General features: G+C 35.1%; 7 protein-coding genes and 2 long non-coding RNA genes across 13 annotated transcripts; 4 read left to right on the top strand and 5 right to left on the bottom strand.

The window, feature by feature from the left end:
• Nucleotides 1–32,534: 32,534 nt before the first annotated feature.
• On the bottom strand, nt 32,535–35,482 carry LOC125494204 (uncharacterized). Its single transcript, XR_007270574.1, has 2 exons — nt 35,360–35,482; nt 32,535–32,709 (listed from the first exon to the last, which is right to left on the bottom strand). It is a non-coding gene; the product is annotated as an uncharacterized LOC125494204 (long non-coding RNA).
• Nucleotides 34,640–37,108, top strand: LOC104895103 (protein SHI RELATED SEQUENCE 1). The gene is made up of 2 exons (XM_010681522.4): nt 34,640–35,888; nt 36,418–37,108. Exons 1-2 carry the CDS (start codon nt 35,252–35,254, stop codon nt 36,807–36,809), a joined length of 1,029 nt encoding a protein of 342 aa, XP_010679824.2. The 5' UTR covers nt 34,640–35,251; the 3' UTR covers nt 36,810–37,108.
• Nucleotides 37,109–40,353: 3,245 nt separating this feature from the next.
• LOC125494193 (uncharacterized) lies at nt 40,354–44,114 on the bottom strand. The gene is made up of 2 exons (XR_007270573.1): nt 43,838–44,114; nt 40,354–40,670 (listed from the first exon to the last, which is right to left on the bottom strand). It is a non-coding gene; the product is annotated as an uncharacterized LOC125494193 (long non-coding RNA).
• A 10,594-nt stretch (nt 44,115–54,708) lies between these two features.
• LOC104895102 (hypothetical protein) lies at nt 54,709–67,909 on the bottom strand. The gene is made up of 13 exons (XM_010681521.4): nt 67,676–67,909; nt 67,396–67,554; nt 62,868–63,119; nt 62,667–62,786; nt 62,062–62,142; nt 61,284–61,379; nt 59,139–59,234; nt 58,508–58,561; nt 58,161–58,364; nt 57,227–57,352; nt 56,809–56,874; nt 55,770–56,072; nt 54,709–55,495 (listed from the first exon to the last, which is right to left on the bottom strand). Exons 1-13 carry the CDS (start codon nt 67,736–67,738, stop codon nt 55,028–55,030), a joined length of 2,088 nt encoding a protein of 695 aa, XP_010679823.2. The 5' UTR covers nt 67,739–67,909; the 3' UTR covers nt 54,709–55,027.
• Nucleotides 67,910–69,146: 1,237 nt separating this feature from the next.
• LOC104895101 (uncharacterized) lies at nt 69,147–73,458 on the top strand. 3 transcript variants are annotated; one of them, XM_010681520.4, is made up of 8 exons: nt 69,147–69,324; nt 69,537–69,797; nt 70,555–70,647; nt 70,782–70,926; nt 71,041–71,151; nt 71,256–71,338; nt 71,426–71,483; nt 73,090–73,458. In XM_010681520.4, exons 2-8 carry the CDS (start codon nt 69,540–69,542, stop codon nt 73,167–73,169), a joined length of 828 nt encoding a protein of 275 aa, XP_010679822.2. In that variant the 5' UTR covers nt 69,147–69,324; nt 69,537–69,539; the 3' UTR covers nt 73,170–73,458. The 3 variants fall into 3 exon arrangements, with proteins under 3 accessions (XP_010679822.2, XP_010679820.2, XP_010679821.2); XM_010681518.4 differs by having other exon boundaries at nt 69,148–69,319; nt 69,540–69,797; XM_010681519.4 differs by having other exon boundaries at nt 69,148–69,319.
• A 1,032-nt stretch (nt 73,459–74,490) lies between these two features.
• Nucleotides 74,491–94,442, bottom strand: LOC104895100 (protein MICRORCHIDIA 2). 3 transcript variants are annotated; one of them, XM_010681516.4, is made up of 19 exons: nt 93,978–94,436; nt 93,819–93,893; nt 92,035–92,069; nt 90,353–90,431; nt 90,140–90,229; nt 88,993–89,068; nt 86,838–86,916; nt 86,596–86,724; nt 86,333–86,431; nt 85,031–85,138; nt 84,766–84,915; nt 80,682–80,774; nt 79,852–79,903; nt 79,630–79,741; nt 79,179–79,410; nt 76,884–76,960; nt 76,009–76,051; nt 75,730–75,914; nt 74,491–74,691 (listed from the first exon to the last, which is right to left on the bottom strand). In XM_010681516.4, exons 1-18 carry the CDS (start codon nt 94,198–94,200, stop codon nt 75,801–75,803), a joined length of 1,866 nt encoding a protein of 621 aa, XP_010679818.2. In that variant the 5' UTR covers nt 94,201–94,436; the 3' UTR covers nt 74,491–74,691; nt 75,730–75,800. The 3 variants fall into 3 exon arrangements, with proteins under 3 accessions (XP_010679818.2, XP_057251935.1, XP_057251934.1); XM_057395952.1 differs by lacking the exons at nt 74,491–74,691; nt 75,730–75,914 and adding an exon at nt 78,944–79,104 and having other exon boundaries at nt 93,978–94,442; XM_057395951.1 differs by lacking the exons at nt 74,491–74,691; nt 75,730–75,914; nt 76,009–76,051; nt 76,884–76,960 and adding an exon at nt 77,611–79,104 and having other exon boundaries at nt 93,978–94,442.
• A 3,982-nt stretch (nt 94,443–98,424) lies between these two features.
• On the top strand, nt 98,425–101,177 carry LOC104895099 (protein RTE1-HOMOLOG). Its single transcript, XM_010681515.4, has 3 exons — nt 98,425–98,747; nt 99,844–100,120; nt 100,675–101,177. The coding sequence occupies exons 2-3, from the start codon at nt 99,854–99,856 to the stop codon at nt 101,098–101,100; spliced, it is 693 nt and encodes a 230-aa protein (XP_010679817.2). The 5' UTR covers nt 98,425–98,747; nt 99,844–99,853; the 3' UTR covers nt 101,101–101,177.
• A 4,448-nt stretch (nt 101,178–105,625) lies between these two features.
• LOC104895098 (thioredoxin H1) lies at nt 105,626–108,590 on the top strand. Its single transcript, XM_010681513.3, has 3 exons — nt 105,626–105,790; nt 107,990–108,112; nt 108,200–108,590. Exons 1-3 carry the CDS (start codon nt 105,704–105,706, stop codon nt 108,335–108,337), a joined length of 348 nt encoding a protein of 115 aa, XP_010679815.1. The 5' UTR covers nt 105,626–105,703; the 3' UTR covers nt 108,338–108,590.
• Nucleotides 108,591–109,902: 1,312 nt separating this feature from the next.
• Nucleotides 109,903–115,970, bottom strand: LOC104895097 (beta-galactosidase 3). Its single transcript, XM_010681512.4, has 19 exons — nt 115,511–115,970; nt 115,313–115,408; nt 115,039–115,151; nt 114,862–114,928; nt 114,639–114,731; nt 114,408–114,551; nt 114,058–114,146; nt 113,859–113,964; nt 113,678–113,765; nt 113,244–113,362; nt 112,982–113,146; nt 112,685–112,863; nt 112,449–112,558; nt 112,251–112,360; nt 112,036–112,146; nt 111,847–111,960; nt 111,344–111,546; nt 110,859–111,195; nt 109,903–110,393 (listed from the first exon to the last, which is right to left on the bottom strand). Exons 1-19 carry the CDS (start codon nt 115,664–115,666, stop codon nt 110,229–110,231), a joined length of 2,565 nt encoding a protein of 854 aa, XP_010679814.2. The 5' UTR covers nt 115,667–115,970; the 3' UTR covers nt 109,903–110,228.
• Nucleotides 115,971–137,778: the final 21,808 nt, after the last annotated feature.

Genomic DNA, 137,778 nt, shown 5'->3' with positions numbered 1-137,778 from the left:
ATGAAGAAAGAAATTGATAAACGAAGACTTTGAAGAAAAGAAGAATCAAGAATGAAGTTCGAGTTTATAATTTCTTAGAATAGTAACTTTAGATTCAAATATAATATGCTTAGTAATATGCAATGTGCTCAATATAGAAATATAAAGTTAATATAATTATTACTTCTTTGAGTTAAGAAAGTAAATAATTATATTAAAATTATATTTCTATATAAAAAGGAAATAAGTTTTCAAAATCAGAAATCAAAAGGGATTAGGAAAACGAGTTTTTAAAGAAAAAGATTTTCTTAAAATTGCGTGTAAAAAGGTTTTAATAAAAACAAAAGATTTTGATAAAAATGTATTGAAAAGATTTTGATAAAAACAAGTTTTGATAAAAGATTTTATAAAACGTGTTTTATAAAACGATTTTTGAAAAAGATTTTATAAAAAATCGTTTTGAATAAAACGTGTTTTAAAAAAAGATTTTTATAAAACGATTTTATTAAAACATGTTTCTGATTTTCTAAAAAGGATTTGGAAAAATACTTTTTAGATATAAACAGACTTTGAGTTGAAAAAGAAAATCTAGATGGAAAACTTATCTTTGTTTGTTTAAAAGATAAAGATAGAAAAAGATAAAGTTTTATCCCTTAAATCAAGGATTAAAAGATAAAGATATTTTTAAGTGATTTTCGTCCTAACCAAGCTATAAAAGGGAATCAGAATTCACTTTTAAATCTCACGTTTTCAGAGAGATAAATCGAGTCTAATTAAAAAGCTGAAAACTATTTCCTTGGCACTGAGCATAGCACTGAGCGTTAGGTTTAAGTTACTATTTCATAATTGTAATTGTCCTCTATTTGCTTGACTAAGAAGCACATCTTTGAGGATCGTTCTTTCTTGTAACTTTTACATTATAGAGAGTGTCAACACTTAGAGTTAAGTGTTGGGAGTCATTACTAGGGTTAGTAGTGAGGGGAATCGTATTGTATCAAGAGTTTGATATTATAGGATTCAAAGAAATAAAAGAGTTTTTGTTTCTTGTGGACGTAGATCTCAGAGGTGAGATTGAACCACGTTATATTTGTGTCAAATCTAATATCTTTTAAGTTTATTATTCGCAAAAACAAATTAGCAATTTTCGAGTGTTCAGCTCAGAGCCTGGCACTGAGCTGTGAAAGGATTTTTGCGAAAATCGATTAGATTTCACCACTCAATTCAACCCCCCCTTCTTGAGTGTTCCCTTGGGTTCCAACAAGTGGTATCAGAGCAGGCTATTCTCGTAAGACTCACATCTAGAGAATAGAAACCATGAACACACAAGATGACTTTCGTGACAAGTATTCCAAGTGTCCAATTTTCAACGGGAAAGATATGGATGGTGGAAGACTAGGATGAGGATTACATTCAAGGTTCTGATTTAATGCTGGAGAATCATAAAGACTGGCCTCTCCTATTCAAACAAAGATGCTGAAGGAAACCTGATCGACAAGGAGGAAGATATACAATTCTGTTGACTATGGAAAGGCCGAAAAGAATTTCAAAGCTATGAGTATTCTCCAATCTGGAATTGGACCTGATGAATATTCAAGAATCTCGGCATGTACTACAGCTAAGGAAATTGGGACACACTGGAATTGGCACATGAAGGTACAAACGAGGTAAAACAGTCTAGGATAGATTTACTAGTCCATGAATATGAATTGTTCACAATGAATAAGGACGAATCTATTAAAGATATGTTTACCAGATTCATCAATAACTAATGAACTAAGATCCTTAGGAAAAATATATTCTTTTGAAGATTTAGTTAGAAAAGTGTTAAGAAGTTTGACTAATAAATGGCTTCCCAAAATCACTGCTATTCAAGAGGCTAAAGATCTAACAAAACTCTCACTAGAACAACTAATTGGTTCTTTAATGACCCATGAACTTGTTTTAGATCCTAAATCAAATGAACCAAAGAATAAAGGGTTGGCCTTAAAAACTGAAGTAGAAACGGATGATAGTGAAAGTGATGAAGAAGTAGCGTCTCTAACTAGAAAGTTTCAAAATTTCTTAAAAGAGAACAGGAGCAACAACTTCAGGAGAAGTGGAAACTTCAAAGGTAAAGGCACTACTTCTAACCCTAAGAAAAGTGCTACTAACTCTGGTTGTTTCAAGTGTGGTGAGTATGATCACAGGATTAAAGAATGCCCTCTGTGGATGAAGAAAAGCCTAAGAAAAACGAGAGCAGTCTAAGAAGGAGTACAAGAAAGCCATGATCGCAGCAGTCTGGGGAGACTCGGATTCTGACGAGGATCAGTGCCAGGCTCAGAGCCACGAAGCAAAATTATGTCTGAATGCTGTACAGACAACTCTGAAGACGGCACTGAGCCATGACGACTCACATCTATGCTTGATGGCTAAAAGTTCGAACCCTCTTGAAGAGGAAGAAGACAGTGAGGTAAGTCTAACTTCTTTAAAACCTTCAATTCATCTTCTTTCCAAAAGTAAGCTTGTCATATTGCTTGAAAACGTAATTGATGATTGTCAAACATGAATGATAATTTTGATAACATGAAAAGGAAATAAAAAATTTGACTAGGCTAAAAATTGGATTAGAAACAGAATATAAGGAATTACTTAAGAAAATAAAACTCTGATGAAAAGGATTGACGAGAAAGACATAGAGATAAACACACTAAAACAAGAAAAGACTCTAGTTGATAATCTCGTAAATAGCTCAGTGCCAGTCACTGAGTTCGAAGCTGAAAAATCTAGTCTTGAGGAACAAATTGAAAAATTAAATCACGAGTTGAATGATCTTAAGAACTCAAGACAACAATCTAGAATTGTTCCACTAATGCTGCCTAGTGATGCAAAGATAAGAGAAGAGTTGGATAAAGTTAAAAGAGACTTAGAGACTTCCCGAAAAAGAAGTAGTGATTTAAATACCTCAGTTGAATTTTTGGAATCACAACTTTCTATTGCTCGAAGATGCACGAAAAATGGACTAATGGGATGAATGCTCTAAATTACTTAACTTGCACCACAAACAACATGAACAAACTGGATTAGGATATACTGACCAGCAACCCAGTGCCAGGCTCAGTGCCAGAACCTTCGAAAGAGACTTTCGAAAGAGAAAATACGTGGGCCTTCCTGAATATCTAATTTGCAATTTTTGTGGTAATAATGGTCATCTAATTGACGACTGCAACAAAAAGAAAAATCGAATTGCAAAGAATGTCAAACATGTTACTCAAATCTGGGTTAGGAAAGACATACTAGATGCTCAACGTAAGAAAAAGGGACCCAAGCAAATATGGGTTCCTAAACAAACAAGTAATCATGTAGAAAAAGGAAGCCCTTGAATTTATTTGTACTGAAGACCAAATAGCTGATATTTTCACTAAACCACTTGCTCGTGAAAGATTTGAAAAACTTAGATTAGCTTTGGATTGATTTCTGGTACTTAGTTGATTTATGTGCTTATTTGACCCCTTTACATGCTTAAGAGTTCGAAAGATTCTATCTACACTAAGTCAGATTTTTGATTTAATCCAAGACTCCTGAAAAGGCTATTGATGCTGTCCTGATAACTGACACTTAAGTTGCTCTAGAAAAATTCTATGAAAAACTCCAAAATATCATGTTTTCTAAAATATTCATTGATGTTGCTTTGATAAAACTAAAATATTTTCAAAATTTGTTTTTCAAAATTTTTTTTCGAAAATTATGCAAGGCATTAGAACTAGAAGGGCTTAGTGGACTCCAACCTAAAAACACCTTCCCCATCATTTCAAAATAACTGGTCCCCCTCCCTCTCATCAAACCCTAAAAAATCTCCACATTCTCTCTCCTTCCTCACCTCCAAACCCTAACCATGGGAAGGAAGACCACCAGGCGGTTCCCCAAGAAACCCACCGCCGCTGCCACTTCTTCTCCAGATCCACCGTTATCACCGCACCGCCTCTCCCAAAATCACCGACCAAAACCCCACCTCTAAAAAAAAAAAATATGCCTCCGGCTCAGAAAACTATCAAACCACAAAAACCTCCGGTCAAGAAAAATCCGGCCCAGAAAAAACCGAGAAAACTCCACCTGAAAAGAATCCGACCCCGAAATTAAAAAAAAAAAAAAAAAAAAACCCGTTCCAAAACCCGCCACAAGATCGGCTCAAGAAAAACCGTCCGCGACTTCTCCTTGCCGACCTACGCGATCTCCGACCACTTCCGCTGCTACACCTCCTGACGCCTCTCACTCTCGCAAACGGAAAGGGGTGAGTTCCGGTCAGCTTATCTCCTCTAAACAACCAGGAGTTTCGGAATATGAAAGTTCTCCAAGGGTTCTATATGGTCGGATCTTTCCCACACAGTGGTTAGGTAATTCTGTCGTTAAGTTTCTTTTAGAATCTCAGCCAAACACAAAATCCTTCGAAACTTGATTACTAAATCTATTCTTCCCAGGATTGAAAATAGAGGAGAGTGCCTAATAATGGATCAGGTACTTATATGGTTGTTAACTAACGAGATACCGATTAGCCTTCCACATCTTATATTTCACCATATGAAAAACTTGTCCATCACCCCTCTTTATTATCTGTATGGACTGTGGCTCACCAAGATATTTCATGTTGTTGATGATTATGTAATGAGTGATAATATACTGAGTCGTATGGATTTATGTGTTATGGGTGATGAGTTACTAAAAAAAGGACTGTTAGGGGTTCACGCCAAGGGAGGTGTGTGGGATGCTTAAAGATGGTGGAAGAAGTGTGTGACATGAAGAAACAGATGCACAACGACATCGCCAACCTATGTCTAAACCATAAACACTTTTCCTTTTATCCTAGTCCTACTATGTACTTTTGTCTATGCCTTGTAGTTTTTGGAAAAACATGTCGCTTTTGTTAAACTGTTTTGATGCTTTTTGGATGATTTTTTTTGGATTATTTTGGAGATTGTGAATTGGTGTTGGTTGTAGCACCAGCATCACTAGCTTAATTAGTTGAGCTATTGGATTATTTTAAACTCTTCTGATTGTGTGAATGATTTTTTTGTCTTTATGTACTTTTTGAAGAATGACAAAAGGGGGAAAAGAAGATATAATATTGACTTTGTGTCTTGATGATATCCTAGGTTGAGCTAATGTGAATTGAATATAAATGAGCATGTAGGGACAAGTGAATAATTGAAAGCTATTAATCTGATGTACGGATATTCTAAAAGGGTAAATATAATCCATGCATTGTTTGAGGGGGAACAAAATCAATATGCATACTTTAAGGGGGAACAAATGTTTATTTAACAATATTATATTCATGGTTTGTCATCATCAAAAAGGGGGAATTTGTTGTGCATGTACATGTTATGTTTTATGCACATGTTATGTTTTGATGATGAAAATTAATATAATATGTTATAGCATGAAAGTATGTAACAGTTGCAACAGATGCATGAAGAAAGAAATTGATAAACGAAGACTTTGAAGAAAAGAAGAATCAAGAATGAAGTTCGAGTTTATAATTTCTTAGAATAGTAACTTTAGATTCAAATGTAATATGCTTAGTAATATGCAATGTGCTCAATATAGAAATATAAAGTTAATATAATTATTATCTTCTTTGAGTTAAGAAAGTAAATAATTATATTAAAATTATATTTCTATATAAAAAGGAAATAAGTTTTCAAAATCAGAAATCAAAAGGGATTAGGAAAACGAGTTTTTAAAGAAAAAGATTTTCTTAAAATTGCGTGTAAAAAGGTTTTAATAAAAACAAAAGATTTTGATAAAAACATGTATTGAAAAGATTTTGATAAAAACAAGTTTTGATAAAAGATTTTATAAACCGTGTTTTTATAAAAGATTTTTTGAAAAAGATTTTGATAAAAATCGTTTTGAATAAAAACGTGTTTTTAAAAAAAGATTTTTATAAAACGAGTTTTATTAAAACATGTTTTCTGATTTTCTAAAAAGGATTTGGAAAAATAATTTTTAGATATAACAGACTTTGAGTTGAAAAAGAAAATCTAGATGGAAAACTTATCTTTGTTTGTTTAAAAGATAAAGATAGAAAAAGATAAAGTTTTATCCCTTAAATCAAGGATTAAAAGATAAAGATATTTTTAAGTGATTTTCGTCCTAACCAAGCCTATAAAAGGGAATCAGAATTCACTTTTAAATCTCACGTTTTCAGAGAGAAAAATCGAGTCTAATTAAAAAGCTGAAAACTATTTCCTTGGCACTGAGCATAGCACTGAGCGGTCAGGTTTAAGTTACTATTTCATAATTGTAATTGTCCTCTATTTGCTTGACTAAGAAGCACATCTTTGAGGATCGTTCTTTCTTGTAACTTTTACATTATAGAGAGTGTCAACACTTAGAGTTAAGTGTTGGAGTCATTACTAGGGTTAGTAGTGAGGGGAATCGTATTGTATCAAGAGTTTGATATTATAGGATTCAAAGAAATAAAAGAGTTTTTGTTTCTTGTGGACGTAGATCTCAGAGGTGAGATTGAACCACGTTATATTTGTGTCAAATCTAATATCTTTTAAGTTTTTTATTCGCAAAAACACAAATTAGAATTTTCGAGTGTTCAGCTCAGAGCCTGGCACTGAGCATGAAAGGATTTTTGCGAAAATCGATTAGATTTCACCACTCAATTCAACCCCCCCCCCCCTTCTTGAGTGTTCCCTTGGGTTCCAACAGGTTGAATCTTGAGTAGGTCGTAATTTTTTTCCTTGTTGGAACTAAGAAGTCTTCAACACGATAATTTTCTTTTACAATTTTACAAGTTTCATTGCGCTTATATTTATTCCAACAAAAACTTAGAACACAAGTTCCTATTAATATGATATTTAATCCCCTCTTGTAAGTGTTCAATCAAACTAATAAGTGGGACTTTCAGAATTTCTTTATACTTCCTCCGTTTCAAAATAGATGACACATTGTTATTAAAATGGACTTCTAGGCAAAATTTTCTAAGCATGTTTAAGTAGTATAAAGTGAGGTAGATTAATTGTAGTGGTCCCATGTGAAAGGAGGGGAAATAAAAAAACTGTTGGGGACCACATATAAAGTGAAGTAGATTAGTGTACTTAAAACAAGTTAGTAAGGGTAAAATGTTAAAAGTATAAGGCAAAAGTTACTAAATAAGGAAAAAAAACATTGTTGCATCTATTTTGAAACACCCAAAAGTAGACAATGTGGCATCTATTTTAAAACAGAGGAAGTAATTATTTTTTGTGTTGGAGTTTTCTTTTCAAATGATATAGTAGTAATAGTAGAGGTGGATAGTTAGCCAATATAGTGTAGGTTAAAGCGAGGCTAGCATAGTTAAGTGTGTGTTATGATGAATTTATACTAATGGCTTTCTAAGTCAGGTCTATATGAATTAATTTGGTCAATGATGGACCTAGATGAGCACAATCAATACCACTCATCGTCCAACTTGATTAATTAAGTTTCTTTGTCCATTATTTATTACAAATAGGTGACAAAATAATTAACTTACACAAATTGATATGGTTAAAATTGAAATGACAACTCTTAAAACTTCCAATCTAATTCTAAATTAACCCATGTTTGAGTGGACCAAGTCACTGATAACCACCTCTAATACTAATACAAACTTCTGGAATAGTAGTATTCAAATTTTGGATTTATACCAAGTAAGTGTTGGCCCAGTGGTGATGGGGACTGCTTTTGGTAGGACGGACCCGTGTTCGAATCCCCGCAACATCCTTGAGAGAAGAACAGAACCTAACCACCCCAAACTTGACCTCGATCCTGCTGTAGCTCGAAAGGTGAACCGGATGCAAACAACAACCAAAAAAAATTGGATTTATCTAACCGTAGAGTGGAGACTTATTATGAATTTGTGCAACTTTTTAGAAACAAGTAAAATGCCGGGGTAAAAACAACAATGATTATCCTTATGGGTTATCCATTCAAAACACAATCAGCAAAGGATTGGACAAACCCATTGACCCAAAAGGCAAAAGGTGTGGTGACAATTACATAATACATAGTACTGATAGTAGTATATTATATGTTAGAGGCCAAGTCATAATCAGTAGCCAATGGGTGGAATTTGCACAGGACATAAAAAAAAAAAGGTAGTGAGGACGAAGTATACAAAAAAGAATGTTGATTTTTTTTAGGTACTCGGTACTCTTCTTGTAATCTTGTAGTGGGGATAATATCAGTGATGGTGCCATAGTATGATAGTAGTGTAGTGCATTTCCCTTTCATTTTGATGTTCATATTTGACTAGACTACTAGAGCACAACTTATACTACTCGATTTACTGACAATGTGACATTCTCTTCCTGTTACTCCGACTTGTCACTTGAAAATCCGTATTTTCCTTTCCAGATTTATGGACGATGTTGAAAGTAAGCCATTTTAGTGCATGCACTCCACATGGTATACTACTTGTTTGAACGAGTCAAACTCATCTTTTCCCATTTGGTCCAATTCAATTGAATTATTTGAAAATTTAAGAAGAATGATCTGGGCCATAATACAAAATCAAACCAGGTTGTGAAGTTGTCCTTGCCCATGTCGTTCGATAGTAGGAAATAAAAAAAAGTTAGTTGATTAATCATGAGAGATTGTTGGCATAAAACTCTACTCAATTACCTAGAGACTAGAGACTTTAACCCTAATTAGGAGATTTTAACTCTAATTAATCACTAATTCTAACTCCAACCCTAACCCTAACCCTAACAATAACCAAAAACCCTAACCCTAACCACCCACCCCCACCCTCTCACCACCCATGCAGCCCTTCTCCCCCACCTTCCGCAGCCCCCCTCCCCCACCCTGGCGACTCCCCCCTCCCTACCCCCGCGCCGCCCAGCAGGCCCCTAACCCTCCCCCACCCATTCGATTTTAGAGGAAAATGCATAGCAGGAAAGGGGGAGAACAGAGCTCCAACAGCGGCGACGGAGCACTGACAAGTTTGGACAGCAGGCTCGGCTACCGCAGTAACGAAGCAGAGCATGAAACAGGAGAGGGGAATCGAGCCGAGAGGAGAGCGAAGGAAAGAGGAGTGATTGGCTCTGTGGTGGAGTTGTTGGTGTGGGTTCTTGGTGTTCAAAGGGCGGAAGTGCATCGAAGTTGGTGCGCACAATGGTGGTGTGGGGGAGCGGGGGTGGGGGGAGAAATCAAATTGGTGGGGGAGGGGGCTGGCGAGGCTGTAGGGGTGGGGGTTTGGGCTGCAGGGGGTAAGGTAGGGTGGGTGAAGAGGAAAAGTGGTGGTTGGGTGGTAGTGGGGTTATGGTTAGGGTTTGAAATTAGGGGTTAAGATTACGGTAGGATTAGAAGTTAGATGTTAGGATTTAGTTAGGTTAATTAGGACTAATTAAATTTAATGAGATTTAAGACTAACAAAGTTAACTGTCGTTAGTCATTAAGGGCATTTGAGTGTATTATTATTAAACTTAGGAGTACCTGGTGAATTTTGAAAACATAGAGGGTAACATGTGAATTTTTTGAAAACTCGGGAGTACTTGGTGAAAAAAACGTTTGTTTTAAGGCCAAGCTTGAGATTTTATTTTTTGGGTCAATTTTTCCTTTTATAATTGATGACCCTTTATTCCCCACTAGATTGCCTATGCAGAGTCATTAAGTACAAATCAATACATTTTTAAATAATAGAGTACGTGTCTTGATAAAAGTCGTAGGCCTTTGATATATATTAGTGAGATACTATTTAAGCATAATCTTATGTGTATACTCCAAAAAGAGTTGCACTGTAATATGTATTATCTCCGTTATCCAATAGTTGCACATACTTCCTCCATTTTTTATGAGGTGAGTCATGGATGATTTTTTAAGAAGGTATGAGCTACGAGCTTTTTTCATAATGCTATGGTCTATTTGGAAAGAGTGAAATGCTCGAATCTTCCAAATACCTCATCATCTTTGTCTCATCTACAAGATATGGTATGGTTCGCCGCCCCCTGGAATTATCAAAATCAATGCGGATGCATCACTTGAGGTTGATGGCTGGGTGGGGATTGGTGTTATTGCACGTAACTCTGATGGTGGGGTTTTATTTTCGGCATCACGACGCATTAAGGCCTACTGGCCTCCTGAAGTAGCCGAAGCAAAAGCTATTGGCGTGGCTGTGAGATTGGGGAAGAGGTTTGGTTGTAAAGACGTCATAATTGAGTCGGATTGTCAAGTCGTTATCAACCGTCTTTCGAAGAGGGCCATCTTCTTATCGGACCTAGATTCTGTTCTCCATGAGATCTTATCTTCTAGCATTTGTTTCTCTTATGTTACTTGGTCTCATGTTAAACGGGACGGTAATTTTGTTGCCCATCATTTAGCTAAGCTAGTTCCCTTTGGTGTTGAACAAATTTGGGAGAACCACGCTCCTATGGAAGTGGCGCCCTATGTACTTATGGACTCTTTGTCCCGAAATTAATACTAGCTTGGTTTTTTTCCCCTCAAAAAAAAAAAAATCTACAAGATATGGTGCTTTATAAGCTGGTGGATCAAGGAATATGGTGAACATTTCCCCTACAACTCAGACTATATTATTTGTAACCCTCTTGTCTCTCTTGGCATAGACATTCCCTAACAATAACTTGTTCCAAGAATTCACTGTCTTTGCCACTTGGTTGTCCTCCTTCCAAGTCTTAGCTAAAATGGAAGGTAGATGCAGCTTATAACCTCCTCTGTTATCGCTCATCCATTGGAGGTGCTCTACGTGATCATCAGGAAAATTTTCATACGCCTTTTCTTCTCTCCTATACCGCTTATGGAAATCAATTCGGCTGAGACTTTTGCCACTCATAGAACCATTGAAATGTCCATGAGTAGTGCTCAAATAAACCAGCATGATGCAACTAAAAAGCCGGAGGTCCTTGAAATCTTAATTTTATTCTGAATTTCATTCTGAACTCTCACTGTCATCTTAATCTAGTAATTACTACTCACAAAAGGCAGGGGATCAAATGGGATTGCATATTCTCTTGCTAAGCAAGCTCTTATAGGAGTAGATGTTTTTTTTTTGCTTGGGTTTAGCTTTCTAACCCTTTTCCTTTTTTGGCTTGTTGCCCTACATTAGAGATGCCAATGGATCCAGGATCCTGACCAAACCTACTTAGATCTTACTCTAATTGAAGGGTATAAGTCTTAATTTTTTGGACCCTATGAGTAACAGTAGGGTATGGGTCTTGATATTATAGGGTAAAGATCCGCTTCTCAATACCCAAACCTTACCATAGATCTGCCCAAACTAATATATATTTTTTTATTTTTTTGATTTAAAATAAATATGTATGTTTAATATATAACAGATATAACCAATTCTTCAGTCAAAATAAAACCGCCAATCCCTTACCCTAGTCGCACTCTTACAGTCTCATCAAAACAATATCTCACTCTTTTGCTATAAACTTTTTTCTTTATTCATATTTGGATGTATGAGACTTTTGGGATGTGGAAAAACTATGTGCTTGTTTGGTTGCAATGGGAATTAAATTCCTATAGAAATATTACAATTTGTGGGAAATTAATTCACTTAATTATGAAAATCCTAGAACTTAGTATAAATTGTTTGGTAGTCACAAGAGAATTTTGTAATTCATAGGAATTTATGTAGGAATTGTAAGTGACAACAGGGAGGGTATGAATAAATAAATTCCTACATTTGTGGGAATTTCAAATCCTCATTTCATTGCCCCTATTTTTCCCATTTCTTGTCAACCAAACAACTATCCAGATTTGAAAATTATGGGAATTTCTATTGACTACATAATTTCCTATATACCAAACAACCACTATGTATTCTACATATTATGATATTTTATGTGCTATTTGAGAGCTATATAAGTTGAATTACTGCTTAACAATGGAGTATGTATACACGAGAAAATATATGTAGAATTGTTTTTATATTGGACTCGTTATAAACCCTAGACCCTATACATACTCTATCATACCCTACTAGTATGGATAAGGGTCCTAAAATTTTTACCTTATGGTTACGGGTCTACATTCAAAATCAGGGTATGGCTAAGGGTATAACCAGACCCTACCTATTGACATCCCTACCTTTCGTCATCGTGTGTAAAAAGGCTACAATGCCTCCATGAAATCTTTGGTAGCTTTTAATTAATAAAACCATCCCATTTATAAAAAAAAAGTTTGAAATGATAAATATCTCCCCAAAATAATATTAAATCATCCCGATCCCACCAAATATTTTCAACTTTACCCTTCTCTTTTTTTCTTTTCTTTTCTCAAACCACCACCTCCATCCCCACAGCCACCCTATCCACCACCCACCACCCACCACTAGGCCCTCACCCCACCCTCCTTCACCCCCACCAGCACCCCCGCCCCAACCCTTGCAACCACCACGAGCAAGATGCAAAATCCAAAAAAAAATGGGGAGATCCATCGCAAAAATGTCTGCCTGGATGTTTTCGCGGCGGATGCCCCCCATTTTTTTGGTTGCGTTGGTGGTTGTGCGAGGTTTAGTTGGTGGTGTGCGTGGCTTTGGTTGTGGTTTGCGTGGTTTCGATGGTGGTTGTGGGATGGACGTGGTGGTTGTGGAAAATAAAAGAAAGAAAGGGAAGGTTAAAGTTGGAAATGTTTGGTGGGACTAGAGCGATTTTAACAAATTTATGGACGATGTTTAACAATCCTCAATAGTTATGGTCTCATGGACGATTTGTATTACTTACCAACATTTCTATTTTGAGTGGTAATTTTTTATACAAAGAAAGTCTTATTTTACTATTTTTCACCTTATTAGTCCTTGTCTAAACTTCTTTTAACTTCTGAAATTATTTTTACTTATAAAGATTCAAAATAAGTTGAACAGTTAATGACCAATCTTGCAAAAAAATTTATATTCCTTATTTTAAGTTGATTCTAGTTCAGTTCAATTTCTCGCAATTTAGTTTAATTTAGTTTAGTTTATCTCAATCCAAAAGAATTGAGTCTTATTTCTATGTTTCTATTGTAAGACCTTGTTCTTTTGTACTTATTTTCATTTCAATTCAGTTAGTTCAATTCAGCTCAATTCAATTCAGTTGAGTCCAATCAGTCTAAAATAACATGAAATACTACCTCTGTTTTTATTTAGTTGTAACAATTTCTACTTTTAGGTGTTTTTTATTAGTTGCAACATTTCCCTTTTTAGGAAAGCTTTTGGGATAATTTGACTATATTACCCTTACTTCACCTACTCTCCCCATTTAATTACAGTACTAATAGCAGGAGCAAGTGGGTCAATTATACTCTCTTTTCTCATTTTTTAAAGTTTGTGTAAAGAGGATATGGCGTTAAGGGTGTGGGTGGAGGATTTGCCATTGGTAGTTTGTAGTGCTGTAATGGAAGACAAGTTTCGTATTTAATAATAGGGAAAAGCTATATGCAACCCTAAGGGCTATATATAAGAAGCTAAAAATGGAAATAAGTTGCATTAATTGATCATTTATTACATCGGTTGATGTAAAACTTTTCCATAAATTCACAACTTATTTCCATTTTAAGTAGTGTATTTATGTCTTATATACAACCCTAAGGGCTGCATATAGCATAATCTTTAATAATATCATTCCTTTCTTCGGTCAAAAAAAAAAAAATTGTGCAAAAAGATGAATGTTACAACTAAATAAAAACAGAGGTAGTATTAGAAAACGAATATGTTATTTTCTTTTTCTATGTGTTTATTTAGGTTGGGACTTGGGACCCCAACTTGGGGGGAGACAAGAGGGCGAGATATAGAGACTGGAGAGTAAAGATGTAAGAGGATGAAGGAGCTAGAGAGAGTCAACCCCGGGAACATACGGTGGGCTCGAGAATGACAGACACAATGTGTTAAGAGGCAGTGACATTATTAACATATTTCTTGGGACTACTCATTCCTCCTCTATGTCTATTGTCTATGATATGAAAAATATTTTGAATAAAAAACTGATGCTTTTCCCAATGTAATACTATTGATATGGTACCACCACCACTCCAGACACCTTCCATATTTTGTCTCAACTCTTACTTGGCGTGCGATCTACAATTTTGCAATTTGCATATGCCCTAACCTTCATACACCACTAGCATTTGGGTACCATTTATCAGAATTACTCTGATAATTTTCCACATTGCTTTTCTACTATTCCCACCTCTTTTCTAATTTGGGTCCATCCTAATATCCCTAATTGAATTTATAGCCTGTGGTACAATGAAGTCATCACATAAAATCTACTCGTGCTATTGTCTTATATAGCATTGATTTTCTAGGCATTGTTTTCTCTCCATTACAAAAAATATCTCATCTTTATTCGTTCTATTTACAAGGAATAAATGATTTCTAATTTTAATGGGCCTTTTCTTATATATATTCAGCTAACAGAACACGATTATTCTGTTAATTGGTACAACTCTGAAAATGAAGGCCCATGAAATCTCAATTTCATATCAAATTACATCGGTCGGAGTATAATCAGTGGCAATGTGGGTTCAATCCTACATAAAGGGAGAGGTTCGAATGGTGTGGCTGATGCAATGGCAAAGAGAGGCCTTCAAAGATCTGACGAATTCCTTGCTTGGCTGTAAACTCTTGCTGCCGACGTATTATTTTTGCAACGATCTTTAGCAGACACCAATTATGTTTTCAATGTTATTTTAGTAGGTTCTGTGAACTAGATCTTGGGCTCAATGAGGTCAGTGCCCAAAATTCTCACGAGATTCTCCCCCCTTTCTTATTTTCTTTTTTTTAACCCTAATTTTTTTACTTAAACAAAAAAAAGCATGTGCTTTCATTTTCTCTTTCCTAACTTGAACAAAAAGACTTTCTTCCTCAAATTCCCTCTTACTTACCCAAATTTCATCTTTCTTCCCAAATGAATCCTAAATTCTAAAAGAGTAAAATTCGCATAACAACAATGAACTCAGTTTCATCTTCAAGTTTCAAAAAGAATCAAATGGAAAGAATATGTGGATGCCTTTACGTTCATTTCGAGACAATTTTGGGTTTCACGAGAAATGAACAAATATGGTGTTCACATGCTTTTTGAGACAATGCAAATTGTGCCAAGCACCCGCGCAACGCTATAAGTCACGTCGATACTCCCATAAATGTTTTGGGAGAAAATATGACCAGGCCTGGAGAAGTCCCAAAATGTCGCAAAAATAGCCAAAATTGAAGGTTATTATACACACTTTCGGACTTTTTCGGGGCCCGAGTTCCGAATGCCGCAAGATGCCTCCTAGAGATATAGGTGGTCATTGGAAAAGAGTCATGTGACTTGAAACGAATATGTAGATGTCTTTACAATCATTTCGAGATAATTTTGGGTTTAACGAGAAATAAACAAATGGGGTGTTCAGAGACCAATCGAGGCAATGCAAATTGTGCCAAGCATCCAAGTAACGATACAAGTCACGTCGGCACACCTAGGAATGTTTCGGAGAAAATATGACCAGGCCCGGAAAAGTAAAAAAAAAGTCCCAAAAACAGCCAAAATTGAAGGTTATTATACACACTTTTGGATTTTCCCAGGCCCGAACTTCGAACGCCACGGGATGCCTCCTAAGGACATGAAAGGTTATTGAAATGGAGCCATGTGACTTGGAACGAATAGATGAATGTATTTACGTTCATTTCGAGGCAGTTTTAGATTTCACGAGAAATGAACAAATGGGGTGTTTAGAGGCTTCTCGAGGCACCACAAATGGTGTCAAGCACCCGTGTAATAGTATAAGTCACGTCGGTACTCCCAAGAATGTTTCGAGAAAAAATATGACCAGACCCGCAGAAGTCCAAAAATGTCCCAAAAAATAGCCAAAATTGAAGGTTAATACACGCTTTCGGACTCTCTCGAGGTCCAAGCTCCGAACTCCACGGTATGCCTCCTAAGGGACATGGTAGGTCATTGGAAATGAGTCATGTGGCTTGGAACAAATATATGGATGTTTTTACGTTCATTTCAAGACAATTTTAGGTTTCACGAGAAATGAACAAACGGGATGTTTAGAGGCTTTTCAAGGCAATGCAAATAGTGCCAAGAACAAACGCACCGTTACAAGTCACGTCGGTTTTCCTAGGAACGTTTCGGAAAAAATATGACGAGGTCCGGAAAAGTCTAAAAATATCCCAAAAAAACCAAAATGAAAGGTTATAATATACGCATTCGAAGTTTCGCAGGGCCCGAGCGACGGACACCACGGGATGCCTTCCAGGATCATGGGAGGTCATCGGAAAACGGTCATGTGGCTTGGAACGAATATATGGATGCCTTTACATTCGTTTCAACACAATTTTGGGTTTCACGAGAAATGAACAAATGGGGTGTTTAGAGGGTTTTTGAGGCAATGCAAATGGTGCAAAGCACACGCGCAACGTTACAAGTCACGTCGGCACTCCTAGGAATGTATCGGGAGAAAATATGACCAGGCCCGGAGAAGTCCAAAAATGTCCCAAAAACAGCCAAAATTGAAGGTTATAATACACGCTTTCAGACCTTCTCGAGGCCCGAGCTCCGAATGCCACGGGATGCCTCCTAGGGCTATGGGAGGTGATTGGAAAGGAGTGATATGGATTGAAACGAATATATGGATGCTTTTACGTTCATTTAGAGGAAATTTTAGGTTTCTCGATAAATGAACAAATGAGATGTTTAGAGGCTTTTCGAGGCAACACAAATGGTGTCAAGCACCCGCGCAAATTATAAGTCACGTCGGCCTTCCTAGGAATGTTTTCAGGAGAAAACATAATCAGGCCCAGGAAAAGTTCAAAAATATCCCAAAAAACATCCAAAATTAAAGGCTAATACACGTTTTCAAACTTTCTTGGGACCCGAACTCCAAACGCCACAAGATGCCTCCTAGAACATGGTAGGTCATTGGAAAGGAGTCATGTGGCTTGGAACGAATATATGTATGTTTTTACGTTCATTTCGATGCAATTTTAGGTTTCACGAGAAATGAACAAATAGGGTGTTTAGAGGTTTTTCGAGGCAATGCAACTTGTGCCAAGGACCTGCGCAAAGTTATAAGTCATGTCGGCACTCTTATAAATGTTTCGCGAGAAAAATAACCAGGCCTAGGAAAAGTTCAAAAATGGCCCAAAAAACAGCCAAAATTGAAGGTTATAATACACGCTTTTGGACTTTCCCGAGTTTTGAGCACCTAACACCACGGGATGCCTCCTAGCGACATAGTAGGTCATTGAAAAGGAGTCATGTGGCTTGGAACGAATATATGGATGTCTTTACGTTCATTTCGAAACAATTTTGGGTTTCACGAGAAATGAACAAATGGGTGTTCAGAGGCTTTTCGAGGCAATGCCAATGGTGCCAAACACGCGTGCAACGTTAAAAGTCACGTCGGCACTCCTAGGAGTGTTTTGGGAGAAGATATGACCAGGCCCGGAGAATATATGTATGCGTTTACGTTGCGAGGTAATTTTGGGTTTCACGAGAAATGAACAAATGGGGGTGCTTAGAGGTTTTTTGAGGCAACACAAATGGTGCCAAGTACCCGTGCAACGTCACAAGTCACGTCGACAATCCTAGAAATGTTTCGGGAGAAAATATGACCAGGCTCGGAGAAGTCCAAAAATGTCCCAAAAAACAACCAAATTGAAGGTTATAAGTACTAAAAACTAAAGGTAACCCAATCTGATGAAAATTTAGCCGAACTAATACTACCGTGATTCCTTTTCTATTAGAACAATGTGTTTGGACACATTTTTTAAGGATTGGGAACAAATTAGTAGTTAGCGTAAAAGTAACTCTTTAATTAACTAGAGTAGGAGATAAATCATCCTTAGAAAATAAAAGCAGTTTTATAAGGCAAAGTGCGTATTTAATGAATGATGGTTTCAATAAGCTAAAATAAGGGCAATATTGTCAATTAAGGTTGCTTTTTATACCAAAATTGGAATTGTTGCAATAGATGTGAAACCTACCCAAAATAGTAATTATTGTAATATATAAAGAACGGAGGAAGTATATTGTAACCTCGTCTCATGTACAAATCTATAATATGTAAAATTATGTGTGTTATAGGAGCTTTAGTGCTTTACCATTTAATACTACCATACATCATCTATTCTAAAATAAGCAAAATGTTGATGGAGATAGGAACAAAATATATCGTGGCTTATGTACAAAAAGAGTTGGTCTTAGAAAAGACCGTCTAAATTTAATTTAAAATTAGACTTTTTTTGTAAGATGAAGGGGACTCACTTAAGGTGGGGATATGGAAAATTACTCAAATGAGTCCTATGAGGTTTGATCCCTATACCCCAGGGACAACAGATGGGAAACGATACCACAACTCCACCACCTTAACCTCAATTAGGCAACTATTCAAGTTCAATATTAAGAAGAGAACATACCACTTTTTGAATACAGTGAATAGTTTAAGCTATGTCGATTAACAAAAGTAAAATTAACTTCCAACAAGATTTGAACTCGTGACCTCTTTCTATTATAACATAACACAATTACCATCTCAACCAACTTATAATCATACTTTAAATGTCCACATTATTATATAGGTATCTTTTAAATGTTGAGTTTTCCTTAATATATTTTAGTGGGAAGGGGAAAAAAACATATCAACTTCGGAAACACAATAACAACCGGGACAATGCCTCGGCCCCAATACTAGCTAGTTTATTTTTAAATTGGGGAATATAGTATCATATACTCCCTTCGTTCTCTATTAATTTACCCCTATTCCTTTTAAGGATGTCCCTTATTAGTTTACCCCTTTCATTTTTTGCTATTTTTGGAATGGGACCACAAACTTTTCATCACACATATATTCAACTTTAAGTATAAATAATATTTTCTCTCTCTTTGTATACCCCACAATACTATTCCTCCTAAAACTCTGTGTAAAAGAAAGGAGTAAACTAATAGAGGACGGATGGAGTATTAGATGTAGACTCATATGTCACGTGTGATGGGCCATCAACTGGGAAGATGTATACTTCTTCCATCATCAACCGGGAGGATGTATACTTCATATAAGAGGTGGACCATTTTGTTGTTCTCTAGATTTTTATAGATAATAATTGTGAACATGTACGTATTTCTGATATTTGAACCATCGCATTCTATACATGGAACTTTTTTCTGCCCATAATTTTAGTTGAGTCGACTTCAATTTAATTTAAGTACTTTCCTCTCATTGTTTTAGGTCAGTTGAACTTTTCGCGGCTCGATTCAATTCACTTCAACCAAAAGAACATGGTTATAGTTCTCTGTTTGTTTCTTTTTTTTTTTTTTTTGATAATTTCCTTTGTTTGTTTCTTAATTATGCTTTTTTTTTATGTCTTACTATTATAAGGTGTATATGTGAACTTTTTATTTATTCTATGTTGTATCTGATTACTATTAATTAAGTCAATATTAAGTTTTTGGTTCATTCTCTTATTTTCAGTTGTTTAGACTTACATAAATTAGGTGGAAAAATTTCCTACAAAAAACTTACAATTTACTAAACTGCTCCACTTTGTAAAGCCGAAAAAATTGCTCCCTCCTAAGATAAGTCTAAAAAGTAGAAAATGAAAATAAGAAATTAAAGGTTGACTTAACAGAGATAATTGAATGATCTGAACCTCCAGTGGAGGTTCCGATTTTTTTATTTTCTTATTGCACATTTTTCTTTGTAACTTTGGACTTTAAGTTTATGAAATGAATTGATATGATTGATACTCTATATATTTAGAAACAAACAACCTACTAAATCTAACCGTTTAACTTTACATTCACCTCATTCACTTTCTTAAACCCTTTTCCATTCCGATTAGTGAACCAAACGCCTTGCTTTTCTCCAAAGTATTATGGTATTGCTTTCATACTAGCTAGCAGAGCATGCTGACATGAGACCTCAAGAGCTTAGCCACCCTGCTACAACCACTCAATGATTGTGTCGCTATATAGCTATCATACCACTAACGCTAGATGATGTTTCGTGAGCTTTTTTCATGTATTCTTCGCTTGTTCCATGAACTTGTCTTGGCAACCAACCGTTTGAGTCTCTTAGGGGACTCAAACGGGGGTAATTTGGTTATTTTATGTGTTGGAAGATTTCACGTGCGTGTGGCTGACATTTGCTTGGTACCAATGCTAGATTATAATGGTACCATTTTCCGAAAATATTGATACCTTGGTACCAGTTCTGATAACAATTTGATACCAATGTCAGGTTATAATGGTACAATTGTGTTTTATTTTGGGTGTTTGAGTCTTTTTTGGACTCAAACCGTTGGTTACCAAGCCTTTCTCCTTGTTCCATATGTTAAACCACCCTATTATGCATTCTATATGCCGACAATGCCTTTTTCCTAAACAGTATTGATTTACCATATGAAAAAGGTTATCCTATCATTCCTATATACGGAATTAGAAGAATGTCACAACAATTAAAACATAGTAAGTATATTCTATTAGTTGAGTTGGAATTCACTGAACATCGATCTCTATTTCTACTACCTACTCTATTTTACACTCTAAATAGATACAGTAATTTTTTTCCATTGATTAATAGTTTGACACCGTCGTCGAATGTAATACTATATGACTTTCTTTACCTGCATATCCCAGAAAAGTTGTATGACTTAACGACTCAAAATTATCATTTCATGAATTTTCTTTGTTCTTTCTTCGTATATATTCCCATTGTTCTTTCTAATTTTGTACTCCACGCAAGCATAATATTGCACCATAATTGGGAGTCTTATACAATAACATCCTAAAACTTTGTTCCAGCGGTCAAGTTGTATCAATTACTCCCTGTTGTTTTTTTTACATCGAAAAAGCGTGCATTAATTAAACAAAGAAGTACATCTTATTGCTAATACAACCAAATAGAAAACAAAGAAAATCTAAAGGAGCTTTATGAGCTCTTACATTCCCTAAAAAACAAAAACAAGCAAACCGACAGAGAGTCGATCGCCTATTAAGGAGGGCGTCGCTGGTTGATGATTATGCTGGTGGAATCGAAATTCAGATGACTGATGGAAGTGGTAGGAGAAGCGAGTGTCGTTCATGATATGAATAACAAACAACCAAAGGCAATAATTGCATCTCGCCGCATGAGCAATCCCAACGAACTTCTGACGCTTGGGATTCTTAGCTCATGATTTGATGAAGAGTTACGTTCCTAGGTGACTCATGACTCTCTCTCTCTCTCTCGAGAGAGAGAGAGAGAGAGAGAGACTCGAGAGAGAGAGAGAGAGTAAGAGTATTTCATGTTTCTCCGTAGGGTAGGAGAAATGGGGCATGCTGAAATCCACCAGATAAAACTGGAGTGCCACCTGCAAATTTGAAATTTTCAAGGCAAAGACTATAAAGTCATTGCCAAGCGAAAAGGAGAGCTAAACATGGTGAGCTCTCGAACACACCTCCGATTTCGAAAACCGAAAACACAAAGTCCAACCATGAACATCGATTATCGCCTTGACCACACTTATATTTCACTTCCTAATGATTCACTCGTGCCTGCATCAAAGATTTCAAAAAAAAACTACAGTACGACGACGACAATATTACAGCACCATCCCTTATCCAACTGGCAACCACTTTTCAATTGTCATAACCAACAACATACTATAGCCTTAGCAACTCTGCAGAACGAACTTACGCTAACTATAAGACTAATCACACATATATCTTGCGAAACAAACCACCAACCTTAGAACTAACATGGCAAAGGAGGACCCAACAAACAGGGGGAAAGGAAAAAGGAAGCCTAAGGACGGAGGGTGGGGGGAATGGATGTACGAGAAACAAAAAAAAAATCCACAAAAAGAAACACAACTGGAGAACTTGAACAGGGGATGATGTGGGACGCGATTGAAAACCTAGAACAGGGGGGGAAAGGGAAGTGGAAGCCCAACTAACTAGCATACCCAGGGGAAGGGAAAGCCCGACGAACTAACATAGGGGAGGGGGAAGGGATGCCCAACGAAGTGAGGGGGGGAGGGATGCCCAATAGACACGACGGAGGAGGCTGGAGTTGGAAGCCAACTCGCAGGCGACAGGAGCCGAACCACACAGCAACGATCAAAAAACTTCAAACGGGTAAGACACCTAAAACTTAATACGATAAAGCTAAAAAACGATAAAACTGAAGGGTTAGGGGGCTCGATGACCATCGTGCCCAAGCGGCTCAGGCGGTCGGCGAGCCCCTGGAGTTGGAGTTGTTGTGCTGAATTTGGCGCTTGGAAAGGATTTCTTGGTAGAGAGAAGAAAAATGGCTAGGGTTGCACATGTGTTTTACGAAGTGGTGATTACTCTCTGTTTCACTATATCCCATTTCAACTTTTTTTTACAATATACATCATCTGTTTCTAAATAAGTGACACATTTACATAGTGTTTAATATTCACAGTTTAAACTTTAATTAGCTTTGGTGATTTACATTTTAGGAAAAACATAGTCATGTGGGATCTTGTTAGATTCGTCTGAATGTGAATTTTTTTAATATCAACTTTTTATAATTTTTACTTATTGATAATTGAAGATATTAATGGTTAAAATAATGCATTGCCAAACGTGAAAACAAGAAGTGTTGCACTTATTTAGGAGCGGATGAAGTATATAATTTTTACAATACAAATGGAATATTAAATGTCATCTAATATTATTACAATAAGATTGTAAGTTGGTTTGCATTACTGATATAATAATATTTAGTGATAATTTTTCATTAAATGTAAACGTAAATAAACTAATTGAATTACTAATAGGGAAAAGCTATATGCAGCCCTAAGGGCTGTGTATAAGAAACTTAAAATGAAAATAAGTTGCATTAATTGATTATTTATTACATCGGTTGATGCAAAATTTTTCCATAAATTCACAACTTATTTCCATTTTAAATAGTGTATTTATATCTTATATGCAACCCTAAGGGCTGCATATAGCATAACCCTTATTAATATATGTAGAAGTGATTTAACATGTCTTATACTTATTTAGGAAAGGATGAGATAATATGGGTAGTAACAAACTGTGTTTGGATCCTCTAAAATAACTCTACAAGTTAGAGTTTGAGCAAATATCAACTATTGTATAAAAAAACAATGGCTCGTATATTTTCTTTCCAAAATCCCTCCTATTTTATCTCATCAAAATCCACCCCTAAATCTTTTCCTTCCACCAATATAAGTTATTGATTTTAAAATCTGAACTCGTAGTAACTAATAAGGAATAAACAAACAAAATAAGAAGTCAATTATACCTTTTTTTACGGGGAGGTCAATTATACTTGAAAACGTACGTACGATTATTGATTTTGTTTGTGTTTGGAGGGGAAAACCGTACAGTGAAATACTAGTACGTGTTACAGGGAAATGCAAAGCTGCAATGTCACAGTGACTAGTAGCTTTTAACTTTCAATTAGTAATAAAAGTCAACACAAATTGTTGAAGTTGATGTCTTTTAGGGTGCGTTCTGCTCAACTTAAAAAATTAAGTTTCAGTTCAGATAAAGTTTAATAAGGACAATAAATTCCAATCAGGTGCAATAAGTTCCAATCAGGTCTAATAAGGTCCAATAACTTCCAATCAGGTCTAATAAGGTCCAATAAGGTCCAAATAGTCAATGTTTAATTAACATTTGTATTATTGTCCATTATTTTATTATTCATAACTTCATATCACTATTAGCTTATTATGTTATTATTAGAATTTTAATTAAAGTACCACAATGATTATATAGTATTATACTTGTATTAGTGTCTATTATTTTATTATTTATTTGTATTATGTCTATTATTTTATTATTCATATTACTATTAGCTTATTATGTTATTATTAGAATTTTTTATTAAAGTACCACAATGTATAGTATTATACTTGTATTATTGTCTATTATTTGATTATTAATATTGCTATTAAATAATATTATAATCATGGTCAAATAATCAAGGTTAATAAATAAGAATAATAATTATTATAATTATAATATTTTGCAATTCATCTTTAAATAACTAGAGATAACGTGTTTTCATTACTAATAACAATAAAAGATATAAATGTTATCAATTGATTGCTTCATTATCACCATTGGAGTATCTTTCTTCATCTTCTACATCATCTCCTTTCAATCAATACGTTTTCTTCACCAACATCCAACCATGTTTCATCTGCAATTTTCGCCCGAGTTATCTCCATATTCTTTGTTCTCATCTTGTCAGTCAAATTTAAATCAGCAAAATTGATGGGTGATTATGATTGATGACTTCGTGTTTGTGTCTCTAATGGAGTATTGGAGAAAAACAAAAAAAAAAAAAAAAACAGAAGGAAGAAAGGAGAAGAAAGGAGAATAAATGAATGAAGCAATGTCATGCAAAGCTACGGTGATTTTGACCTTTTTTTTTTCTCTTTCTTTTTGTTTTCTTTTTTTTCTATTGCATTCACATAAATGAAAGGAAAAGAAAGGAGAAGAAATGAAGGAAGGAGTTAATGCTATCTACTTACCTTCACATCAATGAAAGTGAAGTGAGAATTTTTTATATGTGCCAATTTTGACTTGTTATTAGCAATAAATGTTAATTAATTTTTGATTTTCTACTAGTGTTTTATAAAATCAAAACAAGACTATTAGATATATTAGTGGTGAAAGTTATGTATAGGCAAATATATAAATAGTAAATTTTTTTGTTAAATTAATTATCATAAGAGATAATTAATAATCATTATTTTTTAAAGGACGAATTATAATACTTATTACTCCATAAAAAAATTTGAGGGGTAGTATTTACATTAGTGGTAATATTTATGTTATTCATGGTCAATGTTTTTGTCTAATAAGGTCAAATAAGTTTCAATCAGGTCCAATAAGGTCTAATAAGTTTCAATCAGGTCCAATAAGGTCTAATAAGTTTCAATCAGGGCCAATAAGGTCTAATAAGTTTCAATAAGGTCAATAAATTCCAATAAGTTCTAATCAGGTTCAATCAGGTCCAATAAGTTGAATCAGGTCTAACCAGGTTTAATAAGTTCCAATAAGTTCAGTTCAGATATTCCAAGAACTTATTAAATGCACGATATTCAATAAGTTCAGGTTCAATAAGTTCAGGTTCAATAAGTTCAGTTCAAATATTCCAAGAACTTTTAATAAACCTCCATTTAGGGTGCGTTCTGTTCAACTTAAAAAATTAAGTTTCAGGTCCAATAAGTTCAGATAAGTTGCAATAAGGTCTAATAAGTGCAATAAGTTCCAATAAGGTCTAATAAGGTCCAATAAGTTCCAATCAGGTGCAATAAGTTCCAATCAGGTGCAATAAGTTCCAATCAGGTCTAATAAGGTCCAATAAGTTCCAATCAGGTCTAATAAGGTCCAATAAGGTCCAAATAGTCAATGTTTAATAAACATTTGTATTATTGTCCACTATTTTGTTATTCATAATTTCATATCACTATTAGCGGATTATGTTATTATTAGAATTTTAATTAAAGTACCACAATGATTATATAGTATTATACTTGTATTAGTATCTATTATTTTATTATTTATTTGTATTATGTCTATTATTTTATTATTTATTTGTATTATGTCTATTATTTTATTATTCATATTACTATTAGCTAATTATGTTATTATTAGAATTTTTTATTAAAGTACCACAATGTATAGTATTATACTTGTATTATTGTCTATTATTTGATTATTCATATTGCTATTGAATAATATTATAATCATGGTCAAATAATTAAGGTTAACAATAATAATAATTATAATAATTATAATTACAAATATAGGTGTTGAAGCTATTGTGTTGAGAAGAAAAGAGAAGAAATCTGAGAGGTGTTGAAGCTACTGTGACTTTGAACATTTTTTTCTCTTTCTTCTAGTAACATTCAAATAAATGAAAGGTGAAGAAAGCTGAAGAAATGAATGAAGGAGTTGTTGTTATTAGCAATAAATGTTCAGCTTATTTTCATTGATTAGGAAAAGGAGAATCAGGCCCATAATCAAGCCATTTACAATGAAAGTTCACTGCCTTTTGCTCAGCTTAGATTAGTAACTACTACTCCCCGTTTCATTTTAATCTACCCACTTACATTTTTCACGCATGCCAATGTAAAACTTTAAGGACATATATCTTTAGTTTTGTATTTATAAAAATTATAAAAAGTACATATTAATAAAATACATACTAAGACGAATCTGACAAGATCCCACATGACTATGTTTTTATTCACGTATAAATCACAAATGAGGGTCAAAGTGCAATTTGTGAATAGTGTAAAATGTCAAAGTGTGTAGATTAATATGAAACTGAGGGAGTAGTATTTTATAAAATTAATTTTTTGATTTTCTACTAGTGTTTTATAAAATTAAAACAACACTATTAGATATATTAGTGATGAAAGTTATGTATAGGCAAATATATAAATAGTAATTTTTTTGTTAAATTAATTATCATAAGAGATAATTAATAATCATTATTTTTTGAAAGGACGAATTATAATAATTATTATTCCATAAAAAATTTTGAGGGGTAGTATTTACGTTAGTGGTAATATTTATGTTATTCATGGTCAATGTTTTTGTCTAATAAGGTCAAATAAGTTTCAATCAGGTTCAATAAGGTCTAATAAGTTTCAATCAGGTCCAATAAGGTCTAATAAGTTTCAATCAGGGTCAATAAGTTTCAATCAGGTCCAATAAGGTCAATCAGGTTCAATCAGGTCCAATAAGTTCCAATCAGGTTCAATCAGGTTCAATCAGGTCCAATAAGTTGAATCAGGTCCAATCAGGTTTAATAAGTTCCAATAAGTTCAGTTCAGGTTCAATAAGTTCAGTTCAGATAAGTTCCAATAAGTTCAGGTCCAATAAGTTGAATAGAACGCACCCTTACTTAGCACGATATTCCAAGAATATTTTTGTTGTTCCAAAAATCATAAATTTTCAAAAAATTTCTTGTTAAATGCATATTTATAATTCAAAACCCACTATCTTAATTCAAGTGGAAAACGAGAAATGAGAACATCTTTTTAGAACGGAGGGACTAGTAGGTCAAGTAAAATTTTGCTAACCAACTAACCCATCAAACGGTAAAACTGGCAAACAGCCAAACAGCCAAACAGGTTATCTCATAAAAGCAGGAATGAAAGTAATATAACTATAAGGACACGGTAGTTATGATATAACTATAAGGACACGGTAGTTATGTAACACATACTATACTACTGTAATCTATATTCATTTTATTTTTGATGGGGGTACTTTATATTCATATAAATTACCATTGTGCAAATAAAGATCACTCCTAAAATAAAACACTAATGTAAGTTTGAGTTTCACTGTACCCAAAATGGTCCCCCAAAGAAAAGTTACCTGATCGAGCCACACTAATAATAATGGAAGATTCAACTAGTAATTGGAATTGATGGATTATTCTTATCCATGTAATCCTTTCTGTCTCATATAGGTGTACTGTTTAACTTAGTTGGCCATCCTTAGTGCTGGGCGGTGAGTAAAATCTAAAGTTGATTATCAAGGTAGTTATAACTTAAAAACATACAAAGGTCATGAGAGGTGAAATAAAGCCTTAATTCAAGGAGAAACAAACCTACTCCTAGCAGAGAATGACAATGTATGTATCAATTGATGCAGTAGCCATCCTTTCAAGAGTCATTGCACGGCATTAGACATTAGTGTCTCCGTTGGAACAAGGAACCAAAGTGTGCCAAGATAAGCAAACAAGAGTTGGTTAGATGATAAACGCGCCTATACAAAAAGACCATCGTTTTCAATAGAGTCTAATTACATAAAATCTTGGTCGTTACGTAGGGTATTCCCTTAAAATCAAACTAATTTGAAATATATAGGTGGAGTGGTCCACCAATAATTTATATGTTACTTATTCTTTATATTTTCGACGCTAGACAAACGCACATGTTGAATTTTCTTTTTATTGTTAGTTTATAAAGTACTAAAACTATTTCAATCTTGTTCATGATCGGCTTAACATAAATTTCATCACTCTATACATAATGCAACAACAAAACAAATGTGGTATAGCGAGAAGGAGAATATAGCTTGTTTCATAAAATCCTAACACTATGAAAGCAGTTAGTTTGTCAGATAATCTACTATGTCTTTCTATTATGACTTCTGATTAATTGGTTAGGACAAGACAAGTTGTAATAGAAGTATTAATTTAAATGCCTTAGCTTGAGATATCTCTTTGATTTTTCAACAAGATGAGGCACACTCTATATAACTCTAAAATCTAGAGCAAGAGAAGTAAAAAATAGGAATTAAACTTCTCTATATCCTTATTAATATAGTGAGCTAATCTCCCACTAAGAACATGCTTACATGCTATCATGGTTTACTAAGGATCTTATCTCATTTTCTTTAGTATTCTTATGGAATTGGTGACCGTATTATTCATTCTCAATCCTTTTTTTCTTTACTTCTATGTCCAAACGACGAGACTAGATCTAGAATCTTCGAGGTGGAACCGAAAATAAAGAGGGGGGAGGGGGGGAAGCTCGACGGCGGCCGTGAGGGCACGGAGGCGACTCGGGCGGTCGCCGAGCCCTAGGGTTTGACGGTTGAGGAAAGGCCCTTGGTTTCGCCTAGGGTTTCGTTTCTCTCTGTTTTTCTTTCGCTAATTTTAATTATTTTTGATAGAGTATAAAATTATAACCGGGGCCTCAAACATTAGTTTAAACGTTTAGTTGAGCTGATCCTTTGAAATGATCTCAGAGCCAGTGTAACATAAAGGTCACGGGTTCAAATCTCATCCACCCCTCCTCTCAAAAGTGGAATATTTGGCGTCAACTATGATGACAGCCTGTGCTGCATCCACACTTCAAATTTAATGGGATCTTGTATGAAGGAATGTGATAGATTATAAAATTATAACCGGGGCCTCACCATCTGCATCCATATTTCAAATCTAATAGGCTCTTGCGTGAGGGTGTGTGATAGATAAAAGTATGAAATTTTATACTCTCTATCAGTTTTTTTTTTCTTTCTCGAATATAGAAAATATTCATAATCAATACATTCATCTGAACACTCTTCCTCTTACTCAAGATCTTGCAAGTGTGTTACATACATACATCATGCTCAAGTTCCAACTAGTTCATGTAAAATCCAATGGTGAAGCTTTTAGTGATCGGAAGAGATGCATTATTTGCAATTCCTCTCTCTGGCTAAGAATAAACTCGGATTTGTTGCTAGAGTTGTTCTTAAACTTGAAAGTACTAATTCTCCACTTGAACTCTCTCAGTTCCCATTTATTCTTCTTATTTACGGACTTTTTTTTGTCTAAAAACAACTTCATATAGGAAGAATTAAAAGTTATGGAGGCAGTAGTAAATAGTAATAGATACAAATGCAATTGTAGTACCACTGTCCACTGCTCCCAATAGCTTTTTTGAGCTTCAGCCATCGATGCAACATTGGTTTTTTTCTTCTTATTATTTCTTCAAAAGCCTCTAACAAATCTTTTTCTACATATCTCAGGCATCTCAGCTTGTCGAACCACGCACGTCATTGTTCAAAGACTGAATGAGCGCAACAAGGTTGAAGTTAAGCAGAATAAGGAGTTGCATGCTCTTATTCTTTGGAGGTTGTTTCTCTTCCTAAAGGTAAAAAGTCTACAGGTTGTAAAGTTGTCTGTAAAATCAAGATATGAGATTAGACGGCAAAGCCATTAAAACAAGATTAGCTAACAAGGAAATTGTACAAAAAGTATGAAATTGACTCTGAAGAGACATTTTTTTTCCCCTATTGTCAAGATGTCTGGAGTCAGATATTTAGTTGCCTAGCACCTAACAGCTTAGCAGGAAGCCTATCTTTTAAAAGTGCGTCTTAAGTTTATATATATCTATCATATAAGTCAAGGACGGAGTAATGGTGTCTCCCTTGAAGTTTTCTTAATTGTCCCTCCATAATACAAATATTATATTCCAAATTTTCGCACACGCTTCTAATAGTCAATGGAAACCAATTCAATGCATAAACTTGTCAAAAAAAAAAAATTAAATCTTTATTAAACTCATGCTATGTTTAGTTCACCTGAAATTTTCTGATCTGAACTTATTTTTTCTGATCTGATCTAATCTGAACTGATCTGATCTGATTACAAGATCTTATCTTTTAGATTTTTCTCAATATATAAGAAAAAATATAGTCACGTGCAATCTTGTTTGATTCGGCTCAATGAGTACTTTATTAATATTCAATTATTATAATTTTTACTAATATGTGATTAAAGATTTTTAATAATAATAATGATTTTTAAATATAAGCATGATCTGATCTGATCTGATCTGAACTTATTTTTTCTGATCTGATTAGATCTAAAATAAGCAAAAATAAGGTGAACTGAACATAGCCTCAATCAACTCATATAAAAACTCAATCACATAAACTTGTCAATAAAAAATATTCAATTTAAAAGATTCATAATCAAAAACTTACCAAACATTAATCCACAAACAATAACAAAAAAATTACACGACATTCTCATTACATAGACAACTCAATTCAAACTCAAAATAATTTTTCTAACACAAACACAATTACAAATACAAGCTCCAAGCAAAAAAAATCAGTTCTCTTCATAGATTAAATTTTCACGACATTCTCCAAAACGTCATTCTCAAATTTGCAGATACTATACTGTAAATCAAGATACGCAACTTGTTATTTATAAAAAATTAATATTAAAAATCACTCACAACCTTTGTTAGTTTATTTTTTGCATTAGTGAATTAATATATTTAGATTCATCTAACTATTTATCTTTCACATTTTAAGAGTAATCATAACTATAATAAAGATGGAGTATATAATAACAAAATTTAAAATTAGCGCACGCATCGCGTGCATATAAAACTAGTAAATATATATATATATATATATATATATATAGACCCCAACAAAAATAATATGGACAATACAAATTAAATAATGACATGAATTTCACGTAAATTTACCATTTATTTCATGTCAATTGAGTTTTTTACAAAACAAGTTGTGGTTCTTACTTCTTAGATTGTTGCACCCAAAAGTTTGTGATTTTCAAATATCCCTTGATGGGGGTTCACATGAGGAACTATATATAAAAATGTCAAAGAAATACTCTGATCTCTCGGTCCCATAATATAGTGTTTATTTCTTTTTTACACAGTCTTCAAGACGTAACTTTGACCTTTAATATCTTCAATTTCGTATTAATAAAAAATATAAAAAGTTAATATTATGAAACTACATATTGAGATGAATTTAACAAGATTCCACATGAATATATATTTTTATATATATAAATGAGAATATTCGGTCAAAGATTTAAAGTTCGACCCACCAAAAATGAAGTAGGCATTATATTTTGGGATGGAGGGAGTAACCAACTTAATTAACGCTATATAAAATTAAACTTATTTATTTAAAAAAACAAGTTTCAATAAAATAAGATAAGATAAGTTTAGATAAGATAAATTAAGCTGAATAAAATGAACAAAATATGTTAGACAACATTAGGGATGGAAGTGGGGCGGGTCAAGTAGGAGACCCGCCCCATCCCCGCCCAAGTGGGGGTGGGGATGAAAATTCTACCCTCAATGGGTGGTGGAATGGGTATGGATTTTTATGTTATCCCCATCCCGTTCCCGCCCTCCCTGCCCCATCCTCGCCCCGCCCCGCGCCGCTCCACCCCCGCACGCCCCACATATATATGATTAAAATTCTACTTATATACTTATATTATTAATAATTTTATCTTGCAAAATATAAATATGCAGGTATGACGCAGGTACGAAGCGGGTGCATATACCCATACGGTGGTGGGGTGGGGATGAATTGGGTACGATGCGAGTATGAAGCAGGTACGAGTACCCATGCGGGTGGTGAGTATAAATACGTACCTGGTGGGGTGGGGATGGGACTGGAATTTCCCCCCCGCAAAGAGTGGTAGGGCAGGGATGGGGATTGGAATGTTATGCGAGTGCGGGTGTGGAGGTATCATCCTCGACACCCGCCTCGCCCAATTGTCATTCCTAGACAGCATAATGAACTTAAATATAAATTCAAATAGGATAAGATAAGTTCAACTAAGATAAGATAAATTTATATAAAATATATAATTTTAAATAAGTCAAAATAAATTAAATTGGACAAAGCCTAAATTTACATACAAATTGAATAAATCTCTTGATAGCCTTAAGCAAGATATGAGGCTACTAGACAATGGTTATATTAAGCTAAATTAAGTGGTTGCAAAACTGCAAGTCCCAGGTTTCCATCATCAAAGAATGATTGTTCTTGGTCCTAATTAGAAATGCTCCCTTTTGTCTCACATTTCCAGTGAAATGATAGAGTAATAGCCTTCGTTTTCTCGCTGTCAAGAAAAGAAAGATAGAGTAATAGTATATCTCCCTTAGACCCTAACTGCTTTAGATCAAATATCACATGAATTTGCTAAATCGATTGCTTATGCATAAACTACATCTACCCACAAACTTAGGCTATGTTGTGTTCAACTTATTTTAATTTATTCAAGATCTTACAATATAAGATTAGATCAGATAAAATAAGATATATGAGATGTGTTGTTCAACTTATCTTCACTCATTTCAGAAAAAATAAGATAAGATAAGACAAAATAAGTTGAATCAAACAGAACCTTAGAGGCGAAAAAAATAAACGTCCTTTTGTATGACGTCAAACATTCACGCTTGTAAAAGTGTACACCTTTGAACATAAATGTCTTCAATCGTTACTCCTAAGCAAAAACTATGGAAATTTAATATTTCAAAAAGAAATACTTAGACGCAAATCTAATAAAATCCCACATGACTATTTCTTTAAAAATAGAACACAAACAATGGTCCAAAATAGATTATACAAATTGTATGAAAAAAAACAAAATGCATAAATTAAAGAAAAAATTGATTATAATAGTAATCCAACCTTTGGGTCGTTCGTTCAAAATAATCCAACCTTTTGATTATTATTTAATAATCCAACCTTTTATCCCAATCCGCTCATAATGCACTGTGAGACTGGTAACCTGTTGGAATGGTTATTTTTTTTCCCCCTTTAATTTCCCTTCCTCCTTTCCTCCCTCCTTCCCCTGCCTCACCAGTCATGAAGAACCACCCCACCCCCACCCCCTGCTCACGATCCCCACCCTACCCCCACTCCTTGCTCACGATACTTGTCCCACCCCCACTGCCTGCCCCCACCCCCACCCCTTTGCGAATAACCCCTGCTCGTTGAGAAGACGGGAAGATGGCGTTGTGTTGGGTATGTTGTGATGGCGGTGAAGCTGGCTGGTATATGCGTCGGCGAGTGGTTGCAGACGCGGCAAGATGACAGAGGAGGGGGTAACACCTGGGGTTGGTTGAGAGGCATGAGATGCCGCTGGAATGCAGGGTATGGGAGGGCTGGTTGGGGAGCGCAGATGGGCTGGTGGGGCGTCGATGCGGTGAGGATAGTGGAGGCCGGAGACGTAGTGGTGGTCGTGCGCTGATAGTGCTGCTGTTGTACAAGGCTGCGCAATGACCAGAGGTGGGGCTGAACAGTAAGCCCACAAGCAACTTGTGGTTTGTGGGGAGAGTGGGAAGGGGGTGAGGATGAGGGGGTTGGTGACAGTGGGTGCGGAAGGGGAGGGAGGGGTGGCAGTGGGTGGGCAAGGGTGAGGATGGGGGTTTGGTGGCAATGGGTGGGCAAGGGGAGGGAGGGGGTGGTAAGTGGGCTGGGAAGGGGAGGGAGGGAATTAAGGGGGTGGAGGGGGGTGGTGGCTGGGTGGAGAAGGGACGGAGGGGTAAAAAAAATATTTAATTAAATCACAACAAATTAGAGGAAGACACGTGTGCAATTAACCCATTCTCCTGGTCATCAACCTGTTTCAACAGGTCACGGTGCATAATGAGCGGATTGGGATAAAAGGTTGGATTATTTTGAGCGAACGACCCAAAGATTGGATTACTAGAATCAATTTTTCTTAAATTAAATGAAAATGTAGCAAAAACTAACTAACCAAACCCTCTCCAAACAACATTCTTCTTTTATTTCTAAAGAGAGAACTAGTTACTTAGAAGTAGAAATAGCCTCTTGTCTTTAAATGATTTTTTCCCTCACAAAAACCAACAATAATATTGTAGCGTAGTTGGTTAGTGCATTAACATATCAAATCAGAGATCATGAATTTGAGTTTTGAAACACACATTTTTATTGTCATCATATTATTTGATTGTGTGGTTAAAAGAAATAATACATATAACATCATGTCATTTGTTTGTCTTGACAATGGTGCAACTATTTTAAAACGAAAAGTAGTATATAGATTCCTAATAACATTAAACAACCACTTCTTGTTATTGAACCATGAGTTAACTCATGTACACCAAAAAATAATTAAGAATTTCCCCTAAAAAAGTAGTAATTAGGAAACTATAAGATCATAAATTTCAATTTATTAAAAGGTGATATAAAGTTGAGGTTGGCGGTTAACTGGTACAGGAGGCAAGGAAACGAAGCAAAAAGCAGGGTTAACAACACGTGGCAGAACCATCACCGTCAGATGGAAGCATGCAAATAGTAACCAGATATTGAGATGAGGGCATCAAACAATAGTGAAAGAGTGAGATACAGATACATAAAATAGATCGATAGAAAGAGGGAATTTTGTACTCCCACCATCACCTATCTTTCTCCCTAAATTTTTAAAATAAGCATATAAAATCAAAATAGTACTATTTTGGCATTAACAAAAAAAAGTAATTCAAAATCAATTACAAATGAAATAATGATATGATCAGCTTTTTTTTTAAGAAGAGAAAAAAAAGGGAATTTCAAGAGTAAGAGAATTACATTTGCAGGAGACCAAAGAAAGAGATATAAGAGAGAGAAAGTTGTTGTTGTTGTTGGGAAGGTTGCCATGGCGGCGTTTGCAGAGCTGTAAAAATTCAATTTCTCTCTCATCCTCTTAATGTTTTCTTCCTGATTAACGCTGCTTCTGTTCAGACTTTGTTTCCTCTCTCACAAAAGCAATTCTTACTTGTTGTATTTTCTTCTGTAATTTTGCTCTTACCACTTATCAGTTACCACCACCCACAAAAATACAAACTAACCATACTTTATTTTTTTAGGGTATACAAAAACAAAATATACCCTTATCCTCCATTTTTTTTTTTGTCAAAAACCCTTGTATTATTTCTCTCTTTTTATTCCTCAATAAAATCCCAAAAAAACAACTTTTAATTCTGTAAAGAGGTTATGGAGTGTTTGTTGCTGAAATTGAGGTTAGGGAAGAGAACAATATGGCAGGGTTTTTCTCGTTAGGTAATGATAGCACAAACAGAAGGAATATTAATAGCAGCAACAACAACAATATAAGTTACAGAAATGAACAACAAATCATTTCTTACCAAGAAATTGACAACAAAAACTCTGAGCTATGGCATCTTCATTCGTCAGGCGGTGGATTATTAGCACCGACGGAAGACGGAGATGAGATTACGAGATCTAACAAAAGTAATAGTAACAGTAATAGTAATAGTAATAGGTATAATTTGATAAGAATGAGTATGGGTAGTAGTGGAAGTGGTAATACTATAAATTGCCAAGATTGTGGGAACCAAGCTAAAAAAGATTGTGTGTATATGAGATGTAGAACTTGTTGTAAAAGTCGTGGATTTGATTGTGTTACTCATGTTAAGAGTACGTGGGTTCCGGCTTCTGTTCGCCGAGAACGCCACCAGAATCTTATCATTCAAGATCAGCATCAACCACAACAACATCAACAACAGCAAGAGCAAGAACATTATTATATGGGTGTTGTTAACCCAAAGAGAAGAAGAGACAATAATTCTTCTTCTTCATCTTTGGTTTGCACACAATTACCCATCACTACTAGTACTACTAGTGTTACTAATACTAACACTGCCTCCTTTTCAGGTAAATATAAAACCTAGTTGAAAGAATCTTATTAGCGTGTGAAAGTGAACATATATATGATTATGATTTTTGGCGTGTGGATATGGAAAAAAAAAACATAAGGAATTTTGAAACTGCAAGAAGAAGATATTGTTACTGGTAGATTTGCTTTAAAATCAATCCTTTTGGTTACTCTAGTGAGTGGTGTGGTGCTTGCTTTTGTGTGATACTGTTGTTTAGTAATCCTGACGAATAGATTGACAAGAAAGGAGAGGTTGTGGTGATCTTTTCTTTTCCTATTCTTTCCTCTTTGTCCGTGTTTTTTCTGTTTGACATCTGTGAATGATTGTGATTCTGATGTTGTTTCACACTTATTTTTTTGTTGTTTTTTTTTTTTTTTAATTTCTACATATATTATTACAATACCTTATGATTTAAATAAGCAAGGAAAAAGTAGCATTAGCATTTTAAAACAAACCTAACCTGAAATGGCTCAAATGATATTGATATTGATATATATATTTATATTTGGATTAATTTGAACAAACAGGTATGGAACTACGTAATTTTCCGGCAGAAGTGAGTTCTGAGGCGGTGTTTCGATGCGTTAGGGTGAGCTCCGTTGATGAGACGGATGAAGAGTATGCTTATCAGACCGCAGTGAACATTGGAGGGCATGTGTTCAAAGGGATTTTATATGATCATGGCCCTGATCATCCTCACCAAAGTAGTGCTCCTAGTCCTAGCTATGTTGCTGGAGAAACTGGTGGTAACCTTGCAGTCAGGCCCACCGCTTCTATTGGTGGGCCTACTGCAGCCGCATCGATTATGCCAACATCATCTTCATCTCCGGCAGTCGGGTATTTGGATCCGTCTTTCTATCCGCTCACTTATATGTCCCCGGGTACGCCATTCTTCTCAAACCCGAACCAAAGACCTTAGATTCAAGGCCAAAATGAAGGGAAAAAAATGAGTTATCATCAACTTATAAATCTATCATCATCTTAGCTAGCTTCTTTACTTTATTTTCTCTCAAAATGATTGAAATTTGTCAATGTTAATTTGATCTCATTATTGAATTGCTTTCATAAGCAATTTGAATATGTAGGGGGAGAAAGAATATATATTGTTGTTGTTGAATGTTGTTTGTTTGTATGTTCTTCACTTAGAGAATTTGAGGAGCTTAACATATTTATTTTCAAGTTGATAATGGATAATAAAAGTAGTGCTATATACTTGTATACTGTATGTTAGCATTTTTATGTGTGTGTTGATTAATTATCTTGCAACAAAAATGATAACTTTCAATTTGATCACATATTAGTACATATATAGCTAGACAAGTAGGAAGGATGCTAGTCTGACTTTGTTCACAATTTTAGCTATCTTGTTCTCTGAATTTCAAAAGTTGACTTGAGCTTACATATGTTCGTTATTGGAGTACTTTTCAATTTTTACTCTACTGATGATGGATATAAACTACATGTCAGTTCATTAGTAGCATGAACTTTACTAGTTTTAGGGGGTTGTTCAGTTCATCTAATCTTAGCTAATGGGATAATTTGTTTGTAATCATTTCTAACACAAATTATGGAATAATAAGGTTGCGAAATAAATTATTATGAGATCGATGATAATTTTTTGCCCTAGATGAATTTGAGTTATATGTAGAAGTGACGAATTTAAGGTAGAAAAAAAGCTACTCTTTTTTTGAAAGTGACTTCTTATGACTTAATTATGCATTTGGGCTAAAAAATTAACTGAAGTGGTCTCGTAATATATTTATTGTTCACTCGGTGCACAAATAGTTAAACGGAAAGGGTTGCTGAATTTCGACTTGGTGTTAGTTACTTCTTTCATGTTTTGATCTTGGTTGTTATCTGGAGTTAGTTCTCCAAGTTGTAATGGCAGTCGTCCCTTATTCTAACTTTGGATTAATCTTGCATTAATAAAACTCCTATAAAATTATCAAAAGAAAAAACGGGGACTACCTTAAAATTCTAGAGATATATTGTATGCTCTTTCTCTTGTGAAAATGGTAGCATAATTCTTCAAAGGTTGGTTGCTCAAAAAATTCTAACCTTCTTTCCAGAATTGTATTCTCTTAGTTTTACATATATATATCAGCCTTTCTTTTGGATAAGTAAAGACAACTAGGTCAATCCCTAAATTATAACCAACCTCATCCTTGCTAATGATACAATAAGTAAAACATTAAAGCATAGATAGGTTGACTGTGGCCAAGGTTAGGTATAAAGTCAGCCAAACAAGCGAAGATCCCACTCTGAGGCCTTTTTTTGGGAGTAGGAGGAATTGAACTGAACTGGGAGAAAGTTGAAGACGAGAGCGTGTCTGAGCTAAATTGAATTGGAAGAAAGTTGAACATGAGAGAGTGTCTGAACTAAACTTAACTGAACTGGACTATGAGAAACTAAACTGAAAATAATCCAAAAGAATCATGCATAACTATATGAACCTTTGTGTTAACTTGTTAGCTCTTAATCACGTTTGTTTGAATGAAATTTTCATGAAACTTGGAGTAACTTTTAAGGTGAACATAATTTATGCTCATCTGAATTCCTTGTGTTATGGAATGTACTAAGTCTTACATCACCAAAATATTTGTTTCATTTTAAGCATACTAATTTACAATTTTGTTTGTCAAGACTTTAGAATTCCGAAATATCTCTCAAATAGTACTCCCTCCGTTCCATAATATAGCGCTTGCATTCCTTTTAGGGTGTCCCAAAATATTGTGTTTGTTTTCTTTTTATCAATTCATTTGGACTAAATTATCCTTCATTTTTACATAAACTTTCCACAATACCTCTATATTTCTTTAAAATATGTGTCCTTATTTATTGTTTTACACCATTCCAATGAACATTTATTGCTTTTTTATTTTAATTTAAAGGAAAAAGAAAGTAAAAAATTAGTTCCAAGACAAAGCTACCCAGAAAACACTTACTCCTTCTATTTTCCTTAATTCTCGTGAAAAATGAGAAATAAGCACTATATTATGAAACGGAGGGAGTAGTATTTACTATTTAATAAACAAAGAGAGTATTATTTAATCGTCATAAACTCATGCAAATGACATTGTTCAATGAGATAAATGTTACTGTTTTCATGTTTATTCTATAAATTCAATTTACCTTTACCACATTTAGTTTTCTTGGTTTGAGGTGGTTGAAAAAGAATCTCAACTTTTTTATTTTTTTTGGTAATCTAAATAGGAAGGACGAAGAATCAGATAGTGTTTTGTTGTTGTTTCTCACTTTCTTTCTTTGTTTTTTGAACTTCGAAATTCTTTTCCCTGCTTACCCGTATGCTTGCCGGATTTAGAACGAGGGTTTTTTTTTCGCGAAAATATACTTCACTTTAGGCGCTTACAGCTTTTATTTTCCCTGTAACTTGCACTGCCATCTATGCAACCATACATATAGGAGTATTTCTTATGATAACATTTGTGCATGGCACATTTTTTACTTGTTTTTCTTATCCTATGTACTGATCTTATGTTATATCTCTAATATATGAAAAATATTAGGATTAATAACAACTTCTACCTTTGTGCTCCGACTGCAACCTGCATAGCAATTGACATGACATTATATGCTTGCTTCAAAGCGGACTATCTACCATCAAGCCTATTCACTCCTCTTTCTCATTAGTTTACACACTTTGATTATCACGTTTATATCGAAATTTGAATAACAATGTGTTTGTTATGGCGCTAATTAAAATAAATAACTAGTTATTAGGCTCGGGCTATGTCTCGGGGTAAGAAAAAAATTCATTCATCAATATTGTATTTTAAAATGATTAACACTAAATACAACTTGGTTTGATGGTTAAAATTTTAGTATATTAACTTGAGGTTACGGGTTTAAAACTTATACTATGTAATTTCTAAGTTTTATATTGTACATGGATTACATGAACTAAGACTTCCTATGCAGAGCGCCACCTTTTAATATATTTATATAGATGTGATATTGAGAATTAACTACAAACATCATACCATAATGTTTAGCATATGAGATAGCAGGGTCGTCTCATAAAATTAGGGAGGTTCGTGCTAAATTAAATTATAAAGATTAATTTTTTTGGTGAATATAAGAGAAGAAAAGTTATAAATGGTGCTTTTTGGAGAATAGGAGAAGAAGAAAAACACCAACAAATAGAAATTAATCTCTTTATATTTGTAATTAGATTTAGGTTTTTTTTTCTTTTTTCTTTGGACGGATAACTAATAGAATTGGACCCTAATATTTCGGGAGCCCTATGCAGTTGATCACTCTGCACATAGCCTTAACTGCCTATGTGAGATAGCTTTGAAAACTATTCCTTACCCATCTACAAAAGGTGGGTAGTTATTAAAAGCAAATTTAAATCATGCTGATCCTAGAAAAACTATTAGTTATCGTTTTTCGTTTTCAGTTATGAAAATCAAAAGATAAAACATGAAAAGCATCAAATATGATTTTCAGTTAACTAGTCTATAAGCATCATCAGTATGATGCCTATGAATAATATAAGTTCAGAATATAATCAATATCATATACCTTTAGAATCTTAGAACCAAAAATGATATATGACAAATGATATCATACAAACTCTTAAATAGAGAGACTTTCCTTTTCTTAACCTTTTCTTAAAAGATGTATCCAATTTAACTCCATGCATATGCTATTCTCCAGCTGTGTTAATATCTTTTTCCACTTCTCTGAACCGGCCACCACCTTTTTGGCTCATATTACCTTGTACCTTCGTATTAATCAAGCTTGATTAAGCTTTTAGCTATATTCAAAGTTGAACAAAGAGCACTTTAATCTCACAAGGAATCTAATGAAACTTTGTTATGCAATAATCTTGAATTGTTTAAAGATGTGTCATGCTAATAATTGAGGGGGTAGGTTTATAATACTAACATAGAAAGTCGTTGCATACTTAGGTTAGTTTGAAGTTTTACTGCTCATATGGTCAGTTTCTCCAATCCTTTTGCTAGGATGCACTTTTCATCTTTCAACATAAATCTTGTGCAAAGAGGATTGAATTGTCAGCTTTGAGCTAGAAATAACATATTTGCTGCTTGTTTACTTTAACTTCTTCATTGAAGGCAAGTTCAGGCTTATGTTACTCAGACACGGATTGAGTGTCTACTCGGATACGGGTGTCCAAGTGTCTGACTCAGCTATTTTGTAGAAAAAAGTCATATATGTTGTTTAAAATGAAGTATCCAAGTAAAGTTCGTGTCGGACACGACACCACACTTCGTTTTTGAGGTAAATGAAGGTGTCGGAATAATACCTGTTCATCTATTCCGATGCTTTTAATTTTTTTGTTTCTTTGATGTCTTGAGGTGTTATTGTTATGACTTACGCAAAACGAAGAAAAAAATCGACACACAATTTCTTGTTTAGTCAATAATAATGCGTTGGCAATGAGAGAAGACAAGATTCTTATCAGGTTTATTACTCCAGAAGAGATTACAAATTTCTGAAGAGAGAGGTGAAAAGGTTTAGAATAAAGTTTATACGGCACTCTTAAATGCATAAGTGGACTGACTCTAAATACGATCCTGAAACCTAACCAAATAAAAACAACTCTACATATTGCAAGTTAATGGGCCAACAAACCGTATATATGGGCAGTGTCAAGAACGTGTTTGGATTTTCTAAAGCTCTAAAATAACTATACAAGGTAGAGTTTGAGCAATATCAATCATTGAATCAAAAATCAATGGCTCACATATTATCTTTCTGAAATCCTCCTTATTTTTTTCATCAAAATCCACCTCCTAATTTTCTCCTTCCTACCAATCTCAGCCATTGATTTTAAAATGTATGGTTCAGATGCAACTCTATCTTACAAAGTTCTACTAAAACTCTAGAAGATCCGGACTCAGTGCGAACCCCGTGATACCGTGAAGGTCATGGGTGGTGCTAGATTGTAGGCTTGATCTACGGCATTCTAAGAGTAACTGGACATGGTCTAGAAGGTGATGATTGACCCAAAAACTGAATAATCTGAGTTATATTATGAGACTTGAACTTAACTTAAACATTACCAGGACTTCCTGACACTGTATAGAACATTGTGTAGACTTTATAAGCCTGAAATCAAATTCATCTGAGCTAATATGATACTATTGATCCCAAACCTATCTGAACTTATTGGATTTGACCTGAGTTTTTTTTTTTTTACGAGTAGCTAAGCTTAACATATAAAAAATCTGAACTTTGTTTTCCTAAATAAGTGAAAATGAGGTGCAGAGAACATATGAGTTCAGATGTTCTTTCTTTCTACGAAGACTGGTAGCTCTAGAGCTGTGTTTATCTTATGATTCCTGCTTTGCATCCAAAAAAGAGGTGCAGAGAACATGGCCTACATACCCTATACATCAATACATGCACATGACGATCAATATATGTTTACATGAGGCAAAATTCGGTGCCTCAAAAAAAAATGCAATGCTTCTCCTGTCCTAGAATTTTTCAGTATCAGTTCCTCACTCACACTTAAGTAGATGCTGACTTTAGCTAGCTGCTCGCCGTGAATAATGGATATCTATACCAATATATTAAAAGGCGTTCCTAATAAAGTAACCAATAAGGTTTACAACAGACATCTTACTATTTCAACCAACTATTAGATATACTCTTTACTTTAATTTGCATAAATATATATAACTTGGAACATAATTATATATAATAAACTAATTTGAAATAAATAAAAGCTCAAAATATAGAAGTATTATCTATACAAATATATTAAAAGGCGTGCAAAAACAAGAAACTGTGTCATGTGGCGCTCTCCTTATGAAATTTAAGTTCATGTAATCCATGTACAATAAAAAAAATTAAGAAATTATATAGTATAGGGTTTGACCCGAGACTTCAAGTACATATAGTAAAATTTTAACCGCTAGGCTAAGTTGTAATTAGTGTTATTATTATAAAGTATTATATTAATAAATGAAATGTTTTCTTACCCGGGGTATATCCCGGGTCTAATAACTAGTTTAAAGTAAAAACTTGAGACATTGTCCGAGCTACACACTAGTTGATAATTGAATCAGAGTACCATAAACACTTTTATTATCTAATTCCTCCTATTTTTATTAATTTACCCATTTTAACTTATGACTTTATTCACATACATGACTTTGACTATCTCTTGTGATTTGTACTTAAAGGAAAAATATAGTCATGCAAGATCGTATTAGATTCGTATTAATGTGTATTATCCAAATATCAACTTTTTGTAACTTTTGCTTATTGAAAATTAGAGTTTAGTTCAAATTAATATCTCGACAAATATGCCCAAAAAAATGAGTAAACAAAAACTGGATAGAGTAATCGTTAGTGATCTTACAGGAAAGAAAAATTTATAACAGTGACCTAACCAAAATTACTTCTTAAGCTAAGTGTCCCAATAAACTTGTATTGTCAAGTCAACAAATCAACAAATAGTTGGAATTTCTTCTATTTTTAGTTGATAATTTAGATTGACAAATATTATAGCTCCGTTTCTTTTATAAGTTGAAACACTTTCATGAATTAAATGTCTTATGTAAATAAATAACAATATGGAACGTACTTTTTTTCAAGATATTTTCTAATATGCGTGGACTCATCGGCACACAATAACAATAATTATATTCCATAATAATAATTTTTTAAATTAATAAAAATCAATCACTATATCAGTATATTGTAACTAATTAATAAAATTGGAGGAAGTATTTAGTGGACATGGAATGAGTGTAGTAGGGCATGACAAGGTGAATAATCTTACATATATATATAATTGCAAAAGTTAACTAACTAGCATATAAAATATATAACTTAACATCTTCAACTCCAAGTTAAGATGAAATTTGTTATCACAAAACTGTTAAGAAAGAAAGAATAAAATCAAAAGTAATGAGATTTATGATGAAAATATATAAAAGGCATGCATACCTCTTGAAATCATGCATTAACTCATGAACTTCTTCTTCTTGTTAGAATGGTTAATTCCTTACATTCCCCTCGCATTGCTAAATAAAAATAGAAGCCGTAACGCAGTTTCAGTATTGTAGGATTAATAACATCTCATCAAATAATGTAATTTAAGTAGAGTAGAAGTGTAGAACTCATAAAAGGAGATAGTTGTTTAAAAAGGAATTATTATCAGAAGACAAAAGAAGGGGAAGTGAAGAGTTATGTTTAATAAATGAAGTGAATAAGTGATGCAATAATAAATACATGCTACATTTTTTTATATATAAAAAAAGGGTAGGGAGAAGGCGTCCTAATTGGATCGGAATTTCGCACAATTTCACCCGATTCGGGTTTGCAGGCTAGGCTCATTGGGAGTAGGGGGAATGGTAAGAGGAAATCACTACCCCTAAAATGTCTCTAATGAGATTTGATCCCGAGATACCAACCAAACTACTAGACCAAGTGCGTAATAAATACATACTACATGTATCATGCATCTTTTAGCTAGCCTGATCTACAAGTCACAATTGTAATTCATTTTGGGAGTAGGCTTTTGTCAGTGAATTATTAATATGTAGTACTGGCTAAATGGCTACACTAGTACTAGTATACTACTATATATTGATGTGGCCTATAAAGGGATGTCTACAATAAGGAAGCAATAAGGCACCCCAACAATCACGGGATGAAAGAGAAATAGAAAGTGAAATACTCGTCCCCTTATTTATTTGAGAGGGTAGGGTTTCTTTTGGGAGATTAGGCCATGCATGTTAATTCTTATAATAATACAGACGTGAACATATATTGAAATATATATATTATATGGCATGCATTTTGAGGACCCAAAACCAAATACTACTACTAGTAACTGTTAAAATGTTTATATATAGGGTGAGGACGTCCAACATTAGCTAGACTGAATTGGTAGCTTGAAAGGCTAATTGTTATCAAAAAGGCAAATTAGCCAATGGCATTTTATGAGTCTAGAGGGTCTTATAGTTAGAGGAAGTATTTTTTCGTATTCGGTAGAGATTAGAGAACAACTTGTTCTATATCATGGTATTTTTGTAATTTTACTAGCAACTTGATACAATGTAATATTTAGTCGAAATGATTAGATGCAGCTATGATATGATATAATAGTTAATTGATATGATAAAATAGTATTAGGATATGATATACTAATCATCTAATACATCAACTAGATTTCAACTAACAATCCCCAAATAAAAATAAATGATTTTTTTTTATAATTTACAATTTTTTAATATTATTTTTTATCATAAAAATTACTCAAATACCATGATATTGGCCGATAACGGGTATAGGAATATCATTAATCCTTATAGTTATGCCCTTGAAGTTATTGACCCTCTTTTCACATGACTTTGATAACGTACAAATTGTGTATGATCATTAAAGATACAAATTCTCAAAGTACTCACTCTGTTTCAAATTATAAGGTATTTTAGCTAAAAGAATTTGTTTCAAAATATTAGGCATTCTACAATACCAATGTAAGATTAAATGCAACTTTATATTATCAAGATAATCTTATAGGTTATTTTGTATTATCAATACAATATTTAATGTTAATTCTTATTACCCATGCAAATCTAACTTAAATTAACAAAATTCTTAATTTCTATGCAAAAACCTTAAACGACTTATATTTTGAAGCGGAGAGAGTACAAATGAATGAAAAAGTAGTTTGAGCAAGATATAACACTCCGTTTTTAAAGCTTTGTACAATTCAAAATATAAGTTGTTTTAACATATTCAACATGCATTTGGAATTTCATTGGCGTCATAAAACATTTAATGAAATTATTATTAAATAAACTACAATATTCTGTTGACATAATAATAAACTAATAATTCTTTAAAAAAACATATATTTTCTCCGTTTTGAAATAAGTGAAACATTTTCTCTCTTTTATGTGAAATCTTTTTAAGAGAATCGTCTCACTTATTTCAAAACAGCAGATATATAAATTAATAAAGTGAAAAATAATGTTCCCCTCCTAGGGTTTCTCTCAAAAATTAAAAGTGAAATGTAATATCTCATTTGTATCGTGGATCAAATAGAGTACAAGCTCAACAAATTATCTATTCTTTAGCTTTCGTAATCTTTCATGCTTATTTTCTTCTTTTTTCCTCTCTCATCTCAAATATTACATTCATATTTTAAAATTCAGGCTCCGTTTGGTAGGGAGTAAAACATTTTCCTAGAAAATTATTTTCCTCTAGATTTTATTTTACCTTATTTGGTTTGCAAAGCAGTATAAACCATTTTCTCTAAGACTAAAATTGCTCTCCAAATGATGGAAAACCATTTTCCCTTCAAAATGAAGGGAAAACTATTTTCCTTCCATTTCCTTATCTCTCTTGTATAATCCTCTCACTATCCCCTTACTTTTTCTTTCATTTTCCCTTTGCTTCATCATTTTTTTTACATGGAACCAAACAACGGAAAACTAATTTTGGCTCTTCCGTGGCCCTAGGAGAAATCCCGTGGCGTTCGTAGCTCGGACCCCGAGAAAGTCTGAATGCATGTATTAACCTTCAACTTTGGCTGTTTTTGGTACAGCTTTGGACTTCTCCACGCCTGGTCATATTTTCTTTTAAAACATTCATAGGAGTAGCGACGTAACTTGTAACGTTGCACGGGTCTTTGACACTATTTGCATTGCCTCGAGTCTATTCATTTCCCGTCAAACCCAAAATTGTCTCGAAATGAACGTAAAGGCATCCACATATTCATTCCAAGCCATATGACTCCTTTCCAATGACCTCCATTGTCGCTAGGAGGCATCTCATGGCGTTCGTAGCTCGAGCCCCAAGAAAGTCCGAAAGCGTGTATTATAACCTTCAATTTTGGCTGTTTTTGGGACATTTTTGGACTTCTATGGGGCTGGTCACATTTTCTCCTGAGACATTCTTTGGAAAGCCGACGTGACTTGTAGCGTTGCACGGGTGCTTGACACCATTTGTGTTGCCTAAAAAAGCCCCTAAACACCCTGTTCATTTCTCGTGGAATCCAAAATTGTCATGAAATGAACATAAAGGCATCCACATATTCGTTCCAAGCCACATGACTCCTTTTCGATGACCTCCCATGTCCCTAGGAGGCATCCTGTGGAGTTCGGAGCTCGGCCCCGGGAAAGCCTAAAATCGTGTATTATAACCTTCAATTTTGGCCGTTTTTGGGACACTTTAGAACTTCTCCAGACATGGTTATATTTTCTCCCGAAATGTTACTAGGAAAGCCGGCATGACTTGTACCATTGCGCGAGTACTTGGCACCATTTGCCTTACCTCGAAAAGCCTCTAAACAACCAATTTGTTCATTTCTCGTGAAACCCAAAATTGCCTCGAAATGAACGTAAAGGCATCCATATGTTCGTTCCAATACACATGACTCCTTTGCAATGACTTCCCATGTTCCTAGGAGGCATCCCGTCACATCCGTAGCTCGGGCCAAGGGAAAGTCCGGAAGCTTGTATTATAAACTTCAATTATTGCTATTTTTGGGACATTGTTTTTTTTACTTCTCTAAGTCTGGTCATATTTTCTCCCGAAACATTCCTAGGAGTGCCGACGTGAACTTGTAACGTTGCACGGGTCCTTGGCACAGTTTGCATTGCATCGAAAAGCCTCTAACACCCCAGTTGTTCATTTCTCGTGAAACCCAAATTGCCTTGAAATGAATGTAAATGCATCCACAAACTCGTTCCAAGCCCACATGACTCCTTTCAAATGACCTACCATGTCCCTAGGAGAAATCACGTGGCGTTCGGAGCTCGGACCCCGGGAAAGTCAAAAAGCATCTGTTATGACTTTCAATTTTGGCTATTTTTGGGATATTTTTGAACTTTTCCAGACATGGTCATATTTTCTCCCTAAACGTTCCTAGGAAGGCCGACGTGAGTTGTAACGTTGCGCGGGTGCTTGGTACCATTTGTGTTGCCTCGAAAAACCTTTAAAGACCCCATTTGTTTATTTCTCGTGAAACCTAAAATTACCTTGAAATGAATGCAAAGGACATCCATATATTCGTTCCGAGCTACATGACACCTTTGAAATGCCTCCCATGGCCCTAGGAGGCATCCCGTGGTGTTCGAAAATCGGGCCCAGAGAAAGTCTGAAAGCGTGTATTATAACCATCAATTTTGATTGTTTTTGGAACATTTTTTCTCGAAATGAACATAAGGGAACCCACATATTCGTTCTAAGTCACTTGTCTCATTTCCAATGACATCCCCTGTCCTTAGGAGGTATCCCATGGCGTTCAGCGCTCGAGCCTCGAGTAAGTCCGTGCATTATAAACTTCAGTTTTGGCTGTTTTTGGTACATTTTTGGACTTCTCCGGGCCTGGTCATATTTTCTCCGGAAACGTTCCTAGAAAAGCCGAGGTGACTTGTAACGTTGCGCGTGTGCTTGACACCATTAGCATTTTCCCCGAAAAGCCTTTGAACACCCCATTTGCTCATTTCTCGTGAAACCCCAAATTTGCCTCGAAATGAACGTAAAGGCATCCACATATTCGTTCCAAGCCACATGACTCCTTTACAATGACCTTCCATGTCCTAAGAGGCATCCCGTGGCGTCCGTAGCTCGGACCCTGGGAAATCCGAAAGCGTGTATTATAACCTTCAATTTTGGCCGTTTTTGGGACATTTTTGGACTTCTCTAGGCTTGGTAATATTTTTTCCTGAAACGTTCCTAGCAAAGCCGATGTGACTTGTAACGTTGCGCAGGTGCTTAGCACCATTTGTGTTGCCTCCAGAAGCATCTGAAAACTCGATGTGTTCATTTATCGTAAAACCCAAAATTGTCTCGAAATTAACATGAAGACATTCACATATTTGTTCCAAGCCACATGACTCATTTCCAATGACCTCCCATGTCCCTATGAGGCATCCCGTGGCGTCGGAGCTCGGGCCCCAGGAAAGTCCAAAAGCGTGTATTATAACATTTAATTTTGGTTGTTTTTGGGACATATTTTAATTTCTTCGGGCCTGGTCATATTTTCTCCCGAAACATTCCTAGGAGGACCGACATGGCTTGTATCGTTGTGTGGGTGCTTGGCACAATTTGCATTACCACGAAAAGCCTGTAACACCCCATTTGTTCACTTCTTATGAAACCCAAAATTGCCCTGAAATGATCGTAAATGCATTCACATATATTCTTTCCAAGCCACATGATTTTTTCCAATGATCTCGTTTTCCCCTAGGAGGCCTCTCGTGGCGTTCGGCGCTTGGACCCCGAGAAATTCCGAAAGCGTGTATAATAACCTTCAATTTTGGTGTTTTTGGTACATTTTTTTACTATTTCGGGCCTGGTCATATTTTCTCCCAAAACATTCCTACGAGTGCGGAAGTGACTTGTAACGTTGCGCGGGTGCTTGGCACTATTAGCCTTTCCTCGAAAAGCCTCTGAACACCCATTTGCTCATTTCTCGTGAAACCCAAATTTGCCTAGAAATGAACGTAAAGGCATCCACATATTCGTTCTAAGCCTCATGACTCATTTACAATGACCTCCCATGTCTCTAGGAGACATCCCGTGTCGTCCGTAGCTCGGACCCTGGGAAACTCCGAAAAGCGTGTTTTATATTTATAACATTTGATTTTGGCGGTTTTTGGGACATTTTTGGACTTCTCTGCGCCTGATCATATTTTTTTCCTGAAACGTTCCTAGGAAAGCCGACGTGACTTGTAACGTTGCGCGGGTGTTTAGCACCATTTGTGTTGCCTGTAGAAGCATATGAAAACTCGAGTTTTTCATTTCTCGTGAAACCCAAAATTGTCTCAAAATCAACATAAAGACATCCACATATTTGTTCCAAGCCAATGACTCCTTTCCAATGACCTCCCATGTCCCTATGAGGCAACTCGCGACGTTCGGAGCTCGGGTCCCGTGAAAGTCCAAAAGCGTGTATTATAACCTTCAATTTTGGCTATTTTAAGGACATATTTTTAATTTGTTCAGGTCTGGTCATATTTTTTCCCGAAACATTCCTATGAGGACCGACATGACATGTACCGTTGTGTGGGTGCTTGGCCCAATTTGCATTATCACGAAAAGCTTCTCAACACCCCATTTGTTCAATTCTCATGAAACCAAAAATTGTCCTGAAATGATTGTAAATGCATCCACATAGATTCTTTCCATGCCACATGACTTCTTTCCAATGACCTCGCTTCCCCCTAGGAGGCATCCCGTGGCGTTCAGAGCTCGGACCCCGAGAAAGTCCGAAAACATGTATAATAACCTTCAATTTTGGTTGTTTTTGGTACATTTTTTAACTACTCCGGGCCTCGTCATATATTCTCCCAAAACATTTATAGGAGTGCCGAAGTGACTTGTAACATTGCGCGGGTGCTTGGCACCATTAGCCTTTCCTCGAAAAGCCTCTGAACACCCCATTTGTTCATTTCTCGTGAAACCCAAATTTGCCTCGAAATGAAAGTAAAGGTGTCCACATATTCGTTCCAAGCCACATGACTCCTTTATAACTCCCATGTCCCTTGGAGACATCCCGTGGCATCCGTAACTCGGGATCTGGAAAATTCCAAATTAAGTGTGTATTATAACCTTCAATTTTAGCTGTTTTTGGGACATTTTTTTATTACTTCGGTCCTGGTCATATTTTCTCCCAAAACATTCCTAGGAATGCCGACGTGACTTGTAATGTTGCGCGGGATCTTGACACCGTTTGCATTGCCTCGAAAAGCCTCTGAACACCCCATTTGTTCATTTCTCGTCAAAACCCAAAATTGCCTCGAAATGAACGTACAGGCATCGACATAGTAGTTTCAAGCCACATGACTCCTTTCCAATTACCTCTCATGTCCTTAGGTGGCATCCTAGGTGTTCGGAGCTCAGACTCCGAGAAAGTCCGAAAGCGTGTATTACAACCTTCAATTTTGGCTGTTTTTGCGATATTTTTGTTTTTCTCCGGACCTTGTCGTATTTTATCCTGAAACATTACTAGCAGTACCGACGTGACTTGTAACGTTGCATGGGTGCTTGACACCATTTGCATTGTTTCGAAAAGTTTATGTACACCCTATTTGGTCATTTATCGTGAAACCCAAACGTAAAGGCATCTACATATTCGTTACAAGCCACATAACTCATTTCCAACGACATTCCATGTCCCTATAAGGCATCCCACGGCATTCGGAGCTCGGACCCCGAGAAAGTCCGAAAGCGTGTATTATGACCTTCAATTTTGGTTGTTTTGCGACATTTTTGGACTTCTATGGACATGGCCATATTTTCTCCTGAAACCTTCATCGAAAAGTCGATGTGACTTGTAACGTTAACCGGGTGCTTAAAACCATTAGTGTTGCCTCGAAAAGCCTTCAACACCCCATTTGTTCATTTCTCGTGAAACCTAAAACTGCCTCGAAATGAACGTAAATGCATCCACATATTTGTTCCAAGCCACATGACTTCTTTCGAATGACCTCCCAGGTCCCTAGGCGTCATTCCGTGGCGTTCGGAGCTCGGACCTCGGGAAAGTGCGAAAACGTGTATTATAACCTTCAATTTTGCCTGTTTTTGGGACATTTTTTTATTTCTCTGGGCATGTTCATTTTTTCTCCCGAAACATTTCTAGGAGTGCCGACATTAACTTGTAACGTTCCGCGGGTGCTTGGCACAATTTGCATTGGCTCGAAAAGCCTTTGAACACCTCATTTGTTCATTTCTCGTGAAACCCAAAATTGCCTAGAAATAAATGTAAAGGCATCCACATATTCGTTTCAAGCCACATGAATCCTTTCAAACGACCTCCCACGTCCCTAGGAGGCATTCTGTGGCGTCCGTACCTCGGGTTTGGATAAACGTCCAAAAGCATGTATTATAACCTTCAATTTTCGCTGTTTTTGGGACATGTTTGGACTTATCTGGGCCTGACCATATTTTCTTCCGAAACGTTCATATGAAAGTTGTCGTGACTTATAACGTTGTGCGGGTGCTTGCCATCATCTATGTTGCCTCGAAAAGTCTCTAAACACCCCATTTGTTCAGTTCTTGCGAAACCCAAAATTATCTCGAAATGAACATAAATGCATCCACATATTTATTCCAAGCCACATGACTCCTTTCCAATGACATCCCAAGTCCCTAGGAGGCATCCCGTGACGTTCGGAGCTTTGACCTCGGAAAAGTCCGAAAGCGTGTAATATAATCTTCAATATTGGTTGTTTTTGGGACATTTGTGGACTTCTCCGGGCATGGTCATATATTCTCCCGAAACGTTCGTAGGAAAGCCAACATGGCTTGTAACGTTGCGCGAGTATTTTGCACCATTAGCATTGGCTCGAAAAGATAATTTACAGATTCTAATCCACGCCTTTTAATATATTTGTATAGATAATTTACAGATTCTAATCCAATGAGTCATTATTGGAATATCAGTTATATCACCCAATATAGATGGATTAAATATCGAGAGGGGGACCTTAGAATGGGTTTGATGTGGGCCACATTAAAATAAATGCAGTAGAGCCTAGAGGCAATAGAGTTGGGGGAAGGGGCTAATTTTATGAAACACCCCCCGGCCCCCCCCCCCCCCCCCCCCCCGGTCTGTTAGGCTTCTGTAGCTGGTTTCATCTTCTTCTGCTGCTTCTTTCTGCCTTTCTTGAGTCTTTTCTGCTTAATGTTGTGTCCGCAATGGACAATACAATGGAGCTTTAATTGTTTGTTCAAATTTTTAATAATCAAAAAGAATATCAAATGGAAAAATGGGATTGCTTAGAACTGTCTTGCACTACAAGTACTGCTGCTAACTTGTGCTCCGATCCATTCCATTTCCATCCATCTCATCATGCTTTTGGATCTTTCTATTCTAATAATAATGTTTGTTCTGAATTTATTAAGATGTGTCCTTTTCTTCCTCTTTGCTTTCTAAAGACACTTGGTCCCTATCATATGTAAGCCTAATCAATGGCTAAAATTGCATGATATGGATCTTTGGATGTTTATACTTTATTGTCCCTTTGTATATTAACTCGACCTTCTACTGCTGCTTCAACCCCCACTACCAAGTGCCACCCCTCAAATTATGGACTATCTCTTAGATACATAACCAAATACAAATTTGGAGTACTGTTTTGTGATTTTCAAGTCAAACATTGTAAGGCCTTGTTTTTTTTAGACTGAAGTGTATTGAATTGAATTGAAATTATGAGAGAAATTTGTCTAAACTGAATTGAACTGAATTTTCATTAATTCAGTCTAAAAGAACAGCCTAAGATACTATGTTAACTTATTTTAAATAAATAAGATCTAAGAAGTTTTTTCTATGGAAGGGAAGTTCCAAGAAGTTAAGATAGTCATATATTTCAATATAAGTAATAATTATTCATTTTAGTAAATTTAAGTTAGTCAGCATTAGTTAAATAGTACTTCCTTCGTTCTTCATCTATTACAATAATGACTATTCATGGTAGTTGGCTAGTTTCATATCTATAGCAACAATGCTACTTTAGTTGACAATATTACTCTTACTTTACCTTACTAAAACTATCATTAATTACCCACCAACGGAGTAGTTGACAATATTACCTTTACTTTACCTTTTTAATTTTTATTTCCTTAATCACCATGCTTAACCCCATCATTACAATAGATTAAGAACGGAAGAAGTACATTGTAACGGTATACACTCTAATTTATGTTGGAAATGGATAATGCGTTGTAGACAAGCATGAAAAAGTTTACTAAGTTGTTTGGTGTGTGGTGAAAATTTTGTTGTCAAATGGATAAAGGTGCACCCGAATCTCCTACATAAGTCAGGGACAGAATTACTATTACTACATTACTAGGTTCAATTAAACCCACTTAATTTGGGGTCGTAATGTTAATTTTATGCAATAATATCTTATGATGTACTTTGAAATGAAGACATCTACTCCCTCCGTTTCATATTAATCTACACACTTTGACATTTTACACTATTCACAAATTACACTTTGACTCTCGTTTGTGATTTATACGTGAATAAAAACATAGTCATGTGGGATCTTGTTAGATTCGTCTTAGTATGTATTTTATTAATATGTACTTTTTATAATTTTTACAAATACAAAACTAAAGATATATGTCTTCAAAGTTTTACATTGACATGCGTGAAAAGTGTAAGTGTGTAGATTAAAATGAAACAGAGGGAGTATTAGAAGTTTGCAAATATGGACTATCGTCATTGACAAATGTAGATGTGTGAGAATGAGTTGTTGCCATGCTTTGCTCTTGTTAAATTTGTGATGCTTAAACAGTTTCATAGTAACTAGTTGTTGTCCTAGGCAATGCCATGGATCATTTACTAATGTGAATTTGAAGCCTTAAAATAAATACTTGAGAAAAGTGGGAAAAAAGAATTACAAGCACTAAATTGAGCTCAGGAATGTTCTTTCAATTCCTTTTAAATTTTCTACATAGTAAATTAAATTGCACTCAGAAAAAGACCTTTCAATTCCTTTTAATGAGTAAGAATACAACCATTGTAGTAAAATTGGTAGTATTATTAGTTGCGGAGGTTATAAAAATTTGAATAATTCTTTTTTATATATAAGTATGTGTTTTGAATCGATTTATATATAACCATGTCTAGTTCCAGTTCAGTTCAAACATTCTCTTATCTCATTTTTCTCCCAATCAAGTTCAATTCAGTTTTGTTTCCATCTCTCTCAATCCAAAAGAACATTACCTTAATTCAATAATAGAGAAGAGAGAGAGGGATGAGAAATAGACAACCACTCAACTTTAATTACGTGGGTTTAGAACAAGGGGTAAATTATTTTCCGAGGGTGTAAATTAAAGCATTATAGAGCTACGTTTAACTTTACCTGAAGATATCACTGAGTTAAAAAACTACAGCTCAAGTCAAAGAGTAAAAGCTCTTTAAACCTAGTTTAATACAACCCCCAAAAAAGTAAAAAGATTCAAGAGCTGCAAATTTACAAATTACAAGTTACAAGAAAGTCAAAAAGGTATAACCAACCGCGTCACCAGATACAATGAAAACCCTCAATTCCAGCCTCTATAAATTATCCCACTGTAGAACGATCTGCTTCTTATGCTCCGTAGTTCTTGGGTGCAATACATCTGAAGAGTATAATCTTTCAAAGGTTACAGAATCACTCTCATCAATCACCTTGGAGCACGAGGTTTTCCATTCATTGAGTTCAAATGCTGGGTCACGAATATGACTCCCATCACAACAATGAGGCAACCGACCAACGTGCTAAAGAAGAGGGCACCCGGCTGCCTCGATTGAACAAAGCCATACACCCCATTTGCAGTAACTAATATGAGATCATTTAGCCCATCATTTGAGAAATCTGCGGAAACTAAGGTATGTGTTGGCGGTGCAGGAAGTTCAAGTGTTGTCATGATGCTGCCATCAGGAGATATAACCAGAGCCTCTTGATCGCCAGCAACAAGAATCAGCTTTTGATTATCATGGACTCGCAGTGAAAATGGCTTCAATGTAGGAACCACATTACCAGATTCCATCATTCCTGAGGGTGATGGTAAATTTGACCATGTTGCCCCCGTCATAATCTGCCACTGCCAGATAGCCTCGTGCCCGTGTACACCAGGAGAGTATGATGTGACCTGACACATGGAAATAACTTTAAGCAACAAGAAAGCAACTAAAAGTGGTAAACAGCAACACGATAATCTAACATCTACGGTTCAAGGATAATAGTCCCAAAAAAAGTTCAAAAAATGTGAAGATCAACAAATTGTTAATGAGCAATGGAATGGTAGGACACAAATTTTGGTCTAAGGTATGCATAATGCAGTAATGACATGGGTACTTGGTTCCTCAAGTACAATACAAAACTCAGAAAAGTCAATGTGCAGAACAAGTGTAAAAAACTCTTACCTCCCCTCTGCTTGTTAAGAAAACCACATCCCCATGGCTTCCCTTCCGATGATGATGGCCATCATCTCTCGGGATAAGAATTGGTGTAGCAACCTCCAAGGAACTTAAATCTTGAGCTCTACCGAAACCTCGGGAGAATTCACCATGTTGAAATAAGTTAAAAGGAGAATAATGATGACAAATAGAAGCATTAAAAAGCTGTTCTCGCACTGGCACCCCAGAGGTAGCTACTGCCCAGCAAGGTCTGAGTACATCCATAGATCCACTTACAACTGTTTGCTCAGCACCATTTCCGCCCACCACCTGCAGAAACCAATTTTGTGTACCAATTACTATTTTATAGCACACTAAAAGCAGACTATAGAATTTGGATTGTGAATGGAAAAGGTAAGCCTTCTATAGTTACTTTCGTCACACCTCAATAAACAGACTACAGAAATTCATATGTACGCCCAATTTTGCTTTTAGTTTTCAGCAGGTTAGAGAACAATTGACATAAGTTCTACTCGTATGATAGAAGAGAGAGAGAAAAATATGCTTTATGTTTACAGTGTTTTGACTTTGTATGAGACTACTAGATGAATTGAACCCGGCCAAGACCCGTTATACCAAATAAATGGTTATTCAAAGTAAAGTATTCCGCCTTTGTTAGTTTTGTCAAACAGTTGGATGGTACATGACAGTACAAGATAATGTGATCGGCAAGTCTCACTCGTCCCTCCCATCAAGTCTTCAACGTGCACTTAAACTAAGACCCAAAAAAACAAGCTGGATTGGTTAATAGAAGTAATAATGATTGTGCTAGCAAAAAATTAGATTGTTAGCTTTGTGTCATTGTGTGGACATGAATTGAAACACTTCTCAGTTTCTCAGAAGAGATGACTCCAAACCCACGTAAAGTCAACTACGGAGCAACATGTAAGATCCGAAAATCAGAACAAGCTATTTGGTCATTGTAACTTATTACAAACCAATCTTCCAACCACACATGTTAGGCTGCACCAAAGACACAAATGTAACCAGTTGTCTAACCACTTACCTGGACATGATCCAACACACCATCTCCATTGATATCAGCATGAAGTCCACCTTCTTGAAGATGAAGCTGATTAAATCAATTGCAAAGATCAGATTATGCCAGAAAAAAAAAAAAAAAAAAAAAGAAAGGACCAATGCACTGATAGACACAACGTAACACTGTATTAAGAAGTTCTAACATCCTCCTCCCTCTCTATCTCCATCACAAGCTTCCATCCATAACATAAACCCCAGCATAAAAGATAAAACAACAAAACCCCCAAAGCTTTTACAAAAAAAAAATTGAATGTTGAATTAGTTATAACAGAGGGAGACACCGTTATTCCTCCCAGTATGATGAATTAATGGATGTTCAAGAATTTGTTGTAACAGATGTATGCAACATATAAAGATTAAGCTTCAGATAAGCAATTGTTCACCTTGCAAAGTGTTCGGCCAGATGCCAAATGTAGAGCTTCAATGCCCTCCTTTTCATGAGCCACAACAACATTAGGGACCCACCAAAGCTGTGTGTAGTTTGTTATCGTGGGTATGTAGGGCATTGGCTGTACCGAAAAACAAAGCAAAATTAATCTAGAAGTGAAACATAGAGCAAATACTGAGCATACTGAAAAAGAATCGCCCAATCACAACTGATGAATCAACTAGCACTCTGAAGGTCTAATAAGTATAGGAACAAACCACATGCTGATATGCATAAAACAGAAGTTTCCAAATAACCACTTAATATGTTGAACACTAAGAGGATCCGCTTCATTTATTGCACAAAACCAAAAAATAACGTTTCCATGCTGGACACACCTTGACCTTTTGTATGGAAGTACAATGCCAAAAAACACCATTATGTGGTATTATGCCACATATAAAACAAGTGTATTCCAAGTCAATTACATGACATGAGTATTTATGATCTCAAAACAATACGATATGCGCATAACTACACGAGGTTACATATGAAAATTCAAGTCATTCTACAGGGGAAAAAAATTATAGCTAAGAAATTCTGGATATTGCAAAAAATGATTTATAAGATAGATCTTTGTGTAAAAGTTCTATTATAGCTGCTTTTAGCAAAGTACCACACATATTAGATAGAACCCCAATATAAAGACCTATACACAGATATGGAACGAACCTTCAAAGTCCTTTAACAAAACACCAATTAAATGCATCTTTTCCATGTATATAAAAACATTTATCATGGATTTCAACAGTTCTTCTCAGACAGCTGCCAGCTGAGACAAGAACCTCACTTAGAAGTATATCCTGACTCCTGAGTAAGTCATGTTCGAAAAAGATAACAAGTGCAGAATCACTATGTCAGAAATTTTCCAATTGATATCAAGTATATACCTTCTTCATTTTAGCTGAGCCAGCATATTGTGCAGCATTTCCAATCAACTTTGAGATCTTTTTTGTTGAATCCTTTCCAGGAGGATGATGTTCCTCAGGCTTGTGCAATGGTAAAGTACCTTTTTTTCCAGAAAGCTTCTTTAGTACCTTCCTCTTGTGCCGTTTGAAATGGGCCAATTCAAAATATGTATCCTCTCGCCGATCCTGTTATTAAACCCAGAATAGTATATATGTTAGTTAACAAACAATAATATATATATATATATATATATATATATATATATATATATATATATGAATAAATAAAACATCTTCATATTGAGCATCGAGGGCTTTGGATGACTTACCCAATGATGTGGCATTACTCCAAGAATAGATTCTCTGAATTCTCTGCACTCGAACTGTCGGTGAACTTTTTTCAGTGAGCAAGTGAATGGGAAAAGCCATCAAAAGAGCACACAATCCAAGCAAAAAAGTAACTCAATGATTGGAAAAAGAATCTCATCACAGTAAATTACTGCATCTTGATACTAGTTTAGTACATAGAAAAACTAAACAATTCTGGAATGTTGATTCAAAGAGTTTTTAACTAAAGGAGCAGCAAAGGACAAGTTTGCAGGCCAACATGTACGAACTATCAACCAGGGACAATAAATTTTACATATGGGCTACTTGATAGAGCAGACAATACCACCCAATCACAGCAATGAAAAACCATCAAGCATGGTATCCAGTTACTTGACCAGGGAGTGGCAAGGACAATAATCCAGAATTTTTGAAAAAAACACAGCTTGATCATGAGGCTTTGTGAATTTGATGGAAATAAAAAAAAACCTGATATTCTGATTTCTAAGACACAAATCAATAGAGCAACAAAAGTAACCATAATAATGTACAGAGTCACTATCGCGAGAAATCTTAAAAAGGATAGTGTCACTGGGATAGTTCAGCACAAGAAAATTGATGGACTTCACTCACCTCTCCAGGATGACGACTGTGTAATGAATGAACATCAAGCTTGTAGTTATGCTGTGGGATCAACATGGATGCATCCGAGGAATGCGCTTCAATTTTCTTCAAAAACAATAAAGATTGTCAGAAAATAAGTCATATATATAGGTAGCAAGACCTCTATCTCTATGTAAAACGAACCTAAACTTGTATGGAGTAGAACTATAACCATATGAGAGGGACATTAATGGTGTAGTTTTACATGAAATGTAAGACAATTCTAGCTATGTGTATAATAATAAAGGACACAAGGGGGTGAAACACTCGAAATGCTCAACAGTTGCTAATTTCGACCAAGTGCAATATACCCAAGCAACAGAATTTTAATGACCCGCAATGTTGCACGATTTATCACTCTTCTTTTACATATAAGATGCTATTGGATGACTTATAACATCTGTTTGATAAAAGGTAATAAACAGTAGTGATGGCAATGCATTTCCACCCGAAACTTGTATTTTCCTTCATAATTTTTCATTACCTCGCAATACCACTACTAAACATGCAAGGGATGGTAATAAGAAATTGTGAAGAAAAAGTTAAGAATATATGTTGGCTACATATCCATTACCACGATATTGACCTGTCACGTTCCTTAAGAAATTATACACAAATTCATTACTATTACCACTGTTTACCATTGCCTACCAAACAAGCTGAAAGAGATATTTAAAGCAGGAAGATGACACAACTTAATGAATGTATTGATACTTGGCAACCCATTTGCATACCAATTATCCAAATCTTTATCATTAATAAGCAAAAATCAACAAATTTTAGTATGGATTTATGGAAACTACATATAACATGATACATTTACAATTTATTATGGTGAAAAAATATGAAAATGTGCAACTATAGGACCATAGGAAAAGAAAATAAATTAAAACAAGTGAACAACAAGATTATAGAAATTAAACATTAGTTTGAATTACTAGATGTATACAATCTTACCATTACATTCATCAATAATTTTTGATTGTTTAATTATTTTATTATATCATAAACATTACTACGGAAAAATTAAAAATTACAGTTCTAATGAAAACCAAAACATACTATAGCTAGATCTTTTGACAAAGGTAGACGCTTTTAGATAATATTATGTTATTTAAACAGCAAAAAGAGAGAAGTTTAAAAAAGTAAGAGAGAGTATGTGCAAAAAGTGTATTTACCTTGGTTGCTTCCCATATTCGATACAGGAAGAACAAATGGGAACGAAGGGTGTAGTTATCTTCTAGGTGTTTATTTTTATATAATACTTCCTCCATTCTTTTATAATTGAAACATTTTAACTTCACACTTGCCAATGCATTACTTAGACCATCAAAATCTCTAATATTCAATTATTAAAAATTATAGAAACTGATATTATGAAAAAAAAAAATATCAAAACTAATACATCCATATTAGATAGTAACATGTAATTTAAATATATTAGCAATAATAAAGTCAAATTCAATTAAATAAGAAGTGTAAAAGTCAAAACATTTACAATTATAAAAGAATGAGCACGTATAAAAACTTATTTAGAAAAATAAGTTAAGGAAAAAAATGGACCAAGCCCAACAAGTACACCTCAAGGGGACACTATCGGGAAGTAACATGAGTTTAAAGGGGAAAACAATAAACAATTCCGATTTTATTAAATTTCAAAAGGATATGGATTAAGGGGAAAGGTAGAATATTCTAGAACCTAAAAGAAACCCTATCACTTAGTAATGTAACCTAAATCAAATGTTTCTCCCCTAAACAAAACCCTATCGCTTAAGAAAAGTCGTATATTTCATTTCTAATGTTCGAATTTGCTGCCTACTTGCTAACTTATAGATTTCGGATTATTTTTTCTGGCTAGCCCATACAAAACAATCGACTATGTAACTGTCACATTCTTATTTTCACTTGCTACTAAGGGTGCTAATCGAGTCAAGCACATAAAAAAATTGAAAAGGGTGCAAAACATACTAAAGCTAGATCTTTTAGAAACTAAAGTAGACACTTTCTCCACATTGGCACGAATAACAGCACATTATAATTAAATTGAAGAGGCTGCAAAAAAAATTATCCACATGTATATGCATTTACATTGTATTATAGGTAGAAGGGACAGACCTCATTCTTTCTACTCCACCGGAGTTGGCCACTTTTACCCGCAAATGCATAAAATGCAAAGTGTCGCAGATCAACAGCGTCATTGCTCTCCACAGACTGAGAGTGTAAAAGGACAATTTCACTTCACAGATTTGACAATCTAAGTAAATTAATTTCATTTCACATACTTGATTCAAGTAAATGTGATCTAAAAAAATATGCCTTCTGTAAAGCAGAATCTAAAGCATGTCAAACAGAAAAGGCACTCCCAGTGCGACTGCCTTTAGTAGGCTTTTCACGCTTGTTAAGAGGGCAGGTAACTCATATGGTAGAACTGATTATGCGCTAACAGAGTACAAATGATAAATGATAATTGATTGAATATGCATAGAATAGCTAACAAAAACAATCAAACAACCTGTAAAAAAGAAGGCACAAGAAAAAGACCGCCCTACTGAAACGAATGGAGTACCGAAACCTGAAACAATCTACATTCACCTTTTCTTTTAAGATTCTTTTTTAACCCTTTCTATTGGGGAGGGAATGCAGGAGGGTAACAATTGTCTCATATTCATTTGTCAATTTAACAGTTCACGCAATATTATAGTTTCACTCTAATACATTATACATTATGTTCCCTATAAGCAACCCTTACTCAAACTATTGTTGGGGTATGAGGTGTTAAGGAGTGCTTTCAGAAAACCAATATGCTAGCAATAGTTTAAACACCACAATATTTAATAAAACTAGGAACATAAGTCTTTTAAAGTTTAAAGAGTCACCCATACACTGTTTATACCTCAGTTTCACCTGCACTTCTTCTATGCTGTTCTGCAGTCTTCTCCGCAATATTCATCTCTTCAAAAGGATCTAAAAACATCTGTAAGCAGTATAAAGCACACAAATTAGTATTCTGCAACAATAAAGATAAAAAAAAAAAAGGATGATATATTGAAAAGAACAATAAGTGGGAATTTGGTATAAAGCTGCCACAAAATTCAGAATAATCCTTACAGTAAGAGGATCTCACAATTTACAGGATATGAGTTCAGGAGAAGCCCAAGACTGAAAACTCATCAAGTCATCAGCAAGGCCACTCTCTAACAGATAGCAAGGATAAGTTTATATGATATTGGCGATTAGAACATCAGTATTCTTGAGTTCCCTTCCCCACCACCGATCCAAAACAAGGGAAACATTAATGTACATCTAAATGCAGAGACGATGCACATGAAAGTGGCCAAGTGTAAATGAACTATGTGATAGAAATCACAATTATAGAGCATATATGTGGTTCTCAGTCCATGTTAAACCGATCCAGAAGCAAAATTTTAACTACAACCAGCATCATGTCTATACAATAGATATCGTTTACGCAACAGTAGATGACAAAATTATGCCTACATGTGCTTGCATTTCCATCCTTCCACCAACGATAACCAATCCTGAATCTCCATGCTTGATGGTATAATTGCTTATTGAAATTGCTACCTCGCTGTGGTGAGCATTATGAGGAAAATCTTCCTGCATAGCACAAAGCAAGTAATGATTATAATTTGGTAACAGCAAACGGTACAAAAAGGTTTAAGAACAAATACTACATACCTGTAAATTTACTTCCCATAACTTTTTGAGATTATGGTCAAAACACATCACGGACCATCCTGATGTCACTACGACCAACACCTGCTTACGTGGCTGCCCTTGCCGGTAAGTTCGATCAATAACACCTGCCGCCATAGCAACAGCACGTCTCCCAGAGGCAACACGAACTTTGTCAGGCAACAAAGTCACCTCAGCAAGAACGCGTGCCTCGCTAAATCCTTCATCAACACGTCGAGTATGAGGCTCCAACACCTAAGATGAAAACGCAATGTTAAGCAATAGTGAAGGCTAGAACCAAACAATATTTGCAGCAGAGATTGATAGATAGAATCAGCATATCGGTTGAATCAACTGACTCATGCTCTGCTCACTTCAACTTATTTTAGTCTGGACTTTAAAAAAAATTCCTAAACTTTTCAGGACATTGCATGAATTTCTAAACATTATTAATTTTTTTGAACTTCAATTATTCTGAACTTTTCTTAACTTCAGGCTACTTCTTCTGAACATTTACTTAATTTTTCTAAACCAATCTGAACTTGACTAAACTTTTTGAACTTTTATTGATTATTCTGCGCTTTCCTGAACTTTTTTACATAAACTCAAGATAAGCAAAAATAAGTAGGGATGGCGAGTCATCCAGGGACAGCTAGGGTTCGTTGACGGGGACAGTTGAAGCAAGTTTAGAGAGGTCCCCTTGCTCTTCAATGAAACTTCAGCCAAACGAACCTTGAACTCAGTTACAATCTAGGCGGTCACCCTCTTCCTGTCTCTCGATGCTTCTGTGCTGCTCAATGGGGAAAGGTCAATGTACCAGTAAGGCAGCAACTAGTCTTGCTGATCATGGTGCAAATTTTGCAGTCCAATGTCAAGTCCAACTGTTTTTTTTTTTTTGGTTAGAAAGGAGTCAAAGAGGGAGGGAGGGAGAGAGAGAACAGGTAGATGATTTTTTTAACTTCACATGTTAAGGCAAGAGGCAGATGAGTACTAGGGTAGGTAGTGGGATTCTTCTATTTTCTTTTACTTGTGAGTTGTTAGTCACTCGGCTTGTCCTATTTGTGTGAATTTTCTGTACTTTTTAATAATTTTGTCTTTTTATTTTCTAATACTTCCTCCGTTCCATAATAAGTGAAACATAGGGGTTGGGCACAAGATTTAATAAACATCACTTTCAAAAGCTAAAAAGTCATGAAATACCCTTTTCATTATCAAAAGGAGGAGAGAGAAAAGCAAATCATACAAGTTTGTGATGGGTATTCTTGTCATTTCATAACTTTCTTTTTTCCATTTAAGGTATGTTTCACTTATTTTGAAACGTTCTAAAATAGTAAGTGTTTCACTTATTATGGAACGGAGGAAGTACAGAGTTATTTATGAAATTTAATTTCTTTCAAATTATAAATTTTCTTGGCCTTCAAATATATATTATTTTCTTTTGGCCAAATCCATATTGTACCCGTTTTCAAAAAATTTGGTTTTGCCGTTCCGTCCTCGTATCCATGTTGGTGCTATTTAAATGTCATATGCCAGATATATAAAATAGGACATTTTATCACATTGAGCAAATAAAACATATTATCTGCACTTATTGATAAACATCATATCCCTCCATTTAGGGTACAAGAATTCAGTGGGAAGAACAGGGAACCTGCGTACTAAGAAATTTAAGTTTGACCCATCCCTCTCATTTTTTTTGTTTTCATTATTTGGTTTGTTATTTTGGGTTACATAACCACTAGCCTTATATGCACGCTATGAGTGCAAAGTCGAAGGATGAGTAATAACTGCTTTGCAGTTTGTTAGATCAGTTTCCACTTTTTATTTTATTTTTAGACTAATATAATGGTAGGTGTTGTAGTTTTCTTTTCTAGTTAGGGGTATATTGGTCAAAAGGGTAGACACCAAAGTCTCTCATATATAACAGAGATTTGCGGTATTTCCCGCCTGTATGAGCAGTTAAATTCTAATGCCATGCAGCATTATGAACCAGCAATTAACAATTTTCTTTAAAAGCATCAAGCTAATATCACAACTAATTCATCTCAAACAAGCCCACATGTGAAAGGAAAAAATAAAATCGAACCCTCTCGCTTAGGCATCGTGTGGCTTGGCACAATGGGAAAGGAAAAAATTAAGAAAAAGAAAAGAAAGGAATCAAACCCCTAGAGAATGACCATTTTATATTACCATTTTATCAAACCTGTTTCATTGTTGTGTTTATAGGACCTTTTTATAAGACCCACATGATAAACTTTAGCAATCACTCTCTTCCCACCACCATGTCAACTTTCATCTCACCACTTCCAGCACCAAACGACTCCACCACTCCTAAGCACCATTTTCAACCATTATCATCAGTTCCACCTCCTAGCACCACTGCCAACCTACAATTATCATCATCTTGTAGTACACTTGTGGGGACACATATCAAGGAAATAAATTGTAGAGTGGTTATTAGATTTATTTTATTAAAAAGTAGATGTGATAGGAGTTAGTGAGACATTATTTTATTAACAGAGAGAGAAGTTAGGGTGTTTTTTTTTTTATAGAGACACACTAAGGGGCAAAAAGGGTGTTAGAATACTAACATAAAAATAGTGGGACCACTGCAAAAATGGAAGTGTTTAAACTATTTTAGAACAAACTAAATTGGAAAGTATTACAGACTATTCTGAGATAATGGAAATAATTTGAAAATAGGATACTCAAATGGGGGCTAGAGTTGCAGATAATGAGGATTGAGGATAATAGAGAGTCTGGGTGATGCTAGTGGAAGCTAAGGATACGATAAAATTTAATAAAAGGCAGGAAGATTGTGACTTTAGTCTAGGGAGTTAAAGGCAATATGAAGAAGTTAAGTTAGCAAGAGTAAGTAACACTTGATAGAGGAGAATGGAGGTGGAGAATCCATGTAAACGACCATCGAAGATAAAATCCTCAATCATGCAGGTAACCCCATTGCAATGAAAATAAGGCTTTGACATCATTATTGTTGTGGTCGGATTAGGCCATCAAGGAACAACCCTACTACCACAAGTCAAAATCTAGGCGTGAGTGAGCCCAAAAGAAAACATTATCCCTCTATTATGTGAACTTTTTTTCTTTTACTTTCCTCACTTGGTGGTTAACGTCAAGTATCATGACAATCCCATATCTACTATTTTGAGTGTAGCTGTTTGGTGATGAGGCTAGCCTGCTAGGTGGAGGTTTGGTCAAGAATTGATTTTGTGGTGGTACTTAGGATGCCATGGCTTGGTTAGGTCATGTCAATGATGGTGCAAACATGGTGTCATAAGGAGGGCAAGGGAGTGACAGGGGTGGTGAGGTCGGAACATGGTGGTAGCGGTGTTGATGGGGACGAGAGGGGTGGTTTCAATGATGATGGATTGGATGGTTGGGTTGATAGGATGGTGAGGTTGATAGAGGAGAATTGGTAATTCATATCCTAAGGGCGGAAGATCAGATTGAGTGATTTTCTGAAAACCAAAACTGAAACATAGGGGAAAAAGTGCAAACAAATTCAAACCAAGCACCATGTCACCATCAAAGGAAAATATGGGTCTTCGTTTTCTTTCCCTTAACCAAAGAACCCCTGAAGACCATCCCACAAATCAACTAAAATGGCAAAACCATACATCAAACAAATATCTCCTACGAGATGCACCAGCTTGATGTTGTAACATAAATCTAGGCAAGCTAGACTCTACCTCCAATGAAACCCATCATTAGCTTCCTTTTTTTTTTGAAGTAAGGTGACTCCCTTGCAGAATGTGGGGAAATTTGGGTCTTGGGAATCCCACTTTGCAAGCATTAGCTTCCTTGATGAGTCTAATTTCAACATTAAATTAATTACTCATAAAGAAGACAGTACAGGGACCAAACATCCCTTGGAAATTTTCCTAGCTACTTGTTAATGCTTTCTCAATAATATGATATGAACTGAGAAATTGATATTAGCTGACGAAAAAAAGGTAAATTATACTCTCCAACCAAGGGAGCCATAGAAAATGAGTGATGTTTGCTCCGTCCAACAATGCGCACATTAGTCTTTCCACGGAGGGGAATGATGCAACTGCAAAGTTAATAACCAGAGGCATTAAATAACCTTCGTGTACCTCCCAGGCTCCCAGACTTTCTCCCTCATCTTTATGATTACGTGTTTTCTGGAAAGTTCAAGCATGATCTTTCACTTTTTTATAGTAGTGTCACAAATTTTCTCCATAAATAGCAAAATAATACATGTAGATTTCCAACCCCCGCTTCCACATGGACGAAGCCTCCACTCGTTGAAATTCTTTAGAATTGCTCTTAGTGTAAGACTCAACCTCTTACTACAAAGATCATTCTCTTAGCTAAAGATATCAGATAGCAAACAAAAAGTCTCAAATTACTTTAATATCCTATAACTCCAATAAAGGCGAAAAACAAGCTCAAATTAAAATAAAAAAAGGGGATAAACAAACTATTAATTCACATTTCCAAACAAAATCAAAAGCAATACAAAAGAAACTATAAACATGAGTATAACCTGAATTTTAGCATCATGAGTGGCAACGAGAACTTCATTCTTGCCATCGCCATTAAGATCAACTACGATAGGCGGAGGAAGACGATCCGCTTCGTATTTGATCGGATAATCATCCAAGAGATGGAACCATGCTTCTCTGAATGAGAAATCTCCCTCATGCTATTTCCGAAAAGAATGAAAACGTAAATTAGGTCAATTTGATTGAAATTAAGAAGCAAAAGTAATTGGAATTGAGGAAATTTTAGGGTTTAGAGAAGTTTAAGGGGGATAAGAAAATAACCTGGAGAGAGAAGAAAATGGCGAAAGCAGCGAGCATGAGAATGGCTAAATCGCGCTTTCTCATCTCTCGCTTTCTTCGTTAGACTGATCAGCTGTGTACAGTAGTAGTGTGCTTCTTCAGCTTCTGGAGATGATGCAAATTTCAGACATGGGAGTTTTCGAAATTTGGATTGAGGTCTTTTTTCCTGTTTTATGGAAGTTGCTTTCTTCGGAAGGGAGGGAGTGACCAATGACTCAATGAGGTTGGTAAACAAGAGTCCGGGCTAGGGGTGCTGATTGAGCGATTTTGGTGGGCCTCGACTCGAGGACTCGATTTAGAAATAACTCAAGTTGAGTTCGAATTATTATGAACAAATATAAGTTTTATCGAAAAAGTAAATAGAAATGGGTGGAGTATAACGTAATAAGATCATGCATAAGGGTAGATGTCGCCTGATTTTGTATTATCTTATACGATCGAGTTATAATGTGGGAGTACTCGTAAAAGTAACGAAACGTGCTTGGAATATGACAGAGAAACTTAGGAAAATAACAAGGAGGACTTAGATGAAACTTATAAAAATGTCACGCACATTATAAATGGCACTCATTATCATGTATATTGAATTTGCTATAGATTAAATTTATAAGTACTACCATGTTACAATATATAACTAATCTAACTGGCGTGCTTCCTTCGTTCCTAACTAAGCGTTATGTTAACTTTTTTATATAATCTGATGCGCTTTTTTTATTATTTATATATATTTGATTGCGCACAAGTAAAAATTATAAAAAGTTGATGTATCTAAAGTGTACATTGAGACAAATCTAACAGGACTCCACCTGCCTATTTTTTAAATTGGGGATGCGCAAAAAGATTCGATTTGAATGGTCCAATCACTTGATGACTTGTTCGAAAATTTCAAATATTCGATTCGTTTTTTAGATATTTTGGATCATGTACCCGGGAAAAAAATTCAAGTTTGGTAATAGGATTTTTTAAGTTTCGATTATTCAAAAATCCAATTTTATTTTTTTTCCTTCTTTAAAATGAATATCCAAGTAGACTTTTTACTGTTTTAATTTAGAAACCCTGAATCTAATTCTAATTGTTCTCTTACCTAGTTAAACTCCCTCAAGCATATCTCTCTCTTCACTTCACCCATTGCTTTTCGCTTTACGCCAGGTGTATCTCTATCCACTCTAACTTCTAAAGTTAAAAAAGACTACTTCTGTTTTTTTTAGTTGACCCGTTTCTCTTGAGCACATATGTCAATGCACTATTTTAAACCTTTATATATCTAATTACCAATAAAAAAATTACAAAAAGTTGATATTATGAAAATATACATTAAGATTAATTTAACAAGATTTAATATGACTATATTTTTTTCTTAATTATAAATTACTCCTACAACAAAATTACACCCGTAAATAATATCAAAAGTCAAAACGAGTCTCTAAAAGAGTGGAGAAGGTAAGAAAGAGGAGGGCTGATAGGAAGAAAGTTAGTAACCCTAACCCTTCAAAATACATAGAATTCCATCTCTTATTACAGAATACATATTACACCAGTTTCTATCTGAGAAGTTCACTTTCATATTTCCAGTATCGATTCAAGGAAAGAAATTGAAGGATTTTCGACGACTCTAAAAAATTGAAGGTATCGTAAGTTTAAAGATTGATTTTTTTTTTTTTAATTTAGTATTCTGCTAAATAGTTGAACCCACTAAACCCTATGCATACGCCACTGATTCTAGTAGAGATATTAGTAAAATAGTATTCAAATTTTCTCTTTCTTTGATTTTTTATAAGTTTGAAGTAACTAGAATAAATGGTTTGAAATGCTGAGAAATTGGTGGTTTGGTGGTTGTATGTAGAAGATGACAAGACCATTTGCAGTGAAAGCTGGTAAGAAAAGGAAGAAGAGAGAAGAAAATTATGATAAGGAAGAAGTTGAATTGGTGAAAGAGGAAACACCAGCTGCCACAGCTGATACAATAGCTGAGGATGAAAAGATAGTGGAAGATTTGGTGCAAGATATGCCTGGCATCCCCATTACTGTATCGAATTCGACAATCCGCTCCCGGGCTATTTTCATCCTTGAAAAGGCTTCCCTTGAGGTTGCCAAAGTTGGAAAGGTACATTAATCATCTATGGTTCATCTTTTCGATTGTGTGTTATTTGTTTGTTTGTGTGTTGCTTGGATATGCAAGCAAAATCTAGGGTCTGGGTAGTGGGTATTATAATTGGATTGGATGTAGCTAGTTTTATGAAGATGAAGGGTTTGTTGTGTTCAACTTATTTTTACTTATTCTCAGAAAAATTAAGAAAACTAGAGGAAAACTATGAACATGGTCTGATAAGTTTAGGATTAGACGATTAGTTAAGCAGTTCATAAAAGTTAAAGAAAGTTCTTAGAAGTTAAGAGAAGTTCAAAAACTTCAGAATAATTACGATAACTTCACGAATAATAAGGCCCTGTACTTTTGGACTTATTTTCAGTTCCGTTTAGGTCTGTTTCTCTGAGTCCAAAAGAAAGGGGCCTAAGTTGAATAGAACATTCACAAAAAAGAATTCATGGCCCATCTGGTAGTTGCTAATAAGTTACTGTATAAAGTTTATTTTTATTTTAAGGGGTAACTTTGTGATGAAAACTTCAATATATATGTTCATGATATATGCTTGTCCATCCTCAAAAGTTCAGTATCTAGCGGTAATAAAAATTTGTGAAGAGAAACATAAGTTTGGGTATGAAATTGTATTACCATGAGACTTTCTTCACATTTGTACATATAAATTTAGTACCAATTACACCTTTTATTTTTGATTATCAACATTTCATCTTTGATTATTGTTTACCAAATCTTGAATTATCACATTTAAATGTAATTGCAGAGCTACCAAATTTTGAACTCTGAGGACCATGCAAATTTTCTGCGGAAACACAATAAGAACCCATCCGACTATAGACCTGACATCGTTCATCAGGTTCGTGACACACACTCTTCATTAGAGTTAATTGTTAATTTTGTACTTTAGTTCTCATTTTCAGAAAGCTGTGGACTATGTATGCCATTTGTTTTGTGTCTTTAATCATTTCATGATTTATTTGTTATATTCAGGCTCTATTAATGATTCTGGATAGCCCCCTAAATAAGGCTGGAAAGATACAAGCTGTGTATGTTAAAACTGAGAAAGGTGTACTTTTCGAGGTTAAACCTCATGTTCGTATCCCAAGAACATACAAGCGTTTCGCTGGCATTATGTGTGAGTAACCATAATTGTTGCACCTTTTTTTTTGTCAAGTTCCATGCATGGTTGTAATGGTGTAACCTTCAGCTGAGGGCCTTGCTCAATTCTCTCACCCATTGATGATTGCAGTGCAATTGCTACAGAAGCTGAGCATATCTGCAGCTGGCAAACGGGACAAGCTTTTTCGTGTTATTAAAAATCCTGTCACTCAGTACCTACCTGTTGATTCTCGTAAGATAGGTGAGCTTGCACTAAATATTTATCCCGTCTGATTACTGTTGCAGACTGTTTCCATCTCTCTGTTTTCTCCCTCACTCAGTGACATTTGGCTGTTCATTCATCAGGCTTTTCATACAGCTCAGAAAAATTGGTTGACATTCAAAAATATGTGACTGCTGTTAAAGACGACGTAAATTTTGTCTTTGTGGTATGCGTCAGAAGTGACTTAACTTGCTCTTTCGTTCTATGTTTCTTATGACTAAACACAGGTGTTTCTAATCCTTTGCTTGTTCAGGTTGGTGCTATGGCTCATGGAAAGGTTGATGATGAGTATGTTGAAGACTACATATCAAGTAAGTTTTTCTTTGAAGTTTCTTTTGTCTTGTGATTACTTGGAATTAGACATTTTGAATAATTCGTGGAGTTATTTTGAACACAGAAGACACTTTTAAAGTGTGCATAATTGTTTGTTTTTTGCTCTAATGCTTTTACTTTTCAAGGAGATTAGGTTCCAAATCCCATCTTTATGTTGATCAGGTGTTTTGAATTTGTATAGCTGGTTTGTGCTTAATTAGTATATGATCACAAAGTATATCATTGGACCTATATGGTCGAAATGTGTACGGTTTGAAGTGGCATCTTCTCCATCTATAGAATATCAAACCCCCCGGGCTCTAATGACCCCTCTCTCCTCCATCCTTTACCCTAGCTCGCCTATGGTTCCGGTGTTCTCCCTTGCATTTTGGACCTATATTTTAACTCCACATAGCCCTTGTCATCCGCATCCCTGCCATCACTTGTCTTTCCAACTCCACCTAGCCTTGTCGTCTGCAGCCCTGCCATCACTTGCCTTTCCAATATAGACCTATATGGTGGAAATGTAGACAGTTTGAAGTGGCATCTACTCCATCTATAGAATATCCCACCCACCCCTGGCTCCCTTGACCCCTCTCTCCTCCATCCTTTGACCCTCACTCTCGCCTATGGTCCCGGTGTTCTACCTTCCATTTTGGACCTATATTTGAACTCCACCTATCTTTTGTCTTCTGCATCCCTGCCATCACTTGCCTTTCCATTCTGGACCTATATTTGAACTCCACCGTGCCCTTGTTGTCTGTGGCCCTGCCATCACTTGCCTTTCCATTTTGGACCTGTATTTGAACTCCACCTAACCCGTCGTCTGCAGCCCTGCTGCCATCGCTTGCCTTTGGTTCCTGGTGCTCCTCCTTTTTGAATCTATTGTTGAAGACCTTTCGCTCCCCGCTTTAAGGTCCATCTCTGATGCCTTTACCTTCACTCACCTATGGTGTGTCCACCCTTTGATTTTGGACCTACTTTTGTACTTCACTAGGTCCTTTTCTTCTTCAGCTGTACCTTCACTTGACTATGTTTCCCTTCCACTCATCCTTTTTCTGAAACTATTTTTGAAGACCTCTCTTGTAGGGTGTTTATAGAATCTTATATAGAACTTGGAAGTTCAAATCATCAATAAAATCCATCATAGGAAGGTAATTTTGGAAGTTTGTTCATCCCATAACGGAATTTTCTTGCCAATTGTTTGAAACTTGAGAAGGACCTATGGGTCCAAGTAGCCAACAATATCGTAGCCTGGCTTGCTGATTCTTATTTCCTCCTAGCAGGCTGAATTATTTATGTTAATGGTAGGTTTTGTGACAAAATTGTCTTCTGAATCTGTTGCTTGATCCCATCTTTCGAGTCCATTTCTTCGAAATTGAGAAGTACCAACCCTGCAGTCTGATGTGGTTTATTATAAAGGATTAAAGAATTAGAGATGGCACATTGACCATGCTTGTGCTGGAGGCTTGGCTCGGCATGAAAGCTGGCGCGTCCCCATCATGTGTCGGGGGGTTATTTTTAGACAATTTAGTGTGAGCTAGTTTTACTTTGCATTTGACTCGCCATTTGATGTTATTGACAATGTACCGCGTATATTTGCAGTCTCAGGTTATCCGATGAGTGCTGCGTGGTGTATAGCAAGAATTTGCGAGGGCTTGCAACAGAAATGGAGCGTCTTGTGAATTCTTTTGTGGGTTTAGTGATAGCTATTGGTATTGTCCGGATTTTCGCTTTCGTTTTGTGTAAGAGAATATGCCGAGCATAAAGCTAAAGTATCAAAATTTTGTATCATTTACTTTGTAGTTGTCTGAATTTAAGCTTTCAGTTCGTGCAGGAGAATATGCTGCTAAAGTTTTGAAATTATTTATCATCTATTGCAGATGCCTAGCCTCAATACTAATTCGTTTTAGGCAATGTGGTGAAATTTCGACAATTGAACCGATTTGTTAGTGAGAAATTTCGACAGCTGAACTGAATTGTTAGTAACAGACTGAGAGTTGATACACTCAGTTTCCACCCCACTCCAATGTTTAACAGGCTAACAGCCATAAGCTCAGCGTCTGAAGATGTTGAGGTCATGCTCTTCCCTTTTTTTTTTTTTGGCATGTGCAGGCCTAAGCCTAAAGTGTTCTAGTCCAAAAGAGTGCATGCTTCAAGTTATTTGTCCACAAAAGAATCAAATGCGCTTCTCTTTTCGCATATAGAGAATAAAGCTTGACAAAGAATAATCTCATTAGGAAGCTTTATTTCTTTATGTTGCATTTCTAAACTCCCACATTAGCAAGTTCACCAAACTCATGTTTTAGCTAATAGTTTTCATTTTAGATGTAGCTATTGTAAAGAAAATTCAATCGCACTAAAAATAGATTGTTATTTACAAAAATATCATTCACTTTATGAATGTTCTAAACGTTAATTCAAGGCAAATAATATACAAACATTGGCCATATTTATATTTTCTTTTAAATTTATTTACCTAGTATTCAATTCTAATTATTTTATTATAAAGAAATTTGGGCTAAACCTTCACAAAAGAACTCAATTGGAATAAAGAAGAATACTTTTTCTTAGAAAATATATAAATTGGTATTGCTATATTTTTTTTGGGATTTAAAAGTTGATACCATTGTAAATCGATTTTGAAATCGAAAACACGTCGTAAACAATAGTAATTTTCTCTTTGAGGTTGTATTTGGATTTATGACATTTTGAATTTATTAGTTACAATTTTTTTGTTATTCAATAGTATCTTAATTTTTGTTTTTTTGTTTTTTTATGTGTAATTACATGTTTATGTGACTTTTAGATGGGATGCTCTGATCTTCAAAAGACCATATTATATGGAAGATGACCCGTGAAGTCAATAGCTTGCATAGTTGCATGCAGTATGGCAATTTTCCCTTCTCATGTGCTACCTAGATATCTGATTTCAAATTATACTTGCTGAAATCCAAATCCTAGACCCTAGACAATCAATTACTGCAACAATGAAATTACAACACAAACAAAATAGCATAGATCTCACCTACAATAATAAAAATAATAATAATAAACATATTTACAGCAAGAAAAACTACATGATATTTCCCTACAATAATCCACATGAACCTCAACGTGGCACAAAGCAAAATGAGACCCGCAGGAGGTATTCTACGAGTATGACTTCAATTTTAGGAAAGCGCTTGCTTGAGATAACAGTTGTGCCTGCATTGAATGAAGCTTAAGCTTATTAGACATGATAACACGCCGATTTCACTTTACGAAAAGGATCACTAACGCCAAATGTTTAGAACAAATGGAGACATACTAGTTTAAGAGAAATTTCTATACCATAGCCCTTAACTTTTCCATTTTGAATTTCGTGGCAATTTTTTCTGTTTCTTTTTTGTTTTAATTTTTAACGGTATATACTTGCTTTTGCTTAGCAATTTCCATAATCTCAAAATGCAAATTTTTGTTACACACTTATTCCCTTCCTCTCTCTTCAATCTCCAACACCAACTCCACCACCATACCAAACCATGCCACACCCATCACCTCAACCATACCAGCTACCGATGCCCCTTCCTCCCACCCCTGACCATCGGCCTGACCTTGCATCCCTATGCCCACCCTCCCGTCCTCCCTGCAGCCAGATCACAATCCTCTTCACTAAAGCCCCACTCCCCACAAAAGGCGCAAACCCCTTTGAAACACCCCCTTGCTACTCCCAGAGGCAAACAGAGAAGGATAAACCTTACTGCATTTCCGACGAGACTAATGGTGCCAAAAAGCACAACATATTCTTCCCCTTCAAGGTATTTCTAATGGCTTCAGTTCCCAGGCTTCCTGTTGGAAAGGTAGATCCTTGGATGGTGGCCGGTGGGCAGATAGGGTGGTCAAGGCCTCAAGGGTCGATGGTGGGCAGGTGGGTTGGTGGAGCAGTGATGTGAAGGATGGTGACAAGGAGGGATAACAAACTTCTGTATAAAGGAAATTTCCTTTTCTTCACACAGTGACTATTATTTTTGGCAATTTTTTAACAGAAATTCTATCTATAGGTTATGGAAATTATTCAGCAAAACCTTTAGGTTTCATGGTATTATATATTAATACCCACCATATAAAAAGTGCAAAAGTGGAGAGTTACCATGTAGACTTTCCCACTATTCAACGATACGTAAACCAAGTCAAACATAAAGCTGAACATTAGGTGGCTTACTGCAGAAATTACTTTATTTTTTTAAAATTTGAAGTGCTTACAGTTTCTTAATTTGACAGTCTGCTTCGTTTCCTGCTATCACCACATCAACTAGACAATTAAGATTTTCCAATCAAAGCGCTGCTCGCTGAATTAGACTTTGTTGTTTTTTTCGACTTTCCAAGTATGCTGCAAGTTGTGCACTTTTATTTCTTGTTTCATTCAACTCCTTCTCTAGTTTGTTGACCTATATAAATCAACAATGGAAAGATATCCAGGTTACAAATATTCAGAATTGACAGTACTGTAGGAAGGTAGGCGACATGACGGGTTAATAATACCATCTGTTTTAGCTCGTGTTCTTTCTGAACATGTGCTTCACACCTGCACCAAAAATCCATGTTAATTTCTGTGTGTAAAAGTCTATATAGATCACCCATAGAACGTTCTACATCATCCAAATCTGCAATTTTAGGTTTATTCAACCGGCGAAAGGCTAGTTGGTAGCGAATGTATATTTATTGACACTGAGAGTGAATGACATCAATTTTACAATCTGGCGCTATGCTGAACCAAACCCCAAATCACTTTTGATAAGTCACAACTTATCACTTCAGAAAGAATACTTGGAACTGAAATTGGCAAGTCCAAATTAGAACCTGAATCAATTACATATCCAATTGGAACTTTTTTTTTTAGGGGAGTAATAAACCCAACCTACTCTTGCATTTGATTCAGAACAAAAATCTCTATATTGGTCTTTATGTAAGAAACAGGAACTTCTTAGTTTTACAAAGAAAATTACTTCTACAATGCTTTTATACTTTTTGTTGGAAGGAGAAAAAACGAACAATATGACTTTAACATAACAGCCATAATTATAAATTTATTATTCAAAAAAACTGCCGTCCATTTAACAATCACATAAATGATATTTTTTATTCGAATAGAATAAATCAACATGCCTTGAAAGTTGAAGAGTTGAAGATATTTGGATCTGAATAGCAAACTAGTTCTCACTTCCGAGCAGGCCTCAATAAGCAAAGGTGTTTAATTCGATTCATTGGCACATAAAAGAAAAAGATCCTGGATTGGATTGTTTAACATTGTTATAGCACAAAAGATACACAATTACTACGGTGCAGAAAGCCTAATGCAATGGTAGACTGGTAGGTTGGAACATACAAACAACAAAGAGGCAAATTAAGCAACCTACCTGGTGAATAATTGAATATTCTCTTCACAAATTTGCTCAATAGATAAAGAGGCTGTAGAATCATCCACAGCTTCATCCTACAACATATGACAGCTTCTTTAGATGAAGTAAAAATTAATACTCAAATAACTGGGTTCAAGAATACAGAATGGAAGTATGAAACAGAAATAAAACAACGAAGTACTCCAAAGTCCAAACTCTTGTCATATTGATCAAACAAGAACTGATAAAAAAAACCGAAAATTTTGATCAAATAAAAGCCAAATACACCATCTGCTATGAAATACAAAGGCATATCATGAAATTGATCATTTAAAATTCTCGTGATCCCTTCCAGATACAAACACCAAGAAGGGAGCTCTCTTATACAGGTTTCCTAGTTCCTATGTTTCAGGGAAAAACAACTATGTTACTCGAGCATTGCTAGACCTTGAACAACAAACTCACACATTAGACGGATATTGTATGTAATTAACATAACAAGCTGCCAGCCTAAAATCCTCCAGAGTCCGGACCCCAAGTGTGAACAAAATTTGACTCTCCAACATTTTGACTTAGAAGTGTCTGGCTGTAGAATGTGATAGAATATATATTAAAGATTTGAAATAAAATAATAAATTCCATAACTCACTGCAAGCCCCATGTGTAGGTTCTCTTTCAAAAAGAACCAGAAAATGAACAAGGGTTGTCAAAACCAACAAATTAATCTACCTTCTCTAACCCGCAAATTATGTAAATACACTTGGACCACTCAAAGGTTATACTAGACCTTGTCAAAGCTTTCCAAAACAAACTCCAAATAACAACGAAGTAAATGTATGTTGTACAATGTACAGGCCCAAACAGACTCCAAATAGAGGGATTGACTATTTCAATTCAAAACAATACAATCATCTTTCCCTCATCTATCATCACTAATGCTCTCATTACCCTATCAGCACAAATGTACAATGTGTACAAGGCCCTTCCTGGCAACATGTGTCTCTCATCTCTGATCCTCTCTTTAATCTTTCAGCGTAATTTTTGTACAAAGACCATCCTAGCCAACCAAATTTCCTTATCCCCATAAATCTGAAACCATAAAGTACTTATCATCCCTTAAATCAACCAACTAATCCCAATTTCAATGTGTGGAAACAAGATCTTGGGTGTGTTAATTAAGACAACTCCAATATGTAGATGTTTAGGCAAGTCCCCTTCCCCCTGCTTCAAAAAAAAAAAAAAGCTCCTCCCAAGAGCCAAATATGATGGTGGAAAAACACAATCTAAGGAAAATAATATCAAAACCAAAGCCCTCAATAATCTTGAAAAGTGACTTCACAAATACTAATATTCCTCATGGTCAATATAAGTAGAGCAAAGGAGGCTTAAGACCTGCATCAGGATTTCTCCAGATTTGAGTATTGGCACTGGTACTGGTACATATTGATAACTAACTATATATGATCATGTAATCCAATCCAATCCAATCCAAAGCTCCAGCAAACTATCACAATAATGCACATTTTCTCATTCATCTCAAAGTAAAGTGTTCAGTTCTAGTAAAATGCCAGAACTATTATACTCATATGGCTCTTAGATGATGTGTCTGACATAAACTATCGACCATATTCATGCCCATATCTCGAACAAGCCTCAATAGCTTCAACAACCAGCCACATGATCATTATTATTCGAGGACATCTTGTAGAGGTAATATATATAGATTTTATTTTTCTGATAGAAATAATTTCTCAACTTTTTGACTAAAAAGATTACCACATTGAGGAAAAGTGGAGATTATTGGGGATCTCCATGAAAGAACCTTTGTATTACTCTAGAGTGATTGATTGGGAATCGCAGGATCAAAGCTACAAGCTTCTAGAACTCCCAAAACGCTAACTTTACAAACTAACATTGCATACTATTGGATTTAAGGGTCAAATCATGCTAATTGAAAACACAAGAAATAATAGATCTAAGCGCTAAAGTAAAAACAATCATATAACTGGAACATAGTCCATATACACATGGAAACAAACAAAGTTAGAAAAGCCAGCCAAGCTGAGCAGTAGCAGTACCAACACTTGCAAACTTATCTGAAGTGAAGTTCAACTTTCTCATGCTCATAGAGCTCAAGATCACCACACCTAGAATGTGCAGATTTAGCATTCTCATACTAACTGAGCTCAAGCTTAAAACCTTTCCAGATGCATCTCAGGTCTATCAAGTTTGGCCTATGCTACAACACACCAAACCAATAGATGGGGGGGAAAATGATAAACCACAGGATGTAAGAATCAAGTGAACACTTACAGTCGAGAGCTCAACTATGGACTGCTCAGCAGATGTATCCTCCTGATAATTTCTTCTGGATCCAGCAGAAAGACCAACAAGGGGCCTATTAGGAGTTGACCTCTCCTGAACTCCAGTCGCTGGAAGGCCAACAAGTTGGTCATCAGCATGAGATAACTTTTTTATCTTAGCTGGAGGTCCCGCAGGAGGAATATCACGCCGCTGGAATCCAACAAAATGACAGTGGTTCTTCCTGTGCCAGGCATGATAACAAAATTATATGTCAACTTAATGACAAACCTTGTTAGGAATTATCATATTAAAACAGAAAGGTTATAATTCCCTTCATTTGCAAGTTGCAACCCACTATTATTCAGCAAATAAAAACAAATTCAAACACAAACAGCAGGATCCATAATATGTTAGATCAACATATTCAGATAAGCTAACAGAATGTCTAAGTGGAACAAACCAGTAATCATAAACCATTTGCTTCATCCTTGATTCTAGCCGGATAAACAGTGACGACCTCTCAAAATCCTGCTTGTCATGTGCTGGTTCTATAAAATTTGCTTCAAGGACACCTGAGATATATGCACCAATATAAGAAATAGGTATCCAAACACAGATTATGAACGAGAATAGAAATAATAGGCGAAACACATGTCCAGGAAAAAGGAAATAAGTCTTATACCAACAACTCCATTCCCCACAGAACTACCATCACGTGAGACCTTCCAGAAAGGCTGCAATCATAGATCCATTAGAATAAGCAAACAGCAATGAATTAGTATGAATATGTATGTGGTTGACTTTATAGTAGTTTATACATAAAATAAAACACGAAAAAAACAACCAAGTGAAAATGGAATTCTAAAGGCATATTTGCTAATCATATACATTCTACATCAAGATATTACATAAATAGACATGAATAAGCAGCTCCAATTTTGGGACAGATAGTATACATAAAGATGAACAGCTTCTTGGAAGTCATACATAGATATAAAAAAAATGGAATAGAAACACTGAGGTCTGCAAAAAGGACTACAAGGCTTGCTTAGAAATAGTACAAGAGGTACGAACAACATACTTCAGCAGAGAGCAGGAAATTATGTATGCATCAAGAGTGTTTAAAGCTTAACCTTGATGTAAATCCTACTATATATGTTATTACCGCCATTCCAAGATAACTATTATAAACAGTTATGCATGCATGTTCAAGGGATAATTCGTTATTGTTTTAAATCTAGCTAATAATATTACATTAGTGTTTTGAAGAGAGGGGTAATATTAAGTTAATATATCAAAAAATGAAATATGGAAAATTTGTTAAGTGAAACAATGATATCAAAATGAGGGCATCCATTACAGTATAAGATAAAAACCAAGCTAAGGAGCAGATGCCTGATGGAATAAGGTCAATGTAAGCTTACAACCATAATGTGCAACAAAACTGCAAAAAAAGCTGCATACCCTATCAATTTAAAGACAAACTAAAAAAATTGACAGCAGTAAGCATACCCTTATGAGGCGATTTTTATGGTATACATTGAACCCAGAGACATTAAGATCTGGAGCTTCTTTTATGAACCCAATAGTCGTTTTGACTAAGACCTAGACAAGAAGATAGCACAGTTATAGTCAGCACAAGAAAAAAAAAATCTGATATCAGAATAAAGAACAAAATTACCAGTCCCCAATAGACAAAGATCTAACGACTAACAATGCCATTTAGTTAAGTTTCATTAATAAGGCAGGCACTGTTGAATATGTGGACATCTAATATGCAGAATTGAAGGATCCCTATGTTGTGGAGGAGGCATTTGTGCAAACTATCAATGAACTCTAGTGTCAATATGCCACTGCACAACATATGAAACTTGAAATCTACTATAAAAGCACTGCGCAATTCGACACACGACAGAACTTAAACCATATAGAAATTTTATCATGCAGGAGTGCATTGCCCTAAATGGGTGCCTCATAAAACTGGTTTAATTCTTCACAAATAATTACTAGCCAAAACTAGGCAGATACTTGAGGTCCAATCTGCTAGCACACAAGACAAAAGAATGACATTCAATAACATTCCCTCTGTGTTATATCTTAAATAAACTTACAAGACATAGCTAATAAAGAAGTATTAGTGCAAGCAAGAAGAAATAAGAAATTACAGTCTGAGTAAAGGAATCTTGTGTTCACGATGAAAACGAAAACAAAGGCAGTGACTTGTTAAATGGCTAGTGTAGTAATCTAATAGCTTGATTTGAACTGGATTAGTGAAATCAGCTAAGAGCATGATGCTGAATATAATTGAATGACGAGCTGGAAGGCCAAATTAAGAGCAAATGGAAGTATCTAGTTTCAGATGAGGACAGCAATTGAGAAGTACAATGGCACGCCACACTGCGACAGTTTAAATAGATCTTAGGAGAGTTCGAAGACAGATAAAGTTATGCATGTCAACAATTAAACCACCGGTGAGGGGGTTGGTTAATTATATTGCTTGAAGTGACTGTCATAATTATATACTGCAATGTTGAATCTTCCCAAAAATTTATGTGCACATCCTTAAGAATCAGAAATGTAGAATTTAGAGTTCCGTAAGATGTGACCACACATTCCATCATCAAGAATTGGAATTCCAGCAAAGCACTCTGTAGATGTTCTCTATAGCTCCCCATTGATCAAAACGAAAGGAAATTACAACAAAAGTTGCACTTTTCCTTTTCACTGTTTCATCAACTTCAGAATCGTCTTTTTTATAAGATGCTACTTCATAACCAGACTTGGTAAAAGAAAATCCAAATAATGATCAATGAAAGATAGCTAATAAGAAAGAAAATTTGAGGAGGAAGGATGTGATTTGAAGACGGAAAATCCTTCTGAGTTATAGAAAAGTTGTAATGATGTCAAGCTCACTTATCATGAATCATTTCCTGTAAGCCGTTTCAGAAATTTTGAAATTAGTGGATTATCCAATTTCCTCACTTCACTTCACACTTACTTTCATGACCTGAACAATTAGATCAACCACCCTGCCAACCTTAGTCTAATCTCCTTGACAGTTCACTAAACCCCGTTCGGGAGAAAATAAAAGCAACGTTAGCTAAAACACCCCCCCCCCCCCCCCCCCCTCCCCGACATACAAATTAAAGCATATCATACAGACTTTCCAATTTTCACTGCTTGCTTTTGGTAGAAAACCACTTCACAAGAAACGTCCACCTAACTTTGAGAACGGAAGAACTAGGGTAGCTCATATATCAACATACTTAGGAACGGGAACACAGGATAGACAAATAGACCGGCATCTTATGATAAGTAGGCAACAATGTAAAAGACCAATTCAGGTAGTAATAGTTTACCTACATAGCATGGGTACTTCTTCTAGGTCACATATTCGTACATGTACCCGTACTCGACACCTATCTTGTATGAGTACGCGTACCAATTCCTAAAATATTGAAATCTCATCGTTTTCCGTCCCCAAATCTGAACACATACCCCTATCTGTGCAACTTAGATTTATATAACATGTTCATTGCAATCTTAGTAGCAGCGCTCAATATGGAATTTTAAAGAATAAAACAACATATTGAATTTCTCTCTTTCTTTGATATTAATTGCATTTTGGATTAATATCAAACAGAAATATGTTTACTTAGTTGAGAAAAATATGTCACACTTTCCTTTTGCTCTTGTATAAAAAAAATTCTTTTAGTTGAGGACAACTACTTGAATATTGCTGCAAAAAGGTTAAATTCAACCGAGTGTTTCACCTTGGGGAGCATGGTGTTGTTTGTTAAGAAAAAGGATGCATCTATGAGACTAGGTATTGATTATCGGGAAATCAATAATTACAGTGCGGAATAGGTATCCATTGCCTAGAACTGATGATTTGTTTGATCAATTAAAATATGGAGGGGTATTTTCTAAGATAGATGTGCGCTCTGACAGATGAGGATAGCAGATCAAGACATTTCCAAAACTGCGTTTCGAACCATATATGGTCATTATGAATTCCTATTAATGCCATTTGGTCTTACTATCGCGTGCCGCATTTATGAATTTAATAAAAAGATATTTTAAGCCGGTTTTGGATGAGTTTGTGGTGATATTTATTGACGATATTCTGGTTTACTCACGTCAAGCACATGCAGGAAGGACAGTGTTAGGTGTGCTAAGAAGCGAAAAGTTAAATGCGAAATTTAGCAAATGTGATTTGTGGTTTAAATTGGTGGTATTTCTTGGTCATGTAGTTTCGAAGGAAGGTTACAGAGTGGCCAGCTCCAATGAATGTGATTGAAGTTCGCACTTTACTGGGGTCAGCTAGATATTACCGACAGTTTGTAAGGGATTCCTCCTGGATCGTGTTACCAATTTCCAACTTGATTAAGAAAAGCAACAAGTTTCAATGGACAAAGAAATTTGAGGCGTTTCAAGAGTTGAAAAGGAGTTGAAGTGTACGTGATGCTTTGCAGGAAGGGTTAGGATGTGTATCAATGCAAAAATCACCACGTAATAGCTTATGCCTCACGCAACTGAAACCCCATGAAAAGAAAATCCAGTGCATGACTTGGAATTGGGGGTTGTTGTCTTTGCATTGAAGTTATGGCGTCATTATTTGTATGGGATGACTTTGCAAGGTATATACAGACCATAAGAGTCTAAAGTATATTTTCACCGCGAAGGAGATGAACATGAGATAAGGGAGGTAGATGGAGTTGATTAAGGATTACGATATAGATACTCAGTATCACCCGGGGAAAGCAAACAAAGTGGTGGATGCGTTGAGTCGACGACCAAGACAGGAAGTGAATTCAATCATCTTGGTACCAGAAGTTGTATAGGGAATTGGTCCAGTTGGAATCTGAGAAAAACAGACGCAAGACCAATATATTCAGAAGGTTAAGAAGAAGATCGAAGAAGGTGAAGTAATTGATTTTCAAAAGTACGCAAATCAGAGTATACATATTAATGGAAGATGGTTTATTCCGGACGATTATGAATTAAAAAAGAAACTCATGACTGAAGCTCATAGTAGTGCGTACCCGGGACGGGATAAAATGACAAAAACAGCACAGTTCATCGCTATTAGAATATCATGGAGTAAAAAGCAGTTAGCGGACAGCCGGACACATGTCCGAAATATAATTAGATTCCATGGGGCACCCTCAACCATTGTGTCCCATAGAGATCCTCAGTTCATGTCGCATTTTTGGGGAAGATTGCAAGAGGCTTTCGGAACCACACTTAAGTTAAGCACTGCATTTCATCCCGCTACAGGATAAACCGAACGAGTTATTGAGATTCTTGAGGATATGTTACGCGTTTGTGTATTGGAATTTAAGGAATCATGGGAAGAACGACTAGGATTAATAGAATTTTCCTATAATAATAGTCATCAGGCAAGTATTGGGATGGCTCCATATGAAGCCCTGTATGGAAGGAGATGTATTTTAGTGGAAGCTAAGCAGTAAATGGTAATTTCATTTTGACACTTTAACTTCAATCCCTTCCCCCAAAGCAATTTTTGTTCTATTCTAGTGAGCGCTAGCCAGGGAAAATAAAATTCTTTTTAAACATTTAAAATTTCTCTAACCTCTTTAGATGATGCAGCAAGCTGCGGCTTGTAGGTCACCACTTGTTTGTATTGGAGCTCATCTGCGATATTAAATTGTTCGACAGGTTTCCCCCTCAACAAGATCTTGAAGTTCTTGAACTTTCTTAGGTACAAAACGGAAGAATATGCCTATAAAAGAGTTCCATTTTTGCATTGTAATGGACCAGAATGAAGAATATATATAAAATCTAGATGTATGCACTTGGAAAACAATAAAGAACAAATTAAGCGGAAAGAAAGGTACCCGCAACGAATATCGAAGGCGATATGAGATGTGTGATTGCAAATCAAGAGTTCGTTTATTTACTTTCAACCCACTTACTCGACTAGCTTCATCCCTTAGCTTTATGTCCTACATCCAAAAAAAAATCTGTAAATCAGCGGCATAATGAAACATGTAAGTAGTACACTGAATGCATCAAAACAGCAGAGATATACCCTGAAGCAGAATAGATGAGAACTATTTAATAAATGCAAAATCTAACATCATTCAGGTTCATTTTAGGTTACATTTCATATAGTTTAGTTTAGGATTCCTTTTCCGCATGTTTGTGGTTGCTTTTGTGAACGAAGCCAGCTTTCATTTTGGTGTTTGAGTTGATTATACCTTTTGGACGCTTCTGGAAGAAATTGCTTGCGTGAGAATCAAGACACGTCTATAGGGGCCAAGTTTGAGCAGCGGCAAGTGTGTGTGCATGTGTCATAACTATTTACCCAAAACTGTGCATAGATTGACACCCTGGCGTCATTTCGCCTATATATCTCAAAATCGTCATGATGTTCATGCAAGGACGATAAGGTTTACAAGTAGACTTAAAGAACTTAATATCATTGTATTACCACCTCGAAAGGAAGCTATAAACAGAAGTTATGGTATCTCCTCCCTCCTCACAAAAGTGCATGCTTGTACAAGGCAGTAATGCGCGCAATAAATATGACTCTTGAGTCTACCACTATCGTAAGGAAAGTAATATTTACAATCTTTAATCCCTATTCTTAAGGGGAAGTTTTCATTTCATATTCATGTTCCCATATTCAAGGAAAATCATGACAAAAACTTAATAGCACTCCTTTTGTATAGAGAAGGTAGGGTGAGCTTGCTGGATGGTTAAGAAAAGGTGACAAGTTTCCTTTCCTTTCTCATTATTGCTTCACCAAGCACTTGGAATGGATTCAAAACCCTTTCCCTTCCCAAACCAACATGATTTATAATTGAAGGGTTCGGATTCATTTCCTTGCCACTTTTTGTTTCCCTTCCTATCCTCACTCCCTATCCAAACGACCCTAAGATCCCTCTTCCTTCATAGCATGAAAAGCATTACCCATATGCCTCTTAAGAGGCTCATACCAAGGACAAGGTAGGGGGTCTAATTCTATGCGGACTTACCAACGCAATGGCTGAGAAGCTACAGAGTACAGACCCTTGATCCCCAGTCCATTGATTATGCATTATCATTTCCCAGTACATGAAGTGATATAATTTAAAAGACATCTTGACTCTCTTTTCTGAGGGTAAGAGATTGTAAGCAAAACCTCAGCAACATACCTCATCGTCGTCATCAAAACTCAGTTCATATATGCCTTCATCATTCAGCCAAAGGTTGTATACTATAACCTTTGTTCCATGAGGTCCAATATCTTCAAACTGAAAATCACCAGAAAAATGGATTAGAAAATCTAAAATTTAACAATAAATAGGAATACGACGGAGAGTATCACTAGACTCTCTGTCTCCCAAAATACTTCCGTTCAGAAACAATATTTCTGAACAATAGGCATAATACATCTGCTTTCCATAGTCAAACTAACCTGCATCATAAGATCCTCCTTTGTAGCAAAGGGAGACCATTCAAGGATATTATTCAAGTTTGCTGTCCAGTCATCTTTCGAGCTATAGATTATTGGCTCTGCCCAATGGTTAGATATGTCAAAATCAACCTGCAGATAATAAAGGGTAAAGTACAAAATTCCAGAATAAGAACAGAAGAGAAAGTCATAAGGCCCTGTGACCAATATTAAAAAGTTCATCAAGATCTAGATAAAGAAAGTACCATAGGGACAATGACGTCATCTTGCCCTGTCAGCCGTAAAAAAGTATAAGACAGTAGACCAACACTTTGTGTAGCTCGCCTGAAAGGGTTAATGAAGAGAATCGCAATCAACTTTGAAGTAACAGACACTACTCTGTCTGCTGAGGAAGGAGGAAAAATCAATATGCTTCTCTAGACAAGCTACAAAATATGTTAAGAGTAACAGCTAAGAATTCCGAAGCAATTATCCTCGATATAAATATATAATGCACAAAGACTCTTGCAGGCGGGGGAAGAAATAAAGCAACTGGAATCGTTCAATACAATGAGATCAGAACAGAAGGACTTCTTCCGCTTATTGATCTCATACGAACTACTCGCTTTTACCCTTAAAAGGATGTTACTTTCTTACTAGCTTATTCATAAACGTTCAGGCACCTTTCGAGGGCTCCCCAACTTCTTGGAAAGCGGTAGCAACACTGACTTTGTTTAAGACAAAAGAAGGGTAGCCTTTATTAAAGGATTATAAGGGAGGCGTAGCTTCGTCCTGCCTTATAACCGAGTGCCCAACAGGTGTTTCAGTTCCTCAGCATTCCTACGAGTTTAGAATTGACAATAAAAGCATACAAGAAAAAACATGCAATGTCGCATTTGAACGGCTACAGTTGGAAAAACACCATATGTTTCTTCGTAACTACATATTACATCCATATGGACCATATGCACACGCAAACAAACACGCAAGCACCCACATGCATAATGAATTGACAAGACTTAGGCATGCAAAAAAGAAAGAAGGAACATCAGAGTCCCTGTAACAGAAAATACCATTTAAAAAATCTTCCCTACAAAAAAATCTGTATCCTCTCCCTCCCAATTTTATGACATACAGGTGAACAAGAGTTAAAGCTTTACGATATCCTTGAACTAGTCAAGGACGTAATACGATCATGTATTTTCTCTATAACTAATAAAACTATACTTTTAGTTACACAAGGAGGTATCAACCATTTTGTTCTTTCTTATTCGAAAAAGGGGGGGAAAAATTGTTTATGGATGAAGTAACCGGAATGACAAATGGTTATGATTGTGAAAACCAGAGAAAGTAAACGAAGATTAAAACGACTCTTAGCCTGCCTTTACATTCTTCGCTCAATTTCAATCAACTCATTAAAGTAAAAAAATAAACCTTAATATGCTTTCCAAGCCTGGGATGGCTCGCCATGAGGTTGAAACGGATTGAAGGAGCCTGGGATGGCTCGCCATGAGGTTGAAACGGATTGAAGAGTTGATGGGGGACACGAGAATTTCCAAGGAAAGCCCAAATGAAAACAAAAATACTAATTACTTTCGGAATGGCAATTGGAATGTTTTAACTCCTATCTGTGTTATCTATCTCAAATGTTTTATAGATGTATTAATTAAAATTACAAACTCTTATCTTTTTTATTCTGGGCCACGAGAATTATTATTTCGACTTCTATCTTTCTACCAGTAATAGGTACTAGCATTAACCCGATATTAAATCTCGGCTGTATCACTTCAGCACGACCACATTGTAAAGGTTTTTGAGCTTTCCAAGACCGAGATACGAGGCTGTAAGCCATCCGCATTGCCCACTAAAGTTGTTTTACGACCTCTAACCGCTATTTCTACTGAATTCGAGAATAAATACCGTGGACCATATATAAAATGAGGCTAAGGACAAAAAATCTCATGCCCTCAAGCTATTGTCAAGTACTTATACATAAATCAAGAAGAATTTGCAACATGTCAACATGATATAATTACAGTATGGTGGGTTCATCATGCAAGACTTCCATTTCACTTCCATATTATGTAAGTATAGAATGGATAAATATTGATGCATTTTATTGTCATAAAATGCAAGGTATCATATTGAGTTAAACAACCTCATAGTGAACATTTGTTCTAAAGAAAGTTGTAACTCAAAATCGGCACAAAAATGAGAAGTGTCATGCCATTCACAGCTATTAAACAAGATAAGCTCTTCATGAAAGAATGCACGTCATTGTCGGAGGTTGACAATATCACAAAGCCAATCTTAATGTAAATCTGAGAGCAATAGTGGGAACAAGGACTGCAAGCAACAGCTATTAATTGCATTTAGAAATTATAACATATACCATTAGGACACCAAGAGCTACAAACTTACCCTGAATGAGTCGAACGACTTAAAACAATCACATCAGCACCCAGTCGCATGGTACTTGTCTTAAAACCGTTGCCATCTGAAAGCAACACATGGTTCAATATCAACAGGCAGTAAGCACAAAGCTTCATCACCAGAAAAATGAAAGAAAGACAAAAACATAAACACGAAAGAGGGAAGGGAGTCAGGTTTTTCATTATGGTAACATGCAACAAGTACATTGAAAAAGTTTATGAACCAAATCTCCAAATCCAAGCCAAAGAAAATTCCTGAGATTCTCATTGAATAGAAATAATACCAAAATTCATTAAACTATCCATGGGAAGTTTTCGTAAGAATAGAGCATTCAAGCATTCAATGTTATGAAGAATTAGCCATGTATTGCACAAAAGAAAAAGAAACAACAATAATTTTAAACTATCTATGGTCCTTCCAAAATAATCCTAACCATCGGTTTAACTCAATACAATCCGACTAACACTCACCCTACCCTACCCTAACCTTCCTAGGAGGGACCACCATACCAGTAAACATTTAATCTAACACATTTCTTTTCCTCAAGGCCTCTCTATTTTCCGTCTCCTCCCTTCCCTCGTAAGTCGTACCCCTACCATATTCATATTCACCACCAGTCCACCACAACCAACCACTCACTCTCTATTCTCTCTCTCCTCCTATGCTTTCCCACCTCTGCCACGTCCACATTCACCATTATCTTCCATGACCAACAGTCTCACACTCCCACTACCCACTTCCTAACATAATTATCAATACCACGACACAACTTATTTAACCATATTAGCAATACCACCCTTCCATCCCATCTTCTTGGGCAACCACCACAATCCAATCAAACAACCATGAGCCATCATAACAACACTAAATATACTACAAAGAGCTTGACATTTACTAATAAGATGTTCCACAAGTCTTAGCATTTGTTTTCTTTTTTCTGTTTGGTGTTTGTTCTTTTATATATATATAGATGCAGGGATTATTTTCAAACTCTAACCAATGAGTTTCTTAATGGATAATCACTTCTTATATGCACAGAGTAAAAGTTCAATTTTTCCTCTAAGGGAATAAAATATGCCTACTTAGAGCATACGTTCAACAACTCTTAAACCCTAAAAGTAATTAATAAACTCACATTGTCCAATTGTAGTATTTGATTTCTTCGACGAGTAACCCAAGCTCATACATTTCCTTATGCCCTCTGGATCCATTCCACCACCATCATCTGACGCAACTCATATATCTTAGCTCATTCAGCTGCATTAATGGCTACATATTGTAGCAGTATCCAAGTTCGTGAAGTTCACATGTCACAACAGCATAAGATAGTTTGATAACAATATAATACCTTGGAAAAGTAGTGCAGGAGAATGATCCTTCACATTAACGATTTTATCAACCTTCACAAATGTAGCGCCATTGTGTATCTACAACCACAAGCAAGCAACAGAAACTAATAAGCAGATAAACTGAAAGCCTGAAACCAACTAAATCAGAAAAAAAAAATTAAATTAAATGCAGACGACAGACCACTCAACCAACTGATAAAGTAAAGCTCTTTACATATCTCACAGTCGAAACTTATCATTAACAATGGACAAATTACATATTCCACTAAATTACCATTCACTTCTTGTTTTATGTGAAGTAGTAGGCCACTATGTTGGCTTATGAATCAAGCGTGTAACACTCCGACCCATATGGAGTCGAGTATATTGTCACCAATGCGCATCCAGGCCCAACAACTGTCCTCAATAACCAACACAAGTTCTTCAGGCGCATTTTGTCCTCACTCATGCGCATCCTAAGAAACTTCCCAGGAGGTCACCCATCCCTGGACTACTCCCAGCCAAGCACGCCTAACTGTAGAGTAACTAAGAAAATAAGCTCCTTAAAAAAAAGATGCATCTTGTTGGAATGAGTAGCCTGCTAAATCCCTTTAAAGCAATCATGAGGGGTATTACAAAGCGTCTATCAGATATAGCCTCTTTTCAACTGTAGGTGAAAACTTTGCTTGAGGCACTAGAATGGTTGTAAGGTATGATATCTCCAAATATAAAGATTTTAAAAGAAAGGAAAACATTTAAAAAGAAACAAAAAACTTTCTAATTTCTCCGTAAACCTTTACACAAGGACCCAAATATCAAGTAGAAAGTAGCTGCTAATAGAAGAACCATAATCGAGCGAGCAGACGAGGTCAAATTACTGTAAGGAGTGCTTAATAATATGAGACAAAAATTAAAAGAAACAATAGATTATATAGCAGTAAGTTCACAGTAAAAATATTACATGGACTAGATGTAGGCCCAAATTTCCAAGACAAAACTCCTAGAGTGAGTCTTACATAGAAACAAAGAACAAGGTCAAGAGATTTTATTCTGGTTGGAAAACATCTGCATTCATGTGAAACCTCTTTGAAGTTTGAACCACTTTGCAAGTAAGTTTGAAGGCTAACACAACATTCTCCAATAAATTACCCATTCTAGTACCTATTCTAAACATGAGTCACTTAGAGGAAGCTAAGAATATGCATGCATATAACGAACCTAAGTCAAATGGTTTTCAAGTTGCAGCACTTCCCGTAGCATTTATTCTACATCCATATGTTCCACATGATTAGTTGGCTACATAGACTTTCTGACATTTGATATGTTGGTAAATGGTATCCATATGTTTTTCCTAATCTCTAAATATAAGGTTGTGCATATATATCACCTTGTCCCTATAAACTCTTTTAAGTTGCACTTCTAATTTTAGAGCACCACCAATTCTACCAATATAATCCAAATTTGTGACAATCAGTTCATGAGATCAAAGTTAAGAAGCCACATAACTTGTTATGTACTATCAAATAACAGGAGAGCGTACTTGCATTGCAACTACAAGGTGGAGTATCATAAGCACAAATGTCATGTTGTCATGACAGTGAACCATCTGGTAAAGCTATGACACTCTGAAATCAGGTAAATCACTATAAACGGCAAAATTACACTATAGAAGGAAGACGGAAAAAAAGATGTCGATATCCACCTCATCAACAGCATTGTCTAAGAGCTCAGCGATCGCTGCAAAAGCCACAAAAGAATATTTTAATCAAATTGATAAACTGCTTATGTAACAATAATATCAAAGTTGAATCAACAAAACTATAATTAGATATACAAAGTGAAGATGAAGAGTGGCAACAAGAAGATAACACTGTCACAACTCACAAGCATCATAATGAAGAAAATAATACCACATATTTCAAACAAGAATCAAAGATCTCTTTCCAACCAGATACTAAGCCATTAATCTATTAAAGCTACACCCGCTACTTCTTTGTCTCCTCCTCAAAAGGACCTCTTCCATTTCCTCCCCCCAAACTTTAGAAGATCTCTTCCAAGTGTAATAATTTCCTCAAGCATCTATGCTTCCTGCCTGCAATATTGCCCACACCTACTCGGGATAGAGATAATCAAGCAGGAGATGGTTCATCAACCTCACTTAATTCCTAGAATATAGCAACGTAATTCCAGTTTACCTTCCACTCGCAAAAACATCATATGCACCAGATTCCTACAAGACCTATAAAATATAAAGTCTTCCAAGTCAGCTGCCACAGGATCAGATTAAGTTTTACTAACTGATACTAAGAGGTTCCATACTCTAGAGTTCCAAAAACAATGCTTATATCTTGTATAATTCTGTTTATCAGCCACAAGCCCGTAAAAGAAGCTCAACACACTAGTGAAATCAGCTTCACCTCATCACTCTATACAGTTCTATTATTGATATATATGCATATTTGCATAAGCATACTTTTTGAGGTTATGATGAGAGAGATCTTCCATAACAGTTATTTCACAATACCATGACCCTTGTTGTATGTATGAAACGAATGATGACAATGCATTCGTCTCTTCCGCATATAGTGGATACATCTCAAAGAAGGTTGGGAGGCACCACTTGCACGCTCTTAAAGGCTCCAACAGTCCGACAACCAATATGAACCATAGAGCTCTCAGTATGACGAGTCACCTTTTTCTTGCCAAATTATAAAATTCAAACACCAAAAAATGCCCTTTTAACCATAAATCTACTTGAACTCTTGCCAAAAGGAGGTTGTTCACCACTTCTCATTTCAAATGACTCAATATTGTCATATACTCCCTCCATCCCATAATATAGTGATTGTTTCTTTTTTACACGGTCTCCAAGATGGACCTTTGACTTTCGATATCTTCAATTCCTTATTAATAAAAAAATATAAAAAGTTGATATCATGAAACTACAAATTGAGGTGAATCTAACAAGATCCCACATAAGAATATTTATATATATATATATTAATGAGAATATTTGGTCAAAGATTTTAAAGTTTGACCCACAAAAAATAACACAAGCACTATAGTATGGGACAGAGGGAGTATATGTTATCGCATAGTTTGTAGAAACTAAATTAACCTCACTAGTGGTTGCATAAGGCCACAACTGATCCATTTCCCAAACCATGCTATGCCACATTTCAAGTAGCATACATGATTGTCTGCGAGCAAAAATCAATGTTCAAACACCAAAATCCAAACAGGTATTGTCACAAAAGTTATACTTGCACAGACATCTTAATCAAGTCACAGAACACAAATTTCAGAAAATAATGCAGCTGCAAATATACACACTATCAATCATCCGATACCGAAAACATTATAATTTAGTAACCTTTACTTCACCACGGCAATTACAACTCCCATCAATCAATAATGCGGCGAAAACCATGCTATTCAAACAAGTACAAATCTCATTTAAATCACAACAGAAAATTAAAAACTCACCACCAAAAGCCCACTTATGAGAGGTAGCATTGGAGTGAAGAAATTTGGGGTGAACACGTGCATGCTCCAATTCACCTGCAAAAAGTAAGGATTAAATTTGAAAACCAAGCAGTAAACAACAAATATAAAGATAAAGTGGAGAAGACGAAGAAGATTTACCATGTGCAGGAACAAAAGATGATGGACCAATTTCATAAGAACCTGCTTTCCAGAAACTTCGACAATCAAGCTTTTGCTTCGAGAATTCGGGATCCACAGAGTTAACTGTAGAAGATTGTGGAAGAGCGGGGGTTTTGCTACTTGGCTCAGGTGCGGCGATTTCTTCGTCGTCACTCAGAATTTCGACGACATTGAGGTGATTGTTAGCAGGTGGAGGTGCCATTTTTGGTTTTTACAGTGTAAATTCAGTTAAGAGTTTTTTTCTAGGGCTTCAAATTTTATTTCACGAGAGAAGTATGGAGGACGCAAGTATTGGAGCACGGAGAAATGCGAATGAACAGATGATCGCTTCTTTTAGTTTTCGCGAAATCCCTAAAATGCTCAAAAAAAAATTGCCCAGAATTACACAAAAGTTCTTGTGATGAGCTCATATGTACCTTGCGTCCTTGCCTTTTTTGTTATTTCTTTTTATCAAAGAATAGAATCATACGAATGTCGGATTCTCGACATGAGTTCATATCGTCATAATTTAGGACGACCTATCAAGTATTTATTGGTCGAGTGCTTAAGAGTTAAGATTGGTTTGTTATGAACGATAGGTCACATGTACACATCAAGATTTATTAAATGTAGTTTCAAAATTACTTAAAATCGCTCAAAATTCACTTTTGTAGACTATTTACCCCTCCCTTTTCCACACCACCCCGCCACCACCTACTACCACCCGCCACCACCTACTACCACCCGCCATCACCTTCCTCCCAACTGCCACCCTCCATCTCCTCCACCACCCACCTACCGAACTTTTTTTGGGGATCATGGGCGAACGTCTGGGCTGGACGTTCCACTCATGGCCCGAGCGTCCAGCCCAAACGTTCAGACTATAAGTCGAACGTCCAGCCCGAACGTTCCCCCATGGTTCCCAAAAATAATTCGAATTGGAGGCTTTGTCTCTATGTTGCTTTTGTAATTTCAATTGATGTACTCCCTCCGTTTCATTTTTAATCTACACACTTACACTTTTCACGCATGCCAATGTAAAACTTTGAGGACATATATCTTTAGTTTTGTATTTTTAAAAATTATAAAAAATACATATTAATAAAATACATACTAAGACGAATCTAACAAGATCCCACATGATATGTTTTTTCACGTATAATAAAACGAAGGTCAAAGTGCAACTTGTGAATAGTGTAAAATGTTAAAGTGTGTAGATTAATATGAAACGGAGGGAGTAGTACTCTGTTGAAAAAGCAATGGATATAAGGAATGATGTCTTCAATTTGCAGTGGCTTCCAAATGGCGGTGGCGGTGGTAGGAATTTGCAATCAGTGTTGAAGAAGCAACGGAGACAAGGAAGTTAAATCACGTTTGGACTTCAAAACGCCTTCGAGCTCGAATTTGGATATATCGCAGAGGGGGCGGGGAGTGGTGGTGGTGGTTGCAGGAGGGTGGGAGCTGCTCGTGGGGATTGCAGTGGATGGGGGGGCGATGTTGAAGAGGCAACGAAGACAAGGAAGTTAAATCACGTTTGGACTTCAAAACGCCTTCAAGCTCGGATCTGCGTAAATCGCAGGGGGTGGGGCTTGGGGGTTGCAGGGGGAGGGTTGCTCGTGGGGATTGTAAGGGTGGGGGATGCTCGTGGGGTGGGGATGGGGATGGTAGGGGCACTGTTGTCAGTGGTTGTGGCAATGGGGGTGGTGGTGGCAGGAGGTGCATGGTGGTGGAGTGAAGTGGTTGGTTGTCGGGGTGGTGGTTTAGGGAAAAAGAAAGAAAATGTTATAAATATAATTTCAACTTTTTTTGGGGCGATTTTAAGTAATTTTGGGGCGACAAATAGAAGTTCACGTTCGAATCCCTCCTCCCAAGGATGACCTACCAAGGATGTCTTGGCCTGGTGGTTAAGATTGAAGTGTTGCGAACGTCCGAACGATAGGTCACAGGTTCGAATCCCCCTTCTCATTCTTTGTACTTTGTATTTCCTTCGTGGCTCATAAAAGAACAAATAGGATGACCTCAAAAAATTATGTATATATTATTAAAGTATGATATCATCGAATATAATAATATTCTTTTATATCATAATTAACTACATCAAGAGGAAGAGGTGGTAACTCACTGGACTACCGCCTCCGATTCCAAAGCTTTGCCCACGGTTCAATTCTTCAGCATGACTTTTCTTTGTTAAATATGTCAGATGCTAGCTTTCATGATCCTCAAATATTCGAAAGACAGGATGAAGGAAACCTAATGTATTAATTCGAGGACAAAGTATCCCGAAGTACGAAGAGATAAATCTTCACAAGATTGCAATTTTACCAAACTTGTTATACATCAAGAAGACACTAACTTATTAATAAGGCGATAGGCAACAAATTAAAGTTTATATCGCATAGATAATGTATATCAATATGTTGTATACACATGACTACATTTTTTTTTTTTCTAATTACTCATGTTTTGCTCTACAAATGAGGTATGAGCAAATAAGTTTTCTTGAGTGCATAGTGAACTTAAACATTTTCACATGGCTACTATGCTTTAAAAACCTTCCTATGGGTCAACTTTGCATGAGCGCCACATTATGCTTATTGATGTATGGAGCTCTGCTAAGTTCATAGCAGCTAAGCTACAAACTTTATACTATTCTTTTATTTAATATTTTTTTTATTTCATAAGATAATTAACTAATGAGCTGTCCTCGTACATGGCCCAACCCAAAGGTGCAAGCACTTGGAAGGAGAGGAAATTATCAGGAGAATTATGATCCAATTGCCCCTCACTTGGTGGGATTCAAATAACCCCTTGACTAGGTGAAATTCCTACAAGTGAGCTTAGCTTTATTTAATACTTCACTTCTTGTGTCCTATTAGTTGTTACACTCATTGTTTATACGTCATCCAATGTATTACGTTGATGAATAATTTTTTAAATTACGCATAGCGAAATATTACAGAAGTTTATCATCAAAATGTATATTAAGATGAATAAAAAAAGACTCGATTTTTTCACCATATACCTCTGACATTTTTTTTTGCACCATATACCCTTTCAACTTTTGAAATTCACCATATATCCCCCAACTTTTAAAAAAATACATCCATTTACCCTTAATGACTAATGGTGTTAGAATTCCGTTAGTCATTAACCCCTAAATCCCCCTCTAATCTTAATTCCTCCTTTAAACCTAATTAACTAACCTAACCCTTAACCCTAACCCTTAATCTAATACCCTAACCACCCAATCCCCACCCCCTCCCCGCCCCCACCCCACCACCTCCCCTCACCACCCGAAGCCCACCTCCATCGCATCCCCGCAGCCCCCTCCCCTTGGCCATCCCACGCATCCACACATCCCACACATCTTCAAATCCGGGTTCTTCATAGCTGGGTCCGAAAATTCTAGGTTCGAAAAATTATGGGTTCAGATCTGCGGAGCTTCAAATGCCTATGAGGGGGTTGCGGGATGCGTGAGAGGGGGAAGGGGCTGCGGGAATGCGAGGGAGGGGGAGGCGATTGCGGGGTTGCGTAACACTGGGGGAAGGAGGTTGTGTGATTCAGCACGGGAAAGGGAGGGGGTGGGGGTTGCGGGGTAGGGGGAAGGAGGAGGGGGCTGCAGGGTGGGGGGAGGGAGGAGGGGGCTGCAGGGTGGGGGAAGGGGAGGAGGCTGCAGCTTGCAGGATAGGGGTGGGGGTGGGGTGTTAGGTGTTAGGATTAGAGTATTAAGGTTAAGGTTAGGGTTAGGGGTAGATTTAAGTTAGTTAATTAGGGTTAGAGGGGAGATTAAGGGTTAATGACTAACGAAGTTTAACGTCGTTAGTCATTAAGGGTAAATGGATGTATTTTTTCAAAAGTAAGGGATATATGGTGAATTTCAAAAGTCCAAATGATATACGGTGCAAACAAATTTTTGTCAAGGGTATATGGTGAAAAAATCGAAAAAGATTCCACATGTGACTTAACTACTTTATACATAAGGAATAACAAATCAAATAAGATTGATAGTAGTTATGACGCAAACTTAGCATTTGAAAAAACGGAGGAAGTAATTTGTATTATTACCAAACAAGGTAGCCTCTATAGTCTACTAGCTCTGTTTTTTTCAGTTTTTCTTGATCACACATGTCAATGCATTATTTTATACCTTTGTATCTCTAATTATTAATAAGCAAAAATTACGAAAAAGTTGATATTATGAAAATATACATTAAGACGAATCTAACAAAATCGACTATAATATAAATCATAAAAGATAGTGAAAGTTACACAAGTAAATACTAAATAGTGTCAAAAGTCAAAACGAGTCATCTAAAAAACGGAGGAAGTATATACTCCCTCTCGTCTTGATTAGTTCATCGGTTTCTTTTGCAAAAAATTTTAAGAGAAATAGTATTGTAGCCTGTGGAATATAAAAAGAAAGAAATCGTACATTGTGTGACGGAAAGTTACTAACACTTCTGGAGCGGACATTTCTCTTTGATGTCTGCTCGCCTTGTCACAGATACAGATCGAGTCACATAGAAAAGAAAAGTTTCGAACCCTAACACTCCAATCCGTTGAATTTGAGCTAACCCTTGATTACAAGGGAAATTTCATCTCTTTCTACATATATTACGGATTAAAATACATTCATATTCATCCATTCCAGTTTTCGTTTCTATCTAAATACCTCAATTTCCAGCATCAATTCAATTCAAGTTACGTTTCGCAGATAAGAGTGAGAAAAGAGAAATTGAAGAATATTATTGACGATTCCAAAAATTGAAGGTACTTTTGTTTCCAATTCATCTTATTTAAATCTGGGTTTTTGAGTAGTAAAAAGATTCCTAGTACTACAGTAGATTGCATCTAAAAAAACAATTCCAATTAGGAGAAATAAGGTCAAGCAATGTTTGAGTTCATTTTGTTTTTTCTTTTGATCGAGAGTTTAATATCAGAACACGTACGACCCGTTTGATTAGTGGTACTAAATGGTGGTAATAGTAATGGTTTTCGGTATAAATTTGTGAAGATATTTCCAAGTTAATATCCATGGTAATGAAACTTGATGTCAAAACATGGGTTTTCCTCTATAAATTGTCATTATCACTTAATACCACCTTCCCAAGTGGTAATATATGTTAATTTAGGAAGAAAATAGGTATTTTGTGATAAAGTAGCGTTACCATGAATGTTGACATAGGAATGCTTACACTAGAAACCATTACCATTACTACCCTTTAAGTACCACTAACCAAACAGGCCGTTAGTTGATCAAGATTTTATCTAAGTTTACCCATCACTATTTGTAATTAATCAATTAGAATCTTCCACCCCATGATAATATATAATCTGAACTTTGAGAATTACGTAGGATGACCCGGATCCTTATGAGAACATTTCAATTTGGTATTTTGGAACTTAATTTTGGGATGGAGGATTAACTTATTCAAGTTATGTATATAACGAACATAACTTCACTGTTGCGCTTTAGATACTGGGGATTAAACTTATATAGATAAAGGCTGCTTGAAACTCTGGTATTATACTAGAATTCAATCTTGGCCTGAACAATATGGAGGTGATGTGCTAATATTGAAAAATAGACCCTTATATAAAAAATTTCAAACATGCATCAAACTAAGTTTTTCTCTTCAAAATCTTCTGATACTATCAGCTTGGGGGGCCTTTGAAAATGAGGCCTTGTTCCATGTCCCACTTCGGACATGTTAAGGGCCGGGGCCTGCGAGAATTCTGATGTATTAGCAATCTAATTGTCTTTTAATTGAAGAACTACAGGTTTGTAGAATCTGCAAGATAGGTCTGTGGCTTTATTGGATTTTTTTCAATCAAATTTATTAAAAATTTACTATATTTTATACAGCTTTATTCCAATGGCAACAGACATGGACACAGAAGAGCAGCTAATGATTGGCGAAAGTTCTCCGCAGCCCATGCAAATTGATCCAAAAAGAGATCGATTTCCTTTTTGTGTTGTATGGACGCCTCTCCCTGTTCTTTCATGGTTGATTCCCTTTATTGGCCATATTGGCATATGCCGAGAGGATGGCGTAATTTTGGACTTTGCAGGCCCCAATTTTGTATGCGTTGATAACTTTGCCTTCGGTGCTGTGACTCGATACCTACAAATAGATGCGAAGGTATGCTCTTCCATCAGATTCCCTCTTCTGTCTGTGCGTTTATGGTTTCCTAGAGAATCCAACATAAAGCAGGAACTACTAACTAGTTACAATAAGGCCATATTTGTGAGCTAAAATACCAATCCAAGAAAAAGTCGGTTATGATTTCTGGTGCCTATTTTGGTTGCTGAACCCTTGGATTCATATTATTAGCATTATACCCTGATAAAGCAAACATAATTATTGTCTTGGTGTTTGCTAGCTTGCTGCATAATTATTATATGTCAAGTTTGCAGCTAATGACTGTCATATGTGGTATTTGTATATGTCTCATTGTCTATTTGTCTCTATAAGGCTATCAGTCCTAGAAATCATGCACCTAAGACACATGGTGATTTACGTACCCTGCCAAGACTTCATGGATTATCTTAGCTTGGGGAGTATGGTGAGTGAATAACGATGGATCATCATGTGCATCATCTCCTGAACTTGCAATCATATGTACTGACTGATGATTCATGAATCTCGACATGCTTTACTTTGATAACTGTATACCCCATGAACTGAATTTTCAGCTATGCCGTGCACTTTCATTCTTGGTTTCCTGTCGAAATGGAGACCAGCTGAATCAAAATGGAACGGAAGGGGATATTTATACTTGGGATGACGCTCTTCGGAAAAGCACGCAAGAATTCCAACACCACTCCTACAGTCTTTTGACTTGCAACTGTCACTCCTTTGTGGCGAACAATCTAAACCGCCTCGGCTTCAGTGGTGGCAGGTGGAATGTGGTCAGTCTTGCTGTACTGATACTCTTCAAGGGTCGTTGGGTGGACAAAGGTTCCATTGTAAAGTCTTATCTACCCTTTCTAATTGTATTTCCTTTGGGTCTTGCTTTTGGAGGTTGGACTTTCCTGCAATTTTGGGGTATGTTTGTGATTCTCTTGGTCAGTTGGTTTCTTCTTGGTTCTTATTGTCTCAAGGGTTTAATCCAGTTGTGAACGGTAAAATTTGTAATGTTTTGTCTGAAGAAATTTCATAATGGAATGCACGTAAACCAGCATGGAAGTGAAGATAATTTTTTGCCAATTATGTGGGAATTGTTTCAGAAAGGAGCAGATACTTGCTTATAAGTTATATGGTTGAAGCTCAGCCAAGCCATGTATCTTACTTCTGCATTATGCTAATTATTCTTTTTGGAATTGGTCAAAAAATTCATCAGATGGCAAGTTAAGAGACAAAATACCCGACAAGATTTCTCCAATCAAGGCTGAATTGTCGAGAAGTTCAGAAACTAAGCTAGCTAACTTTTATATTCAGAATTTGCAGCTATATTTTGCAGGATATTTCAACTTCTACTATGAATTTTGGTTAACCATTTTAAAGATCTATAAGGGTTTAACTTCTGAGGAGTCAAACATTTGAATTAATCAACGCAGGCAAGTACTAAAAATAGCTTTGAGGTCATGGATCAACTTTTTCTTGAAGTTGAGCGTGAGGTTACCCTTCCCATTTCCGAAAATATTGGTCTGCTTGCTAAGTTTTTGATAAAAAATACTTCATCCGTTCTGTTTTTTTAGATGTTATATTTTCTATTTTAGAAAGTTTTAAATTAGATGTTACACTTTTTTTCTATTTTAGGAAGTTTTAAATTAGATGTTACACTTTTATTTTGGGTAATAACTTCTCTCTATCTCTCTTCTATCACATGTTCACATGGGACTTTTTTGTTTTTCATTTTCTCTATCTTTCTCCTCTCCAAAAATTACCTAGAAGTCCGTGATTTGAAAAGTGTAACATCTAAAAGAAAACAGAGGAAGTATGTTTAAAGATTCAAACTCTTATTTATATTACTATCCATCATTAGAGCTGTTAAAATTTGACCTGACTTGATTCAACTTGAGAAATTGCACACAAACTCGATTTGCATTAGACTCGAACTCTACTTGTAATCGAATTATTTTTTTTTTAAGGGAAGAAGAGAAGTGCATTAATCAATAGACAAAGAGTTCATAAGTACATAAGGAGCCACACCCCGAATAACATGATTCTCCCAACATTGTTTAACTCCAGAAGACACTACTCTAGCAAGGTTACGGGCAACAATTTTCTCATCTCTTTTAACTTGAACGAAACTAATCAAAGTGAAACAATCACTCAAACCAAACACACTTATCTCACCGTCGAGAACCATATCTTTCCATATGAAACACGAGATACCACTCCAATACCAACTCAACCATCATCTCCAATGCATGCATCAGAATTAATCTTGATTATACCAGAATGGGGAGCACTCCAACGAGTTAAACTAGCAATACCACTCTTCTTCACACCCCCGTAAATTCGCATGTTATACAAATTATATTCATCTGCTTGTCTTATAACACGCTGCATAATCACGGGCAAATGTTGAGATTTATTTTTAAAAGTCGAATTGACCGATAATGTTCTTACTAAGAATGTTCTTGTAAATTATGACCTATACCAAGTATATAAGCAGTGATTTCATATCCAGAGTAACAACTATTCAAGCTTTTTTCCACTTAGGACACATCTTATATGAGATTAACAATATATTTTTTACCCTTATCCCAAAATTGACAACCTTTGTAATTAACACTCGAAGTCACTGGCCTCATTTGGTACCGATAATGATACTAATTCATAACACCCGGTACAGAAATCACCTAATTCATTAACGACTGGACATGAATTTAAACCATTACCAAGGATGACTCAATCCTAACATGACTGACCACATATGGACTTGGATTGGGTCAACCCATAAAATGACCTAATTTGACACATATAAATCTTTCTATACTCGATCCAATCCGGTCGAAAATGGAACTTGACTCGAGAATGGCCATATCCGAGGCTAACACAAACCAAGGATGTTTCGGTATAAAGAAAGCGCAACCCGTGATCAACTTGACTAGAACGACATCAAACACAAGATCGACATGATCTAATTTAGGATGGATTTGAACGGAACTCAATCCGATAAATTAATGACAAAAGTCACAAAAGACGAATACAAATGACTCGGCGTGTGCACCGGTCTAGGATAGGACCGTAATCTAGACATTTTTTTGGTCCAGGATCAGAATGAAAAAATTTCGGTCTCGTGCTGGACATGTTGGACCACGATCTATATTTTTTTAAAAATGCTTTTATTTGGATTTCAATATATTTATAAAGGGTAGTTTTATATACAAAAAAAGGCTAAGTACAACAAACTTATTAAAAGACTAACCTACCCTTTTTAAAATTTAACCCACCTAAAACAATTACCCACCCTCACCCTCACCCTCACCCTCACACCAAGACCGACATCTCCCCGCTCCTCCTCACCTGCGAATTCGCGAGACGACATTGGTGCCGTGCCGACCCACGCGTCGATGGTAGTCGTTTATTTCGTCGGCAACTGCTCCTCGCTGGCAGCATCGACCACCTAAGATTAGTTTTCTTGAAATAAACTTTAATTATTTTGTTCTTGTAGATTTGATTTGATTCTTGAATTGGGTGGTCTTTGATTGAGATTTTTGGTGATGGATTGTTTGAAGAGAACCTATACTATTTAATTAGAGCATTTTTGCTGAATTATCTATGACAAATGACCCTCCTTTCGTGGGGTCATCTATGACAAATGACCCCAAAGAAGGGTCATCTATGACTAATGACCCCAAAATGAGGCTCATCTATGACAAATGACCCCTTTGGGGTTCATCTATGACAAGTGACCCCTTTATATGGGATCCCCATTTCCCATTATAGTACATATAATCGCAGTCTGAAAAATATAAAATATAACCTACTACTTTGAATAATATGACAATAAATTTGAAATTCAAACAATTGAGTACTCACCGAACTGTTGGTATTATTATTTATTAACGCGACCTCCATATTTGTAGCGACTAGAGAGTAACAACGTGGTAGAGGGAAAAGTGTTTGTGGTGTCTGAAATTAAATTCTCAAATTTGCTTTGGGGTGAGTAATAATTGTGAAATTATCTTATGAAATTTAACTTATATTAAGCAATATAAAGGATAAGTTTCTTTACAAATCTCTATCGTGTAGCTTACTATCTGGATAGATAATTTAGTGTTTGTTAAGTTGAAGTATTTTGATCTCAACTAAAAAGATAAGTAGAACAAATAGCATAAATGAATTATTTTTTGCAGATCGTCTTGCAACAGAAGCCAGATTCTTGCACTTCTCCCTGTGAAATGGCTAAAATTGGAGTATCTGGAAGAACATGGATACTTGCAGGCCTAATGTGACGTATTGTGATCTTCTGGTGCAAGATTACCCGTGTACCTGTTTATAGTCCGAATAAACTCCAAATATCCCATAATTTTTTTGTGTTTTGAAATGAGAAACTACTAGTTTCCTACCCCTGTAATTTTAGGCAAGTTTCATGAGCCATATTAACAGTTTTTTTTTTAATTATTATCAAAACAAAATTATAATTAACCATGGTTAAGTTAGATATAATTTTAGATGCTGTATTTAGCATTTTTTTTTTTGCTGTATATAGCACTTATGTTTATAAATTAGATACATTGAAATTTAGTAATTTTAATAACAATAATCATAAAGGTAATAAATAGTAAGTTTTTAATTTTCTAACATTCTATCTTTTAAGCTTTTTTAACTCAAAAAATAGAGGTGATAATGGGACGGGCCGGGTTCGGGACGGGCCGAGACAAAAAAAAAATTACCCATCGACCGGGCCGGGCCTAAATTCGGGTCGAATTTTTGTGCTCAAAGCCCGCTATTTTGGGCCGAAATTAGCGGGCTTTTGCGGGCCAAAAAATAGACTAAAAAGTCGTTTTTGGCTTGCCCAAAGCCCGCCCAAATTCAAAAAAAATCGGGTCGGGCCCGACTGCGGGCCGAAAAAATCTGCCCAAAACCCGGCCAAAAAACGGGCCGGGCCAAAATGATCACCTATATTAAAAAGAATAGTAATTCCTGTTCACCCGCCGAGGCTGAAATTTTGCGAATCTGGTCAAAAATCCGAAATCGAGATTTTCCGTGGACGAAGGATTAGACCGAAATCTTGAATTTTGTCGGATCTGATCCAAATTCCGATCCGACCCTCGATTTTGCACAACCCTACGAACAACCACGACCTAGAGGTGATCATGGGTTGGGCCGAAGCAAAAAAAATTTGCCCATTTGTCGGGCCGGGCCTAAATTCGGCCGAATTTTTATGTCAAAAGCCCGCTATTTCGGGTCCAAATTAACGGGCTTTTACGGGCCAAAAAATAGACTAAAAAATCATTTTTGAATTGTCCAAAGCCTGCCCAAAGGCAAAAAAAATTCGGGAACCCGATCCAAAAACAAGCCGGGGCCCGAGGACTAGGCTAAAATGATCACCTCTACCACGACCCATCTAACCCGTTGTAAACGTGTCTCCCCTACTGCCCTACGTATCCCCTATACAGTTGTCGTCGTACCCATCTTACTACTCGAGCACTAGCCAAAGTGGCACCTAAAACTAAACAATATATAACGATTTGTAACACACCTGTTCACCGCTCCAACAAAATTTTGCTGCACGAGATAGAGAAACAGAAAGAGAAAGAGAAAGACATGGGTGAAGAAGGACAAGTTATCAGCTGTCACACCGATCAAGCATGGGAAGAGCAGCTTACCAAGGCCAATGAATCCAAGAAACTCGTAAATCTTTTTTATCTCCATTTTTTCCCCTTCTTTTTATATAAATAAATCTCCTTCTTGTTGAATTGTTAATATTTGTAATTCTGTTTCTTTTTGGACTATTATAGGAGCATACTTTCTCTCACATCTGATCCCATTTTCTAGATCACGAGCATATATTTTTTTTAGGTTTTGGACATAATCATGAAGATGTGTGTCGTTTGATTTAACATGTGATAATAAATGGAGATTTGTTTGTTTCTGTTTGTACTTGGATCATAATTCATAATATGGAGATTTTGTAACCTCATGAAATATAAATATGTATAACTTTACATAATCCGTTTCTAATTTTTGTCATTTGGTCACTTAAGGTTTGCTTTTTAGTCAGATATCACTTTTGAATTTTGATTAATAAGTTAATGATACGAGGTTGTTGTTGTTGTTGTCAAAGGGGGCAATTAGTCAAAAAACTATTTATTCAATGTTTTTGTTTTTAATATTATCATATTGGCTTTGTCTTTACTGGTTATCATAATTGGAGCTACTAACATAATCAACCATGATTATATTAAGCTTTTAGTCTTTTTTTTATTAAAATAGTTAGGATTTGCATTTGGTTTTTCTAGTTTTTTTTATTGATTTATTTTCTTTAAGGATTGTTTATTGGAGTACTCCATATTCATTGTGTTAGATCTTTCTTTACTCTAACCGTTTGATAGTTGATTATAAATTTTGGTAATGGACATGAATTTGTATTTTAATCTGTGAATAAAACCATTGTTCATTTCTACAGTAATGCTAATTTATGCTAAGGTGTTTATTTTTCTTCTTAAATTTTAATTCCCATCTAATACTGGTATACTGATTATAAGTGGTAATAAAAAATGCTTCTTCTTGGAGAAAATACTTGAAAACACAAGTTTTGGGGTGAGATTCTTTCGCCATGGAGAAAGAGACACAAACTTGGGGATTGAAATTGCATCCCTATAGAGATTTTAAGGATGTTTTCCTTATAACATTACAATTAAAATTCATTCCCATTACCACTATATATATTAACGACTACCAAACGAGCCGTAATAGTTTGTAACTTTTATGTATGCTGGATTGTTTGTTTTTATAGTTTCTGGTCATTTTTGATTGAAAGCGTCATAAATACAGTAAGTTGGGGGCGAGAAAACTCATGAAAAAAAGTATCCAAATGGTTACAATGAAAAATGGTACTAACCATAAAATCTTATTTAGTCATTGTCTACAAGAAATATTGGAATAAAATTGATGGGAAATGTTTAGATAGAGTAAAAACTACATTTTGTTGGAGGGAATATGTTGATAATGAAGATACTATACTTCAAATATTAACATAAACACTATTGCTTTACAAAGCCCTAGGTCTGGATGGGGGAGGGGAGCCTGGAGCCTCAATGCCATTTTGTTATGATTTTAAGCACTTAACCTTGTTTAATGGAGACAAGGTACGTGTGACTAAGAGTTGGAATTGGTAGAAGCTGTGACGGAAGAAGAAATCGATATTCCCTAATGGAGTTCTCTTATCAAGAAGGGTATATCCGTATATATGTCACTCACTTTCTATTGAGATGATCAAAGGAAACATGTTTTCCATTTGATCGTTTTCATTTCGAGTTGGCACTTTGAATACAGAGCTAACTTGAGGCTATAATCTTATGTATTTCCCTTCAATCAACTACTTAATCAAAAACAGCAAAAATGATTATTTTCTTTCTTCCTTATCATCGGTGATTGACAGAACTGTTGATTCTTTTACTGTTTTTAAGACGACTGTGATAAGAGATGCCTCTATTCTATATGGAAGTAGATGAAATGCTATCCATCAAATCTGTATGTGTAGCTTAGCTTGTGAAAACTAGACTCTGTTACTAGTTAGATCAAATTTTGAGGGTGTAAACACCATTTTAATCCACAAGACCATTACATTCTTTTTTTCTTCATGTTGTGGCTTAGACCTGCGCATCTGAATGCATCTTAATGCTTGTTCTGCTCTCCTCCATAGAATAAAGAGCGTATGAAGTAAGAGAATTTACGTGTGAGCTGATCTGATATGCTCTATTTGCACAGGATTCCTCTTTCTGTAGTTTTAGATTGTTTCTCTTTGCATATCTTCCTTGCCTTTGGTTTTTAGTCCTTTATGAAATCAGACAAGCTACTAATGCTGTGTTATAATCATTTCTGACATAGATGGTTGTTGATTTCACTGCTTCGTGGTGTGGACCTTGCCGCGCCATTGCTCCCTTTCTGGCTGAGCTTGCTAGAAAGTTTCCTGGAGTCATATTTGTTAAGGTGGATGTGGATGAACTCAAGGTTAGAATGAAGAAATTATATTTTTCTTGTAATGTCTGCTTTAATTTATTCAGTTCTATTAAGTTCTGATTTTGATGCGTTCAACAGCAAGTTGCGAGTGATTGGGCTATTGAGGCAATGCCAACATTCATGTTGCTGCTCGAAGGAAAGATTGTTGGTAAGGTAGTTGGAGCAAAGAAGGATGAGCTGCAACAGGCTATTGAAAAGCATGTTGCTACTGCCTAACAACCTAAGTGGCTCATAGTTTCCTAAGTTGCTTGCTTAAAGTAGGAGTTAATGGACTTAATCATAAAGTAGTACTTCAGTTCTATTATGCTGTTTTTGCCTTTTTATTTGATAGTACCATGGTATTGTTGCTGCTGATATTTATGTTGCTGGTTAAATTAGATTTGGTTGGACATTGAGAGAGTCGAGACTATTATAGTGTTTTAAGATCTCATTATCTTACTGGGTTTATACTTTAGTTTTTGCTTGATTACTTCCATGTTCATTCGACGAGCTCGAGACTACTATAGTGTTTTAAGATCTCACTATCTTACTGTGTTTATACTTTAGATTTTGCTCGTTACTTCCATGTTCATTCGACCAGCTCGGTTTATATTGGTTGAGGTTCTCTTTTTCCTTTATATTTAGCTTAAATGATCATGGGGCACAAAATATAAGTTCATTTGAAATGGTTTTTCCTATCAAGTTATCACTCAACATGCCCACTTGTTACTAGTCAGCAGTTACGATTGTTTTTGCCAGTATTCACAACGCAAATTGAAAAACTTATTTTGAAAGTGGCTTATTTTTCACAACATTCCCACTCATTGCAAGATATATAATTATGATTATGGTTTGTTTTTGCATTTGAATAGATCTTCTATCAAAAATGGCATTTCTGATTATCTATGTGTTAAAATTTCTGAAGTTGTGTTATTGGAATAATATTATAAAAATATTTCATAGCTGGTAATTTACTTTTTGCACAAATACCGTTGTAATATCTACATAAGTAACTATCCTCATAATCCTCTGTTACTGATATCTCATTATAATGATATGCATACCGCAAATAATTCATATTAATTTGCTATTTTACCATAAATAACCAGAAAGAAAAATTATATGTTACTTTATCGGCCCGTTTGGTAGTCGTTAATAAATTACGGTAATTGGAATGAATTTAAAGTATAATGTTATTAGGGAAACATCCTTAAAATCTCGATGGGGAGATATTTTTTCTCCATGGGCAAGCAATTTCACCCCTAAACTTGTGTTTTTGTCTTCAAGGGGAAGCAATTTTCATTATCACTCATTACTACCTACAAGGTGATATTGGATGGGAATGATAATTCAAGAAGAAAAGTAAACACTTTAGGATGAATTAGCATTACCATGAAAATGAACAATGATATTTTTCACAAATTTACATACAAATTCATTCTCATTACCACAATTTATAATGAAGTACCAAACACGCCGTATATATAAAGGTTACAGGTAATTTCCAATTTGAGTTCAGTTACTAACATAAAATGGAGTAGTTTTCTTGTTGGTGCAAGAAAAAGTAGCTCATATACCTTGTGCCAATTTGAAGAGTTATTTCCTTCAATTGGCTAAGGAGCAGAATTTAACATACATCTCATAACATCTTTACATAACTTCTGAAAACATATGAATAGACCTACATTCCCTCTGTAACTTATGAAGTGAAGAGGGGTTAATCTACTCAATAATTCCTAATGATCCCCAAGTGGGAAAAAAGTCACACCAAAATCCTTGACTGCCACTAAAAATTATGCCCAGATGAAAAAGAAATCTTAACATAATTCACACTGTATCTTTTTTTTTCCTGACTCCTGTATAAAGCCCAGGGGTTAGAACCACAGAATCATCATGGGGAGAGTAAAATAGTCACTCTGCCACAAATTTGCTAGACCTTAAACAAAACTAATTTACAATTACAGAATAAATTGACAAAAACTATTCTATAGTATCACCACTCAAACGACTTTCAAATATCTACCCTAAGTAGCTATGCTTTAAACCTATCTAATAAACTTACACTTTCGAGAACGATTTTCCTTCCTTTCTCATGTGTTCTGTGGAAATTATCATGCATACTGAGTGATCAGTAGTGTATAGTTGTTTGGTTAGTAGTAGTAGTAGTAGCTGTAGACTTTGTGGATGCACATATTGCTTGAACTGATAATCGCTTCAACACATTTGGACACGGGTCTTTTCCAAAATTGCTGTTTGTTACAGTAACTGCACAGCTTTGCTTCCCTATGCATCTCTGCGAGAGGAAATGAAAAGCAAATATCAAAATACATGACTAGAGTAGCCTCCAAGAGATCAAACCCAAAAGGGCCCTTTTGGTAGATGATATTAAATGGTGGTAATGGTGATGAATTTATATGTAATTTTGTATAGGAAGTACCGTTTCAATATACATGGTAATGCTAAACTTGTGATTTTCTCATGAAGTTCCATTACCATTCTTTACCACTTTCGAGGTGGTACTGAGTGAAAATGGAAATTCGTGAAGAACATCACGTGTGGGGATGGTATATTGGTATGCCATATATCCATTTACCCGATAATGAGTGGGGGATTATCCTTATAATCACATTACCGTTACTACCTTTGGCATTGTCTACCAAACGGGTCGTAAATAAAAAAAAAAGTCATTGTTCATTACTGCCTTCTAGTGTTGTCTACCAAACAGGTAATAAATAAAAAAAAGTCAGTGTTTCAGTACCTTTTCTAAGACTGCATTTGAGGTAGAAGCATGGCAAGAACTCTTCACAAAACTTCCACAAGTTCCAAAAGGAGTTCCAAAGCTTGCAAAGGCGATGGAAGAAATGTATTGGTTGAAAGCACAATGCAAATGAATTTTGGGTATGTAAAATTCTTGTGTACTATCATAACTTTCAATCTGAAAGCTTTTAATGGTTCGATGGGTCTCAGAAACCTGTGCACAGATTGTGTTCGTAGTTCTTTTCATAAGGGCAATTTTGGTTGGGTTTCCACCTGTTTCCTCAAAGAGAACAATCAGATTCCTTGTAGGTTTTAGCCAGGATCGAGGAACATGGTACCTGCAAAATCAAATTGTGGAACTATGATTGATAACCACATAACATATCATGATCAATCGTGTTTCTTAAAGATCTTGATTTGATTATAGCCACCACAAATAAAGAAGGGAAGAAAAGGGGATCTTGCTTTGTGTTAGTTCAGAATTACCATCTTTGGGAAGGCTTGCCACATCCGACTTGACACTTAGGTGGTGCAAATCTACCAGTATAGCCGCATCCCTTACATTCACCACTAGCATAAGTCGTCCAATATCTTCCAATGCTTTCCCCATTAATCCACACTTGTCCCTTTCCCATGCTTTGCATGTCCAAAGCTAATGGTTCTTTTCCTTCAGGTGCATCGAAGTAAGCCTGCAATTTTCCAGTTGAAAGCGATTAGAGCTAAATCATCAATAGGAATTAAAGCTCTGGATAGAAAACATATAAAATTGGAGAGGATTTTCCTTAGTAACATAATTATAAATTAATGGGAGAAGAGAAAGAGGAAGGTAGGGAATAAGGAGGATCCTGTGGAATTCATTCCTTTAGAGAAGATAATATGATCTACCCTTTCACATACCAAACAAAGGAAAATGGGAAAACTATGTTTCCATGAAACCTTTTTTTCTCCCAACCAAACACTCTTCTATAGAAGAAAATTTTTTCTCATACCTTGTGCCACATCAGTGGCTGCTGGTCTTGCACAGCTATTTTACTGTCCATCCACTCTACCGTGGATATACCATTTGGAGAGGCAAGATTCATAGACTCCCCCTTCAGACCGACCTGAAAGACGACAACTGGCATCACTAAAATGTTCACTGGAACATAATGGGGAGTATCGCTTTAGAATTTGATTACCTGATAGGTCCATCTCTCCCAGGATAAGTCCAGTTTTCCCTGATCAAGGCCATGTAATACAACGGGGCCTAATATTCCAGTGTTCCAAGACTCGAAATGTCCTCCCACATTCTTCAGCAATCAAACACAAATTTTGAGTATCAGAATTGGAAATGACAGTTATGACTTTTGTTTCTTAACTGAGTGGAGAGACAGAAAACTAGAAGTATGCATACCGGTAAACCAACTGCTATGCTCAGTAGTGCAATTTTGTTTGCACCAGGTTGTAGATTTACTGTTTTACTGAAGGTAAATCTTCTATTCTTTCTACCTCCGAAGGAGGATCCTGCAAGTGATTGTTAATGATTGTATCAGACGGAAAGAACCTATTATTGAAGAGTCGTCTCCTTGGAAAAAGTTGCAGTATGCCGTACCTATAAGCTGTCCATTCACAAAAACATGAACAGCGTGTCCTGTAGATTCCACTATGAGTGTCGGACGATCCCCACCGTGAAAGAAAGACTCGGATGGATTAATATCAACACTGCAAGAACACCAAACAATTGAAAAAAAATTTGGAACACTCAAGTAAGACTTTATAATTTGAATTCTCAGTGATGATTGGAGACTACATTAAGCCTGTGAAAATAGGCATGAAACAATGTTATACCTAGTTTTGTACCAGAGATAGTCAGTAGTATCCCTGGTCATATTTATCTGTTCTAGGAGACCAAGGGCTGTTATTGTTGAACCATAATCTAAAGCTGATACATCTTCATTATAACTTTCCCATGGTAGTATTTTTGTGCTGGTCGGCACCATTTCCATGTGTGATGTTTGTTCTCCCACCTGTAATACATCATGTGCAACAAAATATTATTACAATCTCACTCAAGTCATCACCTTGAAGAAAGTTGACTAATGTATGAAAAAACTCATGCTTGTACAATTCCTCCAATATACATACTTTTGCAGTGTTGAAAACTACATTTTTGCAGTCTGGAAGAATGCTGATCGACCAGGGAGGCAAGCTATAGTGCCTATTATTGAAGAGAACTTTAGCACCAGATTCTGTATCATAGTTGGAAAGAAAGGCTGAACAGCCTCCTTGTTCTGGAATAAATACGTGAGCCTGAAATTTATTTAACAGAAGTTTATATCAGTACAAGCAGTAAAGAACAAAAACAAATGACACGTAGAAGTTCGTTTGCTGTAAGACGAGGTGGAACCTGTTGACGATCTCCTAATTGAGTAACAATAGGATCAGCAGAAACCAATGCTGATTCACATAGCTTAATTGCCTTGTGAAGTTCCTTCAAGTGACCATATTTTGGCTGCCTGATCAAACCTATATGCAAAAAGGAAGTTACAGTTATAAAAAGAAATTCAAGGTAGGATTTCCAAAAGTCTGAATTAGAGTTCATTGAGGCAATAACCCCCCCCCCCCCTTATTACATCATTTGGGAGTTGGGCTACTTACCTAACTGTTCTGTGGCGAACAAGAAGATTTATTAATTTTACTCCTTTACTAACAACAAAGCAACCAACAACTAGTAAGGTAGTAATGTCGATACACAGTGTGCTCTCCAGCAAATAGTTAGCTATTGAGTTTCGTAATTTAGGGAGTATTCATAAAAAAAATGCAAAGCTGTTCAATTCTTACCATATTCATCAAGAGGAGCATCATAGTCATAACTTGTAGTGATAAACGGACCTCCAGCAGTTCGCCCGAAGTTTGTCCCACCATGGTACTGTTTGACATGAAAACATTTGGAGATATGTAAGTTTCACTGAGAATAGGCAAAAATGGACCTAAGAAAACTTGCTCTGCAAAAGAAGTGCACCATGTAGTAATTCACAAAGGAGCCTCCAGTCTGTATGAACCTTGCGACGGAAAAAGCCAAATCTTGTACTGGTCTTTGGTGATTGGGTCCTCCAAACTCGGTAAACCTGCTCAGGGTGACACACCAAGAGAATGACCTCATTTTCTTTAGCATAATGAAACCTTTCCAATTTAGAAGATAATTATATAGAGAACCATACCAGCCACTCCAAGCCTCAGTCCAAAGCTTAGGCTTATATCCTTTATTGGGTGTAAAATTATCACAGTAGAAACCATTGCAAGTGTTTATCTGCCACAGCAAGACAGAAAAGTAAGTATGAGAATGTAAAGCAGTTGATCAATGTTAATCTGTAAGAAATTATACTTGTACTGTTGTACATATAGCTTAGCTTGTTTCAAGTTCGTAACTTTTATCACGATAGAAATGCATTGAGAAATGCCAATCAGAATCAGTAATTAAACTTAGTTGTACATAACTTATATGCTTCACAATGATAATGCATATAGCCAAATCAAGAGTTGGCAATTCTGATTGTAAGAAAGCCCTCACCAGAGGATCTGGAGTATCGCCGTCCTTGCACATAGTCCATGGAACCCCCGTCTGCAAACTAGTAACCATTTTGGCAGCCCAAGTCATGTAGTTATTCCCTTCTCGTCCAAGTCTCATTCTTAGTCTTCCATATTCATTCTCAACCTAGCAGAACAGAATCACATCATAGTTTAGTCTAAAATATAACCATACTTAAGCCAAATTTAGCCAATTCAACACACTAATTGTTACCTGTGCGAGAATAATCGGACCGCCCTGAGACTCGAACAAGTTATGACTCTTCAGCAAATTTACAATCTTTTCTGTAAATCTTTGCATTTCCCTCTACATAATCCCATTTTCAATTAATAAAGTTTAACTCTAATCAATAGATTATACAACTTAGACTAATATTCGATTTGTAAATGACAAATAACACAGTTCAAAGGAAGTGTAAAAATTAAGATTTCCAGACCTTGAAAGGTTCATTATCAGTTCTGAAGCTGATTCCTGGAACATACTTCAGCCACACAGGAAATCCACTACACAAGTTACAAAACCTTCATTAAAACCTATACTTTTTCCACATAAATTTTTACTCTAAAACAATTAAAATTAGAAAACAGTTAAATAAAATTACAGTGTTAATTACCCAAAATTCCACTCTGCACAAACATAAGGCCCAATTCTAAGATGAGCATACAATCCAGCTTTCTGAATAATCTTTAAGAATTTGACAATATCATATCTTCCTTCAAAATTGTACTGAAAAAATCAACCAAAAAAAACCAAATTGAATCCAAATATGTAAATAAATACATAAACAAAATAAAACCCACTAAGATTATACTCTAACAAGTACTAATAATAAACACAGAAATAAATAAACATAATAATAATAATAAATGAGAACAGAAATGAAGTACATTGCCAGGTGAAGGTTCATGAACATTCCAAAACACATAAGTATCAATAGCATCCAACCCTCCATTTTTTGCCTTCATTATCAGATCTTCCCACATCTAAATCAAAAAACAGAAAAAAATTAAAACTTACATAATCAAACATTTAATATAATAAGCTCAAACATCAAATTAAAAAAAATGGTAGTAGAGAAAATGTACATCAGGAGTACTTCTTGGATAATGTATAGAACCAGACATCAAGATTCTTCTTTGCCCATCAATTAAAAGTGCTTTTCTATCATAACTCACACTACATTGCATGAATTTGCAATTTAGAAACAACATTAACACCCAAAATAACATCAAAGATTTCATCTTTGTAACAAATTAGAAATTTACAACCCCAGAAAAATTTGCACTTTTATCTTATTTGAGGAGAGAGAAAAATAGAGTTTATGCGGTATAGTTTGGCTGAGACTGTGAAGAACAACTGAACAAGAAGAAGAAAAGGCTAAAAACCCAGTTGTATTCTCTCTCTCCCCTTTAATTCTTTGTTCTTGGGAGTAGCAAACACTAAGTTAGTTGTGTTGTATATGAACACACTTTCACGTTTTATACAGCTTTGCATTTTTTCATTGATTCACTCATGTTAATGCGTGGCATTGCATCACTGAAAATATTAAGAAAAAAAAAAAAAGAAGAGAGAAAGAAGCAGGAAATTCTGACAGAAAAGTTAAAAAAGAGCATTAAAACCGGTCCACTTTGCTATCAAAAATTGCGGAGTAAAAAGAAAGAATTTAATTATGTTTAACAGTACTGATTATAGTTTGTTTAGTCAAATCAACATTTAGACCTGAACTTTTTGGTTTTTTAGACGATGGGATCTGACTTTGATAGTATCTACTCTTTCATCTCTTCCCAAATATTAGTCTGATTATAGGTTTATCAGATTTTTTTTTTTTTGTGTTTGCACCCGGTTCACTCTTCGAGTTACATCTGGATCAAGGCCAAGTTCGGGATGGTTTGGTTCCATTTCTTTTCTAAGGGTGTTGCGGGGATTCGAACACGGGTCCGTCCTACCAAAGCCAGTCCCCATCACCAATGGGTCAACACTTACTTGGTTGGTTTATCAGATCTTAATACTACTAATATGACTGGTTTATACTGAAATTGATTCATCGTACATCCGAGTATATCATGTGCATGTTATAACGCACAAACAAGGCTAATTTATGTCATTTGGAAATCTTATATTTAGTATATTTTACTCATTTGGATGATTTCAAATGAGCAACGAGCAAAAAAATAATCTTGGATGTACCATACTCACAAATCACAATACACATGGATGTATGATAAAATTCATAATTTATATTGTACTGTATATAGCTTATCACCTCTATTTTTTCTAATTTGTAAGGTTTGACTTATATGTTTGTTAATGAAGAGCTTGGATAATTAATATATTTAATCGCACATAAGTAAATAATAAGAAGCTGACATTTGAAATGTTATAAGATGAGACGAATTTAAATTAATTTTGTTTCTTATATAATTTCACAAACAATAGTGCCAATTATGCTAAAGTACAATGTGTACGTTAAAAAGAAACAAAGACATAGTAGTAAAAGAAACAAAGACATAGTAGTGAGTAGTGTACGTGTAAGGCTTTTAAAAAATTAGGCTCTAAAAAAAATCATGCATAAAATTATAAGAAGTTAATTCATAAGATGATTATATTAGATGATTACTTTTAAACAAATAAAGCTCCTTAACCATGGAGATTTTCTAATGTGACTACATGGATTATGCTTCTAAGTGGAAGATAATGTGTTGTATATATATTATTGTATAAGGGATGTCTAAGTTTCATATCGGTGTGCTAGACTTCCAAAATCGTCATGGTCAAACTGCAAAGGTGTCTTGCGCAGAGCCAGGAAGAAAATCTTCATGATATCGACATTGTAGTGTATACCGGTCCCTATTGTGTGTCTTAACGATATCATTTGTCTGGGCATTTGTAATGAGTTTGGGCTTGATCCATTTAAGTCCCGGGTGGCATGTGGGCCTACATATAGGATCGACAATTCGTGTCACTCTTCGTAATTGGTTTCGTGTCAATTTTGGATTAGCCTCCAAATATAATGTATCAAAAAATATAAAAGAAGTAGAATAGTTGAATAACATGATATAAATGTAACTGATGGGTTGACTTCGTGGCATTCGTGTGTTCGTGTCAGGTTCGTGTTTCTCTCAATAACTTAAGTTCGGGTTTTGTCGTGTTATCGAGTCGGGTTAGGGATTGCCATCCCTACCTAAGGATAAGTATAAAGGAGATGATAGATATTAATCTAGCCAATAGGAGAAGTATCATATTTTCCTCATGACAATTTCAACCACTCTAAATACCCCTAGTCTGAGTCATTAACATATACGTTCACAATCATTATCATCATAAAGTACTTGAAAACTACCGATTTAGGTGTCGGAGGGAAGTTTACATCTACTATATCGTAGGTTTCAGGCCGACTTACTGACGTAAAGATACTGGTTCACACCATAACCGTTATTCCAAACGGAACAATTACCTTGCAACCTTTTAAATGGTCTTTGTTGTGGTTTTGCTAGAGACCTAAATAGCAGCCTTATGCTTTTTATGTATAAGCAATTGAAAATATTAATTAGGTTCCTTTATATATATATATATATATATATTAGTTAGGTTGTTAAAAATGTTATGGAGTCTACCCATCAAAAAATTAAAAATGTTAGTGTGAAGTAGCTTCATATAAAGATCAATTTTCTATAAGTCATGTGAATTATTGCTAGGAACCGAGTAACTGAGATCTAATTGGTTTATATATTATATTTTTGCGAACATATGGATCTTCCAAGATTTTTCGTTATGTGTATTTAAAATTCTGCACATATTTATATATATATGTTCGATTACTGCTAATAAATGTTGTGGTTACCTTGAAATTTCCTTTGATACGCAAGTGATGCTATTACAAGTTTACAACTGGGTTGCTTCAGTTATCTGTATAATTTTTGTTGGCAACTTGGTTTAATTAAACAATGATTAGGCTGGCTAAAGAGTCGTAATCAAGTTAATCACATATTGGCCATTTAATTAAACAGTTTAATTCCAATGTCAAACAAATCACTGAAATGAATTACGATGTGCGTGTACTTTTATAATAATAAATTTATAGGGTGAGTATGGTCAGCTCGAAGCTTAAATTCGTTTATAGGATTAAGTTTCTAGGATATATCATAATCTTCATATAATTGAACAACTGATGGTCTGATGCCATATTGCCAGCTAAATGTAATTCTTCCATGCAATTTCTGTTAGAAATGTGTATGGATATAATAGTGAGTAATCTGATAAATTATCTTCCAAACACGTACTTATATGCTTTCCTATAAGTTATTTACGACTCACTAAGAACAACGGAGTTTCACGGTAATACTTAAGAGATACGAAGAAGAAAACATTGAATAATCTTGGCAATATTAGCCTCAACAGTTAACACCCTAAACTATAGCTCTGGTGCATCAAACGGCTTCAACTACAAACTACGAAATCTTGGTTGTTAACAAGAAACAATCTCAACAAGAGTTTGTAATTTGATTTTGTTTAGAAAAAACATAAGAGAATTTCATTCTCTAAGCAAGTAATATAGAAAAATGATTTCTCACACTTATCAAAATACATATATATGACATCGCTCTATTTATAGCATAGGAGATAGTAAAAGGAAATGTTCGAAATAAGATGTCGCATCACAATTCACACCAAAAAACACACTCAAATCCTCTTAATTCATATTATACTTATACTCCACAAAACCAAGTATAATAAACATCATATAAATAACTTATGAACACAATTAACTATAAATATTCCAACGATTTCATCAAATCACCCTATGAGTCTATGACCAATTTGATTCGTCGGAATGATTAGTGTTACATGCCTTTTGAATTATAGTGTTTCTAGTTTATAGATGCAAATGATGTGAGTCGAGTTTGAAATTGGGTTAGCTCGCTCGACTTGACTTACTAGCATTCCGAGTTGAGCATTTGAGTTTTACCGAGTTGATCTTGATTAGCTCGCAAGTTGTTTCCTTTCAATAGCACCCCTATTGTAGAAAATATGTTGGATTCAAAAATTTGATTTTGCTAGTACTTGATAATGGATATCCGAACTTCTCACGAGTTTTCAAGTCGAGTATCGAGTTGCTCAACTCGACTTGCTAATATCTCGAATCGAGCTCGAGTTCGATTCAAACTCACTCGAGTCGAGGTTTGACTAAGTCGATATCGAATAGCTTGCGAGTTGTCTCGTCTCATTTACATCCCTATATGAAATCTGCAACAAAAGTAAAAAATAAAAAATATATATTAAATTATTAGATAAGATATGATTCTACACAATCAACGATGATGTTTTAACACTTTTACAAACACTCATCCATAAAACTACTATTTAATTAGTGTAAGGTTGTCTATCGACAAGTTGTTTGGTTCAATTGATTCCAAGTGAAAATCTTACATTTGCCGTGATAGTATGATACTATGGACATTTCTAATGAATCAATTTATTATTATAGAAATAAAACTTATAAATAAAGTAATAAACTTTCAAATGAGAAACATAACTAACTTGAAAGCAATTACGGTCGACAATGGTGGTAATCGATCTGGTCGGAAAGCTCCCCAAGGTTTACACAGCAGTCTAAACTGCCACCATTAGCAGAATAGACTTTGGAGAATAGCACGAACCCAGGAAATAGAGAAAATAGAATGTTTTTGTGTGTATTGAACTGATCAAGAAACATTGATTTTATAGGAGGAAATCAGTAAATAGGGAGGATATTATGGAATTGTCATTAATAATGTGACGATCAATGCCCAAGGCCCTAGCCCAGTCTGGGCAGGCGGTGGCGTGTGATAGCAAGCCCAAACCAAAGATGACATTCAACCACAAAACTACAAAAGCATCTTGAGTACCAACTCAATAAAAGGAAGGAGGGAGGGAATATAAAAAGCAAGGAAGTATTCCCTCCCACAAGCAATGTGGGACATTTGATGAAAAGAAGACAACAAGGCTTAACAAGGCTTTTCAAGCCTTGATTCCAACGTAAATGATAGATACAACTCAATATATGAAGAAAAAAAAAACTCTTAATCCAAAAAAACAAATAATGAGACTAAACATTACAATTAAGGAGCATTATCTTTTTTAATGGAAATGTAACCCCAATGCAGCTTTAAAAGGATTAAATAAGAGGAGTTCCACCTCTGTTTAGTCAACGAGATATTTGATTAAAGGATAAACAATTTAGAGAAAGGGGAAAAAAAAGCACCTCAAAGAAGGGAAAAGGAGGAAGGAAAAAGAAAATAAAGAAAGAAAAGAAAGGGAAAAGAACAGAAAAGAATAGAGAAAGTAGAGAAGATTAAGAAAAAGTGAAGGATGTTTTATTAGCGAGTTTGCTAATTGCTTTTGTAGAGTGGTAGTCTCAAAGTACATGATACATGTCATGCTACGTTTCCCGCGCGCGGGGAATATTTCGAAAATTATAATCTAGTCGACCCTTTATTAAAATTCCTCCGTCTTTATTAGTTTGTCCGTTTCTTTTACAAAAAGTTTTAGAAGAAATAATATTGTAGGACATAGAAAAAAAATATTATTTTATATTAAAGTTGAATGTGTATGATGGAAAGTTAGTGGTCACATTCTAAAAATAGAAACAAAAGAAATGAGTAGACTAATAAGGGACATCCCACAAAAGAATTGGTAAACTAATAAAGATCAAAGAGAGTAGTACTTAAGAGGTTATAAATGCTGGAAATGTTAATAAATTATACTGTAAATTTGTACTAGAAATATAATGTTATCACCTATGGTAATGCTACTTCATTTCAAGATATCCATTTTCTTTCTACAATCTCATTACTATCCATTTCCACTTGGTAAGGTGGTATTCAATGGTAATGAAAATTTATAAAGGGAAACCTATGCTTTGTAGTAAAGTTTCATTCCCATGATTAGAGGTATAATGAGCTCGATCCATTTGCGAACAGTTCAGACTCGCTCGGTCAAGGCTCTGTTGAAACTCGACTCGTGGTAATTCGGTTCGGATTTAAGGTCGTCTCGAAATCTTATCAAGCCAAACTCAACTCGAAAAGCTCGTGAACAGGCTCAGTTATTATTTTATATAAAAAATTAATATAACTTAAAGCCTTTTAAAAGCTATTAATTATATGCAAAAACACTTTCAAATTAAAAGTTATTACACGTATCCTTTTATACAATTTTTTTACATTGAACGATTCATTTTTTCTTGTATCCTTTTTGATCTAGTTTGTTATTTATGTATTTTTGTAAGTAATTCATTTTGTTAGCATGTAAAAATGAAATGAAGTTTATTCGTGATACTTTTTGAATTTAGTCTATAATTCTACAAGATATGTCAAATGTCGAATATGTTGGTTTATTCTTAATTTGTCTCAAATCAAGTTCGAGCTAGTGCCTTGAGAAAAGCTCTATAAGCTCGAGCCGCGCTTCACTTATCGAGTTCGTCGAGCTTACGAGTCGAGCTAAACGATAAACGAGTCGAGCCGATCCCAGTACAGTTTGAGCATCTTTACGCATTTACATGGGAACTTCTTTACAAGTTTACACTTAATTTCCTTACTTTTGCCACTATTTATGACCAATAAACAAATGGATCGATATAGTACAAGGTTAGAGTTTAGAGTATAATTAAAAGTTGATTGAAGTAACTTTTGTGGAAGATTGGATAATATACAACCTTAGATCCAAAGAAATTAAGTGTCTTAGCTTAGACGTCTTTGATGGTTTTAGTTTATATATTTTGTTGTCAGTTTACAGGAAATAGTTATTAATTTATGCATATATGTTATTTGTTCAAATATATTATTTTATCCGTTTCACAATATAGTACTTGTTTTATTTTTGCACCGGCTCTAAGACGGACCTTTGACTTTTAATATCTTCAATTTATTATTAATAAAAAAATTGATATTATGAAACTATATTTTGAAATGAATCTAACAAACTCCTACATAAATATGTTTTCTTGTATATATTAATGAAAATATTCGGTCAAATATTATAAAGTTTGACTCAACTAAAATGAAACAGATACTATATTATAGGACGACAGGATGAGTTATCAGTATATAATATTTATACATATTTATTATTAGTTTATACATTTAACTATCATATCAATTTATGTATATTTGATAGCATACTAGTTATCAAGTTATACATAACTTATATCGGTTCAAAAACTGATGATAACAAATATGTATAGATGAATATAATATATTCTTAAATTGGTAGCAAACACTTTTTAACTAAGAGCTTATATGTTTTATTTATGAATTGATTTAATATATGCATAAATAATTGATAATAAATATGTATATATAGTGATAATAATTATGCATAATCTTATAACAGGTACATGTAATTGAACTCTTGACATAAACTCGTTTTAGTAACTGAAACTAGTTATTAGGCCCGGGCTATGTCCCGGGTAATAAAAAATTTCATTTATTAATATAGTATTTTATGATAATAACACTAAATAAAATTTAGCCTAATGGTTAAGACTTTAGTATATATACTTGAGGTCTTGGGATCAAACCCCCTATATTATGCAATTTCTAAATTTTTTATTGTACATGGATTACATGAACTAAAACTCTATAGGGAGAGCGCCACGTGGCACAGTTTCTTGTTTGTGCACACCTTTTAATATATTTGTATAGATAGTCTCAACCAATTATTATATGAACCAAAAATTGGTTGTACTATACCCAAAATGAAAACTAAAAGTTAGCATCAACAATCACTATCAACTACTAAAACAACAAATATACTGCTTAGCATCACTTAATATTAAATTGACCAAAATAATAAAGAGTTTCATCGTGCTTTTGTATGAAAGAAACTCATGTCAATGGACCATGATAATGAAATTATATCCCATATCCGCCATACATAGTTTCCTCTTATGGATTTTCATTACCACTTAATACTACCTTCATTTAAAGTAATAATGGATGGTAACAAAATCTTATAAAAAAAATAGGTGTTGAAATCAAAAGCTTATACCATCATTTATTACTCTGTATCGAGTAGAACATACAACCAATAATTTACTAAAAAGTCCAAACTAAACTATACTTCTTTCATTTGAAACACTAATTATTTCTTTTATGTAATTATATTATGAAATAAATGTCTTAATTGTTTTAGAATGGAGGAAGTACTAAGTATTAGATTGTTACTACAAACATAGTACATAAAGAAGCTGACTATCTGTAAATTTTGTCAGTCTTTCATAAAGATTAAATTTAAGTGCAAATTAACTTTTTTTTGCCTCAAACACTTTAAGAGTAGGGGGGATAGTAAGGGAAAACCCTCTCCCAAAGTACTCAGGGATCGAACCATTAACCTTAAATAGGTTAAAAGGTTCTTTTCTTACCAATAGACTAAGTTTACCTTGATAAGTGTAAATTAACTACATTAAGGAAAATTGATTAAAAATGTACGGATATGTGAGGAAAAAGCCCCTCTAAATGGGCCTCCACATGCTTTTGTAGCGATATGTTAAGAACTGTCAAAGAGGACTTCACATGCATTTGTTAAAAAGGAGGGGCCTCGCCCCTTGCTTGCTTAATGTTCATGGTTTATGGTGTGAGTGTGAATCTTGGTCTCTCCTGAAATATATCCTTACATGTCCACTTTTTTTAGCGTTCACTTTCTGTAATTTTTATTTATTTGTTTTGACAGTTTTCTCTTCTTTTTTCACATACAAATTCTTATACTTATGCTACAACCGACACATCATATTAGTAAGTTAGCATAAACGAAGTTATTGATAATACATATTTTTTCCGTTTCAAAAAAATTTACTCATTTGTACTTTCCACACTTTTTAATATGAAACTTTGAACATTGACATTTATCTTTTATTACATATAAAACACAAATAATAATCAAAGTGATGAAAATGAATAATCTCATATTTGAAAGTGTAATCATTTTTGTGAAACGGAAGGAATACATGGGAATGAAAATGAGATTACTGATAAAAATATATATATAAGGTACTAATGATATGATCGTTGATGCATATGTAAAGTAAAAAATAAATAAAAATAGGATTACTGATAAGATATAGAGAACGTATTGTGTCGGACTCGTCCGACCATAATCTTGGTCGGACGACTTTCAGGTGGTTCCAATTTTTTTCCAGTTAGTCTTAATTTTCTTTCAGGTAGTCTTCATTTTTTTTCAGGTAGTCTTCATTTTGTTTTCAGTTAGTCTTCTTTGTTTTTCAGTTGTTTTTGTGCTTCAGTTAGACTTACTTGGGTTTCAGTTGGTCTTTATTCTTTTTCAGGTAGTCTTCATTTTTTTCAGGTAGTCTTCATTTTGTTTCAGTTAGTTTTTTTTTTTTTTTTTTCCAGTTAGTCTTCTTTTTTTTCCAGTTGGTTTTTGTGCTTCAGTTAGACTTACTTGGGTTTCAGTTGGTCTTTATTCTTTTTCAGGTAGTCTTCATTTTTTTTAGGTAGTCTCCATTTTGTTTCAGTTAGTCCAACTGAAAGAAAACAAAGTCCAACTGAAAGAACACAAAGTCCAACTGAAAGAAAACAAAGTCCAACTGAAAGAAAACAAAGTCCAACTGAAACAAAACAAAGTCCAACTGAAACAAAACAAAGTCCAACTGAAAAACAAAACACTAACCTTTTCTTTGTTGTTGTCACCTGTGAGTGTTCAATCACTCATGCTAATTGCCAGCAATACCTTTTTTTTTATATAGAAAAAGATGGAACAACCGAGTCTTATAACAGCAAGGTTATTTTCCTTTGTGGAGTTACTCTACAAGATACGAAATCACGTACTATAACCAAGCTTTCAAGGAGTGGAAGAAGATGACTATTAAAGATCTTGATGGTAACTGGTGGTTGTCCTTTGAGCAAGATGCAGTTGATGAAGATATTCGCGCGGTTGTAATCCGTCGATGTAAATTTATATCATCTTGCTTACCTTCTTCGAACCACTCTGCCATTGAAGGATGGTTGTACTATTTGAAGAAATGAAACAAAATAAATTCCACAAATACAGAGAAAAAAAAGGTTGTAGAAGTTGAAGGAGGAGAGAGAAAGAGGAGAGAGAATGTGACCTAAAAAGTGAAGCAGAGAGAAGATGTATTAGGCTCAGCCCGTCTGACAGTAAACAATACGTCAGACGGTCTGACCCAATACTTTCTCTAAGATATAAGGTGACGCCGGATAGTTGGCAGATAAGTTCGATAAGGAAGCGCGACGAAAGGCCAGAAATGATTTGCGCTAATTGGGCCGACGGAGTCCGATTGCTTATTGTGATACCTTTTTGGAAGCGGAACGGCCCAACGAGTCAAACTCACCGCTATGCCGTGACGTATAGGCTTTTTATGCCATCCGAGTTCGTTTAAGGCCCAAAATAGGCATTTTAATTATTTTTGAATTTTATTATTTCCTTAATTACGTATTAGGGTTTTGTTTTACGTATTTAAACATTATTAGGTCAATGTTTGGAGGCAGTTTTTGACTTTTAATAATATCACAGAGTTTATACTATTTTCTGGTGGATTTCGGAGTTTTACAGATTTATCGCTTGTAAATCAGTTTGTTCTTGATTCGAGATTAGCGCTTGCTTTTCTCCATAACTTCCGACTGCGTCATAAGGTTACTACTAATGTTACTTAACATTGAATGCAAAACTGTTTTTTCATATATGATAATTGATATACACCGGCATTGCTGCTATCAAAAATGTCTTGGTCTAGTAGTTAAAAATTGAAGTGTTGTAAATGATAGGTTACAAGTTCGAATTTGTCCTTCCCTTCTTTATACTGCCTTAGTGGCTCATATGTATCAAAAAATATATATACAGCTGCTAGTTAACTTTGCTGCTAGTCTCATGTTTAGAGTTGTTAACGCCGGGATGAACGGGGAGATTATGTAAAAATAAGAAGCATCAATATTCCTAAAGACCCTACGACTTTAATCAATTAATTAGCCGTTGTGCACCCACTCCACCAACAAGCGGTAATTAAGGAATTGTTTTGGGTGGGAGAAATGTTATTCTCAACTCATGAACATATATATGAACCCTCTTACGCTCACCGACAAATCAAGTACACAATAATATATGAAAAATGCCAAGTACTCATTCCTTCTGTTCCATATTTTTAAACATCTCAATTTACTAATTTATTTTAGTATTAGTTGTCATTGAAAAGATTAATGCAGTATAATTTATTCCTTTGAAATATCAATACGTTAATTATACATTTTCTGAATATTATGCATGATTTTATTTTTATTTTAAAAAAGAGAGAAACAAACAAATAATATGGAAATTGTTGAGGTTGTGGGGCGTTACAGTATACTATTTGTGAAGCTTTTTGAGTGACTACAATATAATCGTAGCCATTACAATTACTTAATTTGCCTTTTATTTTTAGTGACTCATCTTAATCATTGATTTTATTGGTCTTTAAACATAAAAATATTTGCCGAAACTAGGTAAATTGCTAATTGTGGATTTAATAAAGTATAACTCTTAGTTAAAGTTTTCGTTTAATTATAAAAGTTGACTAAATGGATGTATATATTTTAGATTAAAAATGAATGATATAGATCAAATAAGTTAAACTTACCATGCAATTGTAAAATTATCCTTATGTTGACTTGTTTGAGAAAGTTATTATAATTATACTTGAGTAGCTAGCCCCCTAAATTCTTTCAAACAGTTAATATGACGTAAATGAAGTACTGGTTCAGTAGTTCTCAGCCCAAAAATCAAAACAAATGAATATTCTTACTGTTGGTGTTGTGAAGCAGTGAAGTTGCGTTAAATTAATCCACACCTAACATTTGTTTCTAGAACCAGATCCAAGGCGACGTGATGCATGAATGTCCAACCCCCCTAAATTCGACAGCTTCTTAAACTATCCAGGCAAAAGTAAAAAATAGGTCATGTTATATGCAATCTTTAAAACTGTATATATATAAGACATAAATATATTATTTCTTTCGTTTTAATTTAAGGAAAATGATATATATAATCCTTAGGGTTATGTATAAGAAGCTTAAAATAGAAATAAAAATTTGAATTAAGCATTTATTACCTCAAATGATGTGAAATTTTGTTACGAATTCATAAATTGTTTCTATTTTAAGACATGTATTTAATTAATGCTTTGAGTTCAGAAACCAAACCCGTTAAGAGAAGCCAACACGGTCTTTTTAAACCAGACCAACATGGCTTACTTGGATTGCTTTCCTTTTACTTGTAGATACTTTACCACCACCAGCCTCCGGATCGTTGCTATCTGTATGTGCACGGTGTTATTTGTATATTCAATAACATTATCCTTAATTTAATTGTGACACTTTTAAAATTACGGACTCTTATGCATTTTTTCGCAGAGGAGAGAGATAGAGAATGAAAATAAAAGAGTCTCATGTAACTGAACTTCTAATCCTCGCCCCACAATTACTTAAAATCGCCACAAAAACAATTACAATTACATTTGTAACCTTTTCACCTCAAATTTCAGATCCATAACCACCACCGCTCACCTCCTGCCATCCCCCCACCAGCAGCCTTTCTCTCACCTCAAATTTCAGATCCAGTTCGCCGATCTTCGTCCCGATGAAATCCTATCATACGATCGAAGATTTCTCCGATCGTGGTGGGACCTTGTTCATTCCTCTCCCTTCTTCCGAGACTACTGGCTTCAAGATTGCTTCCATGATGTCGATCAAATCGACGATCTTGACCTCCTCGATTTCGATGCTTTCTTCGATCAAAATTTCCAGAAACGTAATTAATTTTCCAGAAACATATCATCGCCAACCATGGCCAGGTAAATCTCGAAATTTTTTTGAACTATGGGGCGAACGTCTCGCTTGGACGTCCGCCCCATGGCCCGAACGTCGGGCCTAGACGTTCGGGCCATGGGGCGAACGTCCGACCCATGGTTCAAAAAAATTTCGAGATTTAGGTTGGTCGGTGTTGATGGGCGGTGGCGGGTAGCGGGTGGCAGGAGGACGTAAGTGATGGCGGGTAGTGGGAGGTGGTGGTGGTGGTGGGAGGTGGTGGGCGGTATAAAAAGGAGAAGGGTAAAACAGTCCAATAAAATAGTTTCGTGGCGATTTTAAGTAAATGTGGGGCGATGTTTAACAATCCTCCCATGTAATAGGGATAGAGAGAAGTTATTGTCCAAAATGAAAGTATCACAACTAAATTGAAACTTCCTAAAATAAAAAGTGTCATAACTAACTTGAAACGAAGGAAGTATCTAAAATGAAAATAAGTTGTGAATTTATAGATAAATTACGCATCAACCGATATAATAAAGGATCAATTAATATATATTTTTTTCATTTTTAACTTCTTATATTAGAGCGGCATATAGTTTTTCCCTTTAAAAACATAAAATAGAAAAACAACTCTAGTCACATTTTCTTGCTTACTCTATCGTATCTTGAAATAGATTTGACTTTATAGATTTAGCATCTTGCTCGATGTCTATTAAGATATAAAGTAAATTAGTACTTTTTGATTAAATTTTATATATGCTCCCTATGGTCCAATATATTAGCCCACACAAACTTTTTTATGACATCCAATATATATAATAGTCACTTTCTCAAATATAAGATGGTTTATGTTTAGTTTTTTCAAACTAGGCTTGTTAAGTCTGAGACTATCAATGTGAGATTGATCTAACTATATCTCTATTATATAGATTAAGGGGGAGTAATGGCGTCTCCCTAGAAATTTACTTAATTGCCCTTTCACAACAAAAATATTACATTCCAAATACAACCTCTAGCAGTTATTCTAAACAAATTTCACGCATAGCCGAAAAAATCAATCGAATCTCCATTAAACTCAATCAACTCGTATAAAGATCAATCACATAATCCTTTCTTGCATTATATGATACCGTGATCCATGTATGCATGGCAAAATGAATAGCTAACAAAGGGGGTATGCTACAATTTCACTCAATCTTGTTAATTAATATCAACATTTTTTTTCTGAAAATTAGATTAATATCAGCATGATTAAACACGTGTTAGTGGATTAGTGCCATGACCATTAATAAAAGTTTTAGGATAAGCTTTCATTAGTAATGTTATCCAATGTTAATTTATACTAATAGATTCCCGACTTTGCTCAGCAAATTTGTTTGCCATTTCTGCATGTAGTGGACTTCCATGCCACAATAATCAAACAATGGCTTTTAGCACTTGTGGCTTTTATCTTCCCGAAAAAAAGTTAAAGCATGCATTTTGGCATGTTATTCATACAATATATAATGATGTATATATGTATATATGTATATATGCAGTCAGCATCAGACGAATACTTTCGTGCGCCCATATTAAACCACGTATGGTATATATGTAACCAAATCCCATACGTGATACGTATAGCCAAATCCCATATATACTTCATGGATTCTTAACTCAATAATGCACAACAACAACCATGTATGATGTATATATATTATTGATTCATCAATGTTAATATATTATAGTGGTGGAAATCGTGGAATGGTCCATATATATATCTTCTTGTTTATGGTTGTCATTTTCCTTCTTTTGGACCTTTAACGTCTTTTCATTCTTCAGAATTTATAAGTTGTACTATAAATCATCCGTACCATACAGCTTTTACCTAGGGTCTCTGGCTCATGCACCGACGCCCAACCAAGTAAAGATTACCCCAGGCTTGCTACTTGAGTAGGTTTATTAGCATGAAAATAAACCCTCTGTATTTAATTAATGGATTTTTTTCTGATATACTTTTGTGTTTCTTAAATTTCTACGTTGTTACTTAATATTTTCAGAATTCCACACAATATTCTTCAACTTATATTTTTTAATATACAATGTCCCTATCACTAATTATACATCATTCATTTTGTTTACTTTTTAAAATCAATTAGAACTGATCTGATTTGTAAATATTTCCTCTAAGCGTTGAACTATGTATAAGTTAAACTAGTTCGACTAAATTAAAAAAAGTAAACAAAATTAACGACATGTAATAACGGTAGGGGTATTGTGCATTAAAAAACGTAAATTTAAGGATACTGTATAGAATTTTAAAAAATTGAGGTACAATTTAGAAACTGAAAAAACACATGGATATAACGTACACAAACCTTTAATTAATTAATTTGTTAACAAAAGCAATCATGCAACGTAGCTACAACTAGGAAATTTTGACGATGTGTTAGCTATATCCATAGGCAGAGGAGAAATCGTTTTTATTATCTTAAGGAGAAAGAGTACAGTTATAGAATGATGGGGCAAATGTTAATTAGAAACTAGGTTTATATAAAACCCTTTCAACTAACCTAAACGAAATAAGCAAAAACGGATTCCAAAGCAGAAAAAAATACTGTAAATACCATGTATTGAAAGAAAACTAAATGTCGGAATGCTTTTGATTAAATAGTTGAAAATTTGATATTATGCATTCTCAATAATATGTTTGGAAAACAATATGATACGAGAGATGTTAATTAATGTTTTGTTTTTAAAAATCAAGTTTCTTATATTATAATTTTTATTAATACATATATAATTAAAATAAAATGGAGAAGAGAAATGGGGTTCAAGTAGCAAAGAGAGGGTATGGTAAGAGATATCCCAGTGGCTAGTATAGTGTTCAATTGTTCACGTCATTGATAATGTTTTAAGGTTTTTTTTTAGCTTTAATTTTTAGGTGGTCTGTTTATGTTGTCCTGAGCTTCCTAGCTTTGTGGCTGTTGTTGATGTTGGTGTTCTTGCTTGTGCATAGAATTAGTAGGATGTGTTGTTTATCTTATTATTCTAGTGCTCATGTTGTTTCGGGGTATGTAGTCTTGGAATTGTTGATTTCTTTAGTTATCGGAAATCAGAATTAGCTTCTGATAAATGGTTCACCTTGTAAAATTGTAGTTATATCTTTATAGATGTTCCAATTAAGATTAATTAATTATTTTTCAAAAATGATCGAAGGGAAATCTGAACTAATTACTTGATAACCCAATAATGAGAAGGAAAGTTTAGCCCACTTACAAGCTAAGCCCAAGGAGGTTCTATCCTAAAACCAATAGGTGATAAGAGGAGTAACTCCAAAGCTTATAAAGTGGTTTAGTATCACCTCTATCTCCAATGTGGGATACTCACATAGTCACATGTGATCATCAATGGAATTCAACCACCTGTATAAACATAATAAAGAGAGCAAAAAGCCGAAGGCTCAAAAACAAAGTATACATGCACGAATAGTTGTATAAGGAAGTTCAAGAGTTTGGGTACGTTGTCTATAGAGTTCCTTATATTTTGATTTATATGAGGAAAAAAAGCAAAACTAACTCAAATATTTGTGGTTCCTTATTTAAAAGTGAAATTGAGGACTAATTATATCTTATTAGAGTGACATTTGTCCCTTTGAAAATTGTTTTTTTAAATACTAGTATAAATTAAACACAAATTTAGAGTTTGATCAAGGCTTAAGTAAGTCATATATATAATCAAATCCAATTCATCGAAGAATTAGCAAGCTTTTACATAAAAATCTTTCATTAACTAACATAAATATAATATTTTCACAAATGTCAAATGTCAATAAACAATTAGTGAATTTCGTGATGATTTTTAACTCTATTAACTAGCTGATAGTGGATTTCAGAATAACTGCGCGATCTGCAACAAAATTTCCTGAGTTTGATAAGTAGAAACTAGAATATAGTTACTGCAAAAGTTTGTAGCATGATTACTATAAAACATTAGCCGTTTATTGAGTAATTGATTACTATAAAACATTAGCCGTTTATTGAGTAATTGCAAATAACAAAAGGCAGGAAATTTAACTTTTTGGTCATCATGGGTGTTGTGGACTAAATCTATTATATCATAATTTAATTAACGTATCATCAAAGAAACCTATTCTATCTAGTACATACATACTCCTACGCTAAAACTCTTTTAAGTAAATCACGGCCTTGGGCCTTGCCTTTATCATTGCTTTGTCCACAAGCTTATATTATCTTCACTTGCTTCGCATGCTTTTACGCAGCATCTTTGTACAATTTGTATTCATTACGCAAAAGTTTTTGTTGCATTTGTCCCATGTGATGTACAATAATTTGTTGAGCAACAAGTGATAACCTAGTGGTGTTGACATAACTTTCGATTTTAGAGATTCTGAGATCGAGTCTCACCCCTTATAAGAAGGAATCCTCAATTTCCTCGATTAGCTTCCTTGCAAGAGACTTCATCCTATCTTTTAAAAAAAGTACAATAATTTGTAACACACATATGGAGTTCCTTTTGTTTGATGTATTTTTTTTTTTAATGAAAATATATAACATTAGAGGCGATCATAATATATTTTACAATGACTTTTATACTATTTATAATTTTCACTTTGACTAAATTTTTTTCTAAACAATATTAATTTGCAGGATGTTAATTTTTCATTTTTCTCATGCATAAAATCAACTCAAGTTTTCCTTGTAGGCCTTAATGGCTTAATATCTTATATTACAATAATGCAATATTATTATCATTAATTATTGGCAATGCATACCATCAATTATTAAGTCAACTTCATAATTCTAACTTATATATCCAAGGTTTAATTTACAGAAAAAGAATAAAATAACAAAGGAGAATGATGAACATCATGTTGCTATGTTTGGTGTTATTGAAAAGCTTAACATGCATGACATTATTTTCCATCTTAGTCCCGTAGGCATCTTCTTTAATACTACTATTAGTGATCAATGAACTAACAAAATCATACGATTCAATGATTCATAACGTACTTAGGATAACAACTGAAGGGACCATAATGCATTGCATGGTATATTAGATCCGTTAATAACTAAGCTAATTGAATCATCAAAAATTACCGAAGACAATATCATTAGCAACTTTGTTACATTAACTTTAATCTTTGCATGCTTTGCTGGCAATTAATATGGTTGCAGTGTTTTCTTTTCATGGCAATACGATTGCCGTGTTTCTAAGGCTACATATAGTTGGTACTAAATTAACGGTCCATTCAATCATTTCCAACAATTAATTATCTTTTTTGTCTAGTAGGAGTTATGCCCAAAATCTTCGGGCATGTTAGAATCATAATTATAACTTATAAAAAGCAATTGCTTCTTGTTTAACGGCTTCTTTTACTTGCATGTGTTGTATCCATTACAATCAAATCGTTTGTCTCTACCAAAAAAAAGAAAAAAAAAAGAGGCGATTTCCATCATATTCAGGCATGATGCAACTCTGAGATCAGAATTAGTCGTTGTTAGGCCCCTAAGAGTTTTAATTAGAGATGACCAACGGTTTTCAGCCCAGCCGCCTCTTGGGCCGTGTGGGTTAAGCTCACGAAAAGTCTACTATAACCCAACTCGAACCGTGAAATTGGTGGGTGGGACGTGTGTCAGATTTTTTTGAGATCAACCTACGAAAACCCGCTACTAAAATCGTCCAGTCCGATCCACGAAACTGGTCCAACCCGTCCCATGAACCGGACCAGCCCAGCACAAGTAATTATTAAACCAAAGTGTGTATATTTTAATCAAATTGTATATATATTTTAATCAAATTTCATATACTTCACCCGTTTTGTTTTGAATGAAACATTTATTTTTTTCATTTAACCCATGCCCTTATTTAATCATTAATATATGTAGTTGTGCACACGTAAAAAATATAAAAAAATTATAATTTGATAGTGTGCATCAAGACTAGTCCGGATCCGACCGTAGTCCGCTCCGAAGGAAAACAATCCGAGTCAACTCCGATAAAAAAAGTTATCCGACTCCGACTTCGTTTAAAAAGTCCGACTCCGAGTTGGAGGAGGGTCGGAGTTGGATCTCATAAAATAATCCGGCATCCGAATCCGACTCCGATTTTGATTTAATCAATCCTTTTTTCTTATTTATGTTAATATATAATTTATGTATAACCTAACTTCGACTTTCAACCAATTGTATTATATAGGATTTTCCAATTGAAGAAATGATTGTTCAAAATAATAATAATATTTAGATGATTTGTACTATACAAGATTTTCATATGATTATTAGAATGATTAGATTATTGTATTATACTAGACTACTCTATTATAAAAAATGGGCAGAAAAATAAGTCTGATCGTGTTCAGAGTCGGATATTCGGACTTTAATTCCGATGTTCGGATTTTAAGTCGGGTCGGATTCAGAGTCAGATTTCCGGATTTTAAGTCTTGTCGAATTCAGATTTTCGAAGTCAGATGTCGGACTCGGATTTGAAATCCGACTTCTTGTAAGGTCGGAGTTGGATGCATAATCCGGTCCAAGTTCAACCCGTTGCCATTCCTAATCAAGACGAATCTAACAAGATTCCACTTGACTATGTTTTTCTTTACATAATGATGATAGATTGGAGTCAAAATTGATCAATGAATAGTATCATTTCACCCAATGTTTCATTTAAAACAGAACGGATAAAGTATTATATTTAATCAAATTCAAAAATAATGACATTATTCATTAATATCAATAATTGTATATATTTTAATTAATTTTAAAGGTTTTATGTAGCAATAATAAATAATGATTAAATAATTTTGAAAAAACTTCTCATGTCGGCCCGCCAGCCCATTAGGCCCACGAACCGCTTTCCGAACCGTGAAAACCGGTAACAGACCGATGTGGTTCAAGATTTTTCAGTCCATGGATCAGCCCGCCTAAATCGTGAATTTCACGGTCCGGCCCACTAGGACCCGCGGACCATCACTATTCACACCCAGTCCACACCAGTTGCCATCTCTAGTTTTAATGATACTTCTAAACTATTTTGCATCATGCATTTCTTTATCATTTTACGATTTTATTGCTTTAAGTAAGTTTGGGTGCTCAAGTACTCCAAAGATTGAGTACTAGTAGCTAGATTTTTCTCTTAGTATATTTGTAAAAGTAAGTAATTCAGCTAATGTTAGTTTTAAGTGATATTGGTAAATATAGATTATAGAATATTATTATTTTAGCTACTAGATTTAGTAGTATGAATAATTAAAACTAATTAAAAACCAATATATTTACTTGTAAGAATTTTATGATTTTTTTTTTTTGCGAAAATAACTTTTACATGGAAAATGGACTTAATGAATTTTTTTTTTTTGCGAAAAATCTAACTTCGAAAAGGATAGATTTTTAGAAGATATCATATAAATTGTGAAAACATAATTTCGCTGATAATAAACTTAGCTTAATAGTAGTACTATTCTAAAAGATGTTGTCATATCTTGTATAGGCAAGACCGATAAATAGTTTTCAGAATTATTTGTATTTTTGGAATTAATTAACTTTTTTTTTAAATCTGAATTGTAATTTTTTTTTTTTTGAAAATTGCTATTTCCAACCTCACAATGTTCAGTTAAGGGACTTGGTTCTGAAACTCTATCTTCTACAATGTGATCATCAAGTTTATTTAGAATTGCAGTTTTTCCACTTGACACTTGAGCTTTTGCAAATAAAATCGTAAAATCTGTAACACAAAAAACATCACAGTATTATTGACATTGCCGAGGAAGTTGCTTAGGAGATCTTCAAACCTCTATACTTTTTTTTTTTTGGTAAGAAGGAGCCCACTCGGGTCTTAATGGGTCAAAGACTTGAGAGTAAGGGGAAGGGGAATGCCTACCTTCAAAGTGGCTCGAGTGGGAATTGAATCCCCAGTCTTGAAATTGGAAGGGTATTCTCCTAACTACTAGACCAAGTACTACAGGGTAAGGAGAATCCCTATCCTCAAAGTGCCTCTAGTGGGGATTGAACCCCCAACCTTGAGGTTGAAATGGTGCTCTCCTTACCACTAGACCAAGTATTACTTGGTTGCTTTAGACCTCTATATGCTTACTTTGAAAAGCATTTTTCGAGAAAATATATCTTTAATTTTATTATTGTAGATAGTATTTGGTTTGTATGTGATCAACTTGCCAACACTTATAGCAACGTGTTGGAGGGCTCTACTTTGGTTAGTAGTTGTCTTTATATACCATGAGTAGGGTATCAGGAAATTCGTCACTATTAGTAAATAAATTCAGTGGATCCAGATCTCGTAGAGATTGAACCACATTACTAGTCTCTTGTCTCGTTCTTGCTTGCTTGTTGTTTCATTGCATTTTGTTGTAGTGTGTTTCAACTAAATTTCGTCAGTTTAACTTGAATTGAAATACGATGCATGTTACAATGCCATCATTTGAATGTTTTGATTTTTGTCATAAATTATAATCCCTCCGTCCCAAAATATAGTTCCCATTTCTATTTTGAAAGTAGAGTAATTTTAAAAACTTTCACTAAATATTCTTACTAATGTATAAAAAAAAAACATATTCATGAGGGATCTTGTTAGATTCGTATCAATGTATAAATTCTTAATATCAACTTTTTATATTTTTTTACTAATAAGAAATAGAAGATATCGTAGGTCAAAGGTACGTCTTGGAGACGGAGGGAGTATTACGTAACCCCTCTCCTTCTTAAGTAATATCCTACAATCGACATTTAGTCCTGTTATTTTGAGTTTAATTTCAGCATCTTGCAGTTGACTCAATTCAGTACAATTTATTAAATTTGATTTAGCTCGCAGTTCAATTTAATAAGATCAAGTTTAATTCAGCAAAAAAAAAAAAAGAAGTTCAATTCAGTAAAATTTAGTTTGATTTTCGAAGATTAAGTTAATATTTGTAAAAATAAGGTGAAATGAATAGGATCTTAGAGTATGTTTTCCCCAACTTATTTTTAGTTTAGTTCAGTTCATTCGCAATCAGTTTAGTTAAGTTCAGTTCAATTCAGTTCAGTTCCTAAATTATTATCATTACTATTAGTTATAATTCAATTCAGTTCAGTTCAGTTGCAATCAGTTCAATTCAATTCATTTCAATTATTTTATGTCGAAGATATTAGTCATGTCAACATCTTAATATGAGATTCATTGTTGCAAAAATAAAATCCAGAAAATGCGTGCTATAGAAGTGTGCAAATATAAGGGTGCGTTCTCTTCACTTGAATAATCATGAACTTATTTAATTTGAACTCTTATTGGACCTAAACTGAACTTATTGGACCTGAACTCAACTTATTAGACCTGATTGGACTTGATTCAACTTATTTGACTTGATTGAACCTTATTGAAACTTATTGGACCTAATTGAAACTTATTGACCTGATTGGAACTTATTATACCTTATTGGATCTGACTGAAACTTATTAGTCCTGATTAAAACTTATTAGACCTTATTGGACGTAATTGAAACTTATTTGACCTTATTAGACAAAAAAATTGATGAGTTATAACATAAATATTACCCCTAACTTATATACTACCCC

Source organism: Beta vulgaris, chromosome 6 (genome assembly GCF_026745355.1).
Source record: "Beta vulgaris subsp. vulgaris cultivar EL10 chromosome 6, EL10.2, whole genome shotgun sequence".
In the NCBI taxonomy this organism is placed as follows: Eukaryota; Viridiplantae; Streptophyta; class Magnoliopsida; order Caryophyllales; family Amaranthaceae; genus Beta; species Beta vulgaris.
This window is presented reverse-complemented; position numbering and strand designations above follow the sequence as displayed.

Bases quoted from the DNA above. Each gene is read 5' to 3' on its own strand.
- LOC104895103 (XM_010681522.4), top strand. From the start codon at position 35,252: ATGGCAGGGTTTTTCTCGTTAGGTAATGATAGCACAAACAGAAGGAAT. The intron at 35,889-36,417 runs GTAAATATAAAA...TTGAACAAACAG, and splicing joins TAACACTGCCTCCTTTTCAG to GTATGGAACTACGTAATTTT.
- LOC104895102 (XM_010681521.4), bottom strand. From the start codon at position 67,738: ATGAGAAAGCGCGATTTAGCCATTCTCATGCTCGCTGCTTTCGCCATT. The intron at 56,073-56,808 runs GTAAGTGGTTAG...TGGTTTCTGCAG, and splicing joins GTGTGTTGGATCATGTCCAG to GTGGTGGGCGGAAATGGTGC. The intron at 55,496-55,769 runs GTAAGAGTTTTT...TCCATGTGTCAG, and splicing joins TCTTAACAAGCAGAGGGGAG to GTCACATCATACTCTCCTGG.
- LOC104895101 (XM_010681520.4), top strand. From the start codon at position 69,540: ATGACAAGACCATTTGCAGTGAAAGCTGGTAAGAAAAGGAAGAAGAGA. The intron at 71,339-71,425 runs GTATGCGTCAGA...TTGCTTGTTCAG, and splicing joins ACGTAAATTTTGTCTTTGTG to GTTGGTGCTATGGCTCATGG. The intron at 71,484-73,089 runs GTAAGTTTTTCT...GTATATTTGCAG, and splicing joins TGTTGAAGACTACATATCAA to TCTCAGGTTATCCGATGAGT.
- LOC104895100 (XM_010681516.4), bottom strand. From the start codon at position 94,200: ATGGCACCTCCACCTGCTAACAATCACCTCAATGTCGTCGAAATTCTG. The intron at 90,432-92,034 runs GTGGATATCGAC...TTGTGGTTGTAG, and splicing joins TAGACAATGCTGTTGATGAG to ATACACAATGGCGCTACATT. The intron at 80,775-84,765 runs GTTAGAGAAATT...CTTCTTGTCTAG, and splicing joins TTGCTGCATCATCTAAAGAG to GTCTTAGTCAAAACGACTAT.
- LOC104895099 (XM_010681515.4), top strand. From the start codon at position 99,854: ATGGCAACAGACATGGACACAGAAGAGCAGCTAATGATTGGCGAAAGT. The intron at 100,121-100,674 runs GTATGCTCTTCC...CTGAATTTTCAG, and splicing joins ACCTACAAATAGATGCGAAG to CTATGCCGTGCACTTTCATT.
- LOC104895098 (XM_010681513.3), top strand. From the start codon at position 105,704: ATGGGTGAAGAAGGACAAGTTATCAGCTGTCACACCGATCAAGCATGG. The intron at 105,791-107,989 runs GTAAATCTTTTT...TTTCTGACATAG, and splicing joins CCAATGAATCCAAGAAACTC to ATGGTTGTTGATTTCACTGC. The intron at 108,113-108,199 runs GTTAGAATGAAG...TGCGTTCAACAG, and splicing joins TGGATGTGGATGAACTCAAG to CAAGTTGCGAGTGATTGGGC.
- LOC104895097 (XM_010681512.4), bottom strand. From the start codon at position 115,666: ATGAAATCTTTGATGTTATTTTGGGTGTTAATGTTGTTTCTAAATTGC. The intron at 114,929-115,038 runs GTAATTAACACT...TAACTTGTGTAG, and splicing joins TGTGCAGAGTGGAATTTTGG to TGGATTTCCTGTGTGGCTGA. The intron at 111,196-111,343 runs GTAATTCTGAAC...TTGATTTTGCAG, and splicing joins GGCAAGCCTTCCCAAAGATG to GTACCATGTTCCTCGATCCT.